At 45.5% G+C, this 121,896-nt stretch overlaps 4 protein-coding genes across 7 annotated transcripts; 1 reads left to right on the top strand and 3 right to left on the bottom strand.

The window, feature by feature from the left end:
* Positions 1-22,246: 22,246 nt before the first annotated feature.
* IRF8 (interferon regulatory factor 8) lies at positions 22,247-42,757 on the bottom strand. Of its 2 annotated transcripts, none has more exons than XM_039503345.1 (9): positions 42,622-42,757; positions 37,191-37,365; positions 34,205-34,388; positions 32,292-32,380; positions 31,019-31,130; positions 30,185-30,232; positions 27,892-28,278; positions 26,116-26,231; positions 22,247-23,563 (listed from the first exon to the last, which is right to left on the bottom strand). In XM_039503345.1, exons 2-9 carry the CDS (start codon positions 37,362-37,364, stop codon positions 23,387-23,389), a joined length of 1,287 nt encoding a protein of 428 aa, XP_039359279.1. In that variant the 5' UTR covers position 37,365; positions 42,622-42,757; the 3' UTR covers positions 22,247-23,386. The 2 variants fall into 2 exon arrangements, with proteins under 2 accessions (XP_039359279.1, XP_039359278.1); XM_039503344.1 differs by having other exon boundaries at positions 30,185-30,235.
* A 7,182-nt stretch (positions 42,758-49,939) lies between these two features.
* LOC120384515 (dual specificity protein phosphatase 22-A-like) lies at positions 49,940-91,968 on the bottom strand. Of its 2 annotated transcripts, none has more exons than XM_039503346.1 (8): positions 91,911-91,968; positions 91,693-91,768; positions 84,054-84,087; positions 78,072-78,154; positions 71,052-71,101; positions 60,529-60,603; positions 59,706-59,877; positions 49,940-52,602 (listed from the first exon to the last, which is right to left on the bottom strand). In XM_039503346.1, the coding sequence occupies exons 2-8, from the start codon at positions 91,711-91,713 to the stop codon at positions 52,396-52,398; spliced, it is 642 nt and encodes a 213-aa protein (XP_039359280.1). In that variant the 5' UTR covers positions 91,714-91,768; positions 91,911-91,968; the 3' UTR covers positions 49,940-52,395. The 2 variants fall into 2 exon arrangements, with proteins under 2 accessions (XP_039359280.1, XP_039359281.1); XM_039503347.1 differs by having other exon boundaries at positions 91,907-91,959.
* Positions 91,969-95,855: 3,887 nt separating this feature from the next.
* Positions 95,856-102,801, bottom strand: LOC120384305. Of its 2 annotated transcripts, none has more exons than XM_039502798.1 (5): positions 102,673-102,801; positions 100,854-100,927; positions 99,104-99,268; positions 96,941-97,072; positions 95,856-96,131 (listed from the first exon to the last, which is right to left on the bottom strand). In XM_039502798.1, the coding sequence occupies exons 2-5, from the start codon at positions 100,924-100,926 to the stop codon at positions 95,995-95,997; spliced, it is 507 nt and encodes a 168-aa protein (XP_039358732.1). In that variant the 5' UTR covers position 100,927; positions 102,673-102,801; the 3' UTR covers positions 95,856-95,994. The 2 variants fall into 2 exon arrangements, with proteins under 2 accessions (XP_039358732.1, XP_039358731.1); XM_039502797.1 differs by having other exon boundaries at positions 99,104-99,271.
* A 40-nt stretch (positions 102,802-102,841) lies between these two features.
* On the top strand, positions 102,842-118,565 carry EMC8 (ER membrane protein complex subunit 8). The gene is made up of 5 exons (XM_039502799.1): positions 102,842-103,345; positions 111,374-111,450; positions 115,726-115,795; positions 116,343-116,437; positions 117,085-118,565. Exons 1-5 carry the CDS (start codon positions 103,121-103,123, stop codon positions 117,242-117,244), a joined length of 627 nt encoding a protein of 208 aa, XP_039358733.1. The 5' UTR covers positions 102,842-103,120; the 3' UTR covers positions 117,245-118,565.
* The last annotated feature ends 3,331 nt before the right edge of the window (positions 118,566-121,896 follow it).

Raw genomic sequence — 121,896 nt, forward strand, 5'->3', positions numbered from 1 at the left:
AACTCAGGTCTCTTCTCTGTCAGCCCAGCACCCTGCCTCTTGGGCCACACTGTTTTTCTATTATGAGTTGGGATGTCTTATATAGTTTTATGCTCAAGGTGCTGTTATTGTTCTAAAGCCCTAATCACCTTCCCTGTCTTCATTCCACCCCCACTTCTTCTGTGAGGTGCACAGACACTCATCCATGACAGCTTTGTCATCACCATCCCAGTGTCTAAGCACTCCTTAGCCTCTGGGCTTCCCTGGGCGATTTGGTCTGTTAGAGTGTAAGTTCCTTGGGGAATGGCCCATGTCTGTATTTGTACCCTGTGAGGAACCAGAGAGTTAATTTTAAATGTTATTTTTTTAAATCGCCGAATTTTGAGCTAGCTGATGAGCAGCCATAGAAATATAGGCTGATGCAAAGGGATGGCTTCTTGAATGGCCTACAGCAAATCTGGGCCAGGCTGGAGAAGCACAGTGCCTACTGACATGAAGCACGCTTGACGGATGTTTTTCTATTTGGTTGCTAACCATAAAGAGAAACCTGCTAAGAGTAACAGCCCATGAGGAAGTGTGCTGCAAAAGGAGTCAACAAGCCCAAAAGTGTGATGCAGAGCCCAGCAGCAAGAGCAGCACTTCAAAATGTCACCATGGATCAGTGGCCTGGGACTCATGCAACCTGGATCATAGAATCATAGACTATCAGGGTTGGAAGGGACTTCAGGAAGTCATCTAGTCCCACCCCCTGCTCAAAGCAGGACCAATTCCCAATGGCTGCTAGCCTGGTTCCTGTTTCATGCCCTCTGGCAAGTGACTTCTCTTCTCCCTTCCCACCATTTGTCTCAGCTATTTAGACAATCTCTCGGTACATGTTTGTACAGCACACAGCAGCCTGGGCCCTTGATCTCATCTGGGGCCTTTAGGTGCTTCCAGGCTACAAATACCCAGTGATAATAAACTGGTGACCTCCCCTGACCTGGGCAGAGGAAAGAAAGCAACCTCCCCCTTTCATTTAAGCAACACTCCCACAATGTCGACTATGTCACAATGGAAGTATAGACTGTGTAGATATTTAACAAGGAGACTAAAGAGAGACACAGCAGCAGCATTCTCAAGTTCTCTGAGTGAGACTCTCTCCCAGCTCCATCCAGCATGATGATGATGTTGTTATTAAATACGAACATTTCTTTGAAATCTGAGACCTTCTGCTTCCTCAAGAAGAAAGATCAAGAAGACAGAATTAACAGAATTAACAGTTAGCAGCCAAAGAAACTGCAGTTATTGAATGATAGTTTCCATAGTAGCTAGCAAGCAAAACAACTCCACTTATTTAACCCGTCTCCAGAAAAGCTAGCGACCCCAACACAAATGTCTCTCGCCCACTGCATCCCACCCATTGTTTTTACAGTAGTGTCCAGAATAATGTAGCTAGTAACATAGACAGTGGGGGACTCATCACAAATCATATTAAACCATAGTGCCCTGAGGAGCTAGGAACCATACTAAGTGTTTAAAACTACAGACGATATAGCCAGCAACAATAATGTCATATCAAATATAGGCCAATCCTTGGGTTCAGTGCAAGACTCAGTGATGCTCCACATCCTTACAGCCTTCCAATCTAGGGGTTCCAGCCAGGGCTTGCTTTGGCCCTGTGTAAAAATTTAGAGCCTCCTTGGGTAGGTCTACACTCCACTCTGCTCTAAACCCAATCTCTGACTCAGGATTGAGCCTAAGCCCCACTTCCAACCACACACAGTTCAGTCTGACTCGGGTCAGCAAGCACTCAGGGCCCAGGTTCTATGACCCTTCCAGGGGGTTGGGTCAGAACCCGAGTCCTGCTGTGACACAGGTCCAAACCCTGTCATTTTCCAGTGTGGATGCAGCTCAAGCTGCTGACCTGAGTCGGAATGTCTGCACAGGGCAATCTGGACGTGTTAGCGCAACTGTGAGACCTGGGTCCAGCAATTGCAAGCCCAGGTTTACAATGGAGAGTGGACACTTAAGCATGGGCATGGAAACCCCAAATCCATCAGCCTGGCTCCCACAGACCCGGGTTCACTGTGCTATGTAGGCATGCTCCTTAAGGCTGCTCTAATTTCAGCCCAGGTGCAATGGCCCCCTCCCACGTGTGTGTTTCTGAAGATAAGGAGCTAACTTAGGTTGTTTTTTGTCTTGTCTGGCTTGACTGGCTTTGAACAGCTAATCTATTTTCTGAACTAGTTGTTTAACAGCTATCCTATCCCTACACAACTCGGCTGTGCTGCCCCCTGCCCAAAGTTGGGGTGTTTTGTTTGTTTTGTTGGGGGGCTGTTGGAGTTTTGAATCCTGCCCTTGTTACAGTGAAAGTAAATGATGGAGCTCTGAAGATGGCCACAAAAGGCCAGTGACACTCAGACCTCAGTGGTTCAGGAGCCAGATTAGTGATCAACATTACCCAAAAGAGCCACAGCCATATGAATTCATTGTCTCAATTCGCACAGCAAAATGACTGACCAAGTGTCCTACAATTGGGTAATAACACAGTAAAAGCATCCCGACTGGTTAATCACTTAGATGGGTTAATATTTAAATCACACAGTGTTTTAACATCATGTGCTGCAAAGAGCCGCAGGAGACACATTAAAGAGCCACTTGCAGCTCCTGAACCTCAGTCTGAGTATCACTGCAATAGACTCTCCAGTGGTGACACAGGACTCACTCCCCACCCTTTGCAATATTTCATGCCTGGCCAAGAGTCTCCCACTTTGCTCAATGCAAGATGCTACGCAGCTGCACCATTTCACCGGGGGAGCTAGGGCCAGAATGTACCACCAAGATCCAGACATTAATAGGAGGCTATGGGGAAGAGGGCAGCAGCACCATCCCCATGGGAGTTCCAGGAGGTATAATACCACCCTTTAGGAGGGGGCAGCCCTGGCGCCGGCCAGTCCTGGTGGCTAGTGTGCAGGTTGATGGGCCATTTCCCAGCTCATTTAGAGAGACTAGAGTCCATGGGAGCACTAGCCCGACGCAGATTACAGGATTAGAGTTACAGCAGAGGCCAGTCCCAGCCCAAGGGGCATCAGGGGCATGGCCTCCAACCATCTCCCTCTTGCGCAACCCTCTAGGGACGGCCACAATCTGGCTGTTACTATGTCATAACATGTTGTGATCGATCATGAGGTGTATAAGATAACTAAGATCCCCGCAATAACACACATTCCTGGGCCATGATTTTTGTTCCCCTCCTGCCCTGGCGCATCCTGAGTTTCAGGAGACAATGTGTGTGCCTTCAAACTGAAAGGGTCCGGATTATAAATAAATGAAACAAATAGTCTTCTGTTCAAAATTAGCACAAGACAGACAATGCGTACACAGAGTGTAAGACTTGGTTTCCTGTCTGTTTGTCAGAGCTCTGAACAAGCTTCCTCTACACAACAAAGACCCTACGGCGGAAAGGGTAAGAACCAAAATCTAATGTGTACAACTGGGTTGCATAATCTAGCCCTGCTGCACCAGCATCCACGATCTAAGGAACTAGCAGTGCGTGTGTGCTGTTTTTTACTCCCATCTAAGTTACATTAAATTAAAATATACACAAACCTGGAGCTCTGGTTTAAATCGGAGATTTGTCTTTTTCTCGGCCTCAATGTTTTTCCTAATCTAGTTCTTTTGATCCATGAAGGGGTCTTTGGTTTCTCAGCCAAAACCTTCCCCTTTGGCTCATCTCTCTTACAGTAAAAGCCTCTAGGACATAGTCTAGTTTAGGTCTGAGCGTCAAATCCTGCCTAGTGCTGCCTTCTTTATGAGCTGGAAATTCCAGCTGGCCCAAGCAAGTCCATAGCCTAGAAGATGTGGCAAGGAAAATTCCTGCCAGAACTGTGGGAAGCGTAAAGCAAAAGCTGAGAATGATGATGCAGCATTGTTCTTGTGGTATTTCTGGCCCTGCCAGAAGTAGGAAGTATCAGAAATCTCATGAGAGAGCCTGTCCTTGTGAGATTTCCAGCTGTTTTGCAAACCCCAGAGGCTTGGATAAGCATCTGAACTTTTCAGTGCCTGTCCATATCAAACTTGCTTATGGCTAGAGGGTCACCCATCTCTAACCCCAGTTCTGCTTCACATAACCCAGTGCTGTTCTAGATGCAGGATCCTTAGCGGGGACTACAACAAGATTTGAATTGAAGTCTTTGAAAGTGCTTGAGGTAAAAAACCGATGCACCTGTCAGCCACCTCCACCTGAAAGCTGATGAAACATGAAGTCTCACATAAAATCTGTGTGTCTAGCGTTACATTGACGTGACACAAATAAGTAATAAGAAGAAGACAATCTCTTTCATGGGCAAATTCAATATGGCAGTAAAGCCAGAACCACCCTTCCAAGCCCTGTTGCTTGTCCAGTGCTCTCTAGGGAACTCTTAAATAACACCGTGCCTTGAAGGACTGAATGCCTAAGGGAGCAGCAGATCGAGTTTACCTATTGGCTAGAAAGTTCTGCAAAGGATGTGCAATCATTGAACTGCAAAGCTATGTACCCTACTGTAAGAGTGAGGATTAGAGGTGGTTGGAAAATGAGAATTCCTATTCATGGGTAACTTCAAAATACTGAAACTGAAAATGTTTGGGGTTTTGAAAACCAAAAGTATCCGGGGGGCGGGGGGGGGGTTTGAAAACCAAAAACCTACAAATGTTCAGTTTTTGATAAAAACAAAAAACAGTTTTTGAAAACTAAAAACTAAAAATAAAAAATAACTAATTAATTAATTTAAAAAAAAATAGATTAAATTGAATTTTTTTTTCAGTTTTTCTTTTTTTATTCAAATATTTGAATGACGCCAAAATCTGCCGGATACAAATTGTTTACATGTCCGGCAATTGACATTAAAAAACTGTCGGAATGTTCAACCCATTCTAGTCAGCATTAAGCAAACATCACTATAACATGAGACACCTTTTTCATAATAGCGGACAGCACAACTGTATCTATGAGCCCAATGTGCTTCCAGGTCAGCTGACAGAACTATACATCCTCATGGCATTTGATGGTCTCCCTTTTCGCTCTCATTTGCTTCCGACTCTCTCCTCAGTGCAAAGCAGAGTATTTTGCATTTTGGTTGATTTATGGGCTTTTAAAATAAATTAGTTCCTCTCAGTCCTATTTTGTGCCAGTTGCTTCTAAGCCCTCCAAGATTTAAAGAATACACACCCTTGGGCACTAAACACTCTGGCTCTGATCCACCAAAGCGCTTAAGCGCATGCTTAACTTTAAGCCCATGGGTTGTTCTACTGACTTCAATGGGACAATTCTTGTGGGCAAAGTGCGTAAGTGCTTTGCTGAATAGGGGCCAGAGTACGCCAGATTGTACAGGAGGATCCCCCTTATTGCTTCTACCTAACTCCACTGATGCGGATGCAGGCTCCAGCTTGCTTTATGTGAACTCCTTGGCAACCACCCACCTCTAGGAGGAAACTTAATAAATCTTCTAATCCCTTCCCTGAGTGATTTCAGGTAACCAGCCAACAATAGCATGCTGCTTCTGCCAGCTTCATGGAAGAGGAGTGCCTCGATCAAATGGAGTCTTCACTGTTGACTGTTGCTGACCAAGAGACAGATTCTGTTTCACCTGGGCTCAGGTGTGCAGTGAGGCATACGGAGCCTCTGCACATGTGCACACACATACACACACCCCAGTGCAGGGCTTACATAAAGGTCAGGCAGAACTACAGCCCATTCGGTTAGGTGAACAGAGGGACTGCAACTCCTCTGTGAACTCCTGAAGGGGTGAAAGGAAGTGGGACCATGAATCTGCCCTACCCTAGCAGAGCTTGCTGGCTGCACGCTGAGGAATTCCCAACCTATGGGCTCTGTTTAAACTTTCTTTCCGCCTTGTCCGATGCTGTCACCGGTTGCGTGCTGAGAAAATGAGCCAGATCATTGGCAGCATCGACAATAATGGAAAAATCCCATCTTGCTTCACAGCTGAGAGCACACACACACCCAACTCAGTGCTAAGAAAGTATTAAGAGAATTGGTTAGAAAAGGATTCAGAGATACGAGTTGACTTCCTGAGCTAAAAGCTCACAGCTGTTTCCTTGTCCTCACGTGACTTAGCCTAGCACCTGTACATGCAAGTTTAAGTAAACATACACATAGTAATGCTTCAGTGGAGATAATCTGATCATATAAGTGTGCAGCAGTATGAGATAGCAGGGGGATGTGTACGTTTGAAGGGTAGTGGTCTATTGTTTAGGCTTTTGTTTGAATAAAGGTAACCACAGAGGAGCTACTTCATTTTCTTCATGCAATTAGCTTGGAGGAGTTCTTTTTACTGCAAGGTCCCGTCTACACTACAAGCACCAAGCAGTGTGCAGTAAACATGAGCTTCAACTCTCTCTGAGACTTGACATGAAATCAGCTCACACCCTACATCTCAGTCTATCAAAATCAAAATGTGGGCCAGAGGGAGGCTTGCAAGGGGATGGAATCAATGTCCTTAACATAATTCATGTTGTCCGGTGCCTCAGTTTCACTGAGTCACCACTTCTGATGCAAGTCATTTACAATAACGAAAGAGAAAGGAAACATCCGTTTTCTGTAAGGAAATTCTGGGCTTAAAATAAGGGACATGCCCCCACCCCCAGAATGAGATAGTTAAGGGCCCAGAGTTAGTTCAGGCTGTATTCAATAGTGAATTCAAATTATACCAAGCATCACATTGAAGAAACGTCTAAAACAATGTTGTAGGCATCATAAGAACATAGGAGTGGCCATACTGGGTCAGACCAAAGGTCCATCTAGCCCAGTATCCTGTCTTCCGACAGTGTCCAATGCCAGATGCATCAGAAGGAATGAACCGAACAGGTAATCATCAAGTGATCATATTTTATTTGTGTCAATTGGCTTTCTGTATAATATATAGTGAAACAAGCAATTAAATAGTAGAAATCAGGAGAAGACAAAGTGGCAATGCACATTACTTCATTCCTCACAAATTACAAATTACAAGTTTAAAGCAAAGTCTTACTTATCCTCAAAAGGAACTGTGGACTTTGAGGCCAGAAAGAGCTGTGTATCCTACAGACTTGATTCGTTCCAGAATGAAGCCGTGTTATATAACATACATGGAACAGAACAGTAACTCAGTCTCAGTCATAAGTAGATCTCAATGAACAGGTTATTCAGTGAATTCCCCTCTTTTTCCATTTGCAGGATGTCTACAAATAGCTATCGATTTTCTGGAATGTATTCATTAGTCAATGGAATTTGTTTTACTCTATGACTTACTATTTGAAATTTCAAATCTGAAATTCAAGCCATCCCTTTGCAATGGTTAGTCATACAAATCACCTGCTACAGTTTCTGCTTCCCGAATGGATAAGGTATGAAAACAAATCTCTAGGGTGAATGCCCAGGAAAAGCAAATCTGAAATTCACTTTCCACAAATGGAGCTACTAAAATTCACATGTACAAGGTCTGACACAAACACGTGCATACACAGCCTTAGTGATTCCATTTTCAAATGCAGGTGAAAAATTGCAGAAATGATTTCTGCTGTAGGTCCCACTTTGGTCATAAGTAATCCAGCCCACCAACCAACTTGGCTTTGTGCTGTGTGACATCACATCTTCCTCTCACAGCTGGAGAAACAGCACATGCACCTGCTGTCACAGGTGGGCTAGACAAGCACACACTATTTTGAGATTTCAGAGCTACAGCCTGGAGGTTTGAGGATTCAACTCTGCAGACAGGGGCAGGAGTACAGGGGCATTGAGATACAAATCCCACATTTAAAAAGCACCCAGAGGAACTTGATACCAAAAGGCAAAACTGATCCCATTGTAGTGATTAGCTTATATTAGCAAAATGCAGAGGCATTAGGTCCTAATTCAAACTGTTGGGATAGAATTTACATGGGTTTACTTACTAGATCACCTTTGGGCTGGGTCAATGCATCTGATATTTCAGCACAAAAGGAAAAATTCTCAAAGCATTTTGAGGAAGTGCAACATGAAAGATATCTTCTCAGAATCTTAACAGTGGCATCTCCGTGAAATCAATGAGATGGTGTCAGTTTCAATGGGGCCACTCACCGAGTCAGGTACTACTCAATACGACTAATGGTTACAAAATCAGACACTAAACAATGGGCTTGCCATATCAGTGAGAAAGTGATAGACTGCTAGAATAAGCAGCTGGGGGAAAGACCCAGGCTACAGAAAGACAATGATGCAGTTACTCAGTTCCTTTAATTAAAACTTGATTGACTTTACAAGCTCTGCGAGATGGACTCGTCATGTATCTCAGATGCTTCTGATGTTGTGGGGATGGGTTTTTTGTTGCTGTGTTGCTTTTTGAAGTCTAGCTACCCTCTTTTTTTAAGGCAGTGCCACAAGAGTTATTTGAAATAGCCAAACCTGGAGATTCGGGTCAGAGCCAAAGGCTATTAAAGTCAGTGGAAAGGCTCTCATTGACTTCAGTGGGAACTGGCTCCATAACAAATAGATTTTTGCAAGAGTCTCCCTTGATGTACAGCAGCAGCCAGGCAGCTGAGTACAGGGAGATGAGATTTTCAATATCGAATGAATGGGCCTGGTTCTCCATTGCTCTTTGCTTTATATACCAATTTGCAACAGCGCAAAGTAGGTGAAGAACGCTTCCAATCTGGTTTTGTTGCATTTTAAATTGCCCCTTCCATTCCCTTTGCACTGGTGTAAATGACTCAACATGGGGCACAGCACTGGGGAGCCAAGCTCCACAACTTAATACATTGATATAGCACAGGGATCAGTAACCCTTGGCATGCGGCTCGCCAGGGTAAGCACCCTGGTGGGCCAGGCCGGTTTGTTTACCTGATATAGCAGATTAGAATGGCAAAAAGCTAATATTGCAGAAAGGAAAGTAACACAAGAGATTAGATTTCCTTGTAAATACTGATATACGTTCCAGTGAGAAAATCATGCCTAGCCTCCATAGTACGTGGCTAATAAAGTAATCTCAGATTGTGGTATGGGCTAACTCTCAACAAACAAGGGTATCATTTATGATGGGTTCACGTACCATGATACGCAATCAGACGGTTCATATACATCTGCATGATTCACAACAATCCTCAGTTGACATGTCCTCTCCTAGGTGATGTTCCATAAGGCACATATACATGTCAATAGCTATAAAAGAGAAAACAAACATAACTATTAATGACAGTCCTGGTCCTTTAATATTTTGTCTTGTCCTGAAAGGAGAGTCTGTTTGACAGAAACTCAATGTTTCTGAAGGGAAGAAGGAATTTTAAAGGGACAGGCTATAACTTGTTTATTACCAATGCCTTCCACTTTTTAGATTGAATAAGGCAAGTGTGATATTGGGATGTTAAATAGCAAGAGAAAGCCTGTTATATGCTTGCTCATGTTGAATTATGTCTGTATTATTACTAATCATCATTAGAATTCTGTATGGCACTTGGACTTGAAACCACAAGACATTTTGATTTAAAATGTCGAACAATATAAAATTAACATGGCCCACATTAAATGGATTAAAAACTGGTCTCAACATGTAATTGTAAACAGTGAATCACCATGAAGCAGGTCTGTTTCCAGTAGGGTCCTGCAGGGATCAGTTCTTAGCCCTGTCCTAGTTAACATTTTTATCGTGACCTGGAAGAAAACATAAAATCATCCCTGATAAAGATGGCACAAAAATTGGGGGAGTGGTAAATAATGAAGAGGACAGGTCACTGATTCAGCATGATCTAGATTGCTTGGTAAACTGGGCACAAGGAAATATGTGTTTTATACGGCTAAATGTAAATGGCTAAATCTAGGAACAAATAATATAGGTCATACTTATACGATGGGAGACACTATCCTGGCAAGCAGTGATTCTGATTCTGAAAAAGATTTGTGGGTTGTGGTGGATAATCAGCTGAACATGAGCTACCAGTGTGATGCTGTGGCCAGTAGGGCTACTGCAACTCTGGGATGCATAAACAGGGGACTCACGAGTAGGATTAGGAAGGTTATTTTATTTTTATATTTGGCACTGGTGCGATCACTGCTGGAATCCTGTGTCCAGTTCTGGTGCTCATAATACAAAAAGGATGTTGATAAATTGGAGATGATTCAGAGAAGAGCCATGAAAATGATTAAAGGAATAAAAAATGTTTCTTATAGTGTTAGACTCATAAAGTTCAATCTATTTAGTTTAACAATGAAAAGATTAAGGGGTGACTTGATTACAGTCTAGAAGTATCTACGTGGGGAACAAATATTTGATAATAGGTTCTTCAATCTAGCAGAGAAAGCTATAACACAATCTAATGACGGGCAGTTGAAGACAGACAAATTCAGACTAGAAATAAAACATACATTTTTAACACTGAGAGTAATTAACCACTGGAACAACTTACCAAGGATCGTGTTGGATTCTCCATTGCTGACAATTGTCAAATCAGGATTGGATTATTTTTCCGAATTATTTTGGGGAAGTTCTCTGGTTTGTTTTGTTCAGGAGGTCAGACTACATGATCACAATGTTCCCTACTGGCCTTCTAATCTTTGAATCTATGAACCACCATCATCATACCATCTAGGAGCCCCAGTCATGGACCGGGACCCCATGTGCTAGGTGCTTTACAAACAAAGAACAAAACGACAATCTAACACCCAGCTCCACAAATAGTCCTATTGAACTAAGTGGCACTACTTGGGGGAGGGGTCTGGTGACACCCAACATGAGTTTGTGTTTCAGAATCTGGCCCCAAATGATGTTTAGGCTTCAGTAATTAACACACTCTTAATCCTCATAAACATATATTTTTTTAATAAGCAATCATTGTATCAGGGTTTGCACCTGCCTTCACTGAAGCCAATGGCCAGACCCTCACTGACTCCCCTTAAAGTGCAGAGTTCATCGCTCTTCACGAGCTATTGTAAATAATTAGATTGAATAAAAATCTGAGTCATCCCATCACATCTGAACATATTCACTGCAAAATGTTAGCCAGGGTTTTATTCCACCTCCATACATGTCTTAAGCCGCCAGGCCCGGATCCTCAATGCTATTTTAGGTGCTCAGCTTCCATTGATTTCAATGGGATTACTGCACCCGAATACCATTGAGGATCTGGGCATCATCTTAATCAAACACATATCAGGGCTGTTGCGCCAGGCAGAGCGAACACAATTGATGGTGTTGCATCAGGCATTGTGGAGTGAAGTTCCCAGATCTGGCTCAATCCTGTGACTCCACCAATCTCCGGAGCAGCCTCATGGGCAGCGCTAGGTAGAATCAGGGCATTCACCCTTTCCCATGTCGATGGGGCGTTTGAGAGCACAGCGTGCTAGGGGAGTTTTGCCCATCCTGGCTTAATTTGTAATGAAAAAGGGTCCCAGGGCTCAGCCCTGGCAAGCCCTGGCAAAAATTAAGCACTGGTAATGCCTGAGGCCAAATGTGTAAGAGAGAGCCCCTGAACCTTTGACTCAAGAAAAACATTGCACCAAGACCCAGAGCTATTAATAAAAGGAATTTGTTTCCTGATTCCGCATTTCTGAGTGATGTCACTAATTTACTGTAACTGTGAGATGATTCCAGGTCTGGGAAAGGTAGAAACCTGCAAAGCTTCTGTGCAAAGGACTCGCCCTGAAATCAGTGGGCGTTCTGCGTGCTGAAGGCTTGCAGGGTTAGGCCCATGGCCTGAAATTCTCCCCTGTGCAGAGATGCAGCGCAAGGTCTAGGCAGCACTTCCACTTAAACTCTGCTTTTAGGATGTGACTTGAGTGGTGCCTGGGCCTTGTGGCTGGCCCGCTGCATGGGAGCGGAATTTTACCTCTAAAGGTGAAAATGAAGGACAGCGGAGAACTACGCTCCTTGTCATACTTCAATCAGAGCAATTGGAGATAGAAAATCCCCCTCAAACCCCTTACAGGCCAGTGCAGGATCATCCCCTCTAGCACATTTTCTAGTGCTTTTTTTGTCTAGTCTTGTTTTAAATGTCCCAAGCAACGGACCTTCCACAGCTTCTGCTCCGTTTGCTTCTCAAACACCTATTTGCCCCGAGCTATTGTTATGATACATTTTGTTGCCATGAGGTTACAGACGGAGCCACTCCATTACAGTACTGCCTAGCAATGGGAAGTTGTTTTCTGAATTATTTCTGACACCTTTACGAGCGTCACGTTGAAGACTCTAAGCACTTCTCCAAAGTGCCGTGCTGTCCGGGCTGCGGTTTCGTTTCTGATCGATAATGCTCGAATCTGGACCAATGTTTCTCCTGTGGGAACTGCAAACCGTGACTTTGACTGCCCAGCGTGGCAACCTGTAAAGCCCCGTCATTTCTCACAACCCACGGCGAGGTTATAATTGTATCAGAATTTCCAGTCTCTTGTAGAGACTGAGAGTTTCCCCCATCCACCCTGAACAGAGTGTGTCTCGGACCAAGCACCCAGGGTTTATTTTCCCCTTCTCTTTGGTGTTCTACAAGCCTGCAGCCTTCACCTCTCACCTTCACAAAGAGGACGAGATTCGGTATTGCAATCTGTGGTGGCTGAAAAAGAGGAACTGACACAGAGCTGCACGTAGAGGTCTTTTTAAAAAATGCACAGGAGGAGTGTGTGAGATTCCTCCCCTCCCCACCTAACCATCGCCATGACCTTGGAGCCACCCCGTCCATCATCTCTTTTCATAGTCATCCTGTCCCCTGCCTCTCCTTTCTTCTCATGATCACTGTTCTCTTCCTCCACCTCCAGTACCACCTTCCCCCAGCCCATCCTCTTTGCTCCGCCACATTCACCGCTCTGTCACCCCATCACCCAATCCTTCCTGGCACCTCCTTTTCCCCCTAAACTCAGCGTTGCCTGCTTTGCCCCCAAATACCCCCATCAGCCGCCTCTCCATGACACACCTTCCTCTGTGGTTTCCTCAATCATTTATAGGAGGCAAGGTGAATTGTTTAAAAAAAAAAACTTTTTTTGGAAATCAAAATTGAATTGAATCAAAAGCATCCCGGTGTCTTTCCTTCTCCACCCTAAAAATGGCCACTTCAGTGCTGTCTTTACAAAATTGTACAGCCCCATAAATGCCCAGAGCATGAGGTCTTTCTCTGCTCTAACTTCTCTGACACTTTGTTTTCTAATCTCACCCCTCGGGAAGCAGGGATAGAGTAATCTGGAGGCCTTCTCTGCAACCCGCATGAACATTCATGAGCCAGATTTATCTTGGGAGAAGTGGTTACTTCTAAAGAGAAATACAGAACAGAAAGACAGCAGGGAGGGAATCACCTTGTGTTTCAGAACCTCTGTGTGGCTTTCACATACACCCCAATGGCTCTCCGGTTTCCTGTAGTAAATCAGTGAAATGCCAAGTTAATTTGCAATTGATTGTCCCATAGAAGCAATTGTGTGCGAAAATGCGAAATATTTGCTTTACTAGGAGCGTTACAATGGCCTGAAAACTACTCCTGTAGCCACTTGTGCTTTGGGGCAATAGAGGCTAAGGCCCTGATCCAAAGCCCACTGAAATCAATGGGAAGGCTCCCACTGACTGCAGTATCAGAGGGGTAGGCATGTTAGTCTGGATCTGTAAAAGCAGCAGAGTCCTGTGGCATCTTATAGACTAACAGTCGTATTCACCCACGAAAGCTCATGCTCCAATATGTCTGTTAGTCTATAAGGTGCCACAGGACTCTTTGCTGCATTGACTGCAGTGGGCTCTGAATCAGGCTCCAAACTAAATGCATGCAGCAAGACACATCAGCTGGACTCTGGCTGCCTGAAGTTCTGCTAGAGCAGTGGTTCTCAACCTATTTACCATTGTGGGCTGCATCCAACACTATCTGTATGGCCCTGAGGATGTCACATGGGCCACGGCTGTGTGCTGATGGGCCAGGTTGAGAACCACTGTGCTAGAGGCTTCCTTATCCTCTCTCTGCAGCTCCAGGTGCATTTCTGACAAAGCCCCGCTTTGAGCAAAGTGTGCAAGGATTCTTCTGTGTCCTTTTCATACTCCTCCCAAGGCGCGACTTTATATTCATCCCCACGCTCGAGATATTTAATCAGAGATCTGGCGCCCACAGGGGCCTAGGAGGGAAAGATTACAAAGGGCTTTGGAGAGATCACAAGATGTGTGATGAGAAGTGACACAGGGTCATAGTGTAAGGGGGTCAGGACCCCTCTCAAAATCCTTGTGCAGGTCTCGGTTTAACAAGCTGAGAAGACTGACCCCCATGACTCTTTGGTTTATGCCAGCGCGTAAATCATTGTGAGTTGGCCACTCCTTTTTATCAACAGAAAGTGCAAGCATTTCCTCTGATCTCAGCTGCACTGTGTGGCATAAGTACAGAGGCAGGGTCTCTCCAGGAGGCAAGCTCCAGGCCACTGTAGGGCATTATAAGTCAAAGCGGTGTTAGTTCCTGTACAGCTCTCAGGCACGAGCTCATAGATCATTAACAAATTACACCTGTGACCCCTTGGTTGGGGCCTTTGTTTAATCTAAAAGTCAGATACACTCGATGATTACAATGGGATCGGCTAGTTACAGTATTTGAGTCCATGGGGTGCTATTTAGTGAGTGACGTTTAAAGGAAAACATCCTCCAGCTGGGATGCTGGAACTGCTCGGCCTTTCCCTCTCCCTTTCCAAACAAAAACAGGACTCTGAGAGCATCTGTTTGGCAGAGCGAACAGCCGTCTCTCGTGTCACTAGACTCTCAGCTTGCTGTAAACAGGAAAGGTCCCTTCTGGAGTTATACGTATGTATCAGTATCTTATATAATGCAATTTATCATCACCATCTGCTCTGCCTCCATGTCTAGTTATGTGATACACACAGTAAAGCTGCTGGGTTCACAGGATGACGAGGCAATGTTTAAAGTTACAAAACCAGTGGGTGCATGAACCCCACGAGTCCAGCTCTGTGTTTGTGTCATTGCATCCTCTGTTTTTTCCCTCTCTTACTGGTTTTATTTCATTAAGGCCTATTGGGCAAATTCTGCAGTCCTCACTCAGACAAAACTCCCATTGATGTCACTGGGTAAGAAGCAAAATCAAAAGCCATAACACACCATCAAGCAAAAGTTCTCATTGAAATGAATGAGGCGATCTGTTGGCATATCAATGCCCTATTACAGCCTTCAGTTATTAAGCTATTCCTCTGAATCCTGAATCATTTGCTTTTGTGACCAGCCCTTGCATAGTTCATGTGTGTTACATTCATAGTGAGGACCATTCCAAACTCCTTTGAATTTCTGTTTGTGTTGGTATCATCCACTTCTAGGAAGCAAGGAAGAATATTAAGTTATGAAGTTGTTCTCCTTTTCATACATTTTATTTCATGTTCTTTAAGGATCTCTCCTTATGTTAATCCTAAACACACTATTTTTTTCTTGTCGCTATTCATTGGTCCAGCCATTAGACTCGGCTAAGAAATGTCTTGTTTCTTATTCTTATTAAATCTAAACCAGACCCAGAATATCAATATCCTAAAATGTAACAGGTTACCATTGTAACTGCCATAGAAAAGAGGCAGACCACTTCTGCATAATTTGACATATTGTGTCCTTCTTTTCACCTTGATGCATCAGTGTATCATTACAAACTGTTTATGAAAAACCAAAGATGGATCCAAATCAGGACCCTCTGTCTGCACAATCTCAATATGTGGAGAAGATTCAGCTGTGGACCCTAAGTTCACAGACTTTCCTATCCCAAATAAAAGTGAAGTCTGGTGAAGCAAAACAATAATTAAAGCTGTATTTCTTTTCATTCATGTGTATTTTTGCATCTGTGGTTTGAGCAGGGTCTATTTTCATATTCTCATAATTGAATAGTAAAGAGAAGGGTTAAATACCAGCATGAAAATGTCATAAACCAGAAATGGATTAAGAGAAAAATGTACTTGGCATTATTGTCAGAGGTTTAAATTACCAGATGGTGGCTGGATTTCAAGTATACCCCACCCTGGCCTACTGGTCCTTGTGCCTTCCCTCTTACGTCTAGATCTGCACAAAACTCAGTGGCTCCAGCACGCATGGTGGGGATCAACCATTTTAGTAGCCTTTTCAGTTTTTGTGTGTGTGCACCCCCCAGGTTCCACTTAGAGTCTGGAGTCTGAAAATGCATCAGTAATCGGCTGAAAGAGCGTGATGGTGCCTGGTTTGAGCTCAGACGAGCCTAATTTCATGTGACTTCAAGCAATTCTATAAATCTCGCCCTGACAAGAGGAAGATGGTTTGCTTGAAACCCAACCCAGATTGACTCTAAACTGTTTCCAACTTTGACAAACTTTCAGATGAACCTCAGGTTTCAGATGTGTCACCAATTCCAGAAGTCAGATGAGTTTTAAATAGGGCTGAGCGGAAAACAAGAATTCCGCTTCACGAAAAATTTTGAGGTTTCAAAATTAATTTTCAATCCAATGTGGGAGGGGGGTGGAAAATGAGACCTTTTGTGCATGAGAAAGAGAGCACTGCCCTAAAATAGCCAACAGCTATTTAGAGCACTCACTTCTGATGGGGGAAAACCACATCCAATCCCTGATCCAAATGAGGCAGAGAAGGTACCTGAAATACAGTTTCAAGTGGCTTCATGTCCGACAACGAAGGATTCGCAGAGCTCTGACTGCCACCTGCTACGTTCTGGCTGGTGGTCGTGTGCGAGGTGAAATGAGCATTAAGGAAATCTTTTCTAAAAACCTCCCCAGAATATGTCAGGGCTCAAAGGTGCCCAGGATGGAGCAAGAAATCCCCTTACAATCTCATCGTCTAAGACTATAACCGACCAAACTAATAAACCACATCACGACACCTCAGAACTGTTCAGACCTGGACCCCAACCTGTCGGTCTTGGACCCCTTTCTGATTTGAACTAGGTCTCCCTGAGTCACTGAAGTTTTAGATGTTTACAGCTGGTAAATAAGACATGGGGCAGCCAGGATGCCTGAGCAAACAGACTTGTCCGTTCCTCCCTCCCTCAATCTCTCTCTCTTTTTCTCTTTCAGACAGATGGAGAGGAGAAAATCTCTGAGGTTGCTGACCCTAAGGAAGAGAGTGCATCCACAGTGTGCTTCCCATATTACAACATGAGGACAGGAAGAAACCAGAGATTCTCTTCGTAGATGGGCTGCCGCACTGAAATGGTGCATTGAGCAATCAAACCAGTTGGAAACCCAGTATCTAGAAATAAAAAGTGACTGTTTGTTTTATAATGCAGGGGGGCTGCACGAGGCCAAACCAAAGGCAAGAGGTTTAGAGGAAGCAGATGTAGCTGGTTTATTTCATATTCCTAAGCAGTTCAACTGCAAGTTTGGGTTGGGCTATTTATTTGTAAAAGGTAATGGCTACCCATCTCTCTGTATACAATCCTCTGCATCCAGGGCAAACATACTGGTCTTCAGGAACTTTACACAACTACTGACAATAGAGGTGGGTCCATCCCAAACACCCTTAAATGGTGACGGCATTACTTGGTTGGACCCTTTTCTCCAGAACGAGCGGCACCAAATCCCAGGATCTGAATGTTCCCAAGATCCGGGGAAATGTGGATCTGGATCTAAGCTTTGCTACTTGGTCCTAACCCTAAATTACAAGTTCACCTCCCCTCCGCACACATATAGACACACACACACCATTCAAATGAGTCCATTTCCTCTTCATCAGACTGATTGATTATCTCTGTAGAGCTTCTCTTGCAGCATCATTTTACCAGAGCATTAGGGAAGGACGGTGTTTGGAATGCTGGTGGCCATTTCAGAAGCTGGCTTCTATCCCTAGAGCAGTACAATGTAACCCAGGCCATTGGAAACACTGGAGAAATATGTAAAGCTTATTAAACAGTGAATTATACTGAAGTGTCAGTCGTGCGCCTCTCCTTCCAGCGCGCGTGCCTCTCCACGGAGCTTTGGAACTCTAGCTGTTCAATCTGTCAGTCCTAAAGCCGCCTTTGAACCCCAAGAACGCTCCAAGCCCGAGTGGGCCGTGTCAGGCTTGTGGTTGCAGTGTAACATCGGGTACGAGGTCCTCTCTGTGCCCCCAGGAGGCAGTGAGCACCACTCTGTCTCCTGCAAAAACCATCCCTTCGGTGTGAGGCTCTTAAGAAAGGGTTAAAAGGCAGCTCATCCTGCCAAGAGGGTGTGTTGCTGAAGGCCCAGCTCCCCTAACCTTCACAGCGACCCAAGCAGCCCCTCGGGGGAAAAGGTCAGGCCAAAGTCCAGGTTCTTCTGCTTTCAGTATATGGGGCCGTTATGGCTCTGAGCTGTTGCCTGCTCTGCTGGGAGACCGCAATGGTGTCTCGTGTAGCCCCTTACTTCCATGCACGAATGCGAAGACATCAAAGGAGTGTGGTCTGCTCCCTTCCTTCCCTCCAGGGGATTTTAACCCCCTTTCTGCCAGGGTTATTGCAGGGTCCCTATACCATCTCAGCCCAGGACTTCGGTTCAGGTCGCTCTACAAAGAGACTGTCCAATGTTCACGTGGGCAGGGATGGTCCCAAGAGGGTCAGTGAGAAATGGTTCTTTGGCTGGGTCTTCCCCAGCCCTTATGGTTTCAGACCTGTGTGGTATTTAGCTGCACAGCAGCTACAGCTAATGCCATCGGAACAGAGCCGCTAAATCCCAGGCAACACTGATTGCTTTGGACGAGCACGTTTTCCCTGACAGGAGGCCGGAGGGCACATATTTTTGGAGGGGCAAGCGCTGGGCTCTCAAGTAACACCAACGGCTGAATTCTGAACCCAGGGTCCTTTTCACTGGTGCTGAATGGAAGTAGCAGAAAGACCACTGCCTGCACTGCAGAGGCCAACTGGAGCGTTGTGCTCTGCCTACAACTGCTCAGCTGGGGAAAGGTCGGGGTCCTTACTGGGATGTGCCAATGGAGGAGAGTAAATACAAGGCACCCAGGTTCCACTTCAGTGGGACCAGAGAGAAGAACCCAAGTGAAGAGAAACCAACGAAAGTGTTTGAACAGCTCCCTGCAGCCCCAAACCACTAAGTTTCATGCAGCTGTGCTGGGTCTGTCCGTATGCTCAAGCGAGGCAGTGCGGGTGGGTTAAAGTACAAAATATGGTGGCAGGTGGCTCTAGCAATGACACGTTGCATTTGGGCAAGTCAATTAACTTCTCTGTGCCTTGCTTTTCTCATCTGTAGAATGGAACTAGCACTGAGCTCCCTTACAGGGTTGCAGCAAGGCTTAATAAGTGTTTGCAATGCATTGTAAGAGCCTCACAATGGGAGTCTACAGTGTCGTTTACATTTCTAGCTTTCATTATGGGAAGGCAGCATTGCCTAGTGGATAGACCACTAGACTGGGACTCAGGAGAGCTGGGGTCGAATCCCAGCTCTGCCACTAGCATGTTTGGTGACTTTTGGCAACTCATGTCACCGCTCTGTGCCTCAGTTTCTCCATGTGTAAAATGGGGATAATGATACTGATCTCCTTTGTAAACCATTTTAAGAGCTACAGCTGAAAAGTTCAGTATAAGAGCCAAGTATTGGTATTGCAATGCTGCATATTATTTATTGGGGCTGCTAAAACTTTGAGGCAGAGCCTGACCTTGCATGATTTGGTGTAACACCACTGAACTCAGTTTACATCCCTTTGCTTTCAAATAGCTAGAAATGCAGTTCATTGTGATCTCAATTTGGGAGGGTTTTTTGGGTTCAGATTTCTAGAGGGGAATACAGCAGATACGCCCTCGCTTGGAGCAAATAGCCTGTGCAGCCAGGAACGATTCACCAAATGTTGTTGTTAGATCTATCCTTGTCCTCATCAGAAACTGATCCACGTTATCTGCCTTCAAATTCCTCCTTAGAAATCTCCTTTGCCACAAGGCCTACAAAAAACTTGACAACGGTTGGGCCACTCCTGTGCTGAGACCATTGCCTGGCATGCTGACCAAGACTGGCTCATTGATTCCTTGTACTCCCCCATCGGTCTGTAGCCATCAGTTTTCTTTAGTCTTTATACTATGAAGCTGTTTGGGGCAGGGACTGTCTGTTCAGTGTCTAGCACATTAGGGTCCTGGTCCTTGCTGGGAGCTTGTAGGCACTGCTGTAATACACTAATAATATAGCCTGACCCATCCAAAGGTGACACTGCGCTCTGTCACTCATGCCCTTCAGCAGCATTGCTGTGGCCAGAGCAAAAACCAGGACGGTACAGAAAGGGGTTCCAGACAAGCACGCGGGTGATTTCTGCAGAAGGGCTTGTTCCAACCACAAGCCATGGTTGCACCTGTGACCCATCATGAGTGTCACAAGTGGGAATGCATCATGCCATTGCACACACAGCTAACCCAGATCTGGTGCCATGCTGCCTCCTTCCCACTCCCTAGCTACATGGGATCAGGTGGGAGGAGGGCAAACAGGGGTGGAAGCAATGTGAAAAATGAATGACTCCCCTTTCAAGCTGAAAGGAGCATTAGCTAGCTTGAGCCCTCTTTGGTAGGACAACACCCTCCAGCTCTTTGCAAGACATTTAGCCAGAGAGGGGCTAAAGATTATTCTTGTCTTCTTTCATCCCCTAAAATCCTGATTTAGGAGGTACCTAAGCCATGGTGTACGCAAACACACTGATCTAGGTCCATCAAACAAACCTGGTCAGGTTTGGTGGAGTCACCGTTGGCTTCGGCTTATGCCGCAGAACAAAGCCCTGAAGGACGAGCAGGGCACCTGAGGGAAGATGGGCTGGCAGCTGGCTTTTGAAATCACTGCGCCACATACACCAGACGTTCTCATCACCTTGCCAAACAAGTAGCATACACACGTCCCATTAGCCAGAGACCAGAGTGCCTGGAGCAGGTGCTCATGGGACCGGAGAGGCCACAGTAATGTCTTTGTGGGGAGGTGGCAGATTCTCCAGAAGGCCATGACAGAGGGCAAATTCCTGCACTACCCAGGTAGACCTCATGGAATTAAGCTAAACCTTATTGAATTCAGTGTAAGACCTTTCGGGGGGGTCCATTATATTAAAAATGCAGCTGTGTATGGGTTAGTGTAGGATTGTATGTAATTTTTCTAGGAGTCATGACTCCTACAAACCTTGGGGAAATGCTAGAACTGTTTGGGACAATACGTGTGAAGTGGATATCCTAGGCAGTATTTGGGAGGCCTTCTGAAGCTAAGTCCTGAGGAGAAAGCCTCCTTGTCTACCTATTACCTGCTCCTGAAAACTGCAGATCAAATCCACCTGAACTGTACAACCGATGGACTAAATTTGTCATGTGTGTGTGCTGGTTCTAAGGGGAGGCTGTTCTGAACCTGTGATCGAAGGTGACCCCCTTTGTCAGGTTTGAAGGGTTAATTGTCCTGCCAGAGCTCATGCTGGAGTTGGTTTTGATCGCTGGTAGGCTTATTAGCATGCGTGTAGGTTCTTTTATTGTTTTTAATGCTTTCACTTTAAGAATAAAACATGCTTGCTTAGGAAGAGCTGTGTGGTAACTTACCACTGTTGGCAATTACTCTGTTATTTGCCTCTGAAGAAAAAGCAGAAGGAATCTGTTTAGGCAGCTTGGCCTTCGATGGGGATCTCACACGATAGTCAGGAAACTGTGCATCCTGGAAACACTCTGGTCAGAAGGGAAATAGACACGTCTCCACCTAAGAGAGGCAATGGCAGGGGAGCCAGAAGCCTGCGTTGAGTGCCCTTACCGGACCATAAAGGGAGAATACAGGTAAAGTTGCCCTCAACCATGACAGACCTCAGGTCCCATCCCCGGAATCGACACTAACTATTCTGCCCCTGCAGAAAGCCGCAGTTCCCGTCACAATTACTTACACACCGGTTTTGCTCCATGTTTGCCCAGCGCCTAGCGCAGTAGCATCCTGGGCCATGGCTAGGGCTCTTCGGCGTGATGGCAGCACAAATAATAAAGAATAATAATTGACTTTTCCACGTTAATAAAAGTGTGTGTGCAAATCAATGGCAAAACTCAGAGGCTGACTTTAAACTGTTTGGTCCTTAAACCAGAATTCCTGCCAATAAGTATAGCCGTAGTGACTAGGAAACTGCAAGCAGAACTGATTCTCCTCTCAGCCCCAGCATGTGAGAGGAAATAGTGGGGCCAAAATCAATTCTGTGGGTGCTGCAAGGGCCCAGCTCACAGGGTCAGTTCCTTAGAACGGTGACCAGCTTGGCAGGCCAGGACAGTAAATCCCTCCCCATGATTAACCCCAGAAGAATGCAATAGTCAGCACACTGCCCCTTGGGAGGGAAACTGGCTCCCAGTGACTCCCCATTGGTACCAGTCATTTGGACATTGAAGAAGAATGGAGATAAAAAGATACAAAATAGAGCACTTTATTTGCAAGATACAAATTACAAAACCATTTAAAAAGAGGCATAAAATAAATACTCAGCCGAGCAGAGAGAGAGACACACACACAGTACTGGCTTTGGGCTTTCAGTTGTAAGGCACACGACCCCATTTCTTAAAAATTCCCACTCCCTAGATGCGCATGCATAGAAAGCATGATGATGGGTGTTAGTCGGGACATGCACACACATACTGCACCAGACACACGACTTGCACACACATTGGAGGTCAGGCACATGCATTTTTGAGGCTAAAGCCAACTAAACATGAACATTTTACTACAAACTTCTTCTGCATTTACATATATAAAACTATCTCTTTGGCTAAGACAATTAAAATGATCATTTCCTACATTCAATATTTACAAATAATGTTGGGATTTATTTTCAAATTGCAAAATACTTCAATATACAAAAAAACCCTCATTCATAAAGGCAAACAAGAAGTTACTTCAGGAGTGGGTCCTTTGGACGCTAAAGGATATTTGCTCTAAAAAAGTTTCCATTGTCTTTTACCATCAGTGGTATTGCAAACTCTGTTTGGAAGTCAGTAGGACGACCTGATCCCTGGTGACATTCCAGTATGTTTGAGCATTTTAAAATCTTTCACAAGCTTCAGTTCTTCCCATATTGAGGTTTTCGGAAAAGAGGGTGAAACGGCAGCGGCAGATCCTCAGCAGCTGTAAGTCATCATAGCTCCATTGACTACAACTGAGCTGAGGATCTGCTCCTAAGTGTTCTGACTGCCAGATGGGTCACGGACACTAAGAGCTGTTCTGTGACAGCCTCAATATATTATACTAGCATTACCGATCTTTCTAGTCACTCTCCCACAACACGCAAGAAACTTTCCTCATCCACTTGCTGTTAGCACTAGATGAAGACAAAGAATGGTTCAAAAGCCATCCATATAAATAAAATGTAGCCAGAATTCACCGTTCTGGTCTAGTTGCTTTGTTCACAAATGAAAAAATGTTAATTGCTGAGTTTATTTTAAACAACAACAAAGAACAGCCATGGGCATCTAGATTCTAAATCAGAATGTTTTCCACGGGGGAATTCAAACAGTGCTGGGACCAACCAGGGTCTAACTTAACCCCACCATTATTTATTTAAAAAAGCACTCAGACAGTGATCTGTTGATTTTCTCTAAACAGAGGTCTTTGGTGTGTCCCGCAGATATCTTGGAAGATCCTGAATATTTGGTCATGCTGGGTCTCATCAGCTACCGGAAGCATCGGGCCACCGCTGTAGACCTTTCCTGCCTCTTCCACCAGCTGCCTAACCCACAGCTGCTCAACCTACAGGAGAAGGAAAGGCCACCACGATGTTTAAATAAGATGAGAACACTTACGACATACGTCTTCCTCCAACTCACCATAACCACCACCATCCAGACTTCATTGAACACTCTAGCAGGGGTACATGAGCTACTGTCAGTACAGTACATCAGATACCACAAGGAAGAGAATGGTCTAAATGGGAAAACCTCCTTCAAGAGAGAAATTGGGAAAAGAGGGGAAGGCTGGCAGGGGCATGGATAGCTCAGAGGTTTGAGCATTGGCCTGCTAAACCCAGGGTTGTGAGTTCAATCCTTGAGGAGGCCATTTAGGGATCTGGGGCAAAAATCTGTCAGGGGATTAGTCCTACCTTGAGCAGGGGGTTGGACTAGATACCTCCTGAGGTCCCTTCCAACCCTGAGATTCTACAGTTTTGTGCTTAAGGCAACTGGTCTCAGATTCAGGTCTTTGGGCAAGTCACTAACTCTTTTGTCTAGTTAAATTGGAAATTCTTCAGGACAGGGAATGTCTCTTTCTATATACAGAGTGCCTTGCACAATAGGGCTCTAATCTCAATTGGAAGGGGGTGCAGAGAGCCATTTGAAAATGTGACAGGGGGCAGATTTCCCCACCCTAACTAGCCCTCTTCTTCCCTCACCAGCAGCCTGACCATGAGCCCCCACCCTTTCCAATTCTGAGTGAGTGGTGCACAGGATCACAGCACCACTTGGGTTTGGCCTGGCAGTCCCTCCCTCATGACCGATGGGCCAAATTTGAGTGAGTGGTGTTGCGAACGGGCACATAGGGTCACAACACCGCTCGGGTTTGGCCCAGCCAAAAACTGGTCAGGTCATGACCCAGCTTGGCCCTGCCTGCTCTGTGGCTTATGTTGACTGGAGATTTTAGGCGGTGCTGTAATACACATAAATAACACGCTGAATATATATTAGGATGTCATCAACAAAAGAAAGCAAAGATGTCCAACTTAAAGACTCGGTGGTCCTGAATTTTTTTTTTATTTATTTTATTTATTTATTTTTACAGTCTTTGAACAAAGCCATTCTGGGCATAGTAAACTAATTTTCCTATTTGTTTCTAATTTACCACCAGGGTTTTTCCCCACTCATTTCTTCCATATCCTTTGTACTGTAAGATTTTACATGCAAACTATCCATTACTCTCAAGTTTATTCACCCCTTACGCTTGCTTCTCTGCATGAAGCCCTAATCCTGCTGTTAACAGCACAGCCAGTTGCAGTGATTTATCTGACAGTTGCCTCGAAGGCAGGAGTGGGAGGCCAGAAAAAGGTTACCAGGCTGCAGAACAGGGTACATAGTTATTTAGCACATGACTATGCAAACAGAGAGGGGACGGGGGAAAAAATACATTTCTTCCTAATATAGGGCCAGATTTTCAAACCAACAGCATCTGTGTGCAGTTTTGTGCTTACTTTGCTCATTTAATTAATTAATGTGATGACATGGGCCATTTGGGGATGTGTGTGTGCGCAAGTTAAGAAAATTAACTGGCAGCCTGGATGCCTAACTGATGATTTATGCAAGCAAAAACCTGGTTTACACATGCAATTGATGCACATATGTAAACAAGTTAGGCAGGGCTAGATTAATTCTCCTGTGGGCCCAGGGCTATTGTATACAGAGGCCCCACAAAATCTAAGTCTTTTTCCAATTTAAAACAAAATGATCAGTTATGGCATCGAGACTATTAATGCTAAACTTGCCTTTTAATTAATGAAGTTGTTCTGTGATTACATTTCAGTCTTAAAACATGTAGAATATAGTTAATTCAAAATAGTGTACCTCTTACCTTAGAATAGCTGTTACATTAGATTCTTTCTGGGACGGAATTTGGGTGAAGGAGGGGGGTGCAGGCTCTGGGAGGGAGTTTGGTGCAGGAGGGAATTCTGACCTGGGGCAGGGTGTTGGGGTGCAGGAGGGGGTGCAAGGTGTAGGCTCCAGCTGGCAGGCGCTTACCACAGGCAGCTCCTGGCTGGTAGCGCAGCAGGGCTCAGGCAGACTGCCTGCCCTGGCCCCACACCACTCTCGGAAGCAGCCAGCTGCTGGCATGTCTCTGCGTGCCCTTCAGGAGAGGGGGACAGCGCGTCTCCGTGCACTGCCCGCGCCCACAAGCGCCACCCACGCAGCTCCCATTGGCCAGTCCCCATCCAATGGGAGCTGTGGAGACAATGCTGGGGCAAGGACAGCGTGTGGACCCGCCTCCACCCCCGCCAGTGGCGCAGAGACACATGCCAGCAGCCGGCCGCTTCTGGAAGTGGTGTGGGGCCATGGCATGCAGGCAGCCTGCCTGAGCCCTGTTGCAGTGGGGCCCCCCTTAGCCCGGGGCCCTGGGCTGCAGCCCCTCAAGCCCCTACATTAATCCGTCCCTGAAGTTAGGTACGCAAATTGCATGCAGCCCTATGCTTCTGAGGTTGGAAACATCTGGCTCTGAATGTTAAGAGACAGAAACCAGATCGCCTTGGGGATGCATTTCTGAGTTATAGGAGAACGAAGGGGCAGCTCAAGCAATGGCTGTTTCTCATGAATGTGCCTTACCTGTACCAGGATTAATTTACAGCGTAAAGGGACTGTGTCAGGAAACTCTTCGCCAAAGCACAGCAGGACCCTGCTCTCAGGGAAACGGCCCTGGTTGCTGTAGAACTGTTGCAGCTCTAAGAGGAGAAAAACAGATGGTTGGAAAGGATGGAAACCAACTAACTTCCGTGAGACATTAGCACACACAGCTGCAGCAGGTGTCTTATTCACCTGCAGGGAGAATTGCATACACACACCTCGGCAGCAAACCCCCACAAACACCTGCCGGCAGCACTGCATGCACACCCAGCGAAAAGTATTTAGCTTTTATGGAGAGAGAAAATTAGAGGGGGAGGTTAAAAATCCCAATGCAGGAAATCCTTGTTGAAGAGCTGTATAAGCGACACTGTGCTGAGATGCAGACTAAGTTAATCTCTGATTCAATAGCAGGGCGCCTGGGCAGTCCAGGGCCCTGGCTGTACTGCTTCTGTAGTCATTTAGACTGAGAAGAGTCAAGATCCTGGGTGCAGAGCCCTCTGCCTCTGAGTCTGGCAACAAGCACTTCCCGTTCCTCTACAGCGACCCCCTCAGGAGACTGATGGAGCTGCAACTTCTCCCCTCTCTGGAGAGACTGATTTGATGTAGAGCTGAGGTCCTCAACCTTCTTCTTTCTGAGCCAACGTGCTATAAAAACTCCACCGCCCATTTGTGCCACAAGTGTTTTTCTGAATATAAAAGCCTGTCCAGCTGCCCAGGACCCCACACCACAGGATGCCCTGTAAAGCTAAGGTGCTCAGGCTTTGGCTTTGTCTCCACACGGCAGGGCTCTGGATCAGCTTGGGCTCTCTACCCTGGGCCCCATGGACCCTGATGCCAGCCCTGCCTGGCGGACCCCCTGTTTGTAGCCCCCCGGGGGCCCTGGACCCCTGGCTGAGAACTGCTGATCTAGCACTATCAGGGGAGGACTAAGAAAGGAGGAACGACTAAAAGTCCCATCTTCCCACCACAGGGAAGTCCACAGATATTCCTTGTACCCTGAGGAGAAAGAATTGGGCCCTGCATTAATATGTATTAACACAGATTCAGTATCACATGCAGTGCCTTTAGGACTGTTATTCTGTAACCTATCAATTGTGCCCTCGCTTGATGTAAAACACAGCAGTGGGGGTTTTATACAATATCTCCAAACACCACCGCTCACAAGAGAGAAGCCACGGCGTCTGGTGGAAGGGATACGGCTGTGTTTACTTCTATAAGTGTTGGCAAGGATGGAAAAGACTACGTGAGCACTTTGGGGCTGAGGTCTATACATTCGGGGCCAGATCCTGACCTGGCATAAATCAGCATAGGTTCTTTGACTTACGGCATAGAAAGGATGCTCAAGCGGTTAGGCCACTACTATGGGACTTAAGAAACCTGGGTGGAATTCCCTGCTCTGCCACACATTTCTTGTGTGACCTTGGGCGAGTCACTTAGCTTCTCCGTGGCTCGGTTCCCCGCCACCCCACCTTACGCAGGTGCGATGAGGATAAATATGCTAAAGATTGCGAAGAACTCAAGACACATGGTCTCCTGTTCCCATCGTAAGTGCCTTAAAAACAACAGCCCTTCACTGGAGCCGATTTACACCAGCTGAGGATCTGACCCCTATCAGTACAGGAAGATGTAGCCACCATCCTACAGCAACATGGCTCTATCCTTGTGTCAGTGCACAGAGGACAAGGGGGGAGAGAGGGCCCGGAAAACTCAGCTGTAATGAAGAGGGTGGATCAAGAGAGGTGGGAATGTTCCACAAACCTCGGACAAACTGGTTGGAGTCGAATATTTTGACCACCTCATCCCGGTCCAGCTTGTTGGGCCTGTCCTTGTACAGCACGTTGTTTCCACTCCAGAAGACTCTCCCCTGGCACAGCCTCTTGATGAAGATACCCTGCTTGTTGCTATGCAGCAGCACCCCCCGATCCAGGTGCCCGAAGAGCTTCTTGGTGATGTGCTTCTGGCGTTCGTTCGGGATGGCGTCGGCGGAAGGGAACTGCACGTGCTCCAGGCTATCCGGGCCATACAGCTTGTCACAGTGGGCGGGGGCGTGGCTCAGGGAAATTCGGCAGCCTTCATGGTAAGAGGTAGTAGTGTGGCCAACCAGCTTCCCTCCATAATAGAAACTGATCACCATCTGCGAGTACACTGCAGGGAGACACACCCGCACGCAGCCAGTCAGAGGACGCAGCTAACCCCCTCCGCTGCTTCACCCACTGCTGCAGGAATAACCATCCTGTTGCACAGGAGAGCAAAGCTCCAGTTAAGCGCTGAAGCCCTTGAAATGCTGTGTGCCTGGCTCCACAGCAGTGAATGTAAAGTCAGCATCACAGCTCTCTGGGACTAGAATCAGCAGGATAGTCAAGGGCTGCTCCTGCAACCCCGGCACGCATGAGCAGACCTCACTCAGCAAGCATTGTCTATAATGGGGCTACTCCTGAGAGGAAGAACTCCAGCTGTTTCCTCCCTGACCCTCTCAGACTTTCCACTGGGGACACTGATTTTCAGCACAGGTTTTCTGAATTCAGCATGCTCTGTAGCACGCAACCTTTTACCTTCCCAAGCCTCCACAGTCCCACATGTCTGTCTGCAGCTGATAAGCCTGACCAGTTAGATTTACCGATCTACTTTTACCAGTTACCCCTTGGTTAGATTTAGGTAGAACATGCCAGCAGAACAGTTTGCAAACGTGATTACACATGTCAGCATGGTGGGCACCGATTGAATGCACCAGGATCCTGCTACCTTTTCACTGGGAACTGGAGGAGCAGATGGCTGCATACTTCGCACAGTAGCTGCCCCGGAGCAGATTCTAACGCCCTTCCTCACCTTGAATATTTCCTCACTCCAAGAGCAGCCCCACTGTTCCAATGAAGCAGAATATCTGGCAGACCACCACGATACTCAGGTAGGTGCTCAGCCACAGGGGTAATGGGTTTATAATCTGCCCCTTGGAAACTCCCCACCCACTCCAGATTTCATTATCCAGGGAACAATCATCCTGGAACAGCCTTCATCCAAGTGAACTGCGCTGCCTTTAGTGAAGCAAATGTAAAGGAGTCTGAGACCAGGACAGCCATTTTATGCTGCCATGTAGGTGTGCAGGAGGGCATCCCCTGTGGGCCTGGCATCCTTCCTCCAACAAACTCTCTGCCCTTAAGGTGTCTCAGACTTTGTCCCTTGTTAGATAACTATATCGCACTGTGTTTGCATCTGCCACTCTGCTGAAACCTGCCCTTTCGCCGCGCTACTGTTTGTTATCTAAACAACCTGCTAGGTCTCCACATAAATGCCTGTACCGATGCACAGCAGATTTGCCGTGGGTAAGCAACCTGCATGGTGGATTTGCAACCAAGAGCCCAGTCCTCAGCTGTGCCAAGCCCAGTTCTCGCTGTGGCTGGAAGGGAGCGAAGGAGGCTTAATGTCACCTTTACACTCCTCTTCCCCAATCCTGGTGGCACCCAGGGGCTGGTTTGGTCCTCAGCACAAGTCAGACCAGCCTCAAGGTGCCATCTAGGTGCTGCTGTGCTGGCCAGATCACCGAAGCACAGAGCGCTCTGGCCACAGTCACTCCAGTTTTTGGCATATCTTTAACACCTGGGGAAGGCTGGAAGGACTGGCACAGAGCCAGGGCTATGGTAGCCTCATGCCACTTGGGGATTTCCCTACGCTCAGGGAATCCCCAGCTGGCTCTTTAAGCCAACTTTACGTGTTGTTGGAGCAGTGCAAAGGCATCACCTTATTGGGCAGAATCTGGCCTCCTCCCGGGCACACACATCTCTGCTACTGCTTAGAAGCTTTAATTCCTTTGCCTGGGTGCTGAGAATGGAACAGCGGCTTATGAAGTCAGAGCGTTTCTGAGCAATTAAGCCCTAAGCTGCCATTTTCGGTGGCTCTGCCATTTTTAATGATTATTTTCTCTGGGTGCACATGAACAGGGCCACAATGGCAGCGAAGCCAGGCCCCGCCTGCGAGTGCCACATGAGATGCAGCTTACACTATATCGACTGAGGGCACAGTACGTAACTGAGCAAGGAAGTGGGATTTCCAGTACCTGACTGCAGCTGTTCATAGCCGGAGTACCCATTCATCAGGGGCATAGCTGCTGTGGGAGAAGAAATAAAGTTATATTTGTGTGTCAAGTTTTGACACAAGCACCGGGATCTCTGGTAAAATCCAATGACCCGGCCGCCCGCTCGTTTCGCCCCAGTGCCATTTCCTCTCCACCCCTAAATTCCTCCTCTCCACATCGTCCTGATCCCTCCACAGTTTCATGAGAGAAGAAAACCCTGCAAGGAGCCTTGCCCACATCAGGGGTTCCACTTCCCCGGCCAGATGAGCAGCGATAGAATGGGGATTCCCAACATGGGATCCAGAACGGTGCTGCCATGTACGGGGAATTCACTTAACAATGTACCACTTTAGAGCCAACCTGTCGCTTTAACCCCATTGGGCCTGCAGCTGTCGTCTTTACCATTCCCCGTGGAATCAATGGGAGTTTTGCCAGAGCACAGACTACAATCTCACTGCCAATGCAATGATGAAATGAACCTTATACTTTAGATCTGGGGCTTCTGAATGTCTGCAGAGTCAGACGTAACCCCCTGAGCAACTACAAAACGTTGACGGTCATGACTCATGCCATTGCAAAAGTCATTTTTCCCTGTACTTACAATAAGATTTAAATTCGAGGTATGATGATATTTTAGGCATTCTTAATAAACTTGTTCCTCAAACATAAAAATCCTCCACAAGCACCAAATATAGAGGCAGCTATTCAGAGATCCCCAAAATTAGTCTTTGCTATCCTGGTTGGGTCCTCGACGGATTACCCAATCAAACTAGACACTCTGTTCTATAAGTCCTGGATATGTTGTTAGTGTCTTACCAGGGCTAGGTTGCTGCATCCACCAGTCTGGTATTGGAGGGTTTCTACAATTCTCCTGAGGTGGGGAAGGGCTTCTCTTTATTATACCAAGGTATTCGTCTACAACGGGGGACTGAGGAAGACAGAAAAGCCATTAGATCATCCAGGCAACAAAACCGAGGTTAAGCAGTTTTGCAGTTTCAGGCAATCAACATCGTATCAATGGCAACCAATACCGTATGGAAACAAGTCGTTATCTAAATTGCTCACTGGCCCTTGAACAGGAATAGTAAAAACGAACATACTGTGACACAGGTGAACTCTTCGGTTTAGAAGGTTAGAAGGAGGGGGCCTTGGATTTCATGGGCACGTGGAGAGCAGAACTTACCCCAACAATTTTGCATCACAAGGCAGGGCGACAAGGGGAAGGATAGTTCAGTGGTTTGAGCACTGGCCTGCTAAACCCAGGGTTGAGAGTTCAATCCTTCAGGGAGCCATTTAGGGATCTGGGGGGAAATAGTTGGGGAGTGGTCCTGCTTTGAGCAGGGGCTTGGACGAGATGAAATCCTGAGGTCCCTTCCAACCCTGATATTCAATGATTCTATGATAAGAGCTGCAAAAATCTGACCCTCTGGTGAAACTTTTACTGAACTGTATGCAAACGTGAGATCCATTGATATGACAAGCAACTACCGCAGGTCTACGCATTGTGTTACATCAGAGATGGGCAAACTACAGGCCACATCTGGCCTGCGGGACCATCCTGCCTGGCCGTTGAGCTCCCAACCGGGGATGCTAGCCCCCGGCCCCTCCTGCGCGGGCAGAGCTGCGCACTCCTGCTGAGCAGAGCAGTGTGTCCAGCACCAGACGGCACGGCTGCCAGACATGCTGCTCTGAGTAGCCATGGTAAGGGGGCTGGAGGATTGGATAAGGGCTGGGGGGTCCCTGGGAGGGCAGTCAGGGGACAGGGAATGGGGGTGGAAAGTGGAAGAGGGCGGATAGGGGGTCGGGGCCGGGCTGTTTGGGGAGGCACAGCCTTCCCTACCGGCCCTCCATACAGTTTTGCAACCCCAATGTGGCCCTCGGGCCAAAAAGTTTGCCCCTGTGTTACATGAATGAATGTAACTAACATGTCTGTAAAACATGCAGATTTGTTCTTCTTGCACCAGTGATATCAAAATCTAGTTCCCCTGGTCCTATCATTAGAAAACTGCAAGACACAATTTCATGGAGAAACTTTACCATCTAGACCTTCCAACCAAAGAGAGATTGCTTCACTATAGCAGTTAGTTACCTCTTTCATTAGGTCATCTATTGCAGAAGGACTGCAGTCCATGTCCGTGGCTTCATTCAAGCTGCCTCCATTAGCAATACCTGCTTTGCCTGGAAAGAAATATAAGAATTCAGAGCTCAAGGCATCATACCACATGCAGTGATCTAACAAAGAATCAGACCATACAGCATGCAAGAGAAGGCCATGGGATAGGGGTGACTTGCTTTTGGGAAATGTTTACCATTGTTAAAATACAGAAACCTAGAATCCTTCATGGGACCTTACCCCTCACTGCCGTGTATGGGGAATTCACTTGACAATGTACCACTTTAGACCCAACCTGTCGCTTTACAACGGTGCAAGCCACTGGCCCTGCAGCTGTTGTCCTTTCCATTCCCAGTGAAATCAATGGTAGTTTTGCCAGAGCAAGGACTGCAGGATTGAGCCCAGCGGATTGCATGGGTGTGAATAAGATTAAATCCAGAAAGCAGCCACAGTTCTGCTGGGGCTGGGAACAGTTTAACCTTCACTGGAGACTTTTTTCCCTCTGCCAAAGCACAGCTCTACATTGTTGAGGGGAACGATTTGCATAATGCTTATAACAAGTGTACAGAAATATAAAGCCTTCTGCGTGAATGAAGTTGACAGAGACCAACATGCTAAAGGTAGACTTCCTGACAACCAGATTTTGCATGCTTAAAAAAAAAAGCAAAAACAAAACCACAAATAAAAATAAACTTAGCACAGCTAACACCAGACCGGACATCACAGCAACAAATGTTCTCTGCTGAACCCCGGTTACTATAATCGCTGCTTTTACTGTTGGGTAATGCGAGGGAGTTATTCTATTTCCTCAGCATCTGTACAGATTAAAGCAGATGTGCCTTTAGGTTAGAAGGGGGCATCAGGACTGAATGTAAGGCCAAAACCACAACTAAAACCTTCCCCAGGACAGACTTTGGGGCTGATTCTGATTTCAGCCCACACTCGCCCTGAAAGAACTCCATTGACGTTAGTGGAGTCACTCCAGGTTTATACTGGTGTGAGTGAGAACAGCATCAGACCTTCTGAGCCAGACTGCCATAGAGTATTGCCAGCTAATGTCACAGACAGCATGCTCTGTTGTTTGGTTTTTTACTCGGGGGAATAGCCTCTCCTACTCAAACAGCTGTGGGATGAGGCAATGGAGAGGAGGGTGAATTCCAAACTTTCCACATGGAGTTTTCCCCAGATCCTTCCAGCGGGGGTGGAGGAGTGTTTGCTCTCCTCCCTGCAGGAAGAAAGGAAAAAAGTCTGGATGGTTGGGCTTCCAGTGGCTCTCCACATGCAGATCCTGTGCATCTTCAGTGGCCTTGGGACCCTTGTCCCTGTCCCCAGCATACAGCCTCCTGCCAGGCCTTTCCTTGCTAAGAGGCAACCCCAGACTCCTCCCTGAAAAGGTTCCACAGTCCAATTGGCTACAGTAAAGTGAAGGCAGTTTAAGGCTTTGAGGAAGAAAGGATGCATGACGCCCTGGCCTCTCCTCCCCCAACCCCTTGATCTCCCATATCTGCCTTCTGCCTGCCCCTCCCTAGCCCCGGATCCCTGCCCCACAGCTCTAGGGAAGAGTGGGACAGTGCCATGGGGATGGCTGATTCCCCTCCCCCCACCCATCCCATGACCAGGGCAGCTCTCCAGGCACTGATCTAGGGGGGTACAGCCTGACGCAGTGGAACCATCCAGATTAACACTGGCACACATGAAGGTGGGATGTGGCCCAGGAAATGCAGCTCGGTATCTGAATGCACATCAGAGCTGGCGTAAGTCCACTTCTGTTTTTCCCTTTGCTTTAATAACCAGACACAATCTCTCTTCTCCTATAAATCCTTCAGACGGTCAATGCTCAGGAGGTAGGTGGCTATGGAACAAGTCACTTAGTTTATCAGGACACTTACATTTCTGCTCTTCCTCTGGGACGATCCTGTACACTTTGTATGGCTCTGAGATGTCCAGCTGGGACCTGTCAGTCACCTCCTCGAAGTCCGGGCTTTTGTTCAGAGCACAGCGTAGCCTCGTTTTCCAAGTGGCTGGCTCGGCTTTGTCACCTTCTTTAAATTTCCCTTTGAAAACTGCCCAAGCCTAAAACAAGAGAGAAAAGTGCCACAGAGCTGAAGAACCAGCTTTACAATTAGAGCTCTGTTTTACGGGGTTTATTAATTTCATTTTTCAGGGTTTATTTTTAGCAATTTTTGAACTTTTATGCAGATGGCAAAAAAAAAAATCAGGGGATTTGGGGCCCTCTCTGTGTATACAGCAATGAGCAATCGCTTGGTAATATTCCCGAATGGTGCTTTAATGTAGTACCATTTCAAACAGCACCACATTAAAGCGCACTAGGGAGTCTTTAGTGAGCACCAGCAGGGTCTACACAGACCAATTAATGCACAGCACATTAGAGCACTTTAGAAACCACACCCCCATAGTCTGTATTGCAGCTCTGTGTAGACAAACCCTTTAGATCCAAGTAACCGTTTCTGGTGTTTATTGGCTAAACGCCAATTTCACTGTCTTCTGATTGGTTAAAGGCTAAAATCAGAAGCCCAGTTTATAACTTCAGGGCCAAATCTCACATTTGTTCCTCAAGGCCATTTCCTGATGTTGTCACTCAGGGAAACTCCTAGTGACTTCCACCGCAGATCTAACCACCACTCCTAGGTACTTGCCTGGCCACTGTCACTGCAGCGTCTGAGCTCCTCACAATCGTCATTGGATTTATCCTCAGTCACAACACTGCTGTTAGGCAGAGAAGGGCTGTTATCCCATTTTCACCAATGGGAAACTGAGGGGCAGAGATACGCTTCTTGGATAACCTTGAGCAAGTACATCAGCTGTGGGAACTGAAGCCTCATCTCCTAGGTCAGGGCCCTAACTACTGTACTGTCCTTCACGCTGATTCACAAAGTGCCTGATTCTCCAGGGCACTGCAGCTTCTGCAGTCATCATTTAAACCCATGGAAAATGCTTCCCACTCAGAGTTCTCCATTCATCCCAGGAGTAGTGTTTTACAGTCACTTTGTCCAGGTGGAAATGACCACTGAAGGCACAGGGCATGGGAGAATCTGGCCCACAATATCAGTGTAATCTCTGACTCGCCAATGCAAAGAGGAAGCTGCAATAGGTTTTGATCAAGTTTAAAAAAAAAAAACCACAACAAAAAACCTCTTGCCCCAAAATCTGACAACCAGCCGAGAGGGAAGACTATTGCATGCAAATAGCCTGTATCGGGCCACCATATCCCTGACATGAAATTATTTTCTTTCCAGAATTTTGCACAAATTGTGATTTACACAATCTGTCACGGTCCAAAATTAGCCTTGTAATTACCCTCATCATGATGGGAAGGTGAGTGAGAGATGAGGGGAGAGTCTGGAGCTTTGCACTCTTCTTTTTGTTGGTGTGTTCCAGCTCTAAACTAATCTAAACAATCTTGTGTGTGCTCAATACTCTCGCCCATGGAAGGGCTGATTTCCAAAAACCACATTTGCAATTAACACAACTGTGCTCAGCTCAGGCATAATAGCAACAATTGGGGGTAGGGTTTTTTAATTGTTTTTACATAGCAGATGCACAATGGTGCATTCATTCTTGGAAATCACATCCACACCACAACGTTAAGTGCTTTTAAAAAGCTATCACTCAAGGCTGGCATGATTTTCATTGCAGGGGAGGCAGTGTTGCCCAGTTGATATATTGTAGCACAGAAGTGGAGACTCAGGAGACCTGGTTTCTATTCTCTGCTTGGCCACTGGCCTGCTGGGTGACCTTAGACAAGTCATTTCCCTGCTCTGTGCCTCTGTTTCCCCATCTGTGCAATGGGGATAATGATACTGACTTCCTTTGTAAAGCACTTTGAGATCTACTGACGGAAAGATCTATATGAGAACTCGGTATTTTTATTATTATTATTACAGGCTAGTGAAAATTCATATTTGGGGACATTTGAAAAAGCTTATCAACATGGTGTCTTGCAATATAATGTCCACATATTGATTTGGAAAACAATATTAAATTAGCAGGCATGATCTCTTTGGAGCAGTTTTGGTGTGCCATAGAAATACTTCTTTAGTCCCTGATCCTGCAGAGACTTGACTGAAGTCAATGGGACATTTTGCAGTGAATAAAGCTGTGCACGTGAATAAGTGTTTGCAGGATGAGGGCTGTAGCTTTGTTTAGAAATAAATATCTACAGCAACAATTCATAATAAAAACCAGAAAAAGACCAGCTAGGACCACCAATATACACCATATTCAGTCTTAGCTTTTTTAAACTCAGAGCCATAAACTCCTGAAAAGTTGGAGACACTAACTCACTAGGTCAAATTCTGCACCTTACACCTGTGCAGCCTCAATGCAGTCAACAGGGCTCCGGCGCTATGTCTGAGTCAGATTTAGCCTACTGCCACGGTAATGTAGTTTTATCAGGACCCAGAGAGCTGTAGGTGATTTCATCTCTCTACAGAGGCGGTTCTTTGCAAACAGCAATTGTCCATGAAAAATTGTTAGACCAGCCCTATCAACAACGGCTGTGGGGGCTCAGCACCTTTAGGAAGAGGTAGGAGATGTATTATTAATGCCCGAATTACTTTAATTTAAAGAAGAATTGCAGCTCTAGGCAATTCTCACTGGGAAAAAAAAAACATGCAAGGATGGAAATCTGTTATAGTGCCAAAAAGGAGAGCAGGCTGAACACTGCCTGCAAAGTCAGTGGGAGACAAGGGCACTCAGTAACTCTCCAGAGGCAATCAGCAGCCTAGAGAATCAGAGCCAGGAGCAGTGCTGCTCAGGAAGGAAGGAAGGGGATGTGTCTAATATGTTTGCAATGAAAGAAAAAGTCACGGTACATGAGCAGTGTTAAGAAAAGAAATTTACCGTCTCTCCTACCTTGAATATAGAAGCATCCACCTCCTGGTTGTAATCCTGTTTCCCAGCATGTTTCCACGGGATCCGGAACATGCTTTTTTCTTCGTTTTCCCAGATCAGTCCTGGGTACATCCCACTATCGATCTGTTCAATCAGCCACTGCCTGAGCCGTCTCCCACCATTCCTGTCACACATCCTGAAAGTGAAATTCGCAGGATCCGTTAAATGCCTCCCACCAGGCACACTCCTGCCACATACAGAAATCAAGCGTCACACTTCAAGGAGCTCTTCTATACAGTACGCAGACATCAGGAGTCAGCAGCAATTGGAGGGGGGTTAGACTACGCACCATTGGCCAGGGCTGTCTTCATTTTCTAGGTCTTGTACATGGTCAGCACTTAACAGACAATATACAGAGATATCAAAATGTCCTAACTATTGTGTACAGATAACGCCAAAACTATTAAATGCCCCCAATACTCTGTGACAGACAGCCCATTATAAATTACTATTAATAGCAATCATTTGCACTTATATAATAACTACCATTCAAGGATTTCAAAGCTCACTATTATTATCCCCATTTTACAAATAAAGAAACTGAGGCACAGAGAGGAGATAAGTGATTTGTCCCTAGGCCACAATGGGGGTGGGTGTCAGCCCCAGCTCTCACCACTAGGCCATGCTGCTCACTATTCACACTGTGGATTCAAACTTGATTTCAAGGCTCTTTGGGGCAAGGACTATCTTTTTGTTCTGAGTCTGTACAGCGCCTAGCACAACGGGGTCCTGGACCAGGGCAGAGCTCCTAAGTGCTACCATAATACACCTAATAAATGAGGAAAAGAGCACAATGTAGATGTAAAGAATCAAATTCTGTTTTCAGTTACACTGGTGTAAATGCACAGTCCCTCCACTGATTTCAGTGGAGAGAGAATGTTTAATAGCCAAGGGCAGAACCTGGCTTCAAGTGCAGTCTGCAGGGCCCATATGCATCTGCTTGTAAATTGGGGAGGGGAGGATCCAGGAATAAAACAGACATTTCATAGAACTAACATAGAGCCTCTGTGAATCAGACGTGTCCAACACTTCCATAGAACTGTCCCTCTTGGAAAACTGCAGGCGGGACAGGAAACTTAGAACTTTCCTCCCCAACTCCTCTGTCCCTGCTCACAAACACTTCTTCCCATAATATGCACGTTGCGGCAGATCTTGACAAATGCCATGAAAAGGCGGCTTTCTATTGTACAAAATCATCTTCTTTGTAGTTCAGGTGCCAGTCACAAGAACAACAGCTGGAAATCCCCCCGGTTGGCTGAAAAGATGCTCAGCCCTTAACTAAACATTTGTCTTGCCAACGTTTCAGTGCTCTAGACTATTTCCCCCTGTTATTTTTGATGTGAAAAATTCCTCACGCTGTGCTGGATGCCTGCCTTAACCAGGCTAATAAAGATGATGAAAGCTACCCAATGAACGGACTGAAACTCCCAGGAGCACTATGGAAAAGAAGCCTTATTTGAATCAGTCTAGCTGGAGTAACAAGAAACAAAAACCACACTGTATTAGTTGGCTCCCTTGGATTATTACAATTTCTTCTCTCTGGCTTTTACACTGAGGGCAAGAACTGAGCTGGTGTAAGCTGATGCAATTCCAGTGACTTACATGGAGCAACGTCTACTTTCACCAGCAGAAGATCTTACCAGTTACATGATGTATTCACTGCATACAAAATTAGGGGCTATGGGGCCCGATACTGCTGTACCACTGAAGCTCCAGAGATGTTAGTGGAGTTATTCCTGCTCTTCACTGCTGGGAGAGGAGAACGAAATCCACTGAGTTTGCACTGAAGCCTATTTAGTAAGTGGACATGCTCTAATGGTTAGCATTTCTTATCCCTGTCCTTGCTGCTCACACAGACTCCATTACCTCTCGCTGGTACAAGGAACACAGGACTGAGCCATTAATTAGCACATATACTAATTAACTCAAGTAAAACGCAGTTAGCATTTCAGAGACTCATCTAATTATAGTGCATTCAGCATCATTATAGTTAGAAACTGAGAATTTCCCCTAATCACTGGGCCTCTCATTATAGCTCAGCAGTTTTAATATACATCATGCTGAAAGAGACAGAGTTCTCTGCCTCGTGTAATTTTATTCCATTTTGGCTGTAAGTCAGTTTGGCTGTGTTTTAGGGACCAATCCTTAGTCAGACAATAAACCCTGTTGATTTCAAGGAGCTAACTTATGTGAGCAAGTCATCCAGGATCAGTGTCTTTGTTGCATGAGAATAGGTGTGTACATTATTTGAATTTCCAAAGCTGTTTTTGCACACCACAAAATGGTGGGGGGGGATAATTCTTTTAAACAATTAAGCAAGCAGGTCATTGGCATGCTGGTAATAGGCACAATTTGAAAAGCACCTGTATGCACATACTCAACTAAGTTTAACAAGAATTGTGATCCACAGTAACCCACAACTGAAGTCAATGGGGATTGTGTGGGTCTATCCCAGGGAAAATCTGTCCGCACATTATGCATGGATAACCTACATTCCAAACATGGATTTCAACTGGATCATGCTCAAGAGGTTCCTCTGAGTGATAGATTATTCCATTGGCCAAATCCTCACACTCAGGACACCAAGCAAAAATTCAGGTAATAGATTCAGGAGTCATGACAATGTCAGTGGAAGAGTGGTCCTAATTCTACAACTGCATGCTAAGGACCTGCACACCTAAGGAACCACAATATTCCAAAGGATCTAAGACTGTAGAAGGATGGGTTAGGGAATAGATCACCCAAACCAATGTTTGCACTGGCTGGCTGGTTCTTTTTGATGACATCACTTTGTGCAGCATCTCCCAGTGGTGGGAGGCCCCAGGGACTTCATTGCTTCAAATAAATATGTAAAGCGAATAATCCCAAGCCTTAGTCTAACTTCCCCCACCCACTCTGCTTCCTGATTTCAACCACTCATTTCTTCCAATTGTTGAAAGGTGTTTTTATCCTGTCTGATACCAATTAGCATCCCATTTTCTTCTTCAAGGGGAGCTGCAGATCATGATTTAGATAGATTCCCAGGATGCTACGACCAGCATTTTTCCTCCCTGGCCTCCACATCAGAGATGGGAGCAGCCTAAACAGCAGCACAAGGGCTCAAACAACTGATCCATTTTCAGTGTTTCTTCCTCTTTTAGAAATGGCATTTTTTCACCCCTCTCCCAATTCCATTTCTGCAGCAGGTCCTAAACAGTTTAATCATTAGGAAGTTCACAGCAAAGTCCAAGACCACCTAAATTATGATTTGTTGGCTCATTCCTCTGAAAAAGGATCCACAGTAACATTAAAGACAAACCATGTAAACAGTCAAAAAGATCCTGTGTACACACTTCACTTCTGTCTCTGAATTACTCAGTGATATTTAGGCAAATTCTTCTGTTTGAGAATAAACTGTTAATGCTTCAAATTGTCTTTTGTAACTTTTTACTAAGGTCCAATAGCACTAACTTGACAAGGTGCATTTTGAGGCCATTGCCTAACTCAGGCCAAATGACTTTGGGCCTAATTAAACTAATGTTAACTGTCCAACTTAACCGACACCATCAAGGTAACAACTCTTCCCTAATTTATCCGATTGTTCATAAATGCTGTCCTTCCTTCCTGTTAGGCCAGAATCCCTGACACATTGGCTTGGCTTCCACACCATGCAAAGCATGCAAACCCTGAATGACTGATATTTGGGGTTTACATGATGTAACAGTTAGATGGAGTTTAACAGAACTAGCTGGTGGCATGACACGCCACATGCTGACTGGAGATCCCTTACAAAATGTAGGGACGCTGGAGCTAGTTGAAGACTGAGTGCACACATGACATAGGAATGACTTTGCCTTTTGTACATTTAGCCCAAACCTTTTATATTACTCCGTCTTTATTACCCCAGAGCCCAAAAGTGGCCACCATACCCATTGCTTAAATAAGAGATCAGCTCAATTCAAGAATATGGTTTGGGGGCAAAAGATAACAGCAGGGCTCCATCACACTGCTTGCTCACTCGTCATTCTGTCCAGATTCCTATGAAGGTTAGCCAGAGTTCTGTCTAATTAGAGGGTGTGCTGAATAGACCCCATAACCTGTGTCTAGCCTAACTGTGCCTATTCCAATTTTGGGCTCAGGTGGGATTCGTAATAGCCCAGTTAGAACAACAAGACTTTATTGTACTGTTTAGGGAGCAGGAGACAATAAGATAGGGATCAAAAGAACATAAGCCTGGCCACACTGGTTCAGAACAATGGCCCACCTAGCCCAGTATCCTGTCTTCCGATAGTGGCCAGTGCCAGATGCTTTAGAGGGAATAAAGAGAACAGGGCAATTATCGAGTGATCCATCCCCTGTCATCCAATGCCAGCTTCTGGCAGTCGGAGGTTTAGGGACACCCAGAGCATGGGCCTGTGTCCCTGACCACCTTGACCCAGAGCCAGTGACAGAGCCTGTCACTAGGCAGGGTCACAGGATATTGCACATCCCTCCAAAGCAGTTTCAAAGCACCAGTTACCCTCACAGCTTGTGTGTATTGTGCCCAATGCACTTGTTTTTTTTTAAGCAGAGACCCAAGGTGGGAGTTTGGAATTTTGGAAGAGGGGGGAAAACATTCCAAGCTCCCAGCTTCTCCATTGTTTCATGAAACTGCTCAAGAGGTAATGCTGCTGGCATTAATGCAGGACGGTGTGGGGTGTCATTTTTGTTGGGGTCTTGTTTTAAGTTAATAGAAGCTTTACATATGTTGCTTTTCCTCCAGCCTGTACTTTAGTATGATGGCTATGGGCAAAACCTTTTACCTTGCCTTTGCAAACTAGCAAATGCTCTCCCAGACACCAGTCTGAGCGTTTCACCCAGGTGTAGTCCAGATAACATTATTTAAATATAAAAGAGAACATATATGGAAAATATCTGCAATTATCCCTCTCCATAAAATCACTGAGGAATCATTGATTTATTTCTTGTCAACATAGCAGGCGATTGTTTTAATCAATTAGGTCCTGGGACAGGCGCTGCACTCCACATTCTTAAGGGTCATTTCTGATCCCTGCCTGGAGCGAACTCCATGCTTTCATTTAAAGTTAGGTCAAAATGCAGTAGCAGAAGGCACGGGGGGAGCCCAGCGCGGATCAGCGTGAGGCAGAAACGTGCCACCGCCAAAGTTCAAATCTCACCTGCAAAAAGGAAGCTGAGGTTGCAAAGAAATAAAAAGCTCCTCAAATCAATGCCAAAGCGGGCCAGGTTACATTTGCAAATGCAAACGTTAGTCAATGGTTTTAAAGAGAAGAGGCAAGGCTTAGCAAAGCCCTTGTGCTAACGCACCATTTGGACTCTGCCCGGCCAACCTACCAACTACCCTGCCAGCTGCAGAATGTTCTGCTCGGAGGAGGAAGGGGTGAGATGCAAATACCTGTCAGCGGTCTGCAGAATCGGCTTGCGCCCCGGTCGCTGCTCACCCAGATGTGCCGAGCGGCTGCGCGCAGCTGGCTCGCTCAGCACAGCGCTCACAGGCCAGAGAGGGTAAGCGAAAGCAGGCACTCCCCCGCCCCTTCCTCGCATTTATTAAAAAGCAGGGGGAGGGTCTGCGATATCCCGCCTCCGCCAGGGCTTGCAGCCAATGGACAGCGGCGGAAAGCCTCCGGCTAGCCAATCGGAATAGGACAGAATTGAGCGCTTTCTTCTAAGTCCTTTCTTTTCCGAGAAATCAGGCTGCGCGGGGGCGCAAAGGGGGTCTCGACGTTGGAGCCTCCTCTCCTGGGTCAACGTTCCATCCCCCCGGGGGCTCGCTTGGGTCAACGTTCCATCCCCCCGGGAGCTCGCTTGGGTCAACGTTCCATCCCCCCGGGAGCTCGCCCGGGTCCCATTCCTCGGCCCCATGGAGCGCAGGGCTGCCGCGCAGCAGCCAGCATGCTCTTAACCTCCTTTTCCCATCAGGATCCCTGGCTGCTTGGCAGGGATCTCAGCCCGGCTTTCGTTCCCAATCCCTTTTCCCGGGGGTATCATTTGCAAGACTGCATGAGGTGGACAGGCAGGGAGCCAGCGGCTGGGGGCGTTTTCTGAAACTCTGCTCAGTGTGAGGGAGCCAGAGCTCGAAGAGGGGATTTCTCGTCGAAACCCAAGTTTTGGTGGAAGGCTGCCCCCGCTTTGCAGCGTGGCTGGGAATTTCCTGGAGCGTGTCCAGACACCTTGTGTCTTGGGAGAGTGACTCTAGAGCTCTGGGCAGCAGGGTGACTCGCCAGTGCTGTTCTCTCTGCCGCTAAATTACAGCTCAGTCGCACGGTTAACTCACTCAGCACCTCACATTTGCTGACTCCAGTGCAAACAATGAGATGGGAATGGTGGGACACCCAGAGCCATCACCCGCGCAGCAGGTTACCATGTAGGAAGGGAAATGAGAGTGTAAATGGAGTGATCTAATAACACACATATTTGTTCTGTGTCGCTCCAGCAGCACTGGGGCAATTTTAGAGTGCAACATTATCCCAAGAGAAAAGATCGGAAGCTCCGCTGTGTGAATCATCTAAAACTTAAGCCAGACAAATCACAGAGTGACATGCTGTGGCAAGTGATCTTGCATTGACTGGAAAACGGACTTCACATGACCCAATACGTCCCTAATTTCCGGTTAATGGGCACTATTAAAATACTAAAGTTGCACAGCATTTCCAGGGGAATTCTGAAGTTGTAGGACCTCTAGGGCATTTATTATAATCAGTGGATGTATAAGACACCTATCTTGGATATCTTTTCACCAGCTTTATTGTCTTTCCTATAATTATTGCATTACTGGCACAAAGAAAATATAATTCAAAGAGATCATCAGCATGTAAGTAAGTGATGCAGTATTTGTAAAATAGCTGTACACGGATAGGTGGAGAATGTATACAGCTGGAGGTGTAGCTTACTATTAATGGATACTTTGGAAACACTGGAATTGCTTGCTGGTTATAAAGTAGAAAGAAAGAAGCACTGATTTTGTAAAACCAAGATTCACTAGAGCCAGTTTCTTTTACATAAGCTAGAGAGTCTAAAGCTGATACTTCAGAGGTTCAGGAGCCGAATTAGTGATCAACATTACCCAAAAAAGCCATAGTAGAGTGAATTCATTGTTAGTGCAAGTTAATAACTTAATTGGTTAATAACAATAATAGCATCCTGATTGGTTAGTAATTTAGATTGTTTAATAATTAAATTACATCGTGTTTTAATATCATGGGCCTCACAGAGCCCCAGGAGACACATTCATGAGCTACTTGCACTCTGAGTATCACTGTTCTATAACATTTAGGGATTAAGGACCTGATTCTATAAAGTACAATTTTGATTAAAGTCACTAGAAGCTGCAGGTATCCAGCACTGCACAGGGTAAGGCCAGCCAATATCTGAAAAGGATTCTCAGGAGTAAGATGACCTGAAATGCAAACCTATACTTTATTATTTGGAAAATAATAAGCAGGGAAAATGTCATTTTGTGACTGTTTTGCCAGTGTTTTTACTTTGATCTCCATTGCACCTGTAGATCTGAACAGAAAATTCTTTATTACACTGAATAGTGTCTTTCCATGTTTTATCTGGAACAGAAATGTGCCAAAATATTCCCCAAGTAGATCAGTTGTGATAACAGAGACAAGAGGACTTCTGCTTCCTGATTTTAGATATTTGTTTTTAGGGCTGCCAAATTAAATACAGAGAGAAGATGGGTAAGGTAATATCTTTGATTGGCCCAACTTCTACTGGTGAAAGAGACAAGCTTTCAAGCCACTCAGAGCTCTTCTTCAGGTCTGGGAAAGGCACTCCCAGCATCACAGCACAATGCCAGGTGGGACAGATTGTTTAGCATCGGTAAACAATAAGGGACCATTCAAGGTAGAGTGTCTCATTAACACCTCTGCAATCACAGGACAAAAAGAGGGGCCTACACACGGCATACAGATTACCAGTATGTACCTGCTTTTTAGAAGAAGAAATATGTGTGCATCTCACTGTGGCTAACACTGAGAGATGACATTGCTATCCACAAGGGGAGTGTATGGAGCTATACACATAAACAATATAATAAAAATTAGGACCTAAATTACAGAAACACTGTTTTAATTTATGACCTAAATCACAACCCTTATCTTTAAAGTATTTTTTTATATACCCACACTTGAAGCATGATCCATATCCTCCGGGAGATTTGGGGATTGTTTTTAATTTAGTGGGAAAGCATTTGTTCATTTGGTGCCTGATTCTGCAAACACATACGAGTCCCTTTGACTTCCTGGGAAGATGACATGTTCAACAACTTGGACAAGAGGCAAACACCATCACTCAGGATTGGGCCCTTAGGCTGTATATACTTTGCAAACATAAAAGAGTATAAATATACATTTCTTTTTCCAAAAAAAAGCAACAACATTTTGTTACCTTGTAAAATGAGCTTTGTTTTACCAAATCTATCTGTCCATCTATTCCATGTCCAACACAGACTGTGAACCTCTGGAATGATGACAACATCCACTCCTGCTGTATGCCGAAGGAATTCCATTGAAGCCAGTGGCCTGTTTCTGTTGTCATGATCTCATGCACACCCATGGAAATCAGAAGTGACGTCTGAAGTCAATGGGTTTACATATATAACACACCTATGTAAGTGAGATCAGAAACAGGCCCAAAGGAGTTGCACTGATTCACAATAAGTCTGAATTTGGGCCCAAAGCATTAGTGAGCTGTATGAACAGGTTGCCATTCTAATCATCCCTAAGCAATAGAGATCTTTCATAGATCACTCTACATTTTTCTTAATAATAACATAACTTTGTTATTGTTATTTGTATGACAGTGGCATCTAGGAGTCCCAAACTCATTATACTAGATTGTCATTGTAAGGTCTTTGGAGCGAGGACTAGAAAATAGTCCTTGCCCCAAAGACCTTACAATGACAATCTAAAAGAGAAGACAAACAGAAATAGACCCACAATTAAATTCTGCTCTCACACTGGTTTTAAATCAGGAGTAACTCCACTGAACTCAATGGAATTACACAAGCACAAAACCCAGAATAAGCGAGATCAGAATCAGGCACTTTATACTGTAGTGGTGACCTAACTGAGGTAGTAATAAGTGAATGGTGAGTCTAGAAAGAAGTTACAGGGCTACTAGCTGTCGAATAATAACCTCCCTGAAGATTCCTTGGAGGTTTTTCAAAATCTCAGTCCACACAGTTCCTTTCCAGTAACACTTGCTTATATTGCCATATCTACACATTAACATTTGAAGCTCATTATGTCTGAAACCAAAACGCATGTACTTGAGAAATACTCCAAATCATTCCCATCAGCAGTTGGCAATGGCTGTACAAAACTAGCTAAACCAGTTTCTGTGCAAATGGAACTGCCAAGTATTTATTTTAAGAGACCTATTTCCCCATGTGAGAATAACATATCAGTGCTGGACCTTTATTGATATTGGATGACTTCCAAATATGCAACATACACCACACACGGAATACAGAAAATAAACATACAGAAATAAGACAGTTGTGATGATTTGGGAAAGCTGCCTACGGACAACTTGTGAATTCTGAAATATTGTGAATTCTGCATTATGAAAATTATTGAATGGTGGAATGCCTCAGCGATGGGGAGTCAGCCATTTGCTGCCAGGACTGTGTGTGTGTGTCAACAGTTAAGCAACATAAGAACCCCGAAAGATGGTGAGCACCTTCAATGCCCATTGAAGTAAATGGAAGTAGAGAGTGCACAGCACCTCACTGGACCTGTCCCATAGATTTTCAGAAGTGCTGAAGCATCCACAGATATCAAACTTCAGCTACAATTGTGGGTGCTTGGTGCTTCTGACAAATCAGGCACATAGTGTTCATTCTCAAAATTGCCAGGCCGTCAGCCTGCATCCAATTCTCCTTATGTTTACAGTGACACCTACTGACTGCAACCAGATCACAGAGAGAGAAGGTGGGCAAGGTCATCTCTTTTGCTGGACCCACTTCTGTTGGTGAAAGAGAGAAGCTGTCAAGCTCCACAGAGCACGTCTTTCCCAGACTTGAAGAAGAGCTCTGTGAAGCCTGAAAGCTCGTCTCTTTCACCAACAGAAGTGGGTCCAACAAAACAGCGGTTCTCAACCAGGGGTACACAGAGGTCTTCCAGGGGGCACATCAACTCATCGAGATAGTTGCCTAGTTTTACAACAGGCTACATAAAAAAAGCTAGCAAAGTCAGTACAAACGAAAATTTCATACGACGACTTGTTTATACTGCTCTATATACTATACACTGACCTGTAAGTACAAGATTTACATTCCAATTGATTTATTTTATAATTACATGGTCAAAATGAGAAAGTAAGCAATTTTTCAGTAATAGTGTGCTGTGACACTTTTAGAATCATAAAATCATAGAATATCAAGGTTGGAAGGGACCTCATGAGGTCATCTAGTCCAACTCCCTGCTCAAAGCAGGACCAACCCCAACTATTGGCCTACATGAGAACATACACATTTTGTATTTGTATGTCTGATTATGTAAGCAAGTCATTTTTAAGTGAGGTGAAACTTGGGGGTAGACAAGACAAATCAGACTCCTGAAAGGGGAACAGTAATCTGGAAAAGTTTAGAGTCACTGCAATAAAAGATATTACCTCAACCACCTTTCCTCTCTCATATTCTGGGATCACCACTGCAAACTCCAGATTATAGAGGTACTCCAGGCTGCTTTGCTTTGGAAAATCCTTTCTAGAAAGAAGTATTAGATCCACTAACTCTATTATGTAAAACTTTACGCATGCACACACACATACACACACAAATTCTGATTCGTGACCCGTTCAGCGTACTGGATCCTGGCAGATGAGTAGCTAAGGCTTGGACTGACATGGTATCCTTTTACCTAGGCAAAAAAGCAATGTGTATACATGATAAATTGTGCAGGCAGGCTATTGTTTGTTGTTGGACACAGAGCAGTCTGAGAACCTAGATTTCAGTAACACCACTGAACAATGTGTCTTCTGGGTTAGAAGTACTGCCCTTGACTCTTGTGTGTGAGTGTGATTGGTTTTTTTAAATGTGAGACAGTTGTTTCATTATATGATACCTGCTTGGATATCATTTGTACCCTGTGACGTCAAAACCTTAAGCCAAATCTGAGACCTTGTGGTAAGTCTAGGGAGAAGTGAATTTCGAATCGCACAATAGTTTGGACCTTCTGACCATTCCTTTATCAAAAGAGCTCAATAATACAGCCGCACATAAATGACTAACATGGCAACGGTTTAGCAGTTTGCTTCAGCCTTGCCCGTGGGGGTTTGTAACACCTATTGCACATGTAATCTCTGCTTATCACATATCTACTATAACTTCCTATTAATACCAGAGAAACCAACTCTCTTCTCTTTTCCTATACACAAGCTCCATTTCTGCTTCCTAAAATATTACCCAAGTTACTAGATGCAATGTCTATGAGTTTGACTTCCTCACAATCCATTTGATTAAGAGCATTTATGATGGTTTATCTAGCTAATTGCTAAGGGTGCATTCCCAGGTAGTGTATGTTGCAGGTTTTGTTTTTAGTGTTTTCAGCTGGCTTTCAGGCTCCCATTTTGAATGCTAGAGAGTAATGGATGGAGAAAGACAAGAAGATAAGAGGCCTTTTTCCTGCTTTAAGGGGAAGAAAAACTCCATCAACTTATTTTCCAGAATCTCAGTTTGTATCAGAAGAAAATGATCTGGCTCTTTTTAAATAAAACTATGTTGATGTTGATCACGGTTCTCTGAAAAAATACACGTGACATGACATCAGTGCAATAGTGCCCAGGCCCCCAATCCCTACCCAGACCCCACTGATTTCACTGAAGTTATGCCAGGAATTAATCAGGCCACAGCAAAGACCAAGGACAGGAATTCCCAATGTATAATAAAGCTCATTTTTATTCTAATGTTGAATTAAAGATCTCTCAAGTCATCTACCCTTTTGTCAACCTCAAAACACTCCAGCATCCAGAACCAACAATCAACTGAATTATTAGAAATATTTTGAACAACTTTTTTTGCCTAAAAATGGATTGCAGATAACAGATCATTTTGAGATTCCAAGCAGGCTACTTACAGGACTTTTTTAATGAAAGACAAAAATCAGTCATGTGGGTTTAAATATTTCCGATGCTATAATAGTAAGGGTCCTATACATTCTTGGACAGATGGATGGATGGATGGAAATTATGTCTGGGTTTTAAGTCAATACATAAAACTAGTAGCCTGTCTTTAGCAATGAAAAAGAACAAATAATAAACAAAGGCTGATTACATTTTAGGACAAGGTTTCTATAAAATATTCCATGCTATTTTCCCCTTAATCTTATTTAGCATCATAAACATTGTGGGGTACTTCATTCCTGATCCTGCAGTCCTTACTCAGGAAAACTCTCAGGTGGCAACTCAGCAAAGCATTTTTCCCATGCCTAACTTTAAACACATGCGTAGTCCATTTAAGTCAGTGGGACTGCTCAGTTGCTTAAAGTTAGTCACCTTTTTAATAAGAACAGGAGTACTTGTGGCACCTTAGAGACTAACAAAATTATTTGAGCATAAGCTTTCGTGGGCTACAGCCCACTTCATCAGATGCATGCAATGGAAAATACAGTAGGAATATATATATATATATATCACACACAGAGAACATGAAACTATGGGTGTTACCATACACACTCTAATGAGAGTGATCAGTTCAGGTGAGCTATTACCAGCAGGAAAGAAAAACCTTTTTGTAGTGGTAATCAAAATGGTCCATTTGCAGCAGTTGACAAGAAGTTCACCTCCTTAAGTATCTTTCTGAATTATGGACTGGAGGATCAGGTCCTCTAAGTCTGAATACAATCATTGTTCTTGCCTGGATTTTTAAAAGTTTTTAATAGCGTAGGGCCTGGTTCTCATTTACACTAATCACCACTTCACACCACCTTGGCAATGTAAAAGGAGTGAGAACCAACTCCAATCTCCCCCACTTTACTACATTTCCATTCATTTTAAAGCCCCTTTGCATTCCCAGTGCTGTGCAAAGGGGTCTTGGTGTACATGAGAACCTGGCCTGAACTGTGTGTTAAAAAAAAAAAAAAATCTGTGAATTTTGAGTTGCTGGGCTGACAACTTCTGCCATCTACACACTCTGTTCCTCCACACACCAAAGCTGCACAGCCTGCGACACTGCAAGCTTCTCTTACTCTGCCCCTAGAAATGTCGCTTTATCCTTCTGGGGCTCAACAATTTCTTGTTTGGGTGAACTGTCTGCTTTCCAATCTTATTTAAATGTCAGACACGACGGGCAAATGATAACACCTTGACCTCTTCCTGTACTCCATATTAACCATGGCACAGACACCCCGAGCTGTTACTTTGCACATTGTCACTGTTGTGCAACTGGAGTCAAAACATTCAACAACAGCAACACAAACATTGTGGGGAAAGAAGCTAATGAAACTACACGGAGTTACCCCAGTTGAGAATGTGTGTGGAGCCTTCGTTGTAGACTGGATTTGATGTTGGCCTTTGTGATCAAATCTTCAGAATTACAGTTCTAAAAGAGAGCACAGCTCAGAAAGAATTTTGCTCAGTTCACGTATCGGACACAGGTGAGGAGCCCAAGACCATGAATTTTCCACGGGGTTCTGAGCCATGGATTTGAAGGGTGAAGACACCCAGGAAACAAAGAAATTCTTTGGGGTGGTCCAGTGAGGAGGAATAGGAGGAAACAGGTCACAAGAAAATGTAATCTGGACAAAAGGAAAAGTTTCCTGACTGCAAGGTCCATCAGTAGGCTCCTCCCCAAGGCAATGGGTTATGCAACCCTTACACATGCTGGTGAGCATTTACTTACACGAGCAGGCCTATTGAAGCCAAGGGATTGTGCAATCCAGCCCCAAGCAAGTGGTGGAAGCCCTTTGCCTGAGTCATTTAAAACAGAGCTTCACCAAGTATTAGGGAATGTGCGTGAGTGGAAAAGGTGGGCTAATGGGCTTTTCCATCTCTGGTTTCTGTGACTCTGTGGCATGCTTTTGAGAGGCATGGGTCTGCTTGCTGAAGAAAGTGACAGCAATGCGATTGCAACTGTTCTGTCATTGCAGGATATGGACCTCTGAGAGCTGTGGATGTCCTTCCCCAAATGTCCTTCCCCCAACCCCTAACTGGCTCTCTGCAGTCCAAGCTTCCTTCTTCTGAGATGGGCAGATGCCCCATCCAGGCTCTGATAGGCACATCTGTAGCGTAAGGTCAATCTGAACTGACGATGATTAAGACAGTGAGTGAAGTCTGTATTATCTGCTGTGCTGTGTGGGGAGTAAAATGGAGAGTGGCACTGAGCAGTAACTGTGTGCGTTTTGAGAGATCCTGGCTCTGTACTGGCCCTCAGTGTCCAACAACTGAAGAGATGATGGGATTTATCACACCAGTAATAATAGGAAGACCAGAGACCAAGGAGATGAAGTCCCAGCAGGCGGAAAGAGCTCCTAGGAAGGAATTTCAAAAGCTATCACACGTCCTCTTACTGAAACATGATGGTTGGTTGTTTTCTAAACACCCTGAAAGCAAGTTGCGGGCCAAACCTACTGATGGAGTAAATAGCTGCAACTCTTGACTTCAGTGGATTGATGCCTGGTTACCCCAGCAATGAATTTGGCTCTACGTGGAACTGACAGCATGCCTGTCATTTCCAGTGCAGCCCTACCACAAAACAAGCTAGGATCCTAAAGTGATCCATCGGCCAAGCAGAACACTCACCCTTCATGTGTGCAATAGTGCTAAAAGTTTCACAGGAAAAGGTTCAGCCCAACTCAGTAACATTAATAAATTCGCTTCCATAGGATCTTTCATCGGAGCATCTCAAAGCACCCTCAAACGTTAATAAGTGAAACCACTTGACACCCCTGAGAGATGGTTACACTGACGCATGGGGAGATCAAGTGATTTGCCTGGATTCACATTATGAGTCAGTAGCAAAGTTGGGAGAACCCAGGAGTCCTGATTGCAATCCTCAGCTCTAACCACTAGATAACATTGCTTGACATAGCATGTTTTGGAAGTTGGCATTCAGTTTGCTCTCCACCCTAGCCATAAACATCAAAGCTATTCTCATTGAAAGATGAATGCAGAGACTTTCATCCAACAGCGATAGCAATTCTGTGGAATTAGCTGTCCTTTTTCATCTGTTCATCCATCTGTTGCTGCTGGTACCATAGGCATTGTAGGGAAGCGGGTAACTGGGTGTCGGGGAGTTGATCCAGTGATTCTCCCTGCTTCCAAGCTGCTGTTCTCTCTGTTTCTCTTCCTGCTCAGTGATTAAGCGCTGCAGCTCTTCTTGGTCGTTAAATGGGTTCTTGCCATACTCTTGTCGAACCCAGGCTCGGTACTGCCAAAACAAAACCAAAATGAGTTGTGAAGGCCACTGATAAGGTGCAAAATGCCCCTGCTTATCATTAGCCCTACATCAGAACCTGCAGATAAAGATCCAGATGCAAGAGGCAATCAGAATTATTGGGATGTAGAATGAAATTCTAACTTGTCCCAGTGCACATTGCAATTGCAATTATAGTGAATCTTTGCTTTCCATGAAATTCTGTGAAAAAAGTTTATAGGAGGATTCCACACCATGCTGCTGGATGTCCATCATCATACAGCATTTAAAGGGCCCAGTTTGCAGAATTTTGCACCTACTATTGTGCACCTAATTTGTGTCTGCGGTTGCTGCATGTACATGTGCAAACTACTAACTGCACTAATTTACACTGCAGTTATCCAGTTTGTGCACACAGCGATGGTGACTGCACTTTCTAGTTAGGTGTGCAATTGTGCATGCACTTTTGGACATGCACAATTGTGGAACTCAGGCCCACAATGATTAGATACTAAACTTGTAGTTAAGTTAATGAGGGAAGCCACAACCCCTTTTCTTTTCTTCTGTAGCATCCTTCATATAAACTGTATCCCTAAGCATTTTAAGCACTGATGAACAATGGACAGGCTGTGATATAAAAACAAAAACACGGAGACTCCTCGTTGTTTTTGTGGATACAGACTAACACGGCTACCTCTCTGGGCTGTGATATAAATTGTAGAAAGCAATGGTGCAAAAGTTTAGCATGGGGAATAAATTAAAGCCATACACAGCGGGAAACATAAAGAAGAAGAGAGATGTTGTCAGAAGAGAGGTGAAAGATTATGATGAGTAAACAAGGTGGGAAGGATACAGGGAGGCTGATACAAGCTGTGGGAGCTACAGAGGAAAAGGTTCTTAAGCCAACAGTGGTTCCATTAAGAGCAGAGCTGTTTATTCCACGGCTCAGAAGCTGTTTCCCACCCCTAGTGCTATACAGGCAAAGAGTGGCAAGATAAATGCTATCAAGTTCTTGTGCAAAGGGTGATGTCCGGCTTGGTAAACATAATGGTGACACCATTGGAAAATGTAACCACAGTCACTCACATCCCTGTTTGCACTTTATGTCATGACAGTGCAATCGGGTTATTTACTCCTTGTTGCCAAGAAGTTACCCCGGTTCCTACTGCAGCCGAATTACCACAAACAAACACCTCACATTCTTATCTGATGGTGACTCCGGGAACAACCGGCATCACTGCAGTAGGTCACCAACACAAGTCAGTTCTTGCCTGTCGTACTATTTGGTTTTGTACCATATTTGTTCACTCTGATTTCTCATCAGTGTCTCCAGTTCCTGCTAATGTCTATGGTCAGCTGGGTTTGGGCTGAGATCGCGGGGTTGTCTGAAAATGAAATATTGCTAATATGTATCTTTGTGACACACACACCCCACCCCTCCCATCGTGCTGCAACATGAAGCAGTCAGGAAGAGCCCTATGCTCTGGGAGTCCATCCCTGAGGGCACAGATAGGAGGAGGAGGCCAGTTTAGGGTTCTGCAAGGTCAGCAAACTTTATGGTCAACTGTCCACTTAGGGGGGTTCTTGCACTTTCCTCTGAAGCAGCTGGTGCTGGCAATGGTCAGAGACAGGATAATGGACTAGATGGAGCATTGGTCTGACCCAGTATGGCTATTCCTGCGTTCCCCATAGACTCTAATAAACTCCTCAGGCTCCAACCTGTTCGGGGCAGGGACTGTCTCTTTGCACAGTGCCCTGGCCTCTAGATCAGGGGTGGGCAAACTACAGCCTGGGGGCTGCATCCTGTCCTTCAGACATTTAATCAGGCCCTTGAGCTCCTGCTGGGGAGTGGGGTCGGGGGCTCGCCCCACTCCGCACGTGCCGGAGCTCCGCACAGCTCCCATAGGCTGGAAACTGCAGCCAATGGGAGCTGCAGGGGCGGTGCCTATGAATAGAGCAGCGCACAGCGCTGCCTGGCCGCACCTCTGCATAGGAGCCAGAGGGGGGACATGCCGCTGCTTCCGGGAGCTGCCCTCTTAACCCCTCGGTCCCAGCCCGGAGCCTCCTACTGCACCCCAGAGCCTGCACCCCCAGCGGGAGCTCTCACCCTCCAAACACACCTCAACCCCCTGCCCTAGCCCGAAGCCCCCTTCCATACCCTGAACTTCTCATTTCTGGCCCCACCCCAGTGCCCACTGTGACAGAGCAGGAAGCGGGGCAGATTTGACCTGGGAATGTTGCAGGGGAGTTACATTGGGGATGGGGGACCTCCCTTAAAAGGAAGCTACCTGAGCTGTAACCTGAGCCAGGAGTGGGGTTGGGAGAAGTGACACCTTCTGGCCAGGAGACTGAACAAAGGAGAGGAGAAGCTGGGGGGAGGGGGAAGAGAGCTGCTGGAGGAGGTTTTGTGGTCAGGCTTGGGCTGAGGGGTGCAACGCAGGGAACCCCAAGCTGGGGTCTAAGCTCCCTAAACCCCCAGAAGGACTTGATTGAGGGGTTCTGGTTGTACCTACACGCTCCGCTTGGGACTGTGTTCTTGTCATCTAATAAAGCTGTTTTACTGGCTGGCTGAGAGTCCCGGTAAATCTCAGGAAGAGGGGTGCAGGGCCCTGACTCCCCCACACTCCATGACACCCACACCCCCAGCCAGAGCCCTCACCCCTTCCCACACCCCAACCCCCAATTTCATGAACATTCATGGCCCACCATCCAATTTCCATGCCCAGATATGGCCCTCAGGCCAAAAAGTTTGCCCACCCCTGCTCTAGATGCTACCACAGTACAAATAATGGTCCTACATTTTTGAATAGCCAAGCATTCTAGTTGCTTCAGCGAAAAATGTGGAATCAGGACTGGGAGCACCTGGGAAGAGCCATAGCCATGAGAGCCACTCCTTTGCACCATTCGTCTGGCTGTGTCCGGGGGAATCCCTTGCTAGGTGTCCTCTCTGCTCTCTGGAGCAGTGAGGGTTGTCACCAAGCTGAGCCCTCCCTGATAGCACAAGCTTTTGAGTGGGTGGTGGCTTCCACTGAAATCCGGGGGCTTTCCAGCGGGGATTTTTGCAATTCCAGGTCTAATCACTTACCAGGCCTGCAGGCTGCAGAACCCACTGTATCAAATGTGCACTCGTTGCCTTGAATCAGGAAGACATTCAACATTTTGTTAAGGGTGGAGACATTGCTATATTGGCCGTAGGCCAGAAGGCAAGGCTTAATTTCCTTGCTAGAAAACAACTCATGGGAACTGGCCTCCCAAAATGTGAACAAGCAGGATATCCTGCATGCTTATTCAGTGCAAAGAGAACACTGCCCTGAAATAATATAGACTCCATTCTCCTCTTTGCACTGCCATTCAGTTACTCCTGATTTACCCCACTGTGAGAGAAGAATCAGGCCTGATGTCCTTGGCACAAGCTTTTCTGCACCGAGGTTTCCATGGGTCCTGGTGACACTAGATCTTGGAAAGAGTCTAGTTATACATCCAGTTCAGGTCAGGTCACCATGAGTTCACACTACACATGGCTTATCTGACATGGCAATCTGCACAGTTCACTAACAGCAGGACAGGTCGATGGGTCACTGGAGAGGGCGCTAGGACAATGCATTGCAAGAAGACCAGCATTAACAGACAGCACGGCTGCTTCCTGCCAAGAGGAAGCTCCCAGAAAGAAATACACTTGCCAGAAGCCATCTCTGCCTTAAACTTAGCTCTGAAACAATGCCAGTGTTAACCCTTTGATGGCCTAATCCCTGTGAGATGCTGAGCGCTCATAGCTCCCCTTGGCTAGGACCAGAGATGGAGGTGCTCAGCATCGCCCAGGCCAGGGCCTGAATTTGCAGAGCAGGTCGCTGCTGGGTGTACCCAGCTGTTTTTGGCAGCGACCGTTGTGCATGTTACAGCAGCATGTTCCTAGTCTCTCATTGCGCGGCTCACCTCCCAGAGGTACATTTCCAGTCACTGCTCCTGGGTAAATAATCTGGGGCAGGGAAGGGGTGTGCCACCACCATGCAGCAGCCTGACAGGCCCAAGTTTCTACTCCCTGGCTCGAGGGTACCCAGCCTCTGAGCTGTCTCTGACTTCCTAACAGGGGAAAGCGAGAGGCAGCATGACTGACTGTTGTAGCTGCTGCCAAGTGTTTGTTTATCAAGTCAGATACAGGTGTGGTTCAAGTGCAATTCCTCCAGCAGAGCCAGTCTTCCCCTCACATCTCACAGCTGGACCTTGCTTCAGGACCACATTTATTTCCATCACCTGATGCAACTGGGTCTGTCCCACTGAACGTGTGATGGGTGGCACATCCCAGAGCAAGTGCCAGGGGCATTCTCCGGTCTGGGGCTCCTTGGGCCAGTGGGAGCTCTGCTGTGTCATGAAGCTTTGTGGTGGGGAAGGGAAATCAATGGATTTACAAATATTTCCTGTGCACCCTGGTGCACAGATCAACATCAGCATCTGCCTGGGAACTGGCCACTCATCTGTTATTGCAGGCAGAGGACAAGGCAGCATGTGTCTAAAAGATAAGGGGGGCCTTATGGGGATGAGAGGTAGTGTAGTGCAGTGGGCAGGACACTGGACGAGGGATACATCTACACCACAAAATCAAGGTGTGATTGCAGCATGGGTAAGCATACCCATGTCAGCTCTTACCTAGCTAGCACAGGTAACAATAATAGCCAAGATGCAGCAGCACAGGCTCCAATCTTGCTATTTTTTGGGGTCTTCTTAAAGGCCCAACTTCTGGAGTCATGTGATTAACTGAGGCTCTCAGCATTCTTTTTTTAAATACTTCTAGCTTTCATGTTTGCAGAGAAAAGCTTGAAAAATACGACCTGAGCTGGGGTGCTGGAACAATTTCGTAATGTGGGAGTGCTGAGAGCCATTGAACCAAACTGTAAACCCTGTATAGAATGGAAACCACTGCAAGTTCCAGCACCTATGGCATCCAAGTGTGACCAAAGGACTCAAAAAAGCCAAAGAACAGGAATGCAAAACAGATTTTTTTTTTTTTAATCTCATGATTTTTGGGGTGGGACTGACCCCTGATTTTTGAACACTTGGGATTTAGTTCAGCGGAGCCTGCATCACAGCAGTGTCCTGACGGCCCTCTCTGTTAGGACTCCATCCAGCCTTGCTGAGTGCCTGATGTCCGGGCGAGCTCTGTTCACTGGGGGGAAGCCCCAGAGGGAATCTCCAGGGTGTGGCATATTTTGTAATTTGTTTGACATTTTTCTGGAGAAGTTCCTAAAGGCTGGTGACTGTCAGGCTGCTGCTTATCATGTGACACAACAGTCCACCCCCATGGGATTTTGCTCAGAAGGGCCTGACCTAAGCTCACCCATCAAAACAACAGGCCCAGAAAGGAAGTAACAGGGCACCGATCCACACAGCCTGGGACTCAATGGGAAGCTGTTGACATTCTGAGCTGTGTCACATGCTGGCTCCTTTGGACAAGATTAAAAAATCCCCTCCAGAGACCCTGGGGCTTGGACTGGAACAGAATATGCCCTAGCTACAACCTGGCACAAAACTAAGGACCGTCACGTGAAGCATCTTGGTGATCCTGGCAGGAAGCATTTTGCCTGAGTGGGGGTGAGGCAGGCGGAATGGCTCCGGGGACACCGAGGGGAGCATGCATGGAAGTGACACGCCAAGAGGTGCACCATGCACTGCTGGCCTGCAGGCACTAGCAGATGTTCGAGGAGGAGTAACATTGGTTACCTGATCCCAGCCCTTTCCTGCCAGGTCCTGACTCCTCTGGGGGTAAGGTGCTACTGCCAGAGTTAGCCAACCTCACTCCTCTTCGCACTGAGTTGGCTGCAGATCCTCAGTCTCTGCCTCTAAAAAGCTGCATTCCAGCTCAGGAGCGCAAAGTGGTTCCAGGTGCAGAAGAACTATGCAGACGTCATCATCTTTACTCATGACATCTCCTCTTTGGACTTCTAGGATTTGTTTAACTTAATCTCAGGGGCGGCTCTACGAATTTGGCCGCCCCAAGCAGTCATGCCTGCGGGAGGTGCACGGGAGCCGCGGGACCAGCGGACCTCCCGCAGGCATGACTACGGAGGGTCCGCTGGTCCCGCGGCTCCAGTGGATCTCCCGGTTCGCTGGTCCCGCGGCTCCGGTGGAGCATCCGCAGGTATGCCTGCGGGAGGCCCACCCGAGCCGCGGGACCAGCGCACCCTCCGCAGTCATGCCTGCAGGAGGTCCAGTGGACCCGCGGCTCCGTTGGACCTCCCGCAGACATGACTGCGGAAGGTCCGCCGGACCCACCTGCCGCCCTCCCGGCATTTTGCCACCCCACGCGCGCGCTTGGCGCGCTGGGGTCTGGAGCCAGCCCTGCTTAATCTAACGCGAGCCAAAAAGAATCCTTCTCTTCGATCGGACCAGGCCGGGCTCACCCAGTGATCATGTTTTCCTTATGCCTGATCCTCTGCTTTGTTTACTGGAGGTTGGGTTTCTTAATTAACATTTACATTCTTTAGCTGCTGAACATGGGAGACTTGCTGTCAAATGAAGCCCTGCTTAGATGCACACACTATCCAAGCATCACTATCTTGACCTGCAACTATCTCACCCCTCCCCACTTTTCTAATTTGGGCGGCTGCTGCTGCTCAGGCCCCAGCCAGCACTCATCATCCATCCTGGACTACCCAGCAGCGTCTTCTTTTTCGCCAACCAGCCTCACCAACAGAGCTCATCAGACGATTACAGTTCCAAATTTTCACACACAAAATGCACCCACAAAATTTGTTGGTACTTTTTTTTTTTTATGCATGCATACATAAAACAAAGAAAGTCCCCAAATAACAAGAAGCAGGCCCAACCCCCAACTTGTGCAAGCATTTGGTATTTTTGCATGATCAGTTACCTATTTCATGGGTGCAAAACAGATGTGCCTGTGAATTTTGCTGACACAGACAAGGGACCCTCTACAAATTTGGTTCTTGATTTATTTTGAAGGCCGAGACATAATGACATTGCAACTTACTCTCACCACATCCCAGGCACGCACCAACAATGCGTCACACCAGTAAAACGGGAACATCTGAGTGTCATGGCCTACAATTGTTTTGTCCCATGGGTAAATGCCCGCCCATGAGCAAGGAGAGGAAAGGATGTACCTCCTTGAGCAGAGTCCTCTCGTACTCCTGCAGCTGCTGCTGGAAGCCGAAGTTGGGACTGACATAGGAACGGACGCCCCTGGTGGCAGCCAGACACTCCTCCCAGCTGAGGTCGGTCACAGTCATAAGGTAAGCCACCAGGATGGTGGTGCTGCGGGAAACTCCAGCCAGGCTGTCATAGCAGGAGGATTGAAAACAAGAAGAGCACACGGTGACATGGTGCACTCAGGAGGTGGGAGAGCCCCAGGCAGGTGAAGAGGAGGAGCAACCCCAATTCAGCTGCCTGGCTAGAAGTACGTCCTGCATGGAGTGCATCGGTCAGCCCTGCACCAACACCCTGTGAACGATACAAAGTGTGTGTGGAAAGCCAGTCCCCTGTCTCAGAGGGGGCCTCTTTCAAGAATGCTTTTCCTATCAAGAGCTATCGTTAATCCAGCGGATAGGAAACTGCACTGGGACTCAGAAGATATAGATTCTGTTCCGAGCTCTACCGCTGATCTGCTGGGGGACCTGGGCAAGAGGCTTCCAATCTCTAGACATCTATTTCCCCTCCCATCACTAATCTGTCTTGTCTATTTAGACCGCAAGCTCTTCAAGGCAGGGCCTGTCTCTCTGTCTGTGCCCGGGCAGAACTCAGCACAATGGGAGCCTGGTCCCAGTCAGGGCAGGGCCTCTCTCTCCTTGTGTATCTGTGCAGCACCTTCACAATGGGGCCCTGCTTTCACTGGGGCCTTTGGGTGCTGCCGTAGTATTAATAGAGTTTTGATAACAATGAAAAACACAGTGAATATAAGCAAAGGGGGCAACTGACATCAACACTGACCAATGAATGAGGCAGCCTCCCCCATGGAGCCGGCATTCATGAATGAACCTGATGCTCTCCTTAAAATGCTGGATCCTAGGAGAGAAAACAAACAGCAAGATGAGGCAGAGGTCACCCATTTTATGGAGCATGTTGTTCTGGGTCAGCCCGTTTCCAGAGAAACTGAGCTCTCTGGACAAGACACTGATGAGCTCCTTTCTACGGGGAGGTGTAATAAAGAGAGCTGCCAAGTCTCGTGCTGCTGCAGGAAGATGCTGGTTTTACAGATTATTTTTAAGCACGGCCCTGCTGACCTGGCGACTTAGCATAGGGGCCAGGTGAGCACTGCTGCCAGCACTAATAAAAAGACTGCATCTGGATAGCCGGTTATATACCCAAAGTGATGCACAGCCAGTAACCAGAGACTCCCCACAGCCCGATGAGAGAGAAGTGTCAGATTAACCCTTTTGTGCCATTAGGCAGCTGAGACTCAGAGAGCTCCATTGGTTAGCTCCCCTGCACCTCAGGGTTAGAGCCCAGGACTCCCTGGCTGCTAGTCCCCTATTCAGTACACTGGCCCGTACTCCTCCACTAAGAAAGGATGGTCTTGGAGACGAGGCACTGGTTTGGAACTCGGGCGATTGGAGCTCAGTCCCCAGCTCTGCCACATACTTCCTGAGTGACCTTGGTCAAGTCACTTCACCTCTCTATACCTCAGTTTCTCCATCTGTAAAATGGAGATAATGATACAGGTCTCTCTATAAAGCACTTTGAGATGTGCTGATGACAGGAGCTAGATAAGAGCTAGGTATTGTTATTATAAGGAAAAGTTAAAAAAAATGGGCATGTGTAGTCTTGAGAAAAGAAGACCGAGGCGGGACCTGATAGTCTTCAAATCTGTTACGGCTGTTATAAAGAGGATGGAGACCAATTGCTCTCCCTGTCCACTGAAGGTAGGACAAGAAGTAATGGGATTAACCTACAGCAAACAATTTAGGCTAGATATTTGGAACAACTTTCTAACAATCAGGGTAGTTAGGCTCTGGAAGAGGCTTCCGAGGGGAATCCCCATCATTGGAGGTTTTTAAGAACAAGTTGGACAAACTCCTGTCAGGGAGGCTCTAGGTTTACTGGGTCCTACCTCAGCATAGGGGACTGGACTGGATGACTTCTCGAGGTCCCTTCCTGCCATTTCTATTCTTTCTCTGATTTTCTGTACAATGGGGATAATCATGATTCCTTTCTCCCACCTCTTGTCTATTTCGATTGTGGGCCCTCTTGGGTGGGGACTGTTCCTTACAGAGCTCAGCGCAGTGGGGCCCAGATATCAGTTGGCATCTATAGGTATTACCTTCATACAAATTATAAGAAGAACTCCATGCAAGCCAGTGATATGTTACCAGATTTAAAGGCGGGGTGTTACGCTGATTCAGATCACAAACATCTGCCCATGCCCAGCATCGGTATCTAGGTGCCAATATAAACGTCACTCTGCTAAATCCCATCAAACACAAAGAACATTTCAAGAATAATGGCAAGGTGCAAACCTTTGTGTTTCTTCTTCTTCTAAGTTAGTGTTTACAGTAAATGTTTCCTTGTTATTCACTGGCCCAGACGCTGCTGCTAAACCAAGGCAGTGATGGCTGAATTCTGAAGACCTTTTTTCCCCATTAAAAAAACAAAGGGGCCGTTTTCAATCCAAAAGGGAGAGGTAACTGAGGGGTGATGATAGGTCAGGGGAGAAACTGCAAGGAAAGCCCAGGCCCAGGATAGCAGGTGTGCAGCTGCCCCTCATCATTGTTTCATCAGCACCCCCTGCTGCGTTCTCCATTCACATTCCAGATTAGATGTTCCTTTCTCTACCTCTTGCTCTCTCTGCCCAATTCTTTGGGATAAATTCAGACCTGGTGTCGATGGGTGCAACTCTGGGCAGGGAGCCACTTCTGGGAGACTTGAATGGACTCTGGAAAGGTGTTTGGTCCAGGCTTCCTTGGGAGCCATAAGGACGAGCCAGGACAATGGTCAGGGGAAGATGTAGGGGAAATCCTGGAAGGTTCCTGCCCTCTGCATAAAAATACTGGGCCAGATTCTGGCTTCAGTTATACCTGGAGTAACTCTACGGATGTCAATGGAGTTACTCCTGGCTTATGCCCATGTGTGCCAGAGATCAGAATCTGATCTGTTCTCTCTGCCTTTCTTGGATCTGCAGAGCTCCTGGCCATATGTGAACCATTAACAAAAGATCTAAGAAAAATAAAGCAAGCCGAGGTCTGGCAACCAGCCAGACTGGTCCCGGCGAAGGAGACATTAACCCTTGGCGTGTGTGGCAGCAGAATGCTTCCTTTGTCACCATCCAAGTGAATTGGTGATTTATTAAATGAGTCCAGCATCTCTCCCTGGAACAAGACCCTTGGAGCCGAGATAAGGGCTATTGTTATTGCAGGAACAAGGTTAAGCCATCAGAAGCTCCTCTCCTTCCTTCCTTCCCTACCCCCACCACACATGCTTTCTCAGACATCACCCTGACTTCCTCAGCCTTCTCATGATAAGCGTGGGGATGTTCTCCCACAGCCTTCCTGATTTCTCAGAAGTTAAGACAAGATTCGATTGATTGTACAAAGCCACAGCAGAGCCATTCCCCAGCAACCAGACGGGTGGCTTTTCTCTGTAGAACATGCGACTCATTCTACACTGGTACCGGAGAGCTTGTTATTCATGTGTGACCACAGGAGTGGGAGTCCAGACTCCTAGGTTCTAGGGGATCTGACAAATCTTTTCCATCTCTAGCTTCTCTGCTAAGAAGGGATGCTGTCCACCGCCTGGAAGAACACAGTTCACACGCCTTCTAGAAACCAGCCACAGATGGTGCCAAAACTAGCAAATGCTTTAGTTGCCCAAAGCTCAGAGAGAGACTACTATCCTATAAAGGTTTTTATACCACACTCATCACCATGGTACCTAAGCGTCTTCCCATAGTGCATTAAGCAACGTGTCTACACATCTCTCCCATGTGGTTTTGTTCTCTCATCCTCTCCCCAGAGGGAAAAGCGTGTGCTGTGGAGTATCATGTTTTGGTAGGGTTCTTTTTTTTTTTTTAATATAAATATACTTGTTGCTACATGTTTGTTAGAGAAGGCTAGTGAAAGGAATGCACCTTGCATCTGAAGTGGCAAGTGGGTTTTGGGATGGATCTTCGTACCTGGGGGAGTTCATTCCAGTCTCGGACCCCCCGAGAAAGTTCTGTTTCTACCCTTATTGCTGAGAGCTCCATTGTGTTAAAGCACAGTTGTCAACCATGCTTTGTCCTGGAGCATTGGGTGGTCTTTTAGCCACTCTGGGCTCAGGCCATGGAGGGCTTTGAAGATAAGGACTGAGATGTTGCAGTTGATTTGAAATTCTATGGGAAGGGCAGCTAATGTAGAGAAAGGAGGATGGGTTGGATGCACTCAAGGCCCTAATCCTATTGGGTTTATAACAAGCTCTTCCAGTCTGTTTTATAGCAAAAGCAGTTAGCTCTTAAGCAGATTTTCCTTCTTTCTCTGGACTGAGAAGCAGATGAAGGCTGGCTAAAAGTGAGCTGGAAATGTCCCAAGTTCCCCTGGACTTGGAACAAAAGCTTATCCGCATGCAGATTTCCAGTCCTCTCCTTAACTCATGGAAGGTAAAGTCTCTCTGCTTTTGGGAACATAGGAGTAGTCACAGCATATCAAGCCACTGGTCCATCTGCTGTGGTATCCTCCTGCCAGGAGTGGCCAATTCTTGATACTTCAGGGGAAGGAGGAAAAAACCCTATAATTCAGTTGGCCCATAGGCAATCAGCTAACAATCTGCAGCGTGAGGTTTATCAGATTATTAACTGATAATACTTTGCATTTTATAGCACCTAAAGAGGTATAGTGGGTGGGGAAAAACAGCTGTTGGCAGCAATTTGGTGTTTAACAGAGTCCTATGAACTTGGTGGTAGCGGAATTTAACCCCTGGTTCACTGGAGCTAACCCCTGTTCCCTGTCACACCTTGTAGCGAAGTCTCCCATTCCCCATGCAGCAGCTGGGTAAACCAAAACTCAGAAAGTTTAAGTGAGTTTCCCTTGAGAATCAGTGGCAAGGTCTAGGAATAGGAACAAATCTCCTGACTCCAGACCTTTGTTCTAACCACTAGACCATGGTTGCACAAGTATATATCTTAAAATGCTGCTACACTAGATAACCTCTGGGGACAGTGAATTCCTTAGGCTGCTTAAACACAGTGAGCCAAACCCAGAAATTCTCAATCCGTTTTTAAGTAGGCAGGACCCCCATCCACTGTCTTACAATCCCATCCAGTGTCAGGCAAAAGAGGCAATGAAGAAATCAAGAGAAGGACACAGCTTGCAACAAACACATTCAACAACTTCCAAAGACTCCGGGGTTGTCATAAGTTGACACTACTCAGCCACACTAGATTGCTGACGGGCTGCATGTGGTCACCCCTCCACCAGGCATGTGGGAGCTGAACACTTATGGAGGATACAGAGATGACTCAGAGGGTCTGAGTTTGGGCGTTACAGAAGAACATTAAAATTAGCTGGATCACCAAAATTAGGCACAATGAGGTAATGAGAAGTATGAATTGTTAAAAAGCCCACTTACTTGAAACCTTAAGAAGTCAATCACATCTTTCTGTAAACACGCTGATCTCAGAGTGACCTCACAGGAGCATTCATACTATCAGGCAAGATGGCAGGGAAACAAGTAAGAGGAAGAAAGAAAGCCAGCTACGTCGGAAACAGCACCAGATCAACCGGTATCCAAAGGAGAGTGGAAGTTTTATAACTCTGTTGTGACTGGGAAAGATGGGTGGTAGTGGTGGACAGCCTCCGTATTGGATATATCATTTGAAAAAGAACAATCCCATGCAGAGACCCGTTGCTTTCATGTTATGGGAAAGGGACTCTGTCCTTCACCATTCTGAAGTCCTCAATCAATTCCCCTCTAGCACCTCTTGTCTTGCTACATAGTTCCTCTGTCTCTAATATAGAAACGAATGGATGGCTTTGTAAATTATCATCATCTCTCAGATCTTCTCTTTCATTTCCATCCCAAGCCCCTTTGCATTCCTGACATAATCCTGGGATAGCCCCCTATTTTCTCCACCTCGAACTCACTCCTTCTAACCATCCCACCTGTCACAGCCACTCGCCACCATCCTTCTGGCCAACGACAACTCAGAAAGTTTCCATTTGGAGCTGACTCTTTAATCAGCCATGAGGGGGCACTGAGTCACATGATGCCTCCACTCCTTCCGCATATCTCCAGGGGGCTGACTACTGCTGCCCCAGCTCTCCCACCCATACTGGCTAAGGAAGTGAAAAGCAAAGGCTGTGAAGGAAGCCTGAATTGTCTTATACCATCACAAAGCCCTATGGTTAGGTCATGAAACTAACCCCAAATACAGCTACCTGATTGGGTAATGTCTTCCATGGGTCAACAACTCCCAGCTCATATACCCATAGGAATGTCTTCGTAATACTTTCCATTCCATTATAGGAATAAGGCACTGCTGGCCTTGTGTTACGGGGAAGGCCCTTTGTTTTCAGTTTTGACTGATTTTTACTGAAAAAGTCCCGGGTTTTACAAAAGCTATTATTTGGTTTTTACTGATTTTCACCCAAACTTTGGACCATTCAACTGATTATGTTAAGATAAGCCTATACACTACATTAGTAGATGTGTTTATCTTAACAAGTTAGCCTAAGTGTGAATGCAAGGCTGTCTGTTAAAGTAAAGCTATCCAGTGGACAGGGGCGGCTCTAGGCACCAGCGCCAGCGCCGCCGCTTGCGGCGGGCATCCTGGGAGGGAGGTATTTGTGGGGGCTCCGCGGCTCCGCGCGGCAGGTCACGTCCACGGGACAGCGGACAAGGACGAGTCCGCGCCGCGGCGGGTCCGGTGCGGTCCCCCCTTCGTCGCTCCGCTTGAGGCAGGCATGACCGCGCAGGTTCGCCGTCGGGGGGCGTGTGGACCTGGCCGCGCGCGCGCACCGAGAGCGGCGAGCCAGCTCCCGCCGATGCCGCCGCCGCCAAGCGGGACGAGGGAGCGGGCTGGGGGGGAGGGCGCTGCGGGGCGGGGAAGGGCAGCGCTGCTTGGGCAGCTGCCGCCAGTGGAACACCCATACACACACGTGTGTGCATATATGTACTATTAATGTACAGTTAATAAAATAAACCACAGCATTAAACTGCTTTTACTTTCAATACTCTTACTTTATCTATTTGTTGCATTTTTTCTGCCCTCACATCCTCTAACATTAATGTGGATTTTTATCCAGAGAATTGTGAAGTTAATTTTTTGCACCAATTTTCACCCAGTTTTTAATTTTTGTAGTAAACACAGATACATTCCCAGGAATTTTAAACAAAATAAAACCCCAAAACACAGCGCCTCAGTTCTGATGGATTTATTGCTCTCCTTGAGTAGCTTGAAGCCTTTGGCTTCATGTCCCACAATACACCAGCCCCGGAAATGCACTGCTGGCCATGCCGTTTTGTATAATTGTTTGCTTTAGGTTTTTAATGTAGTGCTGACTTCCTCACCATGGGAACCCACTTTTGCTGACTCTTTACCCAAGGTGACTTCCCAGACCATGTCAGCCACCAGAATCCTCTCTCTTATGTCTACAGGCATCAGCCCCAAGGAATATACTCAATTTCCAGCCATCTCCTAGAGTAACTGGTACAGATTCCCTCTTTACATGCAGGTCATTGTGAATTGCCAAGGTCTCCAGTCACAAACCTCCCTTCTTAGAAATCCTTTGTAAGTGCACCCGCATTGTGAAATCTCTGGCATAAAGCAATGTGCAGAAAATAGTTCCTTGAACAACTCTTCCTTCCTGTGGCCAGTTTTGTGTAGACATGTCACAAAGGAAAAAAAAAAATCCTGATCTTGCTGAGGAAAGGTTTTCTTGTAAAGCTTCTCTTTCCGCTCAGTGGGAACATGAGCAAGCAGAATTGGTAGGCCGGGGCATGTCTTTTTCTCCGAAAGATGCACTTTCCAGTGGAACACTAGCAGCTCTCCAAATACCCAGGGATAGGGGGACCAGATGTCCCGATTTTATAGGGACAGTCCCAATTTTGGGGTCTTTTTCTTATACAGGCTCCTATTACCCCCCACCCCCGTCCCGATTTTTCACACTTGCTGTCTGGTCACCCTACCCAGGGACAAAGTTTCCAAAGTGCCTCTGAACTTGCACACTCCCAGTTCTGGGCACTCAGAGGTTCAGGACTGCATGTGCAAGTGGCATTTCTATGTGGAAATGGGGTGGCGATGTCGGACTGGCGTCATTCCTGGGGCACCCCAATACTATGTGTGCATGGAAAGATGAGCTTTGGAGCACCCAAAGGTACGTGCCCCAGAACAGAAGGGTTGCAATTTAAGTGTTGTGGAGAGGCCACTTTGAGATTCTGCCACTGGATTACGCTCAGTGGGTGCTGATACCGTGAACTTTTCAGTGATGATGGTACCGCACCGAGGGTTGGCCAGCACGTGCAGGACACCTTGGGAAGAGAAGTCAAAACCTCCAACTCCAAACACCCAACCCTCTGTTTGGAGCTGGGTTTTGTGGCCCATGAAATCCACCAGTGTGGGGTCACCGCTGTGGATGGTCCTGAATTTAACATAGATCCACTGGGATCTGGAGGGCACTGACAGGCGCTCTGCTGGCGCCGTGTGGCCATAAGCAGAGTAAAGCTCAGCCGTGGGAAAAGACCTGTCCACCAGCAGGGCTTCCCAGAGGATTCAGGGGGCCTGGGGCAAAGCAATTTCGGGGGCCTCTTCCATAAAAAAAAAAAGTTTCAATATTATAGAATACTATATTCTCATGGGGGCCCCTGCGGGGCCCAGGGCAAATTGCCCCACTTGCCCCCTCCCCCCGGGCAGCCCTGTCCACCAGCCCCATTCTTCAGATCCCATGGCGGCCTGGGAGAGAGAAAATCCACTGCACCCTCACAACACACACACACACACACACACACACACACACACACACACACGCTGTCCCGGGCCTGGGGGTCAGGGGAGCAGGGGAAAGTGGGGTGAGAAGGAGCGAAGCAAGACAGAAAGGATTTGTGGGTAAGGAGAGAACTCCCATCCCAAAGACAGGCCTGCACAGCTCCTCCCACTCATGCACCAGAGAACTGAACAGACCATTACTAGGGTCTGACACAGAAAGTCACTACTCCACGCCATCTCCCTGGGGTTATAACGCTGCAGCAGTTCCTAGAAGGCAGGCTCCAGAGTGGCTGGAGAGTAACACCCACCACGCTCCCTCACCAGCGCATTCCTTCCAAGCACTGCAGCACAAATGAGGAGCTGTAATCAGCTCTGCCCCCAGCCATATCTTACCTGGGAAGAGGGTTTTGCAGTGTGGAAGCAGCTGCATGGACCTCAGAGCTTGGGGGGGTGATTTACTAAATCTGCCAGGCTGACTGAGGGCAATCATGCATGCATGTAAAAGCAGTAGCACCTCAGCAAAACTTAGTATTGCAGAGTACAGCACCGGGTGCTGGGGCGACAGGATTCCTGAAAGGGCCCCAAATGCACATGCAGCTATTCATACACACACAGATGACAATGCCTAGCTCTTAGCTAGCCCGTTTTTTCAGGAGATCTCAAAGCGCTTTGCAAAGGAGATCAGGATCATCATCCCCATTTTACAGATGGGGAAACTGAGGCACAGAGAGGGGAAATGTCTTATCTGAAATCATGTGGCAGAGCCAGGCATAGAAGCCAGTCTAGTGCTCTACTCACTCCAGCACACTGCCTCCCATTGTAGCCATTTATTCCTAAGCAAATGGTAAGAATAAATGGTCAGTTTTCAGAAAGGAGAGAGGTAAATAGAGGTGTCTCCCAGGTGTCTGTACTGGGACCAGTCCTATTCAACATATTTATAAATGATCTGGAAAAGGGGGTAAACAGTGAGGTGGCAAAATTTGCAGATGATACAAAATTACTCAAGATAGTTAAGTCCCAGGCAGACTGCAAAGGGCTGCAAAAGGATCTCTCAAAACTAGGTGACTGGGCAACAAAATGGCAGATTAAATTCAATGTTGATAAATGCAAAGTAATGCAGATTGGAAAACATAATCCCGACTATACATATAACATGATGGGGTCTAAATTAGCTGTTACCACTCAAGAAAGAGATCTTGGAGTCATTGTGGATTAGTTCTCTGAAAACATCCACTCAATGTGCAGCAGCAGGCAAAAAAGCGAACAGAATGCTGGGCATCATTAAGGGATAGATAATAAGACAGAAAATATCATATTGCCTCTATTTAAATCCATGGTACACCCACACCTTGAATACTGCGTGCAGATGTGGTTGCCCGATCTCCAAAAAGATATATTGGAATTTGAAAAGGTTCAGACAAGGACAACAAAAATGATTAGGGATATGGAATGGCTTCTGTATGAGGAGAGATTAATAAGACTGGTGTGGAGAAAGTAAATAAGGAAGTGTTATTTACTCCTTCTCATAACTCAAGAACTAGGGGGTCACCAAATGAAATTAATAGGCAGCAAAAGGAAGTATTAATAGACAAACAAAAGGAAGTATTTCTTCACACAACACACAGTCAACCTGTGGAACTCCTTGCCAGAGGATGTTGTGAAGGCCAAGATTATAACAGGGTTCAAAAAAGAATTAGATAAATTCATGGAGGATAGGTCCATCAATGGCTATTAGCCAGGATGGTGTCCTTAGCCTCTGTTTGCCAGAAGCTGGGAATGGATCACTTGATGATCGCCTGTTCTGTTCATTCCCTCTGAAGCACCTGCATTGGCCACTGTCAGAAGACAGGATACTGGGCTAGATGGACTTTTGGTCTGACCCAGTATGGCCGTTCTTATGTTTTTATGTATCTATGTGTATACACACACACAAACAGACCTGGTCAACTTGTTTCCAATGGTTGTACACAGTGTCCAATAAAAGATATTACTTCACCCACCCTGTCTCTCCGGTATCCAAGGGGGCATTTGCATTTTTAAAAACAGCCTTTTTTCAGAAACAATATTTTTTGGCAAAAAATTTTCTACTTGGTCAGATTTTAGGGGGAGGGCTTTTGTGGAAAATGTGCCTTTTTTCAATGTTTCTTTTAGAGTCAGTGTTGAAAACATTATCCAAATGCTTATCGACACTTGTTTGTGCAAAGTTTTGACAATTATTTCAGGAACGTTTCCAAGGAAAGTTTGGAGGGAAAAATGGGGGGGGGAAATGGCAATTAAAAAATATAAGCGAATGAAAAATGGATCCATTTCAAATCCTTTGACACAAAATCAACTTGGAAATCTTGAGGGAAATGAGTCTGCCATTTTTTGACTAGCTCTGCACACATGTACATATAGATCAAATCTAGAAATGTTATTAATATGCAGGCTGTCTTTAAGCTCAGCAATGATCAAAAGATTGTCCCAGCAATGAAGGGGTGATCATTAGAATTTGAACTTTCATTCACTGAAAACTGACAATTTGCTGCCCATGTAGGTTAAAGACTTGGAAAGAACTTACAGGTTTTGACTGGACGAATCTGACACAGATATACAGAGGTAGGTCATATCCTGAAACAGAAGGAAGGAGACAACATTAAAATGGCTTCAACAAGCTTGTAACCAGAAATCTCCAACCCCTATGACCGTCTTAAACCCCCCACCCCACACTGTTCTTTCAGCTTCACCCATGTGACATTGTTAAACCAGGTGCCAGCTCTTGCCAAGTCTGTAGGCGTCAGCTGACCACTGACAAATTTATAGCTGGAAAACAGACCAGTTCACCTATATGTTAATATTGTTCAAGATAGATGTTAGACTTGTAAGGATGTGTTTAGTCTCTATAAAATGCTTGTAAATTGCTTCCTGCGTTAATCTCACTTGGAATGGCTGGATTCCAGGCTACCAGGTAAAATATGTTTGTTTTATAATTATAAAAATGCCTGCTCTGAACTTGTGAACTCAGACGGGAAGAGTGGCTCTCCCCGCCCATCCAGAAGGATTATCAAAATTAGGTGGGCCATCCTAGAACAAAAGCTTTGCTGACTGCCCCATGCATCCATGGGGAACTAGGTGCAGAAGGCCTCGTCTCATGGGTTTGAATGCTGGAAGAGGGAAATAAAGATAGCTGACATGAAGATTTTTCATCTCTTTGCTGTTTGGACTCTTACAAGGGCTGGAGCTAAGAAACAAAAAGCAGAGGTCCCCAGGATCAAGCTGGGTTAGCCCTGAAAAGACACTCAATGCTGACGGATTACTACATCTCTGTCGCTTTTGGAACCATATACTGCAACTCATTTGCACGTATCTCTTGCCTCCTTTAACTTGTAAATAACGCTCCCATTTGTTTTTCCTAGTTACTAAATTCTTAATTAGTTTGCTATAGGATTGACTACCAGTGTTGTCTCTGGTGGGAGGTCTAAGGTACAAATTGATCTGGGGTAAGTGACTGGTCTCTTGGGACTGGGAGCAACCTGAATCTTTTGTGATTTTTTTGGTGTAAGTGACAATTTATCACCAAGTGCAACTTGCCTGGGTGGCAAGATAGACCGGCGTGCCCCAGGGGGCTGTCTGTCACTCCATGGTAAGACTGTTACAGGGATCCAGGAGGTCACATTTGTTATCAGGTTGATGAAATCTAATTATAGAGCACAGCGCCAGTTTGGGGTGTCTGCCTTGCTTTTGACAGTCTGCCCTGAGGCTGGCACTCACGGTCGTGAGCCACTCCAGACTGCATGACAACCACCTGGGGATGAAATCCTGGCCCTGTTGAAGTCAAAGACCTCAGAAAAGGCTGGCCAAACAAAATCCAGGATGGAATATGGGTAAAAGTTCCCCAAAGGAGGATGGGAAAATATCATTGAATTTACTGGCTTAATCAAGTTTGTGGATTCTGGATGATTTATAACATGCTTTTCAGACAACCCCAGCCCCTATCCAGACGGGTGAAAGGAGTTAATAAAGGTAGCATCCACTATGTGCCAGGCACTTTCCAAGCACTTAAGGACAGCCCTTGCACCGGGCTCACAATGTAATCACACTAAAACCCAGCAGCCATATTTAAAACACACAGTGGAATCCTGGCCCCATGGAATCTAATGGGGGTTTTGCCATTAACATCATCACGTCCCCAGGATTTCATTCACTGTACTTGCTTAACATATAATCTGTCTAGCTAGCCCCGTTCTGATCCCAGTGAGGAGGGGCTTTTTTTTCTTTCTTAAAATGGTCAGCATTCTATGGATAGTACCCAAAATAAAGTGAAATTCACATGGCGCAGCCAACGCATGAGCTTCGGCGCGCTTGTGATTCCCATGGTGAAGCTACTCACAAGCCCATATTCAGGGGCCCTCGTTACAACACAGTTTTCCCTGACCCAGTTGCAACATGGTTCCCTCTTTTGCTGCAAACGGGACTTTAACCACATGCTGAGACCACGCTAAAGCCAAGAATTTGGCCCAGTTCATGAACGTGGTTAGAACACAGATAGTTCCCATCTATTCCTCAACGTGGAAGCATGCTGTATTGAAGCTGGGGGAGGATGTGTTGTAACTAGTTCGCCTGCCATGGAGCTAGTTGTCATGGAGATGGGGGCCCCACCTGGATTAGGAAGATGGTGTGTAAACATGTACATGTGAAATCACTCGGCCTGCTGCACTGTGGGAGGAGGTTGGGGGGTGTTAAATTTACTTCTTTTCTTTAAAACAATGCTTCCCAGATCCTCCCAGCACAGCACTAAAATTAGAAAGTGGGATGTTTTTAAGGCTCCCGCTCCACAGCAAAGTGGATGAGAATCCTGCCAGTCAGCGTTTGAGCAGGTAAACTCCAGCTTGGTGCAGCTCTCCTTCAATCTCTTTGCTGTGCGTCTGTGATCAACGGCACTGGACTTTTCAATAAAAACGACCCATAAGCAAGTAGGGCTAGGAGTGAAGCGGGACCTCACTGTGCTACAAACACACAAGGCCCTGGGACCGAACATCTGAAACAGGGACCATCGATTCACAGACCATCTAGTCAGACCTGCACAACACGCCTGGGCGGCATGTGAACCCCCCCCTTAGGGGAGGCTCGTCCCCGGCTCTGCCCCTTCCACCTGAGGCCCTACCCCACCCTGTCCCTTCCGCCCTGCCTGAGCCCCCCCACCCCGGCCGAGCCACCCTGAGCTGCCAGCTACCCCACCCCAACCATGCCGGCCAGCCCAAACACCAGCCTGCCCGCCCGAGCTGCCCTGAGCCCCAGGCCACCAGCTGGAGCTGACCTTGCACTGGCTTCAGGGGGAGACGCGGAGTGAGGGCGGGGCCTCATGGCAGAGCGTGGGCGGGGCCACGGCCTGGGTTTGGGGAGGCTTAGCCTATTATACCCACCACCCATGAGAACACGGGCCACAGAACCTTCCCACACGGCCCCTCTCATCAACTTCTGTTACACGGGACGAGCCCAGCAGAGACACAACCCCGCCCTGCACACGTGGCTCTTATGGTAACACTACCCCGGTCTCTGTCCACCCTGTGCGTACCTCACGCTACGCCGCAGAGACCCAGAGACTCCTGAGACTCTCCTCTCTTCCTAGCGGGGCTGAGTCCAGCCCCCCACGTAACTCAGGTCGGACGGGATTTGGGGACCCGGGTCTGTTGTTCGGCTTGTGAAGGAAACTCGAGCCTCGAGCCGCCTGTGTCTGCCCCCTCCTGGCTCTGGTGATGAAGTAGCTCAGGCCTCTGTCCCTGTGACCCTGGCGTCCAAGGTCTGCCAGGATGGGAATCCCCTCCTGGGCACTGCTCCCACACTGAACCCAGGCCCGTGGGATTTCCAACAAGACCGCGTATAAACCAGCCCACAGTGCACATATCCCACTGTGACTGACATGCAAGTGCACACTAGAAGTCAGAATTCCCACTGCCCTGCCCCACAAAGTCCCTGGTAGCCAATGAGCTGGCGGCGCTTGTTACCCCTAATCTCATCTATTCTATCATCAGCAGAGACAGGCAGCTGATAGCACAGTCGCTCTGGGAAAGCAGTTTGGTAGTACTTAGTCCAGTCCCTAGAGGGGCAGCTGTCCAGATCTCAAAGGTTACCTTCACAGGCAGCTCCCTGCTGCCTTTCTACACTAAGAGGCCAAAGTTCAAATGAGCTACAGGCTGAATTACCCGCCTTTGTACCCTTAGAGATGGCCCCTGCAGGTGAAGGGAAGCCTGCAGTGCCCAGGCCCATGCTGTACCGATCAATACTGCTACGGGTGGGGATTGTGAAGGCCGTGTCTTTGGCTGGCATCTATTGGCAGATTTAGGCCAAAGAACAATCAGACAGTCCACCCCTGGGGAATCTCTCTCTCTCTTGCTCTGCCTGTGCATTTGACAAGAACTCTGCTCCTTTTCAGCTTGGCCTTCTCATGGGAAAAGCCATATTCTGGATCCACCTCTCAGACTGTCAGAGGCAGAGGAGGCTACTCAGGGATTTCCTTGTGCTCTCCTCTACTGTCCCCCTTGGAGCAGAGTTATACTGGTCTGTCTCTCCTCTCTAGATATTTATGCTCTGCCCATCACCTTGGTGTCTGGTTGCCATCAGAAGTGTTGATCCCCAATGCTGGCTGTTTCCTTTCAGAACTTCTCAGTGTTCCTGCATGCATCTGTGCGTGAGCGAGCGCGCACACACACACACACACACACACACACACACACAAGAAGAACTTCCGGAGGAGCTGGAAAGAGAGGCCTGGGTGTAATGCACTGTGGCGCGTCACTCTGGAGCCCTGCCCTTCCATAAGCCCTTTGCATAGCGTGAGAATTCGCCTCTCGCACAACTGAGAGACTCCAAATTAGTTTGGGGAAAAGGGGTTTAGTGGTTTCCTCATCCGTACACATCAGCAAACCAGTGTCTGCTCTGCCACGGACTGGCAGCTGCTGCCAAAGAGCTGAAGGAAACTGAGGTGCATTGGCACAGCGGGTTGTGGGGGGTCAAGCCCAGGCCTGGACAGACGGGGGGGCTGCGAGTCGGGAGTGAGGTGCATTGGCAGAGCTGTGACGGCAGTGGACTGTCAGAATAGCAGGGGATGCAGGAGGGGAGTGAAGGGGGAGAGCATTGCTCAGGGGTGAGGTGCACTGGCAGTGCCAGGGTGGGAGCAGCCCTGGAATAACACACGGTGCTGCAGCTCATGGTTGAGATGCATTGACAGGGCCATGTAGCTGCAGCTTGCCTGGTACCTGCTGGCCTCACGCCAGAGCACCCAGTCCAGCAACAAACTAAGCATCAACTGCACCAAAAAAACGTATTGGCTGGAACATGCAGCTTCCCAGCAGCCAGGGAAGCCGCACTGCAAACAGTCTCCAGCCCAGGAGACCATCTAGCTCCTCGGTGCTTCTTGCCAGCAGGTCCCCTCTTCCCACACACACCCCGGGATTAACTGCTACTCTGCTAGCCGTTTCCTCTGCCATGCTGGAGACAGGTCCCCCGCCCGAGGAGGGAAGATGACAGCACTGCTGCCTGCCTGGGAACAGCACTGGGGTTTGCGGTTCCCTGCCTGGCTCTGTGATTGACACATTGCTCAACCCACCATGCCTTTCCGGTTCCCCTTTTCCTCTGGCCCCACGTGCTCAAACGTGTTGTAAGCTCTCGCTGTGGTTCGCCACCCGTCTGGCGTGGCTGTGCTCTGGCAGGGACGGCTCCCAGGCAGCTGCTGCTCCCCCTGCTCCCGCAGCCGTTTCTACATCTTTGATTTTACCCCACAAATTACTCAATGGCCCTTCACGAGGAAAATGCTCCCGCTGTTGTTTCTCTTTGTAATCCTCCTGGGCAGGAGGAAGGTCCAGTAGTGCAGGCTCAGTGCTGCTCGGACAATCCCAGGATCCTCTGCGACCGCACATGGCCACACAGGACTTCATAGCCATCAGCAGGGATCAACCCGAGAACCTTCCACTCCAAAGACACCAGACCTCTGCCATCAGAGCTGCTATTGCCACCATTAAACGGCCCACAGGAAAATGCCCTTTGACCTTTCACCCTCACCGAGTTTCCCCAGGAACAGGAGATGTTATTTGAATAGCAATGCTGCTGTCCAGAATAGCCGCTGAGCTCCTCAGGTTACCATACCAGTCCATGGGGTTAGCAGAAGGTCCTGCCTGCACTGCAGTATGGACTGAGCCTACTCCCTGCCCAAGAGGAGGTGGAAGACTAACAGCATAGTGGCCCAGCAGGGAGGAAGCATGGCCCAGTCGGTAGCGCAATGGACTGGGCCTCCAGAAACCTGGAGTTTCTTCTTAGCTCTGACACTTACCTGCTGGATGACCTTTGGCAAGTCACCTTCCATCTCTGTGCCTCAGTTGCCCCTCCAACCCTTTGTCTGTTTTGCCCTGCAAGCTCTTCTGAGCAGTCACTGTCTCTGGCTAAGTGTGTGTACAGCACCAAGCACAATGGGGCCTTCATCTCGCACGAGGGAAATAATCACAACAACAGTCGCTGGAAGGAAGTGACTAGCAGATAGGGGCGTGGGGAGCACAAGCACAGAGGGCCAGGAAGCTGCAGAAGCTGCGAGGCACAAGAGATGTAAGGATTTATCTTGTCAGCGAAACGTATCCCCATCCAGCAGAACCATGGTCCCCCCAGAAGCAGCAGGCCTGGGTACGAAGTTCACACACATTTGTGTTCCTATCCACTAGAGGGCAATAGTGCACTTACACAATAGCGGGTGCTGCAGAAGGGACTGAAGATATGGGGCTGGCTAAGTGGGATCTGGGGTTCCTCCGGATTACTTTTTCACTCTAACCTGCTATTTTCCACTGTGCAATTCTACCCACACCTTACTCCCACCAGGAATCCCAGCCCTGGAAAGGAGGGCGAGCCGCCCCTGTATACCCACAGATCTCTGAGATTTGGCCTCTCATCTCAATGACACCCAAAGGGCTGGTGTCCGAAACTCCCCCCACTCCCATCGCCAGCACCTGGGGAGTGTGTCTGGGATTAACTCTACCAGATGGCGGCCAGGCACCCAGTACCTGCCCCGCCCATCACCCTCCCCATCACAAACCCGGTTCCTGAGCTCAACACGGCTGCCCGCAGAGAAGTCCCCCAAGTGGCCCAGGGCCATGCCGATCTGCCCCGTGTGCAGCGCTTGGCAGAAGTACAAGCCTGCAATTGACAAAGGCCTGGATTCAAGCTTGTGTGTGTACCAAGCTATTCGCACACAGGCCAGGATCCCAAAGGAGGAACACTCGCGTCACCCACGAATGGCTGCATCATCCCCTCCCGCAGGCATGGCTCCTTCTCTGGCCGGGAAGAAGCCTTGTAACACTGCACAGAGCTGGGGTGCCCTCTGGTGGCCCTGTCTATGCCTGGCACCTCTGTTTTGCACAGCAAGCCTCCTCACTGGTATTACAGCAGCAGAGCTTCATCCAGAGATCTCAAAGCACTTCAGAGACATCAGCAAACTGAGCCGCACAGTCTCAGCTACAGGAAGCATTATTCTCCCCACTTGATAGCAGCAATGCTCGCCTCTCACATTTCCCTCCTTCCCATCTCCCCAGGCTGTGGCTGCGAATGCACCCCCACTCACCTCCAGCACAGGTCTGGCGTTGTTATGCACAGACAGGATGTGGGTGACCCTGTTCTTTGTCAAATTTTCTCTGTCCTCAGAATCTGTAGGCAGAAAAAGTCTCATAAACATCCAACCCTCTCTTTAAAAGCTGGCCCATAAAGCATTAAGTAGTAATATTCGTTTGCAGCAGCTAAAACACGTAGTGGTCTACATGCTAGTCTTTTCTATTACATTGACTACATTCTGCACTAGGAGGGGCAGGAAATTTATGATCCAATAGGTCTTTCCCACTGCTAATAGCTCTGATCTTATTAGAAATTAAAACTGGTCAAAACCTTGGGTTTCCTCCTCTTTCCCTGCCCCCTCCCACCCCCAGCTCCATGGAAAATTTCAACAAAAATGACAGGTTTCAGAGTAGCAGCCATGTTAGTTTGTATCCACAAAAAGAACAGAAGTACTTGTGGCACCTTAGAGACTAACAACTTTATTTGAGCATAAGCTTTCGTGGGCTTCAAGAAGTGAGCTGTAGCCCACAAAAGCTTATGCTGAAATAAATTTGTTAGTCTCTAAGGTGCCACAAGTACTCCTGTTCTTTCAACAAAAATGCAATTTTGTTTTGTTTGGTTTTCATGGAAATTTTCAGTGGAAAATTTTGACTTTGCCAAAAAAAAAAATATTTGGACGAACATGGCCAAAATCGACTGCTCAATTTTCAGGCCAAAAAAAACAAACAAACACCACACAGAGTTTTGGGGGTTTTGATTTTCTGACAAATAAAAAAAAAGAAATGCTTCTGAGGAGAGAAGACATTTTGTGGGAAAATTTTACTTTAATTGAAAATCCAATTTTCCGTCCCAAAAAAAAAAGTTTTGATGGAAAAATGTCATCGGCCCCCTGAGAAACATACCTGTTTACTAGCACCAGCTTGGGTTCCTAGGTGTTTGAGGGACCATTCAGGGACGGGATCATTCAATCCAATCCCACAATCTTTTGAGAGTGAGAAAGGTCATGGGCTTTGTGCATTCTCTTATTTACACAGAAGCAGCATTTGAGATGTTCTGAATCCTACAGTCACCCTTTCCCAGCCCTCTGGAGACTGTGGATGCAGATACATCTTCTCCATACTGCTTTGACGTCTTTTCACTCTGGAAGGTGCATGCCAGGGCACTCAGCATTAAGATCATACCTCCGTGAGCCACATTGGTGGAGCCGAGTCGTCTTGTGGCCGGCTGTAAAACTGACAAGTCTGGAGTGCTCTTATGACTTAGATTCCCCTCCAGGGCTGGGACCCCATGGAACTGCACAAACACGCACAGAGATGTGCCCAGCCCATAGGAATTACAGCCCATTCTCCTGTTTAAAGGCAGCAGTCACTAATTCAACAAGGTTTAGCCTGTAGAGAGACATAAACTGCTCCCTCTAGTGGCTATATCATGTGTCCCAAATCCTGCCCAGCCTCAGGCATCGTCACCGGCTGCTGGACTGTTCTGTGGTGCCACACACTTTCCAAACCCCATCACCATCCCCTCTTCAGTTCCCTCTGCCTCTCTCCTTCAGGCATCCCTGACACTGGGTGAGGGATAAACCCACCAGCAGCACGGCAGGCTATGACTCCAAGCAGGTCTAGGAGAACAGCTCCAAAGACTACCTAGTCTATTACGTCTACACTATATCTGGGAGCAGGCCACCCAGCCTGGATCCACAGACTTGCTGTGGCAGGGCTCACACTAGCGCCCTAAACATACCTGTGTAGATGCTGCAGCTCAGGCTCTAATCCCAGAACTTACACCAACTCCCTCTGTGACCTCGGGCAAGCCACTCAACTGCTCTGTGCCTCAGTTTCCCCCATTGTTAAATGGGATACTCATACTTAGTTCTCCACCTACCTCTCCGAGGAGGAGTGAGGATTAACAAGTTAATGTCAAAGGGCTTTGAGAATTAAAAGTGCTGAGGAATAGAACAAACCTACACCCACCCAGGACTTGCATCTGTCTCTTTGCTGTGCACCAGTGTCCTTCAGAACCTCACTGCTACTCCAGAGACAGCATGTTTCCTCCTGCTCTGAAAGTCTGGGTCCCTGCCACAGGAGAGTTTCCATTAGCAGCATGGGGACTCTGCCATACATAGGCACAATTCAGATTGCATCCCGCAGAACCACAGACTACTCTCTTTATTAAGATGGCTCACAGCTTTGCAATGCTTCTTTTCTCTCTCTTTAAAAATATACATTTTGCGGCTTCCCCCACCTACACATTACACAGAGTGGGTAAGTCGACATTGCAGACATACCCACACTAGCATTGAGCTAATGGCCACTCAAGTATATCCCCTAGGTCCTGGATGGGAAGAATTAACCCACCTGTGCTGCCAGGCTTCAATACTATTGTTACTTGAGTGAGTTTTGATCTAGCTCAGGCATGTCTCCCTGTGCTGCAGTCACGCCTCCTGACTGCAGTGTAGACGTACTGGCTGTGGCCTTTCTGGTTTCCGCAGTCTCTCCATGGAGAGGTTCTACTGACATGCAAACTTACAGCCCTTCTCTCTTCATGTCTTTCTTTGCTCTGTCGCCCCACTGCTTCATTTAAAGCCAAACGTCGGACACCTTTAGAAACCAGCACTGGGGGAAGAGAAATCATTTAACCGGAAAGAATGGAGCTTCCATCCAGCCCTTCCCTGACCTTTAGAGAGAGCGCGCCTCTTATACAAACAGGGGGCAAGGATTCCTCAGTCCAGGTAATCAGATCCTTGAGTTACAAGGGGCTTTTCCCATTGGGCAGGTGTAGTAGATTGAAAACACACCAGTCACCTAGAACCCCCTCTCTGTGGTACTTCTCTGGCGCCCATCACTGCTGTATCTAAGCACCCCATAACCGTTCAGGTACTTACCCACCCTCACAACGCCCCCGGGAGACAGGGCAGTGCTGTTATCCCCATTGCACAGATAGGGAACTGAGAGGCTGTGGTCACACAGGGAGGCATTGCCGGAGCAGGGAATTAAACCCAGACTACCCAACGCACTGGCCCATGTTTCCTCTCTACCTGCTCCTGCAGAGTACACCAGCTCTGCAGTGGCAGCCACGCCATCCCAGGCATGGTGATCACTAACTCGCTAGGGGAGAGAAATCCAGGGGTGTGTGAATCACTGAAGAACCAAACCCAGCCCTTCACGTTCGCCGGAAAAAATGTCACCCTGTCCAGGAAATGCAGGCTGTCTGCTGTGGCGTAAAAGGCAAGCCCACAGTGACACCCAGACTTCATGCTTAAAGTGCAGGGCTGCCTGGAAAACAACCCTTACAAAATAAATACAAAATACCCGGCCTGAGTGGCTAAATCCTGGGATACAGAGCAGGCTCCACATTATGCTAGTGTAAATATAAAGACGTCGGTGCCTATATATTGCAGTGCCTATATACTGCTGGTTCCTTATAGGTGTGTTTGAGCATAGGAGTGACATCTCTTTAAGGTCCCCTATAAATGCAATAGGCAGATTATATCAGCTGGGTATTATTATTCTTCAAATATTTACATTATGGTAGCCCCCAGAAGCCCTGGTCGGGCTCATTGTGCTAGGAGCTGTCCAAACACATACGAAGCCACAGTCTCCACCATAAGGAGTTTACAGTCGAAGACGTAAAGGGGTGTGTGAGGTTGGAGGGGTAGGCATATACTCAAATAGATACCATACAAGGGTTAGGGAGAGACACACATTTGGAATTCTTTACCTGTTAATTATAAATGTATGAAATGACATCTGCCCTTCCATCCCCCTTGACCCAGCTGATTTCACAGAAGCACCACAGCGGAGCTGGGTCCGGTGGGGACATATAAAGGAAGGATGGGGTAGTGAGCTGCCTTACAGAACAGTTCACAGGACCAGCCTTTAAAAATGCACCCAAAAATATTTTGTTTTACTTGTAAACTGAGCCAACCTGCTATGGAATCTCTGCCTAGCACACACAATGCTTAAATTCCCTGCTCGGCTCTCAGTCTGGTGATAGTGAGGTGGAGAAACCTAAGATCCACACATCAGATAGACAAAAGGAAGCACACAGAGGAAGGAGGGTCCGGTGGTTAGAGCACTAGTGGGCCATTTCGGAGACCCCGCTTCAATCCCCTGCTTTGCCACTGACTTCCCATGTGACCGTGGGTAAGTCACATGATCTCTCTGTGCCTCAGTTCTCCAGCTGTACAATGGGGTTAATAGCACTGCCCTCCTGTGGTGTTGGAACAATTTGTATCATTGGGATGCTGAGAGCCATTGAACCAAACTATAAACCTTGTATATCGTGGAAACCACTTCAAGCCAGGGGTGCTGCAGCACCCCCAGCACCCCAAGTGCCAGTGCCTATGCTGCCCTCTCTCACAGGATAAACACATTAATGGTTGCGAGGTGCCCAGAGATGGCCCACAGACAGTATCCTGGCAATGTTTCATAGCAGCGCTGGCGTGGCAGTTCTGAAAGGTTCGTCTAATAATTAATTATCCCCATTCGCCCAGCCCTCCTGAGGAACGCATTAAAATCAGTTCAGATCTGTCATCAGGCAAAGCACCCTGGTGCCTCTCAGCCTCTTCCCAGAGAACAGCTGCAAGCTGGAAGGGCATGCTGGGTAATGATATGCAAATGAGAACATCAAGCAGCCTGCCTCTCTGCTAGAATCCCACCAGTCTCAGCAGTGCTGACACAAGGAGCTGGTAACCTGGGGGCTGGGTTTACTTAGGTCAGGTCTGTAACCCCGGCCCAGGCACATACTACACCGTGCTAGCTCTCGTCAGCCCAGGGAACCACCCTGGTAAATTCCACTTGGTGCAATCTGCACGCTAAACACAGACTGAAGGCAGAATTAGCATTGTCCAAAGAGCCTCAGTTCCAGGGTTGCCAACCCTCCAGGATCGTCCTGGAGTCTCCAGGTATTATAGAATAATCTTTAGTGAAAGATGATGTCATGTGATGAAACCTCCAGGAACACGTCCAACCAAAACTGGCAACCTTATCCCTGCTCTGCAGTTCATTTTCTTTTTTCTTTACTCTTTTTTTCACTCCTCCTGCCTCTTCTCTTTACTCCTCATCCTCCTAACGCTATGTGGAAAAACTCCTGGCCCATCCAAAGGGGAATCACAGTGCCATCGGCGGTGCAAGAGATACATAAAACACTTCCAGGCCCTACTTCCAACAAGCAGCTTGGCTGTTCTGATGGGCAACAACCAGAGGGTCTCCTAGCATCACCACCCAGGGAACAGCTTTCAAAGGGCAGCAGCTTTCATGGAAGATGCCTGGGGCTGGCTCCCAGTGGATCGGAAAGCACTGCTAAGAAGGTCTAGGTGTTGGCCCGGTGGGAATTTCACCGTAAATACAATGGTGTGGGCGCCAACGTGTCTGTTAAACTTCCCCAGGGCCAGCCACGTGCCAAAGGCCTCAGTGCAGTGAACGGGTCTCTCTCCTCAGCAGCAGAACTGCTTGTAGCTCCTGCAAAAGGCCACGCAGGACTGGGACGAGGGACCTTGCATTGTCTCGCCACGGGTGAGGATGAGAGTCCTGCAGAGGGCAGATTCTCTGTGGCACAGCGATGGGGAACAGCTCCCGGGACCCCGCCAAGGAACCTGTCTGCAGGGCCCTTGCTGACTATCAGGCGTGTTTGAGTGAGTATGTGTGTGTACGGGGGCGGGGGGGGTGTCCTCTCTACAGCTTCTGAGAAGGAAGCCTCCTTGGGAAGGAGGGAGCGCCCTTTTTCATACACGTGGCCCATTTATACAGTCTCTGGTTCATAAGGGCCCAGTCCTGGGTGGGTGCTGAGAGCCTTCAACTCACAATGAAATCACTGGGAGCTGAGGATGCTCGGCACCTTGCACAAGGCACTCAGTACCCAATAGGATCAGGCCCTTGGATTCTTTACTCGGTGGGGCAGGAACCGTGTCTTCCTGTACAACACCAAGTGCACTGATACTGCTTGGTCAACAATCTTCCTTGGTGCTTGGGAGATGGAATGAGCGAAAGACACTTACCCCGGATGTTCCCCAGGTACAGGCCCTCAACAACCTGAGAAGAGACAAAGAAAGGAGAGATTTCAGAGTGGCCTCAGGGTAAGAATCCTGCTGCTGGAGCAGGTGAATTGCAGGATTATGCAATAAAACCAATGATGACATTAAACCTTGTGATCATGATGTCACTCAGCCTGGCACCAATCCTGTGGCTGGACTTTAAAAAGTGGTTTGGATCATTTCTGACCCCTTCCCACTTGTGCAATGAAACCTCATCATGCTTAGGGGGAGACATGTGGTGGTCTGCAGTGATCCTCAGTTACAGCACTGCACAATGAGCCAGGTACCTAAGGGCATCAGGTTCTGGCCTGTGACAGAGACAGGGCACCAAACTACAAGGAGCAGCGTGTCGCCCGTTTGGACTGAGGGCAGGTTGTGGTGCAGTTAGTTGATGAGTAACACAAAGGGTGCCGTGTTGTTACTGTGATTTGCTTAGTCAGTAGTGTGCTCCGTGCTGTACAGGACACAAAGACAAATACACTCCTGGTCCCAAATGGTTTAACAGTCTGACAGATGCTGAGGTTCTGGCAGTGGCTGAGGTGTGACAGGGTGTTCACCCCACAGTAGCCTGAAAAGGGTTGTTGTGTCTCAGAGGGGGTTAAGTTACCTGATAAACCACACCTGAGGGAGAGGACTGAGAATGGAGCCCCCGCTGAGCAGGAGCAGGGGGGGCTGATATAAGGCCAATCATGAGGACAGAAGAAGACTTCAGCATTGAAACCTGCAGTCACTCTCCCGGCTTACCGAGAAATGAGGGAGAAACGCAGGGGGAGAGTAGAAGCCCTGGGACACGGGCCCTAAGGCAAGGGTGCACCTATACAGAAGGGTTGTGGATAAGGAAGCCTGATAGAGACAGAGTAGGAAGCAGGCCAGGGAAACAGCAGCAAGGTTTGGGACAGAGCAGACCCTGGCTGCTGATTGTAAGGTCCCTAGGCTGGAACCCTGAGTAGTGGCCAGGCCCAGGTTAGCCTCCAGCCACAAATGAAGTGGCCTAGCCTTGAACTGGAGGACTGCCAGGAACGATACCCGGACAGCCAGGGAGGTGAGACACTGATACCCAGGAAAGGGAACGCTAGAATGACCTGGCCCAGTCCCAAAGAGGAGGCATCCTGAGTCTCAAAGGGGAAGCACTGCAACTCCTGGAGCGTGAGCGGGACTCAGCGCGAATGAGACATGAAAGGGGGCGTCAGAGGCGGAGCTATTCCCCAGACACAGCCACAAGGAGGCGCCCCAGCCCTGACTAGTGAACCCCCTGACACAGGGAGGAGAGAGGAGGGAATAACTGACTTTTTCTTGTTTGTTTCATTCTCTCCTTTCCCAGCACATGCGTCCTTCTCTCTTGAGCCCTGATCCAGCAAACACGCACATGCTTAGCTTGAAGCCTGAGATTTGTCCCATGGTATGAATTCAATGGGAATGATCACAGGCTTCACGTTAAGCACATGCGTAAGTTCTTGTAGGATCAGGACCTGGGGTTGCAAACCCTTTGGAGAAATTATAAGCTACATGTAGAATTAAAAACTATCTTAATTAATAAGCAAACAAAGTGCATTAGGTTGTAAACATTTCCAAGACCCTGGGTGTCTTGCCCAACGCCAGTCTGGGAATGCAGAAATGTAGAGTTCAGTCAAACTCAGGCCTTTGACGTTAACACATTTAGTTTGCTGGCTTACATTTAAACACATAGAATCGTAAGACTGGAAGGGACATCGAGAGGTTATCTAGTCCAGGCCCTGCACTCCTGGCAGGACTAAGTATTATCTAGACCATCCTTGACAGGTGTTTGTCTAACCTGCTCTTAAAAATCTCCAGTGATGGAGATTCCACAACCTCTCTGGGCAATTTATATACCCTGATAGGTAGGAAGTTTTTCTTAACGTCCAACCTAAACCACCCTTGCTGCAATTTAAGCCCATTGCTTCTTGTCCTACCCTCAGAGGTTAAGGAGAGTATTTTTTTCTTCCTCCTCCTTGTAATAACTTTGTATGTACTTGAAAACTGTTATGTCCCCTCTCTCTGTCTTCTCTTCTCCAGACTAAACAAACCCAATTTTTTCAATCTTCCCTCATAAGTCATGTTTTCTAGACCTTTAATCATTTTTGTTGCTCTTCTCTGGACTTTCTCCAATTTGTCCACATCTTTTCTGAAATGTGGCGCCCCGAACTGGACACAATACTCCAGCTGAGGCCTAATCAGCGTGGAGTAGAGCGGAAGAATCACTTCTCGTGTCTTGCTTACAACTCTCCTGCTAATACATCCCAGAATGACGTTTGCCTTTTTTGCAACATGGGTGGTTCAGGAACCCAAATGTTAGTGCTGGTCAATCGCCCTGGAGCTGGACAGTCTCTGTTTATCACCAGAGCAGGTACCTTATGGGCTGTGGCAGGGCCAGCTCACCCCCATGTTGCCAAGTCAACGCGTCTCCACCTTTACAGGGTGAGTCCAGGAGTCCAGTCTCCATGGCCCAATCAGCCCTTGGCTCTCCACTGAGGCTGCCAATGAGGGGGCCAGCTGAGCAGGTGGCGTTATGAGGACACCTGAGCACCAGGAAGTGGTCTGAGAATCTCAGCTCATTTCCCCCAGGTGATCCACAGTCACACCTTCAGTCATCAACGACCCCGGGAGCTGCAGAAGAAGCGAAAGTTTCCTGTATCCCAATGTCCTGGGCTGTCCACTCTCCTAACATACAGTACGTTAACCATCCGACGCTGTTGGAAGAGGCACCACAGCTCATCCAACCAGCCAGTGACTCCAATGGGGAATGTGGCCCAAATGCCAAACCAGATCAGCTGACCCGCTGCCAAGCTCCACACGCACGTCAAGTTGCATGGCAACCGAAACACAAGCAGCACCTGCCGTGACCTTTTGAAGAGACTCGGCTTGCCTTTAAATGATGATGAGCCAGGGCTGTGCCAAGAGACGCTGGGACTTTGTTTTGAGTTTCTATAGCAACAACCTCTTGCAAACAGTTTTAAACGCTGGCTCTGGGGATGCATCCGGGGCTGGGAAGAGATGGAAATGCCTGGGCTATTTTTAATACTTTCCAATGGGGATACTTCAGCCAACTTGTTTTGTCTTTGATGCTCTCCTGTTGGTTCCAAAGAGGAGAGGAGATCTCTACGACGATTTACATAACGTCGTAAACCTTCCATGGCACTTTAGAGAGCTGGGACAAACAATCGGGTCCCTGGGACCCTGGCAAGGTTGCTTTGCACCATTCCAGCATCACAAAGCACTCTTCAAGCTGGGTCAACAGGCTGCACGAGGATTCTCCTGGGGGCCATTGCAGCCGGGTAGGAATTTAGGGCAGCTCTAGACCCCATCAGCCTCGGGACCAGGCGTGCACAAAGCCGCCTTTGCCCATACCTCTCTTTGGCTGTGCTGAGCGGCCCACTGCCGCTAGCACTCAGATAGTGGACGAGTGGAGGGATCTGTCAGAAGAGATAGATGGGTAGGATCCAGCCCACAGTCCCTGCCCCAAGGAGCGTGCAGTCTGAATTAGCCAAGCAGAGACCATGGTAACGGACAGAGAGAGCCAGGTACGTTCAGGTGGCTGCAGTCAGAGGCTGAGGCTGAGGCAGGAAGAGCAGAGAGCCCATGAGCAGCAGCCCTTGGCAGACAGGAAGGTAAACGGAGCAGGTTTTAAGAGAGGTACTGCAGTAGAAGAGCATGGCCTCCTGGTGCACAGGACAGGGGAGGCTCCTCCAGGTTTGGGGAGCAGCGTGAAAACCCCAGAGGTGGGAATGGTAGGAGAGTGCACCATGCTCAGGGCAGGAGACGGGACGCAATGGGAGATGGGACAGAAACAGCTGAGTTACTTAGTTGAGCTCTGCTCCTCTAGCGTATCATCAGAAAGGCAAAGGCCAGAGGAGCAGTTACCCAGGGTCAGATGGCTCCGAGGATTGGGGCTGGCCAACAGGGCCTACGGTTTATGATCAGTGACTGGCCATGTCTAGACTCTGTCTGGGAATGATTTTGGCTATGCAGTGGCTTTAGCTCTCATGACATCAGAGGACTGAACTCTTTGCCCTTCTAAGGAGCTAAGAGAGAGGAGGGAGGAAAAGAAACCAGGCACTTTGTCTTCAAGCACTGTGTTGCTCCTGGTAGAACAGCCAAGCCGGCAGTGTCATCATGACTGATCGCTCCATGCAGCCAGCTGGAGGACCTTGCGAGGACATCGCACAGTCCAGAATAGATCTCTGTCTCAAGACCACGCTCTACAAATAGACAACTTGAAAAGCCTCACTCTGCTGGGACCTGGCTGAGCCCACAATCAGAGAGATGAGGCAGCTAAGAGGGATTCTGGGGCTGGCAGCTTTGAGTCCATAACTACAGGCAGCACCTGGCCCAGGATGAAACAAACAGGCAGCAGGTGTGAGTCCCCATCCAGCATGAAAACTCTGAGTGCTGGAAAGCAGGGGTCTGGTAGTCATGGCAAAGCTGTATATCTCTTCGGCAACATGGAGCGATGCACAGCTAGGCATCTTCCTGGGGTTGCTGGGAAACACACTGCCTGCTACCTAGCTGGGAACTCATCCCGGGGGACACCATTTGATGGCTGCACAGCCCTACCCCACGCTGGGGTGCAGAGCACCCTACCTACTGCCCAGCTGGGCATCTCTCTCTGCACAGTAGTTGCTAGCCCTCATGGCTGCAGAGAAAGACAGGAAGCCAAAGAACCTGAAAGGCTCAAAAGGCAAATAAAATAAAATAAAAGTTGGTTCATTTTCATTTTTTTTAAAAACCGCACATTGTAAGTCAATCATCATGATTTGGGGGAGGGATTGGACTCATGATTTTTGAACATTTGGGTCTGGCAATACTGGTTCCCTTTCCGTGTCTCAGATCATTGTCCTGCTGCAGCCTCTCCTCAAACACCCAGAATGCCCTGTAAGCTCTTGCTTTGATTCCAGTTGCCCCACCCCCCCTTTGAAGCACCATGAAAGCTGGACCCTGCTTTGATGTATGGTGGGAACAGGGGCAAAGGGCCACGAGCACATATGAGGAAGAGGGGCTGGAGGCAGGATTGTAGTATAGAAATAGGGAGTTAGTGTTTGCAGAGTCCTTTAAGATCATATGTACGATGAAAGGCTGAAAATTTTCAAATTGTTTATTTTGTGAATTTTTTTTATGTTTTTTCTATCAATTCTAGTGCAAATTATTGTAATGAACTGTCTAGCATGTATGTGCACCACTGCCATCTACTGAATGAAATCAGAACAGTGCAACTGTGTGTCATTAGCCCCATACTGCTAATAACCAACAGAGATTCTCCTTCAGTTAAGATGGCAGGAGTCTGCTACTCTTGCTTTTGGAGTAGGAGAATCTGATTTGTAGCCACACTACTGATTTCCCAACTGATCATGGCACAAAACACAATGTGGTCATCACATTCCTTAGGGGGCACAGGTTCGTAACAGCATTAGGGCTCCTTGCATCCAAATGACAAGACATTCTATGCATAGAAATGTCACACCCACACATTTAGTGGAAGTGGACTCTAAGTCCAGACCTGCTCTGTCATTCAGTCTGGTTTCTGCTAAATCAGAAAAGTTTGCAGTTTGTGTGATGCAAAATATTAACTTATCAGAAAAGCCCACAGTCAAACCCTCTACACTGTCCCCCTGGCTTATAAATATTTAAATGTCAGAGAGCTGCTTAAATTATTTAAATCTACTCTATCTGCTTCTACAAATTATCACTAAACTCCTGATCTCTCATACAGAAGCTTGGATACTAAAATTAAAGCGTCAGTAAATAATCATTCCACTGGCAACTCAGTGCACTTGTTTTCTGTCCTGTAGAGAGGCCGAGATCTCTCCCTGAGGCTGCTGCAATATGAGTCATCCCACTTGTTCAGCTGCTCCCTCCTCTGGCTATGGACACAAAGAGGGAAGCCATGCTCTCTCCTTTTCATCTTCTGGCTTCGTCACTGCTGCAGAGCCAATACCTGCCCCTGGAAACATATCCCTTCCCCAGAGATTTGCCCTGTTACCTACACCTCAATCCGCTACATCTCACTATCTTCTTTTGAAAACAGGAAGAACAGTTCAGATGTATTTTTTACTTAGGACTTCTGAAGTTATTGTAACAATAACAGACAAAGTACAGCTATATTATCCCCATAAAAGTCCAATAATTATGTATAATAAACCCACTCAGCAGTAGGTAAGGCCACGACACACCTTAGGGTAGAAAAATCTCACAAAAGAGGGGAAAAAATAATTCTTAATAATTAATCCCACTTTGAACCTGCAGGATCTAACAACACAAGATTTAACAGTGGAATGGGTCCCCAAAATGTGTAAAAATATGTATTATTTGATTCTGATGGCTCTGTGGAGTTACTGAGCTCTCAAAAGAGTAGTAGAGGACTTGAAAATGGCTCTGAATTAGGAATCTGAGTTCTGTATTAGTGTTGATGCCCTATGGATAACACATACCTACTCGCCTCTCTGGGAGATAAGAGTGCTGTTAGCAGAGCACTGGATCTGCCAGGGTAGCAAGTCCCCAAATTCTCAGCCCTGATCTTCCTCAAAGCTTGGGAGTTTTCAGTTCAAGGTTTCGATTTGAAGCCGTAAGACACAAGCCCCAGTCCTGAAAGGGTGCCCCCTGCAGAGCTCTTATTGCAGGACCAGGACCACAGTTTGTCCAATGAGTGACTATTTTCAGATCCAGGCTGTGTTTGAAGAAGTTCTCATAAAACAACGCCCCAGCCTTTCTTGCAGGGACGCCAGCCATCCTGTTTGTGAAACTGGTGTTATACCACGATGCAGCAGCATGAGGACAGGGTGGCGAGAGTCTGTGCTGATCCAGTGTCTCTATTTTAGTTCCAGGATCTAATTTTAAATGTTAGATAAGTCATGCCTCTCCCAGTGATTTACGGACATGAACAGTAATTGATCCTTCCACTGCCTGCACTAGAGTAACAAACACCCTATAAAAATCTACTTTCTCTCCCAATGAATCATAGCCAGGTGAGAGCAACATACCAAAAATACATATAAAAGTGGGGAAAATACAACCTCACTCCCTCTCACATGGGCACAATAGTGAATTAGGGTTTAATAGGCTAACTGGATTGGTGAGTACTGGCTCTAGAGGTGCTAATGGTGTGGAGTTCTTATTACCCCAGGAAAAAGAAATGAGGGTTCAGACCCAGTCTAACTTTAATTTTTTTTCCTAATGGTTTTATCACCCCCTTCCAGGAAATTATGTATTTGTACTGTGGTAACACCTAGGAGCTCCAGTCCTGGATCAGGACTCCATTCTGCAAGGTGCTGAACAAACAGAGAAAAAAAAAAAAAGACAGTCCTTACCCCAAGGAACTTACTGTCTAGGTATAAGCAACCCACAGATCCTTGCTTGTTTTAAAAATGACAGTCTTTAAAATCTCTCTTCTTTTCCCAGGGAAAACTACAGTAAGCCTCTAAGCTGTAAGAATCATACAGGGCATAGACGGGAAAGACTTATTAGATCACATTTAGGGCATCCCCTCTTTCCTACTGGCCAGTGCAGCCGGCTGGACAGGAGTAAAAGGTTCTTCATAAGCATCAGGGTTACTGCCTCAAATGCAACAGCTGCAGCGTTGAGGTGCGTGTACCTTGCTCATTCCAGTCCCCATGACAGCTCTTTCCCAAGGCAAAGGGCGCAGGTTTCTTCTCAGTAACCAAGACTCTCTGCAAACAAACAAATCAGGACAGTGAGATCTGCCTCCTCCAAAAGAACAAACCAAAGCTGTGTGCAGCTGCCAAGAGGCGAGAGTGGGACGCATGCACTAGGCAGGAGTTTACAGAGCCCTAGCAAATTCAGCTCACCTACCAGCTGCAGCAGCTCTGCCTAGTTCTCAGCAGGACGAGGGAGCACTGAGCACTACACCCAGTGCAGGGCGGAGTTGGACAAGGAAGGTTTCCAGGATGTGTGTGGCTCAGGTTTCTCTTCCGGATTCCCTGTCCCTCTGGGGACTCTCACATGCACACCGGCTCTAAGGAAACTTTTGGAGTTAGTCATTCACTCATCTCCATGCAGAACTGTGCCTTTCCCCTCTCCTTTGCCAGTTCAGGCCTGCTGGAAAGGAAGGTGCTCAAAAGCTCTGTGGTGGTGAAGAAATGTAGCACAGGAAGAGGATTTAAATATTTTAGTGAGACATTGTCTGTGCTAGTGCAGGACAAAGCAGCAGCAAGCTGATGCAAATTCCCAGGGCATTCAGCCGGACACCTACCCGCATGCAGTTGGCTATTATCCCCCGGCTGCTCCTTTCACCTGACAGACAGTTTAAGTCTCCCTCTCTTCCCCCACTACTTTTCCTTCACCATCCGCTCCAGGCATCTGTTCACTGCTCTCCCCAGTGCTTCATGGCACAGCTGACCAACGTTCTGCTAAAGTGCTGTCTGGGCTATAACTCCTACAGAACCAATTCATTTCTCTCCTTTTTTAGGGCCAGATTCTATTCTCTCGTAAGCGATAGTCAGACAAATCTCCACTGCTACAATGATCAACACCCCTTTCAAGATCCACGGCTCCTACACGTGCCTATCACAACATGTGGTGTACACTCTCGAATGAACTCGCATAGAAAAATGATAGAAGATCAAAACCACCACAACCCCTGGATGAACACTTTTCACAAAGCAATCACTCTATCTGACCTATCAGTCCACGTCCTCAAAGGAAACCCGCACAACATCTTCAAAACATGAGCCTGGGAGCTTACATTCATAACTTTGCTAGACACTAAAAATCATGGACTGAAGTGAGACGTTGTAATCAGCCATAAAACCAATCAGGGAATTAACCCCTAATGTCGAGTTACTATAACTAATGGCCCTTCCTTTCCTCCCTATGACGGGAGGGGTGTTAATGGGCCACTTCACCTTGAATGATCCCTTGAAATGTGTTAACTGCTGCTAAAAAATCTGTTCCACCTTGTATTTCCCAGACCTGAAGAGCTCTGTGTAAGCTCCAAAGCATGTCTCCCTCACCTGTGGAGCTACTCCAGATTTACAGAGCAATACAGTCAGAATTTGGCCCATGGTATTTAAATGATTTTTTTTGCAACGGGGGGGGGGGGAGAAGATGTTCAAGTAATTGAGCACGTATTAGGGGTGAGGGGGAAAAGTGGGTGTTCGGTCAATCTATCAACCCCTCCGAGGAGGCCAAAACAAACTCTCTTCTGAAGAGGCGCAAAAGTATTTTTCACTTTGAAAGAGTCAGTAGCACCCATCAGAGGCCCTTAGGCCTTGGCTACACTTGCAAATTTGCAGCGCTGCAGCAGGGTGTGAAAACACACCCTCTCCAGCGCTGCAAATTGCGGCGCTGCAAAGTGCCAGTGTGGTCAAAGCCCCAGCGCTGGGAGCGCGGCTCCCAGCGCTGTACGTTATTCCCCACAGGGAGGTGGAGTATGGACAGCGCTGGGAGAGCTCTCTCCCAGCGCTGGCGCTTTGACTACACTTAGCGCTTCAAAGCGCTGCCATGGCAGCGCTTTGAAGTGCAAGTGTAGCCAAAGCCTTAGCACTAAGAAAAACAAAACAGCAGCAGTTCAGCATAGTAGTTAAAACCTGGCAATCAAATATCTACACTCCAGCACTGGATGGAATGTCTGCATTACCGCCTAAATCATCATCTTCCAAACCAGTTGGATTCTCTGGAAACAATAAAATGGTAGAGACCTAATTCTAATTCCCAAAACAGATGGGAGGAGAAAATATGACAATGCCCCTATTTAGGCCGCAAAAAAAAAAAAAAAAAAAGTTCTGAATTGACATGACCCATGAAAGGCACCATCATTGGTTCACAGGATACTGACAGGTGCTTTGAATGTCACTGTCATCATTCTCTTCCAAGCTTCGAGTCAGGAGCAACAGAATTTTGCTGTCAGGTTTATCACTGCAAAACTGACCATACCACACTCACCTCTGTGATATACGTTCCAATAGTGGCAGCCCAGGGTACATAGATGGAGACATTTTGAAATGTCCAAAGGTAAGTTTGGTACACAACTTCCCTTGAAAATCAACGGGAGATGGGCATCTGCCTGCCTTTGAAAATCTCCTCCTAATTATTATATTAAATGCATGCTGAAAGGTTCATTTCCTGAAACAAAGATTGACCACTTGACCTCTGCTAGGGTAGGCATTGGATATGCACAAGGAAGGGACCAGAAATTATTTGACGTATAAGTTTTTCTCTGACGTTCCTCACCCCAGCACAGGAATGCCAAACATGTAACTGGCTTTAGAATCAGGACACCCTCCTGCGAAGGGGAAGCACTGTCTCCTAGTTTGCAGGCAGGGAAACGGACAAAGGAAGTTAAAACCAACACTTAAAAAAAAAAACCCACTCAAGTGTGGTACCCAAAAATTAATGTGCACAAACCGAGACCACCTTTAAATATTTTGGCCTGAAGACTTTTCCACAGAAATTTTATGGCACAGGTCACTGTTAGGTGTCTCCCTAGGAAAAATACAGCAGCTACAGGATGTAGAAAGTGACCCCAGAGGTGGTTCACTCCACAAATGCCATTAGTACTGATCAAATATCATGATGTGTTATGGGGCACTGATTAGCTACCTTAGGATCTGTTTAGCACCAGTCACCGTGGTATCTAAGCACTTCCCCCTGCCCAGCTGGACACACTGTTTTTACATCTAAATCGCTTCACACGTTATTCCATTGCTGCAAGAGAAAGGGTGTGAAGTTGGAATGCGTTCAGACCAAGTTTAGGTAAATACAAAGGGATTTTAGGTAAACAGCTCATTCCTATTGGATAAGGTATTACTTATTTCTAAAAACTTTAGTGTTGCTGACGTTCTTCCAGAGATGAAGAAGTGATCCATCTACATGGTCACCCTCTAGGATGAGAGGCTGACTAAGCATTAAGAGTGTATATTGAAATATAGTCATCGCCACATCTTGGATATTTCTCTTCTCCCTTAAGTTTTGTTAATTTGTATTTAAAAAAAAAACAAAACAAAAAACCAGAATAGTCCAAGCCCACGCACAGATGAGCTAGTGTCCTCTCCTTATCCCACTTTATAATAAACTTCCCCTGCCCTCCAAAAATGACAGTATAAATATGGAATTGACCATGGGTCAAAATGAAAACAGAGGTCAGAAGCTAGACAGTGAAAATCCTCAGCCAAGTTTCCTTTAAAAAAGGGGAGGGGGGGAGGAGTTGCATTGAAATCTGTCAAGCTACTGTGTTCTGCATACTGAAATTCTATCTGTGGGACAAAGATAGCTTCCAGGAAAGCAGCTGTGGGCTGTCATCTGCTTGTACTGAAAGCAGATCAGATCTTTATGTAGCCATACTGATTTCTGGCTGTGCAACAGAAACACTTTAGATATATTTTCTTGAGACTGTTTCTGTTAAACCCTTGCAACAAGAATTCCAAATGCTTTGTACTAATGAAAGATAAATCACTACTTCCTAGTAGGACTTCCAGGGCCAATGGCTTAGCTAAAAAGCACTTAGTACACAGCAGCATGATACTTCGCTATTTCAGTAAAAAAAGTGAGGATGAGGTCATGTACTGGGGCTTTTTAAACTGCATTTTTTATTTTGGTGTTATTCTCTGATAAAATGAGACCCCCTAAATTAAAAATAACTGGCAACACGGGTGTATCATTCCCTTTTACTGAACCTGTAATGCTGTATCATCAACCCATGACAATACAGTAATACTTAGAAAGACTTTGCCCCTTAGCAAACTGTACTAATCATTACAGCCTACACAACTGGAAACATTTAAAATCAATACAAGAAACTTTCAAGTAAACCAGACATTTATTAGCATTTATATTTAAATGGAATTTGTTCCAGTACAGAAGCAGTGAGGTCACATGTAGGTAATGGAATCATTTAAAATTCAAGTGGACAGCAGGTCCAGTGATCCCAGGAGTGATTTTACTTCTTCCATTCGTTCTTGTCATAGTCCCATTTGGCCGAGAAGCCCTCGATTGGGTTAACTCTCATATCCAGCATTCTCTTGGTCTGCATAGCCACCCATTCCTCAGAGAAGGTGTGAGGAACAGGACCATAAACTGCAATTCAAAATTCAGTTGGGATTTTATTGTGACACAACGATGTTCAAAGCCATCTATTTGATCTCATGAAAAATGCACTTTTATCAATTCAAAGCTCATAATGCACATTAAAATACCCATCCACTGAATAAGTCCCATAAAATCTATTTAGTTTCCTGCATGAATTCTAAATGTCCAGTTACAGATTTGTTGATTGGCAAGGATGCTGTAAGAAGGGGCAGTCTTCTCCTGTACCTCACCTCGTTAGCAGGGAGATGCAAGAGGCGTCCTGCCAACTCACTGTTGCAGGTGGTTCAGTTAGCCACTCTTAACTGCTCTCTGTGATGGAGGTTATCTTTGGAAGAAAGGATCTGAGCTGGGCAGTTCTGAGGGTTAGAGGAACTCTAGGAGCAGCCAATCACGTTGAGAAGGATTGGGCTGGAGTCTGTTATACAGTTTTTAGTTTTCTTGTAAATAAAGCCAGACTCTCAGAAGGGGGTGAGTTTTGATTCTATAGTGTGGAGACTGTGTTTTGAAGGAGGAAGGGAAAGCTGTGTGATCACTGGTACACAAATATGGTTTCCCCAAGCACATCTGATTAAGATTTTGGGATGGTTAAGCTATTTATCTGCTTAAAGCCAATAGGAAAGAACCTAAGTAGAAACTAGTACGGCTTAAGGTTTCAGCATTTCCTAAATCACAGTGTCTATCAGCATCATGCAAGACTTGGAGTTCTAAGCACAGTTTATAGTAGGAAATTTTTTTTTTTTAAACTGAAAATAGATATGAGCTGCTTTGTAAGATTAAAGAACATGTTGTTCACTTACCATACAGTCTCTGCCAAATGACAATAAAGGCAGTTAAGCCAAAGAAGAAGAGCGCACCACCAATAACAGTCTTCCACTCATTTGATCCCCTATTCATTTCAGCAAAGGTCTCACAGAATTTGATACGATACACTGAAAAGGAGAAAGCATCAATCTTTTTTACTGCATTATTTGTAAGCTACACAAAAGACTTCTCCCCTGAGTTTTAACAACTAGCACATGGCTCCTGAGGCTGAACATACATCTTACAGAAACTACAGTACATTTGTTTGAGTCTAAGAAATATTCCAAAAACCTACTAATCAATCACTTATTTTCTCCACAAGTTTATAGATAGTGGAACCTAACTGTGCCATATCTATTTTAATCCCCCTTTTCAAACAGTTTATTGAATGGTATGAAACACTCTACTTGGCAAAGAAGTGGCTGAAATCTTTGTGCATGCAGACTGCGAGGTGGGGAATATATAGAGAGAGGATACTAATTTGTAGAGCAGTTCTAAATTGCACAGAAGTTGTAACAGCTTTTCAGTTCTATACCATCTTCCACACAAAGATCTCATGGCACTCTACAAACATTAAGCTTCATCACACCTCTGAGTTAAGACACTATGTTTAGCCTCACTTGTAGATGGGGAAGTCAAGGCACTAGAGTGATTGTGTGACCTTGCCCAAGGTCACAGAGTGAGTGACAGAATCAGGAATAAAATCCGAATCTCCTGACTCCCTGCATGGTTCTTTTGTTTTTAATAGGAATTGTCTGGGGGCTGAATTGCATTTGAAGTTTTTTAAAAGGCTATTTCTACTCTGCTAAAGAGTCTTAGTTTCGTCTGTGTTTAAGTATCTTGAAAAATATAATTTAAAGCGCTTATTGCATATGTAGAGAAGCTTCAGAAAGACAAACATATTACATCTTACAATGCTGAAGTGACATAAGACTCATGCCACTAGAAAAGAGGATATGACAGTACACATTGTACATAGATCCCAAGCTGTTGGGAAGACCTCACAAGATACCTCAACACAACAGACTGATATAAAGATACAGTTTCACCTGCACCTCTAGATGCCTGTGTATCTATGTCTGAGCTTTAGCCAATAATGTTAAGGTTTAATATTTGACTAATCACAGACTAAAAGTATGCAAATATTTCAGTTCTGTGCTGTATACTTTGCAATTAATATCAGCTGCTGTTAGCAACAAGCGAAAACAAATGATATTTCCAGCCATTTCCCCATCATAGAATAAAGAATCATACAATGTAATTCAGCTTTTTAAATTACATAAGCAGGGGAGTTGAGAGGTGTTAATGTTCTCCACTACCCAGTATGAAACCTGGGTTTCACCAGCTTCCTTCTCCTTTAACCAGCAACTTAAGGCTGTGGGAGTTAAGAAGTGCCTTTGACTGCTCAACAGTGACCCCTCCACCTGAAGGATTCAGACACACAGATGGTAGCTGCAAAATGGGTGTAAAGTAGAAGGGGGGCGGGGAGGAAGCAGAAGCTTCTAAAGCTCTAACGAGAGCAAGAGGATTCTCAGAAAGCCAGAGTAAGCAGTAGGGCAACATGCACAGCTTGATGTCCTTGACTATAGCATACAGCCTAAGCTCTTTATAGCTTAAGTTGGGAGTCACAAATGAGCAGTTATTTTGGAGCTCTTAAGATCAGCTATCAGTTGGCTGAAGTAGTTGGGACACCCCAAAGTGAAGGAAGGAACTTGCAGGGTGATTCTGAAGTAACCCCAAGACACTGCATCTACACCACTATTTGCTAACAGAGTTACCGTTACACAATTCTACCATGGGGCCTTTATCAATGAGTTTAAGCATCAATGTGTGCTCCAGGGGGTTTAAAAAAGGCAAGCCTTTGAGACAATTAGGACTCAAACTGCTACTGCAGATGACTGATACTGCAATCAGATTGGGGGGCTTCTGCATACAGAAGAGTTCTAATGACTTCAGTGATGCTCCAAACTGACCCAAGAGTCTCTACCCACACAGATCCATGTGCAGGATCAGGGCTTAAGACTAGAGAGTTGGAGGTTTCCTTCTTTGTTCATCTGTTTCCTGAGAGATGTCCATCAATACTGTATGCACAACAGACCAGATTACATCATCCTCAGCAGTAGGGTTGTATTTTATTTTTCAGTGCCCTGAGTACCTACATCCAACCTTCTCATCAATGGAGAGGGCACTCCATGATGCCTTTTCCTTTTCTTTCAGGGCTTTCTGCTCAGCAGAGAGATTCCTTACGTATTCCAGTTGAGGCAGGGGAATGTCACGACGATCAATGTAACTTGGAAGACTGAAGTCTTCCACTTTCGCAACACCTGCTTAAGAGATAGAGAGAGTCAAACGTACATATGTGCAGAAGCCAAAAGTACCAGGAGAGCATACCTGAACTTCTAAGGTTAAAAAAAAGTAAGAAGTTTTAAAGGGGGAAAATGCTTCTGTCTGATTTTTTAAACTACTATTGTTATAAGAAACACCTAAGATTACTATAATTTAACAATTAAAAGAGTAATTCTTTATCCAATTTGTGTACTCTGTTTGTATCACAGCATCAAAGGAGAGATTTATTTTTTTAAATACCCATTAGTAAACATTTTCAGACTACAAAAATTGGCAAAGGGTCTCAGAGAAACTTGTAATACCTGAAACTACTTTTTCCCCTCCCAAAATTTACTCTATTTAAAGTTGACAGTCACCCTTTAAATATTTAGAAAGCCCTCAAGTTATATTTTCCTACACAATTTCATGCAATTACCCTGTCTAGGTTCTATTAATCCAATATCCCTCTAGGGCTATTGTAGTTCTGTGATGCCATCTACTGGTGATGGCACAGATTATCAACTAAACTTTCTTGCGACTGGACAAGTAAAGCCTGGTCTACATTAGCAAAATTAGGTCACTTTAAATCTGTAAGGGGTGTGAAAAATCCACATCCCTGAGTGGCGCTGCTAAGCCAATTTAAATCCCTGTGTAGACTGCGCTGGTTTGACAGAATTCAGGTGCAGCTGTGCTGAGGTAGTTTTTTTATGGCTTGTCTACACTGGCACTTTACAGTGCTGCAACTTTCTCACTCAAGGGTGTGAAAAAAGACCCCCAGCGCAGCACATTTCAGCGCTGTTAAGTGCCAGTGTAGACAGTGCACCAGTGCTGGGAGCCTAGCTATGCCCCTCATAGCCTCCCCCAGCACTTTGCCGCAACTACACAAGCCACGTTAAAGAACTGCTGCGACAGCACTTTAAGGACTTGTCTACACTGGCACCGTTAGTGTAGATAAACTCTAAATCAGTGTGTGTCACCACTCCTTGATTCGGTTTTTGCTGCCTTGTTTTCACAGTCACTGCTTGATATTTGCATAATATCCCATCCTCTCCAAACACACTTAAGTTTGAAATGCCCAGCCTGTGCTGGGTCAATAAACAATATCCTTAAAGTACCAAATTACAAAAAGATTCCCAAATAATGGTGTGCTGCCAAAAAACCACATTTGGCTCTCATAGAAATCGCTGTCATAGCAGAGCTAGGTCTATGTTCAGAACAATCACAGATCACAGTGTACTTTTATCTCAAGTTTTCAGAGAAATTTAATATTGTTCAGCGTATAAGAACATTGATAGAGGATAAATTGCATTTTTAATGGCCATTGTTACGAAAATTCTTTAAATGCAATTTTGTGATCCTCTTGTGAAGTATTTTCAAACACTTTATTTAAAAAAACAAACAAACCAGCTTTTTCTGTTCAGGGGACTTTCCAGTCTTTGCTATTTGTACCAGTGATTAGCTTGGGCTTTACAAATGCTTGTTTTTACAAAATTTAAAGCTGCTCATAATGAGCGATTTAAGAAGAAGCACCTAAAATGTTAAGTTACTTCTGTGGTCATATTTAAAATGAAACAAGTTACCTACCATGTCCTCTCAAGCCGATGGAGGTGGAAATGGCACGCTTGCCAATTAGGTTAAATGCCCTAGAAGCCAACATTCTAAGGGGAGAAAAGATAATGACCAGTTAAAAGATGTCAAATTCATAGATACAAGTGGAAGAATGCTGTCCTCCATCCTCTAGAATATAACAATGCAATTGAAGACCTATGTGTTTTTTTCCAGGCTTCTTCTCCTAAGGAATCACATAGTTGCCAAAACCCCCTCAACTCTTTCATGACCATTCAACAAACCAGGGCTCATGGGCAGATGGGGTGATAAGAAGGAAAGAGATTTCAGATGCAATCTTGGAAGGGGAAGTTACAAATAATTAAGAATATTATTTCAAAAGTTGCGAAATATACCCTAGCCCTTTGTGCATGGAGTCATTTCAAGACCTACTAGCAACAGAAAAACTAGATTTTGATTGACAATGGAACAAGCATCAAAAAAGGCATAATACCAGTGGTCATTGTGAAGATGAGTATTTAATATATTTTGCCCGTGTTACTAAAACCACTTAAAAATAATTTTAAAAATTCTTTCAGCTTTAGTAATTTATTTTTCTCCCTACTTTTCATTCCTCAGCTTAACTAATGAAACTAGATCAGTTAGTTTCAACCTTGTTTACAGAGGTTTCTCACTTTGCAGTACCATGATGCTGCTGTTTTAGGGGTTTCAATTCTGTAGGCAAATAACATTTTGAGGAGAATGTGATGAAGACATCTTGACAAATCAATAAGATACATTTAGAAAAATCCTAGACACCTTATTCAGTGCTTCCCAATGAATCCCAAATACTGTATAGTTAAATGCATTGGTTCAGGCCAGATTTCTCAACCTCTTCATGCTGTAAGTCCTTATTAAATGTTTTCATGACCCCCTTATATTTACTATAAAAGAGTAAACAAAATATTATAATATGCCTATATAATTTGTGTACGTTACAAGAAGCTGACAGAATACGTGACCTTGAGAGGTAAGGGTGTATGGGGAAGTGAAAGGGCTAGCTTGTCTTTGAATTATTGTTATAACATTTTCAATGCTGTCCAACACCACTCCCCCCACCTTTTTGCGACGGGGGGGGGGAGGGGGACAAACCACTGACTGAAAAACACCGATCTAGGACTAAAGTAAACATGGATTCTAGTCTGACTATGACTCAGACTGGGACTTTAGTAAGTTACAATCTCTGTGTTTGTACCCTACCCAACAGAAGCATCCCAAACAAAAATTCATTCATGTTTCCAAAATGCCGGGATACTACACTAACGGGAGCACGGAGAAGGCAATAAATTAGGACGACCTCTCCTGTCTAGCAGGAAGCTCTCTGGAGCAGGGACTGTGTGTCTTTTGAGTCCTGTCCACCACAGATCGGCATTCAACTATTAAATCCTCTCTTCCTGGTAGGCACCTCACCCCCACCCGATTAGGGCTGAGTTCCCAGCTCGATCTCCCGGGCCCGGCCTCCCACAGAGCTGGCCCCGAGCAGATCCCGCCAGCGCACGGGGAGCCCGACTGTTACCTGCCCGCGGGGGTGGGCGGGGGCGCCCTCGAGGGAAGCAGGAAGCGGAGGCCGCAGGGGCCTGTGAAGCGGGACAAGACATGGGGGGAGGGTCATGGGGCACTTGGGGCGAAAAGGGGCCCCCACCCCCTACACGGCCCTATAACAACCCCGGGCCCCAGCGTGTCCCCTCGGCCTGACAGCGCCCCCCCCGGACACCCCTCCCCCACACAGGGATGGCTCCGGGCGGACCCTCCCCCTTCCACGGAGGCGGAGTCTGACCCGGCCCAAGGCCTCGCTCACCCGCCGCTACCAACGACCTGGCGACCGTCCTCTACTCGGCTGCCGTGCCGGACACGAGAGAGAGGCGAGGCGGAAACGCTCTGGCGCACGGCCCGCTGGGATAGTGGAGGAGCGCGCTGCGGTTGGAGGGAAATAGAGAGCGCCGCGCCGCGGTGCAGCGTGGGACGTCGGCGGACTCCCGCCCCTTCACTTTCTCTGGGGGCGCTTTGCGACAGCGCTGGGCGGCTGGGGAGTGCTTTGCGGCAGCGAGAGCGAGCGCGTCGCGTGCGGAGGGCTGAGGCGGGAGCTGGCATCTCAGGGGCCGCCCGGAGGAGCCTCACGCGGCCCGGCGGGAAGCCCCAGCGTCCCCTCCCCTCCGCCGCCTATGGTGCCCCGCACCGCGCCGTGAGGTGAGGCGAGGCGGGCGGAGCTGGGGGCCGGCCCCCGCGGCGGAGCAGGGCGCCCCAGGATGAAGCTGACCACCCAGGCCTACTGCAAGATGGTGCTGCACGGAGCCAAGTACCCGCACTGCGCCGTCAACGGGCTGCTGGTGGCCGAGAAGCAGCCGCCCCCGCCCCGCAAGGACCAGCCGCCCCCCGGGCAGCCGCAGCCCCACACCCTGTTCGTGGACTGCATCCCCCTCTTCCACGGCACCCTGGCCCTGGCCCCCATGCTGGAGGTGGCGCTGACGCTGGTAAGGAGCGAGAATAGCACTGGGCCCATCGTCAGCGCCCTCACGGCTCCCCTAGAGCGCTAGACAGGTGGGGAAACTGAGGCACCAGCTTCAGCGATTTCCCTCCCCTCCTCCCCCCAGGTCGCGTGTCAGATCAGTGGAAGGGCTAGGGATAGAGCCCGGACGTGGAAAGACTCCCTCAGACAAAGCTGAAGGGAGGGAAACTCGCATATGCGCCCACACAGGTCTACAAACACACACACAACTTTATTGCCAAGACCCACGGAATGCCCCGAAAACAAAAAGGATCCTGAGAGGCGTGTAATGGCCGAGAGAGATGCAAACTCTACCTCGCAGAAGGGCTTGTAGACTGAGCCGTGGAAAAGCAGGGGGTCATGCAGACAGATGCTCTACACTCTCTGCACTACAGTTTTTCACTGGTGAAAACTGCCCCAGCTGAAAAATACAGCTCCTGTTTTGCTAGTGTAGACTTAGTGCTTGTCTGTAAGAGGAAGTTGACAGTTATAGCAGTATAATTATACCAGCATAATTCCCCAAGTGCACACACTTATTCCACCTTACCCCTGCCAAAGTGATATAAACTAAACTGAAAAAGGCGCTCATATACTGGAATAAGAATGCCCACACAGCAGGTTATACAAATATAACTAGATTAGTTTTACAGGTATAACTTTCCCATGTAGACAAGGTCTGCCTCCTAGACTAGGGGAAAAAAACCTAGGTTTTTTAAAACGATGTTAGCTAACATGACTTGAAACACCAGTTAGCATCTAATGTAACACCTTTTAAATCGTGTTACTAGTCATGATGTAAACAGGCGTTAAACTTTGTTTACATGCTACAAATGGTATTTTAAGTCAAGGTAGGTAAATCTTAGGGAGACAAGGTGGGTGAGGTAATATCTTTTATTGGACCAAGCTCTGTTGGTGAGAGACAAGTTTTCAAGTTTACACGGCGCGCTCTTCAGGTCTGGGAACTGTACTCCGAGGGTATGTCTACACAGCAAACAAAAACCTGCGGTGCTCCAGCCCAAGCCTGGAAGTCTACACAGCAATGAAACAACCCCACAGCTGAGTCAGCTGGCATGGGCTAGCTGCAGGTTTTTCTTTATTGTGTAAATATACCCAAAGTGTCAGAACTAAATAGAAGGTGAAATAAATAAATACTACGTAAGTAGTTAACACACATTGCAAGGGACCATTCAAGGTGAAGTGGCCAGTGCTATGGGGAGGGGGTTAAAGAGTTATAGATTGGTTTTATGGTTTATTAAAACAATGTCTCTATTCAGTCCATGGTTCTTAGTGTCTAGACAAGTTATGAATTTAAGTCCCCAGGCTCGTCTTTTGAAGATGTTGTGTAGATTTCCTTTGAGGTCAGATACAGAGTGATAGTTTTTTTGAAACGGTGATGTGGTGTTTTTGTCTTTTGTCATCTTTGTGTGTGTTCATTTGAGAATGTAGTGATTGTCTCATTTCACCCACATAGTTATTATTGGAGCATTTAGTGCACTGGATTGAGGTACACCACATATTGTGATAGGCATGTGTGGGACCCATGGATCTTGAAAGATGTATTCTGGGTGGGTGTTGATCATTGTACCAGTGGAGATATGTCTGCAGGTTTTGCATCTGTTGTTCTGGCAGGGTCTGGTGCCGCTTTGAGTTGTTGTGTCCTGGTCTGTGGGGAGATTGCTTCTGATGATGACACATAGCTCATAGGAATTGCCAGACTGGATCAGACCCAAGGTCCATCTAGTCCTGTCTGACAGTGCCAGTACCAGATGCTACAGAGGAAGGAATAAGAACCTCAAAGTAGGCATATTTGGGATAATCTGCTATCCCATATTATGTGTTATCCTGGTCGCTAACAGAAATTGGCTTAAACCCTGAAGCACAAGTTCTAATATCCCTTCCAAAATCTATTCTTGTGAATTATAACTTTGGCTATTGTTGATATCCATATAAATATCCAATCCCTTTTTGAGGCCTTTTAAATTCTTGACTTCAATGACTTCCAGTTTAATCATGTTACGTTAAAAAAGCATTTCTTTCTAAAAATGAACCAGTTTTTCCTAGTCAAGACAGGGTCACAAAAACTAAAGAAATACATGTTTACATAAAGCCGGATGTGGTTAGAGTACAGGACTTTGACAGGAGATGAGGGTCCTCTTCCTACATCTGCCATGGATTTACTGTTACACCCTGGGTAACTCAGAACTTTTCTACCTTAAGGAAACTTCCACTGGTATAACGCTATTGGTGTAGTTATGCCAAAGCAAACCCCTAATGTATATATGATGCACCGTTGCAAAGTAGGGATTATACCACAGCAGTGTACTGTGATTTAATCCAATAACATGCCAATGTAGTCACATTTGTGTGAATTTCTCTATGTAGACAGGGCCTGGTTTAACCCTTCTATGACCTTCAGATGGTGAACTTTAAATTCATTCATGTTTTTAAAGGGTCCTGAGCTACTTGGATGAAAGGTATTATTGAAGTACAGTATATTTTTTAAGATATGTGGCGGTCATAATGTCTTTAAATTAAGATTGGATGTCTTTTTAAAAGATAGGATTTAGCTCAACCACAAATTCTGGACTTGATACAGGAATTACTGGATGAAATTCTCTGGCCTGTGTTATGTAGGAGATCAGACTAGACCATAACAGTCCCTTTTATCCTTCAGATCTATGAATAATGTGGTTGCAAGCAAACTGAGCCCTGGTCTACACTGGGGGTACGGGGGGTGGGGGGAGGCTCCATCTAAGTTACGCAACTTCAGCTACATGAATAACGTAGCTGAAGTCAACGTACTTAGATTGACTTAACTGTAGCATCTTCACCGTGGTGAGTCGACTGCTGCGGGTCCTCTGTCGACTCTGCCTGCGCCTCTGGCAGTGCTGGAGTGGAGAGCGCTCGGGGGTCGATCGCTGCCTGCTGGGTAGTGTTGACATACCCTGACACCTGCCATGACTAGCTTTAAGGAACTTTTGCTCAGGCATCATCAGTTTTAAAACAAACTGAAATTGTGACTTCCCAGATTGCCTGCTACTTTGATGTGAGTATCTCACATTATATTGTTTGTGTTGCACTGGAATATACTCAGCTAATATTTTAGGACTGATGTATGCTTGTGGCTTTCATTATATTAAATGTGTACCTCTTGAAGTTATACTAGTCATCAAAAAATATAAATGAAGTATCAGTGTTGATAAGCAAAAGATGTGACAATGCTTAAGAAACAAAATAAGGCTCAGCTTTCAAACATGGGTGCCCAGACACGGATTTTAAGATACCTAAATACACAGATTTTGGTCCAGTCCTGCAAGCTGTGTAGAAGCTGACTGACTTCAGTGCGGGTCCATGTGGGTATAAGGGTCCACTCACTCAGAGCTCTGTGATTGGGGCCTTAGATGCTTAGCTACAAGCAGCCAAATTTGAAAACTGAGCCTGTAGTAAGAGATAATGATGTTTCTTAGTTTTTAAAATGACACAGTTGTAGAATGTCTAGTTACTGGAAGCTGAAACAGCAACATTTAGGCAAGATTAAAGGCTGTAGCCTTTTGAGAAACACCAGTTCTGTCTAAATGAGCTGAACTAGGTGACCGTTTGTATATTTGTTCATTTCCAGTGATTAATTGGTTTAAAATATTGGTAAGTTCATACAGATTGCTATATAAGTATGTCAGGCTATGTCTATATGTACAGCTCTGCAGCAGCGCAGCTATACTAATACAGGTGCTCCACTGCAGCACATCTGGTGAAGATTCTCTATGCTCTGGTGAAGCGCTCTCTCATTGGTTGCGAGCGACAGAAGCTATGTTTGCAGGAGAAGCTCTGGCCCAGCTCTGCTCCAGGCCCTAGTCACAGCTCTGATTCTGGCCTCTACATTACAAGTAAGGGGGGTGGGGTGCAAGGTAAAAAGTTTGGAGACCACTCCCTTAGAGTGTGTAAGTCTCTGAAGTGCAGTGGAGTGTTTCACAGTTTGGCCTGTATCAGAAGTATTGTTTTTCAGGAGTTAAGATTCTAAACTGTTAGGAAGAGGGCCTTGTTTTCTTAGATCCTAATCCTACAATATGTGGCATGCAGAGGGACTGCTGCAGCCCCATAGAACACAGCTGACTTCAGTCGGGGCCCTGTGTGGGCATGTAGCTTCCAAGCTTTTTAAAAAAACGAAAACCAGAACACCTAGGAGTTTATGGATTAAAGCCCCAATCCTGCAAACATGCTGGGAGACTGCTGTGTTAAACGTTTTGTTGTTTATATTTTTTATTTTGAGATGCTGGAAAAATTGGGACACAGTGCAATTACAGAATGATTCAACTATGTTAAAAAGGTACCCTGGTCATGGAAGTTTTTTGTTTTTTTTTAATCCAAAACTGGACCCTGATCCTTAATAGGTCCACATGTGAAGCTCATTACAAGACCTGGGTCTTAATCTGTATATTCTGTTTCTTATACAGCTGAAAAATTGAATTATTAGTACATTATGTAACTTAAGAAACCTTAAAATCCTTAATTTATTGCCTTTTCACTACTTATTTGTACTTGGTTATTGATTTTAAAAGTAAAAGACATGAAATCCCTGACTTTCCCACAATTAATCAATTTTTGCAAGCCCTAATTATAAAGTTCATGAAGATGGGTTGCAAATTACAATACTTGTCAATTTTTAAGAACTTCTCAAGAGCCCAAAGTCTCTTTATCTATTTGTACAAAGGCTAAGTATTAATTTAACAGCTCATAGTAACTGCATTGTAGTGGCTTTTAAAATGGAGGCTGTTTTGCATGTGATGTAGCAATATGAATACCAGGAAAATCCTAAGTTAAGGAACCATCTTAAGTGAACAAGTCAATAAAATTCATGTAGTTAAAGTTGATGTCCTTTTCCAGAAACACCTAGATATCCAAAGGGTCTTGCAGCATTGGTTGAATTTAATGAGGGGATGTATTTTTTTTTTCCCCAGTGCCTATTACTATAAACTCTTCCTTGGGTGAGTAATCATTATGCTGAAGGTGAATGGACTGCTTATGTGAATGAAGATCTTTAGGATCAGGCCCTTAATGAACAAAAACTCCCATTGATTTCTGAGTTATGCATGAGCATCAAATTGAGTTAATATTTTCTAAATCTAATTCTTAGTTCAGAGGGTACATTTTCAGTGCCAGCCTTGTCCATTTTAAAAAGTTCTAAAAATGAGTATTAAAGGAATACAAAAAAAATTCCTGTTGATATCAAATGACACTTGAAATGATGTCATAACTCAATTGCAAAGTACACATGGGGAAAGGAACATGTACCAAGTCACATGTGTCCTGTAGGCACAACAGCGTTAATGGAAATATTAATAGTCTTTACCAGGCTTTTTTAGCAAAAGGATTGGAAGGAATAAATTTGCACAATTCTTAAATTGCACATTTTGTTTTGAATTTTTAAAAAGCAAGTTACAAAAAGTTTCAGTTACTGCCTTTGACTCCCCCAGCCGGTTGTTGTAGTTTTACAACCACACTTTCCTTTTTTTAAAAACTCTCTTTCCTGATGTAGTGTAGTTGAATAACAGTGACTCAGACCTTATCTATACTCATAAAGCTTTCAAAATCCTCCATGGTTGCAGTACTGTGGGTGCAGCTCCACTTCTTTTAGCAATGGTAGAAGCTCTGGGGGAGATCCTCTGCTAGAGTAAGCTGACTTCAGTGGAGCTCTGACAGTTTACACAAGCTGAGGATCCGCCCCTTGGGTATACTGGCCACTGGCATTTTTACCTTTGTAAAGCACTTTGACATCCACGGGTGAAAAACACTATATAAGAGCTAGGTTATTTTTATCACTTGTCTCATGTTGACCTGCTCTGATCAGGATTAGACAACAGGAATAGAAATATCAGTGGCCAGTTGATGCTGGGGTTATCATTGGTGGTATTGCAACAAGGTGAAATTTAAGGAAAAGTGCTAGTGTAAATCTAGCGAAATTGCTGTTAAATTCAGAAAGTTAACAGTCTTTGTTTACAGAACAAGTTTTTTCACTGGGTGAAAGTTTACTTTAAAAAGGAAACTGTCAACTTAAAAGTTACACTTGTTTGAAATTGTTTTCAGTAGCATACACAGTAAAAATGTCAGACAAATGTAATTTTTAAATTGACAGTTTCCTTTTTAAAGTAAACCTGTGTCAGGGTTGCTGGCTTTAGTGCCAAGGTTTCAGCCCACTAGCAATTAAAACTGAAATCATAAACCCTTGAAATGGGGTTTATAATTGCTCCAGTTAAGGGCCAACTGCTGTTTCAATGCCAGAAGATGACATTTTAATAAAACACATAAATCCGTGTCATCCCCTGTGGATGAGGGATTATTCACATGGCTTTCTTCTGCTTAGACAGTTTAATACTGTCATTATTCTGCTAAATATGAAATTGTTTTGATTTACAGGATGCCAAAGTTCAGCATCAAATACATTTTGGAATCCATTTTAATCAATCTATTTGGGTTTTTTAAAATGCATAGTAACTGGGGAGGGAAGCACTAGCTGTTTTCTCAACCTCCCAAATTTCTGGATTATCCTGGCCTGATACTCTTAATTGTGAGCAACAGGAATGGTACATGTATATTTTCAAAACAACAGAGATAATGGACCAAATTCAGAGTTGATATCCATTGTTTTCCAGTTATTTTTTTCCTGCTTTACGCCAGGTCTGAATTTGTCCTTTTCATTCAAAAAACTGTATAAACTTTCATAGATTTTTTTTTTGTTTTAAGTATTTGCATATGTGAAGTCTTATTCATAGAACAAGGAACCATTATGATTATCTAGTCCAGTAACTCTCAGTCTTTCCAGACTACTGTGCCCCTTTCAGGAGTCTGATTTGTCTTGCGTACGCCCAAGTTCCATGTCACTTAAAAACAACTTGCTTACAAAATCAGACATAAAAATACAAAAGTGTCACAGTACACTATTGCTGAAAAATTGCTGGCTTTCTCATTTTTACCATATAATTATAAAATAAATCAATTGGAATATAAATATTGTGATTACATTTCAGTGTATAATATATAGAACAATATAAACAAGTCATGTATGAAATTTTAATTTGTACTGACTTCACTAGTGCTTTTTATGTAGCCTGTTGTAAGACTAGGCAAATATTTAGATGATTGATGTACACCCTGGAAGACCTCTGTGTACCCCCAGGGATACATGTACTCCCAGTTGAGAATCACTGATCTAGTCTGACCTCGGTATAACACAGGCCATAGAATTTAACCTAGCAATTCCTGCATCAAACCTGTGTTTTATAGCTGAGCTACAGCATGTTTTTAGAAAGACATTCTATCTTGATTTAAAGACTAAGTGATGGAAAATCCACCCAACATCCCTTGGTAAATTGTTCTAATGTTTAATTACCCTCACAGGTGAACAATTAAGAAAAAATAATCTTGTGTTAATGCAGATCCCCCTAGCAACTGGGGTGATTTGGAAGAATGAGACAATAGTCAGATTTTTTTTTGTCACATCTTTCAGTTCTTACATTTAAGGCATCAGTTGCTTTTTAAAGAAAACATTATACAATATAAAAAGTAAACATTTTAACACTATGTGAACTTCTTCTATTTTGAGCAAAATGGATGCAACTTTCGTGAAATGGGATTATAGTCTCACATCCTGTACATTTCCCTACTTCCCATTGCCAACTAAACACTAACAGAAAATAGCCAGTAAGACCTAAAATTTTATGCCAGTGGTTACTCAAGCTCTTCAGAACAAATTCTGTTCTTTGAATTTCAGGCTGTACATCACAATTCAAATATCTTCTTGTTCAATTTAATTTCATTAATGTTTTATATATCTTTTCCCTAATAGTTGTGTTTCTTCCTGTGTTGTGGTTAAGAATATTAGCATTTGGTTAACTTCCTTAGCAATTGGCTAAAATGTTATAAGGTTTCAATTGCCATTTTATCCTCAGGAAAGATGTATACTTTTTGGTAGTTTTGTGTGATTTTTCTGGACTCACAATTGTTTTGATTACTCTTTCAGATTGATTCTTGGTGCAAAGAGAATAGTTACGTGATAGCTGGATATTATCAGGCTAACGAGCGTGTGAAAGATGCCAGGTGTGTCGATGCAATATCTCCTCCTGTTTACTCTCTCATGCTGCATTTGTACTATGCCAACAAAAATAATTGCACGTATAATCTGTGAATGTTGTTTAACTTTGACAACTGTCATGTGGTTTCACCTTGTTTCCTTAATACTGTTAGATATCTGTGAAATGTCTTTTGTGTAGTCTCAAACCTCCATTTTTCCAGAATTACTCCTATATCGTAGATGTTATAGAATTACTGGATGTTTCAGTGCTTGCTAATCAGTTTAACTGGCAGCTATCAGGGAAATCCACTAGAATTCACAGATCTATTCATGAATCTCTAGATCTTTTAGGAACTCATTTTGAAGTGATTTAATCCCTATCTGATTATTTAATTGCCTTTATTTTTTTATGAAACTCTTTGCCAGTTAGCCATGGAGTTGTCTTGCAATGTAAGTAGAACACAGAAGTCATTTCTTACTCATCACTTCCCCAAGATTACTCTTTAATAACAAGTTGTAAAATTTTCAAAACCAGCAGTTATTTCAGAGTCTGAATTCTATTGAAAGTCAGTAGGACTTAATGCACTTTTGAAAACGGAATTTAGGCTTCTAATTCACTCATGCTGTTTTTGTAAATTTTACCCACGATGCACTCACTGTAAATTAACTATAGTATTTTAACTGCCATGTGTTAATCCTTTTTTAAAAGTAAAGTCCACTGTAAATATTTTACAACTAAGATACACTTAGGGCTTATCTAGACTAGGGAAATTTGCATCACTATAACTACACTGATATGTAGTCATAGTGGTGGAAGCGCCTAATGTTGTAGACACACTTGCCAGTGCCAGAGGAGACTTGAATTGCGTGATTTGTAACTTGTACATCAGTGCAATACATCTACACGTTGGGGGTTTGTGCTGGTATAGCTGTACTGATGCAAAAATGAAAACACTATAGACAGCAAATTTTATTTGCAGTCCTGTCAGAAACACTATGCTTTTTGAGAACAGTAGTGACACAATGGATTTGTTGTCCGCTTTGTGTGTCTGCTGTAGATTAATACCAAGTTACTTAGGCTCTTTAGTTCAGCAAATAGCATTTTGGGGAAAAGCTTCAAAATCACACTCACTCAAATGCATCTGCAACTGCATACCTTATCTTAAAACTGAGTAATTCTATATTTTCCCTCTCATTAATTCAGCTCATTAAATAACCAATAAAAGTCATCCTAAGGGACAATATTTTAAGTTTTACACATGTATATTGAATATTTTTTCTTCCCATGTTTAAATCATTAAGCATATCCAGTATTAAGACTAATTAGAGGACATAAATGCTTTCATTTTAAATCAATATTAACATCTTGTTCTCAGTAAAACATTTAAATTTATTCAAGCCATTTTGTTAAAGCAACATTTCTTCTGGTCTTGAGGGATATCTCCAAACAAAAATTCTCATGTCTCTGAAACTATCAGAGGAGTTGAGAGGGTTTACCATTTGATCAGTTATGATTTAGGTGCAAGCAAATTTTCTTTGGAATCTGCTAATTATAACATAACGGGACGGGGCGGGGGTTACTTCCACAATACTTTAATACTATATATGCTTCAGCATATGACTTGCTAGAGACGCTGTGAATTTTTGGAGATGTTGCTGTTGACTTTCACATTGCCACAAGACTAGCAGGAAATATAAAATAAGGCATTTAAGGAACTCTCAGCAGAGACTCTCTCTGTATGTGTACAATGACTAGAACAGTGCCTCTAGACACCACCATAAAATTAATAGATATGGGGTTAAATCCTTCTTGCGCAAATGTGCCTATGCCTTTTAGAGATTCTAAACTCAGTGAAGACTGAATCTGCTGAAAAATACAAACTTCATATATCAGTTTGTCTATATACACTCTCTTTCTCTTCATATATATATATATATATATATATATATATATAGTCTGTGGAGGATTTTCTGGTGGTCTACAGAACTGCTTTTCTCAGGTGATGATGCATCTATCACTTTTTAAGTTGTGATGCATTCTTCTGATAATAGCACAGTCTGGGACATTTTAAGACTTCCAGAGGTATTTTGGACCAACTAAACTGAAACACACACCTATCTACACCCAGCACAGCTTTATTTTGGGTAAATTCAGCTGTGATGAGATTTTCTCCACCAGGGCTAAAGGAGTGGCAAACACAAGATGACAGAACTGAATTCTAAAGTGACCTGAAGGGAGTAAAGTAGCAATTGCTGTAGGCAATGAGGGGAGATTTGGGACTATTAAATGTAAATCTCTAAATGCAGGCAGAAGAATTTATAGCAAATCTATAAAACAGTTAAATTCCTCCACGGCCTAAATAGCCACAATTATCCCATTAAAGTGAACTATTCATCAGACTACTGTTTTAATACTATTTGTTCCTGCAGAGAAATTGTGCATTTGGAATATTGGGAATGAAGGGAAGCTAGTATGCAAGAGGATCTGTAGTAGAAGTTTCATACATAATGGAAGTTTAAGGATCACTGCTCTGGACTTTATTAGTTAGAGCAAAGTAAATCCATTAAAGACTTCTAGAAACATAAGAGGAGCACATAACTTAGATCTTCCAAGGGAATGTGTTTTACATGCACTTGGGTAATTTGGAGGAATATTATGCACTTATTCACTTTAAATTTATGAATTTGTTTGCCAAGATACCCTTGCACCACACAGTGACTGTACCTTTTACTACCTTGTTAAAGAAATATCAATACATTTGCTTACTAGTGGAACTGGGTATTGAATGAGTTTTAAATGTAGATTGGTGAGCAAATTTAGAAATATCCTTTTCCAAGTTCCTGGAAATGGAGCAAAAGATAACCATGATAGTCTGGATCTGGTGGGAAGGTTTGGTGGCTGCAAACTATTGGATCCACATCAAGTCTTGAGTAAGCATTTATTGTAGAATCATGGAACTGTAGGTCTGGAAAGAACCTCGGGAAATCAAGTCCAGCCCTCTGTTCTGAGGCAGGACCAAGTAAACCTAGACCATTCCTAACAGGTGTTTGTCTAACCTATTCTTAAAAACCTCCAGTGATGGGGGTTCCACAACCTCCCTTGGAAGCCTGTTCCACAGCTTACCTACCCTTATCATTAGAAAGTTTTTCCTAAGTAATGAAAATCTCCCTTGCTGCAGATTAAGCCCGTTGTTTCTTGTTGTACCTTAAGTGGAAATAAAAAACAGTGGATCCCTGTCTTCTTTGTAACAGCCCTTCATATATTTGAAGGGTTATCATATCAGGTCTACCTCAGTCTTTTTTCCCCCCTCAGGTCTAAACATGCCCAGTTTTTTTTTTAATCTTTCCACATAGGTCAGGTTTGCTAAAGCTTTTATCACTTTTGTTGCTCTCCTCTGGACATTCTCTAGTTTGTCCACTTCTTTCCTAAAGTGTGGCAACCAGAATTGGACATAGTACTCCAGTTGAGGCTTCACCAGCGCCAAATAGAATGGGGCAATTACTTCCCTTGTCTTACATAGGGCAGTCCAGCTAATGCACCCCAGAATATTAGTCTCTTTCACAACTGCATCCTATTGTTGACTCTTATTCAATTTGTGATCCACTATAACCCCAAATCCTTTTACCATCTAGACAGTTATTCCCCATTTTGTAGTTGTGCATTTGATTTTTCCAACCTAAGTGAAATACTCTGCACTTATCTTTATTAAATTTAATCTTGTTGAATTCAGACCAATTCTCCAATTTATCAGTTATTTTGAATTCTAATTCTGTCCTCCAAAGTGCTTGAAATCCCTCCAACCTTGGTGTCATCTGCAAACATTATAAGCATACGCTCTACTCCAGTATCCAAGTCATTAATGAAATATTAAATAGTACCATATCCAGGACTGACCTATGTGGGACTAGATGCACCCTACCAGTTTGACAGCAAACCATTGATAACTACTTTTTGAGTACAGTCTTTCAACCAGTTGTGCCACCCACCTTCTAGTAAGTTCATTTAGACCGCATTTTCCTAGTTTGCTTATGAGAACGTTATATGTGACTATAGCAAAAGCTTTACTAAAATCAATAGATATCATGTCTACTGCTGGAACATAGCTAAGATATAGATCATACGCTAAAGGGAGATAATTCAGTGTTTTCTTACCCTTCTGACTTAGATCAAGTGTAGTATCAGTTTAATATCTTGTTCCTGTTTGCTACAACACTGTTTTTCTCATGTCTCTTCTCAGCTCTTATTTCCTACTGGTTTCAGCTGAAATATATAGTACAATTAACTTGACCTTCTTCTGTAGTCCAAACCAGGTCGCTGAAAAGGTAGCCTCCAGGATTGCAGAGGGCTTTAGTGACCCAGCACTCATAATGGTATATAATTTCGTTTATCTCTCTTCTGATTATAATCACAATATTGGAATGAGCGTTTAAATCCCATTTCTTGGCTCTGTTAATAGAGTAATGTGATGACTAACTTGCTGAGCCCTCAGAGTGCCTGGGGGAGTCCCTTGCAGGGTATTCAGGCAGCCCCTTTTGGCCAGCAGAGCAGTTACTGTGCTCTAAAGAGAGCCTACTTCTGGCCCTCCTTGGTCATGGAGAGAGTTGCTGCATTCTGTGTACGTGGTGGGAGAGGAAAGAAGGCATATTCTTCCAAAACCTTTCATGACATAATGGCTTACCTTCTCAATGGGTCAAAAGCAGTGGTGGGTTACAGTGAAATGTTGGTGGTTTAAAAGAGACCACTTTAGACCATTTAAAAATTGGCACTTCAGAAGCAGCAGCAAGATGAAACACTGAATGGATTAATGGAGGTGAATGGAAGATGCTATGATGTTCAAAACCATACTGTCATTTTTATATCATCTCTTTAGTTGGGATCTTGAAGGAAAGAACATGATTTGTTTCTGTTGCATGTTAGGTGGATAACACTAAATTTACGATGGAGTGCAGAGAACCTGCCATTCATGTGTATGAGCATCATGAAAACAAATGGAGATGCAAAGACCCACATTTGTAAGTAATATGTTCGTATCTGGGTTGTGATAAAGAGATGTTCCTTTGTGTATATAGCTGTAAAGAGCAAAATTGTCTTATTACACTTGAACAACATAATATAGAATGACCTTGTAAGTAGAAAACGGGCAGTAGTTGACCATGTTTTGAAAGCTTTCTGGTTTTCATAATGTTGAGAGAAACGTCTAGCTCAGGGATAGGCAACCTATGGCACATGTGCCGAAGGTGGCACGCGAGCTGATTGTCAGTGGCACTCTTACTGCCCTGGTCCTAGCCACCGGTCCGGGGCCTCTGCATTTTAATTTAATTTTAAATGAAGCTTCTTAAACATTTTTTAAAACCTTATTTACTTTACATACAACAATAGTTTAGTTATATATTATAGACTTATAGAAAGAGACCTTCTAAAAACGTTAAAATGTATTATCGGCACGCAAAACCTTAAATTAGAGTGAATAAATGAAGACTCGGCACACCACTTCTGAAAGGTTGCTGACCCCGATCTAGCTTATAAAAACAAAACTGTCAGTATTCTGCCTCCTCAGCTGTAGCCACACTGCATAGTGCTATGGCTTATGTTTTAATTGAAAGAGCTGGTGGAGATCATTTTCCTTGAACTATTAATTCCTAGTTATTTTACATTCTAGTGATTATTGTGAAGACTGGTCTGAAGCCCAGAGGATCGCCACATCTCTCTTGGACAGCAAATCCTACGAAACCCTTGTGGATTTCGATAATCACCTAGATGACATCCGGAATGACTGGACAAACCCAGAGATCAACAAAGCTGTCCTACACCTATGTTAGGGAGGCTTCCACTGACTGATTTATGGGCATTTCCACTATGCTGAAGATGCTTTAAAAAAATATTTTTGAATGTAAATAAAGTTATCTTCAGTACATTCTGGGGAACGCCAACAGCAGATTTAAAAAGAACGGCATGTCACTTGGAAAAGGTAACGTGCCCAGAAGCAGTCAAATCTTTTTAATGAGAATCTTTAGAAGAAATACAAATTGTCAGTTATAGCCATCCTTGTGGATTCCTTCCCAATTGTAGTGATTGTTGCTATAACCTTTAAAACCAGAACTACTTCTGCTTGTCCAAATTATTCATATTAAAAAGTTTTGACTAACCTTTTATAATCTTTAGAGAGAGTAATTTTTAAAGATTTATGAAATATCTTTCAAAAATGAATCTTGTCCTTAGATGAGATGTTTTTAAACTCTTAAGTCACAAATGTGTAAACAAAATCCAGTGGTAACTGGTCTTTTGACCTGGTTCTTAACTGGCATTATTATTGATGCAGTAGAATAATGCTAACTGCTAAAGATTATACTCTGTGCACATACTGCATTTGTTCTGCAGCAGTTTAGCATATCATAGCTACAAAATAACATATACTGAAAGCAATATTCCAAATGCTGCAGAGATTCCCAACCACGCTGGGACTACAACCACAGTTGTTACCTAAGAAATAGTTACAACCAAGGCCAAAACAAATCTTAACTTTATGGTTTGTGAAAAGGACTTAAAGCACATTAATGGTTTTAATCAACTACAAGGCTCTGTAGGAGTTGAGAAAACAAGAGAAGAGTAAAATGCCATCTTGATTATATGCAATCTTTCTATCTGGATTTTAAACAGATAATCTTAATTCTGAGCTGATTCGCACACTGTCCATTCAAATAGGACTGAAATGTACCTATCTGTAAATTAAAGGCAACTGATCTGTCTTTAGCATATGGATCAAAGGAACCTTGAAACACTCTAGTTCATCTTAAATCGATCTGTCTATCTAATTAATATCTGTTTATAACAAAAGTTTACCAGTTGATGGAGAAGCTTTATAGCAGAATTTCTTTTGTCATTTTTATATGTATTATTTTGTACCAGGTACACCAGATGCATAGTACCTTACCTTCTGTCTCTTTCCTTTAACTATGTTACTGTAGAACTCCTAACAACTTAACCTGGTGAACCTAATGAACTTGAAAGGATACATTTTATATCATTCAACCCTTTTTAACGGTAACAACAAATGGAAGGAAAATACTTTAGCTGACCAACTACTATTGTAGCTTGTCCCCCATCACCTGAAAATAAACTTGATGACATGGGGAATGTCAATCAGATACTTTGTGGCATCTTTGGTGGCGTTGGGTGAGGAGAGAAGCAGGTAAGGAGGAAAGGAGTGCAAGATAAGTAGACTCAGTTACTGGCTGCATAGTGCAATTAATGCACTAACTTGTCTTTGACCTTGAAAGACCTGAGTTCAGTTCTTAATTAGATCAGAAATTGAGAGAATTTGGTCTCTTGCTCATAAGAAGTATTTGGTACACACACATGTTGCAACATAGTTCGCTCAAAGTCTTTTCCTAAGTTCCCTACCGAAACAAACCCTTCACAATGAAGATCCAGATGCAGTATTTATCTCCTAATTTTTTGCTTTTTTCTTAAAGCAAACTTTTGAAACTTGTACAAAAAGTAAGGGATGAGATTTTCAAAACCACTCTTGAGTTGACCGTGGTGTGCTCCTATTAAAGTCAACACGAGTTTTACCATTGATATCAATGGGAACAGAATTAAGGCCAAAATCCCACTCTAAAGTAATAGTTGTTATGAATGAGGATTACAGAAATTAGTGCTCCCTTTGTTTCACAGTGATGATAAACTAGTTTGGAGAAGGATGAAGCAGACATCATTTGGGGAAGTAAAATGCTGAATAAGTGAAACTGAAATCTAGCTGACAACCAGTGAACCGTGCTGCTATTCCACAGATTTAAATATACTAGCTAGTGGAATGTTTCCAGCAGTACATGTACAGAAAAAAACATTACCAATCATGCACATTGTATAAACAGAGCGTTTCAAGATAGTTGCAGAATATAAGGCAAAGCCTATGACATGCTATTCTTTCCAGGGACAGATGTTATTGTTTGCCCCTTTTTGACCTGAGTGGCTAGTCAAAGTTTATGGCCCTGTGCGTGATCCAGTTGAGAGCAGAATTTGGTGATAGTCGTGTTTTTCTTCAATGCAGTTTTGTTTATTTACAAAGACTGTACAAAGTTCTGTGTCTCTGAATGCAGAAGGGATCAAATAACAGGAAACAGCTTATTTTGTTCACCAAGAGCAGCCTTTTCACCCTGCACCCCGACCCAAAAAAAAGTCTCCAGGTTTTTTCCAGGGTCCAGCCACATGCTTTCAGCTGCTTCTTCAGTCTGTCTCAGTCTATTCTCAGTGTGTGTTATCTCCTGCCAACGCGCACACAGTCACAATACCCAGTCGAACCATCTGCCCACTTGGTGCTAGTTTCTGAGCAGACTATTAGGCTCTGCTTCAAGGGTGGCCCCTTAACTGTCTCTTACAATTGACTTAAATGGGGGACTCATTCAGAGATCAGTTTAAAGGTATAAACTGAACCCATAACAAAGTTTCACTTAACTGATAACATTATCCTAACAAGCCACTGGGAATTGAACATACACGAAGAGTCATTAAACAGCACTGAAATACAAGCTGGTATTTCTTTGAAGCTACAGGAAATGTATTTCTCATTCTTCCTAACTAGATGTCATGTAATCAAGTTTTTGGCCACATATGCATTCACACACACTAATTTGTTCTGTCAGATACTCAGCTCTTATCCAGTTAAGGCTTCCCAAAATGCTAAATGTTTTGTAAAGATCAGTTTTTTTGTAGTTGTAAAATAAAATTAACTCAAAGCAAAATCTGTATCATTGGGGGCTCTAATCTGATAGAAAAGATAAATGCTCTTGCTGAGCAGCGTATTGTTAAACATTGAGACTTTGCTGGAAGGGACAGGAGAGAAGCACCATATGATATCCTCCCCTCCCACCGCTCCCTCTTTTGTTTGCTTGTAGGTTTCTAGTGAGGTCCATTGGACATTTGCCCACCAATAAAGCCAGAGGCTGGTTTTAAACAAACAAAGGGCAGGTGCAGCAGGGCACCAATGAGACTTGCCCTGTCACCTGGACAGTTTCCATTCCACCCCTTTCATTTGAATTGAAAGCTGGACAAAAAGTTATAAAGGCGAACCTTGGACTTGCTTTCATTCATGCTGGTTGCATGCGTAAGAAGAGAGGAAGCAGGTAATCTCTGTGAGGACGGATCTCTGCCTACACGTTGATCTTGCTACAAATCTAGGTCACTGATCTGTATGAGAAGCTGGATATTTCTTGGCTTGGGCAGCAACTGCATTAAAGGAATGCAAGGTAACTTCTGGTTTTGTTTTTTTTTAACTTTCAGGGAAGGAAAAGCTGGTGGGATGGGAAAAGTCTGCATTCCTATGAAAACCCTGATGATTTTTTTTTTTACCTCTACTTCGGTGTCACAGCCACCATGCTTCTGGCTGGGAAGACTACTTCCAGAGCATATCCCTCTTTCTTTTATTCTGCCCCAGTTGTCTGTCAGTGAATGCCATGCAGAGGTCTCTTCCCTCCTCCCATTGACAAATGTCTTAAGTTTCTTCTCCTACCACTCTTTTGGCCTTGCCAGCCCAAGTTCCTATGATCAGAAATCAAACGCTAGCCCTGCCGTAGTGTCTATCTGCTTTAGGGTTCTCCATAATACCCATTACCATTGTGTTAGCACTTGGAAAAGCAGAAAAGCCCTCCTGGTTGTATTGGTATTACAAAGTTATTTTCCCTCTATATTAATGTTTGAAAGATTTGTGATGAACAGTTCTAACAAATAACAAATGTATAGAAAACTGGCACAAAAGGAGGGAAAACCCCAGCTCAATCTGATATTTAAAGTGCTGCTTTTGAATAAATATAGGCAATCAGCACCAGAAATGATGCAATTCTGAATTACTTTGAATGTAAAGTGGTTGAGTTTTTGTAATGTGCTATTTACCACTTTGCAGACTCTGGGTTAGTGGCAGGAGCAATAATGGGCACTAATTTTGGAGTCTTTCAGGATGAAGATTGGAGCTTGGCTTGCTCCAGCATATGGTTTTGAAGGAAATCCTGCTTTCTTCCCAAGCAGCTGTCTGAGTTGATTTAAGACCAAGGAGGCTAGGTGACATGCCAAAGATCATGGTTCTTCTAACCACTGGGCACCATGGCCAAGATTTTCAAAAGTGACTCATTTTGAATTTTAGGTGTCTAGCTTGAGACACTTCAAAGGGACCTCTTTCAAAAAGGCTTGAGACTTTGCCCTCTGGAAATCAGACCTCTTGAAAGGAATTCCCAGTTAGACACCAAAAAATGGAGGCACCTAGAATCACTGGACACTTTTGAAAGTCTTGGCTGGCATGGCAGTGCCAGACTAAGTAGTTCTGTGTGGGCAGGGGTCTCCCTCTGTAGGATCAAAAGGTGCAGGTAATCAGTAGTACGTGTGACTGCAAGTACTGTGGCACACTAGGATGGCTGTGCTCAGTGATGGTTAAAGGAATGTCAAATATCTGGTAACTAGGGGATGGTGGTTGGCCTGCGGG

Source organism: Mauremys reevesii, linkage group 16 (genome assembly GCF_016161935.1).
Source record: "Mauremys reevesii isolate NIE-2019 linkage group 16, ASM1616193v1, whole genome shotgun sequence".
In the NCBI taxonomy this organism is placed as follows: domain Eukaryota; kingdom Metazoa; phylum Chordata; order Testudines; family Geoemydidae; genus Mauremys; species Mauremys reevesii.

Bases quoted from the DNA above. Each gene is read 5' to 3' on its own strand.
- IRF8 (XM_039503344.1), bottom strand. From the start codon at position 37,364: ATGTGTGACAGGAATGGTGGGAGACGGCTCAGGCAGTGGCTGATTGAA. The intron at 32,381-34,204 runs GTAAGTGTCCTG...ATTTCTTTCCAG, and splicing joins CCCAGAGGAAGAGCAGAAAT to GCAAAGCAGGTATTGCTAAT. The intron at 30,236-31,018 runs GTAAGACACTAA...CTTCTCCCACAG, and splicing joins GATGCAGCAACCTAGCCCTG to CAGCTATGCCCCTGATGAAT.
- LOC120384515 (XM_039503346.1), bottom strand. From the start codon at position 91,713: ATGGGGACTGGAATGAGCAAG. The intron at 84,088-91,692 runs GTACACGCACCT...GTCTCTTCTCAG, and splicing joins TGGGGACTGGAATGAGCAAG to GTTGTTGAGGGCCTGTACCT. The intron at 52,603-59,705 runs GTACATCCTTTC...TTGTTTTGGCAG, and splicing joins AGAGGACTCTGCTCAAGGAG to TACCGAGCCTGGGTTCGACA.
- LOC120384305 (XM_039502797.1), bottom strand. From the start codon at position 100,926: ATGTTGGCTTCTAGGGCATTTAACCTAATTGGCAAGCGTGCCATTTCC. The intron at 99,272-100,853 runs GTAGGTAACTTG...CTATCTCTTAAG, and splicing joins CATCGGCTTGAGAGGACATG to CAGGTGTTGCGAAAGTGGAA. The intron at 97,073-99,103 runs GTAGGTACTCAG...TCTCCTTTTCAG, and splicing joins CATTGATGAGAAGGTTGGAT to TGTATCGTATCAAATTCTGT.
- EMC8 (XM_039502799.1), top strand. From the start codon at position 103,121: ATGAAGCTGACCACCCAGGCCTACTGCAAGATGGTGCTGCACGGAGCC. The intron at 103,346-111,373 runs GTAAGGAGCGAG...TTACTCTTTCAG, and splicing joins TGGAGGTGGCGCTGACGCTG to ATTGATTCTTGGTGCAAAGA. The intron at 116,438-117,084 runs GTAAGTAATATG...TTTACATTCTAG, and splicing joins AGATGCAAAGACCCACATTT to TGATTATTGTGAAGACTGGT.